Raw genomic sequence first — 144,179 nt, forward strand, 5'->3', positions numbered from 1 at the left:
TAGATACAACACTGGTGGACATCCTGTAGATATAACACTGGTGGACATCCTGTAGATATAACACTGGTGACCATAATGCAGATACAACATTGGTGGACATTATGTAGATACAACACTGGTGAACATCCTGTAGATACAACACTGGTGGACATCCAGTAGATACAACACTGGTGGATATCCTGTAGATTTAACACTGGTGACCATAATGCAGATACAACACTGGTGGACATTATGTAGATACAACACTGGTGGACATCCTGTAGATACAACACTGGTGGACATCCTGTAGATACAACACTGTTGGACGTCCTGTAGGTACAACACTGGTGGACATCCTGTAGATACAACACTGGTGGACATCCTGTAGATACAACACTGGTGGACATCCTGTAGATACAACACTGGTGGACATCCTGTAGATACAACACTGGTGGACATACCTGTAGATACAACACTGGTGGACATCCTGTAGATATAACACTGGTGGACATCCTGTAGATATAACACTGGTGACCATAATGCAGATACAACACTGGTGGACATTATGTAGATACAACACTGGTGGACATCCTGTAGATACAACACTGGTGGACATTATGTAGATACAACACTGGTGGACATCCTGTAGATACAACACTGGTGGACGTCCTGTAGATACAACACTGGTGGACGTCCTGTAGATACAACACCGGTGGACATCCTGTAGATACAACACCGGTGGACATCCTGTAGATACAACACTGGTGGACATCCTGTAGATACAACACTGGTGGACATCCTGTAGATATAACACTGGTGGACATCCTGTAGATACAACACTGGTGGACATCCTGTAGATACAACACTGGTGGACATCCTGTAGATATAACACTGGTGGACATCCTGTAGATATAACACTGGTGACCATAATGCAGATACAACACTGGTGGACATTATGTAGATACAACACTGGTGGACATCCTGTAGATACAACACTGGTGGACATCCTGTAGATACAACACTGGTGGACGTCCTGTAGATACAACACTGGTGGACGTCCTGTAGATACAACACTGGTGGACGTCCTGTAGATACAACACTGGTGGACGTCCTGTAGATACAACACTGGTGGACGTCCTGTAGATACAACACTGGTGGACATCCTATAGATACAACACTGGTGAACATCCTGTAGATACAACACTGGTGGACATCCTGTAGATACAACACTGGTGGACATCCTGTAGATACAACACTGGTGGACATCCTGTAGATACAACACTGGTGGACATCCTATAGATACAACACTGGTGAACATCCTGTAGATACAACACTGGTGGACATCCTGTAGATACAACACTGGTGGACATCCTATAGATACAACACTGGTGAACATCCTGTAGATACAACACTGGTGGACATCCTGTAGATACAACACTGGTGGACATCCTGTAGATATAACACTGGTGACCATAATGCAGATACAACACTGGTGGACATTATGTAGATACAACACTGGTGGACATCCTGTAGATACAACACTGGTGGACATCCTGTAGATACAACACTGGTGGACATCCTGTAGATATAACACTGGTGACCATAATGCAGATACAACACTGGTGGACATTATGTAGATACAACACTGGTGGACATCCTGTAGATACAACACTGGTGGACGTCCTGTAGATACAACACTGGTGGACGTCCTGTAGATACAACACTGGTGGACGTCCTGTAGATACAACACTGGTGGACATCCTGTAGATACAACACTGGTGGACATCCTGTAGATACAACAATGGTGGACATCCTATAGATACAACACTGGTGAACATCCTGTAGATACAACACTGGTGGACATCCTGTAGATACAACACTGGTGGACATCCTGTAGATACAACACTGGTGGACATCCTGTAGATATAACACTGGTGACCATAATGCAGATACAACACTGGTGGACATTATGTAGATACAACACTGGTGGACATCCTGTAGATACAACACTGGTGGACATCCTGTAGATACAACACTGGTGGACATCCTGTAGATACAACACTAGTGGACATTATGTAGATACAACACTGGTGGACATCCTGTAGATACAACACTGGTGGAAGTCCTGTAGATACAACACTGGTGGACATCATGTAATACAACACTGGTGGACATCCTGTAGATACAACACTGGTGGATGTCCTGTAGATACAACACTGGTGGACATCCTGTAGATACAACACTGGTGGAAGTCCTGTAGATACAACACCGCTGGACATCCTGTAGATACAACACCGCTGGACATCCTGTAGCTACAACACCGGTGGACATCCGGTAGATACAACACTGGTGGACATCCTGTAGATACAACACTGGTGGACATCATGTAGATACAACACTGGTGGACATCCTGTAGATATAACACTGGTGGACATCATGTAGATACAACACTGGTGGACATCTTTTAGATACAACACCGGTGGACATCCTGTAGATACAACACTGGTGGACATCCTGTAGATACAACACTGGTGGACATCCTGTAGATACAACACTGGTGGACATCATGTAGATACAACACTGGTGGACATTATGTAGATACAACACCGCTGGACATCATGTAGATACATCACTGGTGGACATCCTTTAGATACAACACTGGTGGACATTATGTAGATACAACACTGGTGGACATCCTGTAGATACAACACTGGTGGACATCCTGTAGATACAACACTGGTGGACGTCCTGTAGATACAACACTGGTGGACGTCCTGTAGATACAACACTGGTGGACGTCCTGTAGATACAACACTGGTGGACATCCTGTATATACAACACTGGTGGACGTCCTGTAGATACAACACTGGTGGACGTCCTGTAGATACAACACTGGTGGACATTATGTAGATACAACACTGGTGGACATCCTGTAGATACAACACTGGTGGAAGTCCTGTAGATACAACACTGGTGGACATCATGTAATACAACACTGGTGGACATCCTGTAGATACAACACTGGTGGACATCCTGTAGATATAACACTGGTGACCATAATGCAGATACAACACTGGTGGACATTATGTAGATACAACACTGGTGGACATCCTGTAGATACAACACTGGTGGACATCCTGTAGATACAACACTGGTGGACATCCTGTAGATATAACACTGGTGACCATAATGCAGATACAACACTGGTGGACATTATGTAGATACAACACTGGTGGACATCCTGTAGATACAACACTGGTGGACGTCCTGTAGATACAACACTGGTGGACGTCCTGTAGATACAACACTGGTGGACGTCCTGTAGATACAACACTGGTGGACATCCTGTAGATACAACACTGGTGGACATCCTGTAGATACAACAATGGTGGACATCCTATAGATACAACACTGGTGAACATCCTGTAGATACAACACTGGTGGACATCCTGTAGATACAACACTGGTGGACATCCTGTAGATAAAACACTGGTGGACATCCTGTAGATATAACACTGGTGACCATAATGCAGATACAACACTGGTGGACATTATGTAGATACAACACTGGTGGACATCCTGTAGATACAACACTGGTGGACATCCTGTAGATACAACACTGGTGGACATCCTGTAGATACAACACTAGTGGACATTATGTAGATACAACACTGGTGGACATCCTGTAGATACAACACTGGTGGAAGTCCTGTAGATACAACACTGGTGGACATCATGTAATACAACACTGGTGGACATCCTGTAGATACAACACTGGTGGATGTCCTGTAGATACAACACTGGTGGACATCCTGTAGATACAACACTGGTGGAAGTCCTGTAGATACAACACCGCTGGACATCCTGTAGATACAACACCGCTGGACATCCTGTAGCTACAACACCGGTGGACATCCGGTAGATACAACACTGGTGGACATCCTGTAGATACAACACTGGTGGACATCATGTAGATACAACACTGGTGGACATCCTGTAGATATAACACTGGTGGACATCATGTAGATACAACACTGGTGGACATCTTTTAGATACAACACCGGTGGACATCCTGTAGATACAACACTGGTGGACATCCTGTAGATACAACACTGGTGGACATCCTGTAGATACAACACTGGTGGACATCATGTAGATACAACACTGGTGGACATTATGTAGATACAACACCGCTGGACATCATGTAGATACATCACTGGTGGACATCCTTTAGATACAACACTGGTGGACATTATGTAGATACAACACTGGTGGACATCCTGTAGATACAACACTGGTGGACATCCTGTAGATACAACACTGGTGGACGTCCTGTAGATACAACACTGGTGGACGTCCTGTAGATACAACACTGGTGGACGTCCTGTAGATACAACACTGGTGGACATCCTGTATATACAACACTGGTGGACGTCCTGTAGATACAACACTGGTGGACGTCCTGTAGATACAACACTGGTGGACATTATGTAGATACAACACTGGTGGACATCCTGTAGATACAACACTGGTGGAAGTCCTGTAGATACAACACTGGTGGACATCATGTAATACAACACTGGTGGACATCCTGTAGATACAACACTGGTGGACATCCTGTAGATATAACACTGGTGACCATAATGCAGATACAACACTGGTGGACATTATGTAGATACAACACTGGTGGACATCCTGTAGATACAACACTGGTGGACATCCTGTAGATACAACACTGGTGGACATCCTGTAGATATAACACTGGTGACCATAATGCAGATACAACACTGGTGGACATTATGTAGATACAACACTGGTGGACATCCTGTATATACAACACTGGTGGACGTCCTGTAGATACAACACTGGTGGACGTCCTGTAGATACAACACTGGTGGACATTATGTAGATACAACACTGGTGGACATCCTGTAGATACAACACTGGTGGAAGTCCTGTAGATACAACACTGGTGGACATCATGTAATACAACACTGGTGGACATCCTGTAGATACAACACTGGTGGACATCCTGTAGCTACAACACTGGTGGAAGTCCTGTAGATACAACACCGCTGGACATCCTGTAGATACAACACTGGTGGAAGTCCTGTAGATACAACACCGGTGGACATCCTGTAGATACAACACTGGTGGAAGTCCTGTAGATACAACACCGGTGGACATCCGGTAGATACAACACTGGTGGACATCCTGTAGATACAACACTGGTGGACATCATGTAGATACAACACTGGTGGACATCCTGTAGATATAACACTGGTGGACATCATGTAGATACAACACTGGTGGACATCTTGTAGATACAACACCGGTGGACATCCTGTAGATACAACACTGGTGGACATCCTGTAGATACAACACTGGTGGACATCCTGTAGATACAACACTGGTGGACATCATGTAGATACAACACTGGTGGACATCATGTAGATACAACACCGTTGGACATCATGTAGATACACCACTGGTGGACATCCTTTAGATACAACACTGGTGGACATCCTGTAGATACAACACTGGTGGACATCCTGTAGATACAACACCGGTGGACATCCTGTAGATACAACACTGGTGGACATCCTGTAGATACAACACTGGTGGACATCCTGTAGATATAACACTGGTGGACATCCTGTAGATACAACACTGGTGGACATCCTGTAGATACAACACTGGTGGACATCCTGTAGATATAACACTGGTGGACATCCTGTAGATATAACACTGGTGACCATAATGCAGATACAACACTGGTGGACATTATGTAGATACAACACTGGTGGACATCCTGTAGATACAACACTGGTGGACATCCTGTAGATACAACACTGGTGGACGTCCTGTAGATACAACACTGGTGGACGTCCTGTAGATACAACACTGGTGGACGTCCTGTAGATACAACACTGGTGGACGTCCTGTAGATACAACACTGGTGGACGTCCTGTAGATACAACACTGGTGGACATCCTTTAGATACAACACTGGTGAACATCCTGTAGATACAACACTGGTGGACATCCTGTAGATACAACACTGGTGGACATCCTGTAGATACAACACTGGTGGACATCCTGTAGATACAACACTGGTGGACATCCTATAGATACAACACTGGTGAACATCCTGTAGATACAACACTGGTGGACATCCTGTAGATACAACACTGGTGGACATCCTATAGATACAACACTGGTGAACATCCTGTAGATACAACACTGGTGGACATCCTGTAGATACAACACTGGTGGACATCCTGTAGATATAACACTGGTGACCATAATGCAGATACAACACTGGTGGACATTATGTAGATACAACACTGGTGGACATCCTGTAGATACAACACTGGTGGACATCCTGTAGATACAACACTGGTGGACATCCTGTAGATATAACACTGGTGACCATAATGCAGATACAACACTGGTGGACATTATGTAGATACAACACTGGTGGACATCCTGTAGATACAACACTGGTGGACGTCCTGTAGATACAACACTGGTGGACGTCCTGTAGATACAACACTGGTGGACGTCCTGTAGATACAACACTGGTGGACGTCCTGTAGATACAACACTGGTGGACATCCTGTAGATACAACAATGGTGGACATCCTATAGATACAACACTGGTGAACATCCTGTAGATACAACACTGGTGGACATCCTGTAGATACAACACTGGTGGACATCCTGTAGATACAACACTGGTGGACATCCTGTAGATATAACACTGGTGACCATAATGCAGATACAACACTGGTGGACATTATGTAGATACAACACTGGTGGACATCCTGTAGATACAACACTGGTGGACATCCTGTAGATACAACACTGGTGGACATCCTGTAGATACAACACTGGTGGACATCCTGTAGATACAACACTGGTGGACATTATGTAGATACAACACTGGTGGACATCCTGTAGATACAACACTGGTGGAAGTCCTGTAGATACAACACTGGTGGACATCATGTAATACAACACTGGTGGACATCCTGTAGATACAACACTGGTGGATGTCCTGTAGATACAACACTGGTGGACATCCTGTAGATACAACACTGGTGGAAGTCCTGTAGATACAACACCGCTGGACATCCTGTAGATACAACACCGCTGGACATCCTGTAGCTACAACACCGGTGGACATCCGGTAGATACAACACTGGTGGACATCCTGTAGATACAACACTGGTGGACATCATGTAGATACAACACTGGTGGACATCCTGTAGATATAACACTGGTGGACATCATGTAGATACAACACTGGTGGACATCTTTTAGATACAACACCGGTGGACATCCTGTAGATACAACACTGGTGGACATCCTGTAGATACAACACTGGTGGACATCCTGTAGATACAACACTGGTGGACATCATGTAGATACAACACTGGTGGACATTATGTAGATACAACACCGCTGGACATCATGTAGATACATCACTGGTGGACATCCTTTAGATACAACACTGGTGGACATTATGTAGATACAACACTGGTGGACATCCTGTAGATACAACACTGGTGGACATCCTGTAGATACAACACTGGTGGACGTCCTGTAGATACAACACTGGTGGACGTCCTGTAGATACAACACTGGTGGACGTCCTGTAGATACAACACTGGTGGACATCCTGTATATACAACACTGGTGGACGTCCTGTAGATACAACACTGGTGGACGTCCTGTAGATACAACACTGGTGGACATTATGTAGATACAACACTGGTGGACATCCTGTAGATACAACACTGGTGGAAGTCCTGTAGATACAACACTGGTGGACATCATGTAATACAACACTGGTGGACATCCTGTAGATACAACACTGGTGGACATCCTGTAGATATAACACTGGTGACCATAATGCAGATACAACACTGGTGGACATTATGTAGATACAACACTGGTGGACATCCTGTAGATACAACACTGGTGGACATCCTGTAGATACAACACTGGTGGACATCCTGTAGATATAACACTGGTGACCATAATGCAGATACAACACTGGTGGACATTATGTAGATACAACACTGGTGGACATCCTGTATATACAACACTGGTGGACGTCCTGTAGATACAACACTGGTGGACGTCCTGTAGATACAACACTGGTGGACATTATGTAGATACAACACTGGTGGACATCCTGTAGATACAACACTGGTGGATGTCCTGTAGATACAACACTGGTGGACATCCTGTAGATACAACACTGGTGGAAGTCCTGTAGATACAACACCGCTGGACATCCTGTAGATACAACACCGCTGGACATCCTGTAGCTACAACACCGGTGGACATCCGGTAGATACAACACTGGTGGACATCCTGTAGATACAACACTGGTGGACATCATGTAGATACAACACTGGTGGACATCCTGTAGATATAACACTGGTGGACATCATGTAGATACAACACTGGTGGACATCTTTTAGATACAACACCGGTGGACATCCTGTAGATACAACACTGGTGGACATCCTGTAGATACAACACTGGTGGACATCCTGTAGATACAACACTGGTGGACATCATGTAGATACAACACTGGTGGACATTATGTAGATACAACACCGCTGGACATCCTGTAGATACAACACTGGTGGACATCCTGTAGATACAACACTGGTGGAAGTCCTGTAGATACAACACTGGTGGACATCATGTAATACAACACTGGTGGACATCCTGTAGATACAACACTGGTGGACATCCTGTAGATATAACACTGGTGACCATAATGCAGATACAACACTGGTGGACATTATGTAGATACAACACTGGTGGACATCCTGTAGATACAACACTGGTGGACATCCTGTAGATACAACACTGGTGGACATCCTGTAGATATAACACTGGTGACCATAATGCAGATACAACACTGGTGGACATTATGTAGATACAACACTGGTGGACATCCTGTATATACAACACTGGTGGACGTCCTGTAGATACAACACTGGTGGACGTCCTGTAGATACAACACTGGTGGACATTATGTAGATACAACACTGGTGGACATCCTGTAGATACAACACTGGTGGAAGTCCTGTAGATACAACACTGGTGGACATCATGTAATACAACACTGGTGGACATCCTGTAGATACAACACTGGTGGACATCCTGTAGCTACAACACTGGTGGAAGTCCTGTAGATACAACACCGCTGGACATCCTGTAGATACAACACTGGTGGAAGTCCTGTAGATACAACACCGGTGGACATCCTGTAGATACAACACTGGTGGAAGTCCTGTAGATACAACACCGGTGGACATCCGGTAGATACAACACTGGTGGACATCCTGTAGATACAACACTGGTGGACATCATGTAGATACAACACTGGTGGACATCCTGTAGATATAACACTGGTGGACATCATGTAGATACAACACTGGTGGACATCTTGTAGATACAACACCGGTGGACATCCTGTAGATACAACACTGGTGGACATCCTGTAGATACAACACTGGTGGACATCCTGTAGATACAACACTGGTGGACATCATGTAGATACAACACTGGTGGACATCATGTAGATACAACACCGTTGGACATCATGTAGATACACCACTGGTGGACATCCTTTAGATACAACACTGGTGGACATCATGTAGATACAACACTGGTGGACATCCTGTAGATACAACACTGGTGGAAGTCCTGTAGATACAACACCGCTTGACATCCTGTAGATACAACACTGGTGGAAGTCCTGTAAATACAACACCGGTGGACATCCTGTAGATACAACACTGGTGGAAGTCCTGTAGATACAACACCGCTGGTCATCCTGTAGATACAACACCGGTGGACATCCGGTAGATACAACACTGGTGGACATCCTGTAGATACAACACTGGTGGACATCATGTAGATACAACACTGGTGGACATCCTGTAGATATAACACTGGTGGACATCATGTAGATACAACACTGGTGGACATCTTGTAGATACAACACCGGTGGACATTATGTAGATACAACACTGGTGGACATCCTGTAGATACAACACTGGTGGACATCCTGTAGATACAACACTGGTGGACATCATGTAGATACAACACTGGTGGACATCATGTAGATACAACACTGCTGGACATCATGTAGATACATCACTGGTGGACATCCTGTAGATACAACACTGGTGGACATCCTGTAGATACAACACTGGTGGACATCATGTAGATACAACACTGGTGGACATCATGTAGATACAACACCGGTGGGTTCCCGGGTGGCACGGGTAGGCATGTACCATTGACACAATTTTTTACTACTCCTTCCATGCTGTGGTCTTTTTTCTTAGTTGCACTTTAGTGTTTTCACACATGTGTTGTTTTATTATTGATCACTATTATGTATAATTATTGTACTCTTGAGTCACATGTTTAGCACTGTGTTGCTTATTTATTGTTGCACTTTTACCTTGCATGGTATCATGTTATAAATGGCCTTATTACTATCATATTGCGCCTCCCACCACCTGGTTGATTACTTGCTGGGTTTTTATTGATCCCTCTTGTGCACTGCAGATTTATTATCTTATACAGCTGCTGCTGTTGTTACTAACTCTCAAATAAAATTATTTACCTTTTATGGTGATCCTGTCTTTCATAGACATTATTTGTGGCTGTTTACGTGAAAAGGGCCCAGATCGTCGATACTAATTATAGAGAAAATAGTCCAAAACATATTTGGGTAAAAAAATCACAATTTTGTTTTATGCAAAAATTTTATTTAAAAATATGTCAATTGTGCTTTCAATAAAAATGTTTTTGCTGTTTCGGACAATGTTACACCATAACCGTTACAATGATACCAAGAACTCCATATCGACAATGTGGGCCCTTTTCACATAAACAACCACATTTATTCTAGTCTTTGTGGATTGCTTGTTTTATAAGCCTTTGCATTTGTGTTTGTTTACTGGTGGACATTATGTAGATACAACACTGGTGGACATCCTGTAGGTACAACACTGGTGGACGTCCTGTAGATACAACACTGGTGGACATCCTGTAGATACAACACTGGTGGCCATTTGTAGATACAACACTGGGGACGTCCTGTAGATACAACACTGGTGGCCATCCTGTAGATACAACACTGGTGGACATCATGTAGATATAACACTGGTGACCATAATGCAGATACAACACTGGTGGACATTATGTAGATACAACACCGGTGGACATCCCGTAGATACAACACTGGTGGACATCCTGTAGATACAACACTGGTGGACAGCCTGTAGATACAACACTGGTGGACGTCCTGTAGATACAACACTGGTGGACGTCCTGTAGATACAACACTGGTGGACGTCCTGTAGATACAACACTGGTGGACGTCCTGTAGATACAACACTGGTGGACATTATGTAGATACAACACCGGTGGACATCCTGTAGATACAACACCGGTGGACATCCTGTAGATACAACACCGGTGGACATCCTGTAGATACAACACCGGTGGACATCCTGTAGATACAACACCGGTGGACATCCTGTAGATACAACACCGGTGGACATCCTGTAGATACAACACTGGTGGACATCCTATAGATACAACACTGGTGGACATCCTGTAGATACAACACTGTTGGACGTCCTGTAGATACAACACTGGTGGACATCCTGTAGATACAACACCGGTGGACATCCTGTAGATTCAACACTGGTGGACATCCTGTAGATACAACACTGGTGGAAGTCCTGTAGATACAACACTGGTGGACATCCTGTAGATACAACACCGGTGGACATCCTGTAGATTCAACACCGGTGGACATCCTGTAGATACAACACCGGTGGACATCCTGTAGATACAACACCGGTGGACATCCTGTAGATACAACACCGGTGGACATCCTGTAGATACAACACCGGTGGAAGTCCTGTAGATACAACACCGGTGGACATCATGTAGATACAACACCGGTGGATATCCTGTAGATACAACACTGGTGGACATCCTGTAGATACAACACTGGTGGACATCCTTTAGATACAACACTGGTGGACATCCTGTAGATACAACACTGGTGGACATCCTGTAGATACAAAACTGGTGGACATCCTGTAGATACAACACTGGTGGAAGTCCTGTAGCTACAACACTGGTGGAAGTCCTGTAGTTACAACACTGGTGGACATCCTGTAGATACAACACTGGTGGACATCCTGTAGATACAACACTGGTGGACATCATGTAGATACAACACTGGTGGACATCCGGTAGATACAACACTAGTGGACATCATGTAGATACAACACTAGTGGACATCCTGTAGATACAACACCGGTGGACATCCGGTAGATACAACACTGGTGGATGTCCTGTAGATACAACACTGGTGGACATCCTGTAGATACAACACTGGTGGACATCCTGTAGATACAACACTGGTGGCCATCCTGTAGGTACAACACTGGTGGACATCCTGTAGATACAACACTGGTGGACATCCTGTAGGTACAACACTGGTGGACATCCTGTAGATACAACACTGGTGGACATCCTGTAGATACAACACTGGTGGTCATCCTGTAGGTACAACACCGGTGGTCATCCTGTAGATACAACACTGGTGGACATCCTGTAGATACAACACCGCTGGACATCCTGTAGATACAACACTGGTGGACATCCTGTAGATACAACACTGGTGGGCGTCCTGTAGGTACAACACTGGTGGACATCCTGTAGATACAACACCGCTGGACATCCTGTAGATACAACACTGTTGGACATCCTGTAGATACAACACTGGTGGACATCCTGTAGATTCAACACCGGTGGACATCCGGTAGATACAACACTGGTGGATGTCCTGTAGATACAACACTGGTGGACATCCTGTAGATACAACACTGGTGGCCATCCTGTAGGTACAACACCGGTGGACATCCTGTAGATACAACACTGGTGGACATCCTGTAGGTACAACACTGGTGGACATCCTGTAGATACAACACTGGTGGACATCCTGTAGATACAACACTGGTGGACATCATGTAGATACAACACTGGTGGACATCCGGTAGATACAACACTAGTGGACATCATGTAGATACAACACTAGTGGACATCCTGTAGATACAACACCGGTGGACATCCGGTAGATACAACACTGGTGGACATCCTGTAGGTACAACACTGGTGGACATCCTGTAGATACAACACTGGTGGACATCCTGTAGGTACAACACTGGTGGACATCCTGTAGATACAACACTGGTGGACATCCTGTAGATACAACACTGGTGGACATCCTGTAGATACAACACCGCTGGACATCCTGTAGATACAACACTGGTGGACATCCTGTAGATACAACACTGGTGGTTGTCCTGTAGATACAACACTGGTGGACATCCTGTAGATACAACACTGGTGGACATCCTGTAGGTACAACACCGGTGGAAGTCCTGTAGGTACAACACTGGTGGACATCCTGTAGATACAACACCGCTGGACATCCTGTAGATACAACACCGCTGGACATCCTGTAGATACAACACTGGTGGACATCCTGTAGATACAACACTGGTGGAAGTCCTGTAGATACAGCACTGGTGGACATCCTGTAGATACAACACTGGTGGACATCCTGTAGGTACAACACCGCTGGACATCCTGTAGATACAACACTGGTGGACATCTTGTAGATACAACACCGGTGGACATCCTGTAGATACAACACCGGTGGACATCCTGTAGATACAACACTGGTGGACATCCTGTAGATACAACACCGTTGGACATCCTGTAGATACAACACTGGTGGACATCTTGTAGATACAACACTGGTGGACATCCTGTAGATACAACACTGGTGGACGTCCTGTAGATATTGTTGTACTTTCTACATCTTGACTGATCAGCCCCAGACACGTTGTCTTCACTTCTCGATATGTGGTCAGATCACTTCCAGACCAGGATTTATACTCATTAAGTGACATCATTGAACCAAGAGGCCCCCAGATTTATCTGGACAGCACTTCTCTGTCTCTGGCCATTTTTGTGCTGACTCTGACATGTTTCCTTCTCACATATTTACATAAAATCAGATACCTTGTGACCCATCTGATGACCTATTGGGCCACCTAATGTAGGAAACAGAAGATGGACTGAGATGACACAAATAATAAAGGTGAAGGTCCAAATTATCACAATGGGATCCACAAGCTCAGGATCTCTGACTGTAGCTCCTACGCAATATATCGGACTCATCAGTCTTTGGAAATGGGTTCCATGAATGGGAGACTTTGTTGTAATCACTCAAAAAAGAAAAAATTGCGGAGAACAAGGTATAAAGCACATATCAGATGAATAGTATCGAAAAGGATAAACAATCCATAATATGTATAAAAATATATCAAGTTTATTAAATAAATATGACAAAATATAAAACAAAGCAGCAGGGCAAGATGTTACAAGGACAAAAGAATGATATAGGATATATCACACTAGCGTATACTGTATCCAGAATACCACACACCAATATAATCTAGGCGGTACAATAATCCTAATAGGCAAGAGATGAACACCTAAATATGGTGCCCACCACTATAAATAAATATATGAAACCCCTAATGTCAGACTAGGGCAGCAAATACTAGGCATATATATAATAAGCCATATGTGAATCACAAATGGCAATCCACAATTCCTGAGGGAAACAAGATATATAACCCTACATATATATGCTTTGTTGTAATGTCCCAAATCCCTTTCTAATGTTACCCAGTTCCATAGCAGGCCGTGGTCCTAGATATACTGATGAAGCAGATCTGAGGGTATCTGGCACTGCATCCTCATATCCCAGTATGTCACACACAACCTACCCCTGCTTTACCCTAGAGGGGGGTTCTCAGAGAAGCATCATTGTCCCAGTAAGTGGGAGTCTCCAAGGATGGGGCAGCAGTGACTTTATCGGTAGGATATTGGACACACGTCAGGAATACTGGTATCACTGTGAGTAGAAACAATGGCCGCCCCTAGAGGTGTATGACAGAGTGGACTATAGGTTGGACGTGTTGACCTGGTGTCTTCATCCAACCCCATCTGCTATGTAACTTGTATGAATGCAGTGACTGACCTACAGTAAACATGCAGAACGTTGTCGGTCACATCTATAGGAAGGATTCTGTAGGGTGTTGTGTACAGAATATTCAGACTTATGTATCTTATCAGACCTGTAACCTGTACATTATACTCCTCTTCTCGGCGGTGTCTCTGACCAGTAACACATCCGGAGCACTCTGGGACGGACAGGACTCGGTGTCTCTCTATTGTACAGCTCAGGGGTCAAACATCACCTTCACCTGGAGAATGAATGGACTTCTAGTGTCCTCCAACCCTTAATATTACATTACTGGGGGGGAATCTCCTCCGACCTCCACTCTCACCATCAGCCCCATCTCCAGGTTCAACAACAGAAACTTCACCTGTACAGCAACCAACAGGCTGAACAGTCAGATCAGCAACGTCGTGAGACTCCATATCAATTGTGAGTTATGTTGTAAGGCTCGGCTTAGACATCTGCTTACCGGAGTCATCCTCACTGGTTGGCCATCTTCAGCAGCTCCAGCTACATATAACATTCTTTATATTATACATCTTACAGGGTATCCAGAGGGCGACATCATCTGCACTGCCAAACAAGGCCCGAACCAGTCCACACAAATCGGCTGCTCGTGGCCAGGAGGAAATCCTGCAGCCAACGTGACCATGTCCTACAGCAACATAACACAGACGGAGAGTGAAGAAGTCTACAGAGATGTGTCTGATATCGCTCAAGGCTCCGTTTTGACCTGTCATGGTGACCAGCTGGGAAGGACCTAGAGTTGTGCAATATTAGTTTGTAAGTTCTTCTATTGAAAGTTGTGTAATTGCAATAATAACATAATCAGAGCAATAAAGGAGCAGAGAATATGGCGGGGCATAGACTAGACAGGTATGGAAGTCTCCCAGACCTGGAGCTCGTCCTTTATACCAGCCAGTGAGATCTCCAGTTCTGCCAACCATGTCACCCATTATTAGTCCACACCAGGTGACGGGGACTCTGCGGACGTTCAATGTGGGTGGAATAGTACATGGGCAATGACCAGCATAAGCTTTAGGGGTGTGGAACCTATGTGGCCTATTAGGGTGCTGGGGCAAAGAAGGATGAAGCTCATGGCTCCAAACGAGACCTCAAACCTTCTACAAGAACCCCTCCTGCTTACACAACATCCATAGAAGATGTCAGTCACTGACGTCCAGCACCTTCCATTAAGAGCTCTAGTTACACGGCCCCATCTACTTCTATCCCTCCCACTATCTCTGGCTCAGTTATCTTCCATCCTTTATTCTTCTCCCCGATTGATTTCCTTTCCGCTCCACCAATACCCCACTCACTTCCCCTAACCCCACATCCTTCACTCCCCCTCATAAACTTCACCAACTCTTGCTCTTCTTCCTCTCCTCCCACTTACCCCCACTCCCTGTCCTCTAACGACCGCACCTCCTCTCATTCTGCCTCCTTAACTCCCTCTCCTCCATTCACTAGCCCTGAAGATACATAAGTGATTTAGCGGAATCTGGATAAACATATAGCTGGGATGATTTAGGAAAACCTGCACTTGCAGGGGGTTGGACGCGATGGCCCTTGAGGTCCCTTCCAACTCTACCATAAGAAAAAAAAAAAAATTCTATTTATGGTGACACTATAACCTATCTATCTGCAGGGCTGGGGTTATATGCTGGTTCTGGTGACAGTAACCTATCTATCTGCAGGGCTGGGGTGATATGCTGGTTCTGGTGACACTAACCTATCTATCTGCAGGGCTGGGGTGATGTGCTGGTTCTGGTGACAGTAGCCTATCTATCTGCAGGGCTGGGGTGATATGCTGGTTCTGGTGACAGTAACCTATCTATCTGCAGGGCTGGGGTGATATGCTGGTTCTGGTGACAGTAACCTATCTATCTGCAGGGCTGGGGTGATATACTGGGTCTGGTGACAGTAGCCTATCTATCTGCAGGGCTGGGGTGATATGCTGGTTCTGGTGACAGTAACCTATCTATCTGCAGGGCTGGGGTGATATGCTGGTTCTGGTGACAGTAACCTATCTATCTGCAGGGCTGGGGTGATGTGCTGGTTCTGGTGACAGTAACCTATCTATCTGCAGGGCTGGGGTGATATACTGGGTCTGGTGACAGTAGCCTATCTATCTGCAGGGCTGGGGTAATATGCTGGTTCTGGTGACAGTAACCTATCTATCTGCAGGACTGGGGTGATATGCTGGTTCTGGTGACAGTAACCTATCTGCAGGGCTGGGGTGATATGCTGGTTCTGGTGACAGTAACCTATCTATCTGCAGGGCTGGGGTGATATGCTGGTTCTGGTGACAGTAACCTATCTATCTGCAGGACTGGGGTGATATGCTGGTTCTGGTGACAGTAACCTATCTGCAGGGCTGGGGTGATATGCTGGTTCTGGTGACAGTAACCTATCTATCTGCAGGGCTGGGGTGATATGCTGGTTCTGGTGACAGTAACCTATCTATCTGCAGGACTGGGGTGATATGCTGGTTCTGGTGACAGTAACCTATCTGCAGGGCTGGGGTGATATGCTGGTTCTGGTGACAGTAACCTATCTATCTGCAGGGCTGGGGTGATATGCTGGTTCTGGTGACAGTAACCTATCTATCTGCAGGACTGGGGTGATATGCTGGTTCTGGTGACAGTAACCTATCTATCTGCAGGGCTGGGGTGATATGCTGGGTCTGGTGACAGTAACCTATCTATCTGCAGGACTGGGGTGATATGCTGGTTCTGGTGACAGTAACCTATCTATCTGCAGGGCTGGGGTGATATACTGGGTCTGGTGACAGTAGCCTATCTATCTGCAGGGCTGGGGTGATATGCTGGTTCTGGTGACAGTAACCTATCTATCTGCAGGGCTGGGGTGATATGCTGGTTCTGGTGACAGTAACCTATCTATCTGTAGGGCTGGGGTGATGTGCTGGTTCTGGTGACAGTAACCTATCTATCTGCAGGGCTGGGGTGATATACTGGGTCTGGTGACAGTAGCCTATCTATCTGCAGGGCTGGGGTGATATGCTGGTTCTGGTGACAGTAACCTATCTATCTGCAGGACTGGGGTGATATGCTGGTTCTGGTGACAGTAACCTATCTGCAGGGCTGGGGTGATATGCTGGTTCTGGTGACAGTAACCTATCTATCTGCAGGGCTGGGGTGATATGCTGGTTCTGGTGACAGTAACCTATCTATCTGCAGGGCTGGGGTGATATGCTGGTTCTGGTGACAGTAACCTATCTATCTGCAGGGCTGGGGTGATGTGCTGGTTCTGGTGACAGTAACCTATCTATATGCAGGGCTGGGGTGATATTCTGGTTCTGGTGACAGTAACCTATCTATCTGCAGGGCTGGGGTGATATGCTGGTTCTGGTGACAGTAACCTCTCTATCTGCAGGGCAGGGGTGATATGCTGGTTCTGGTGACAGTAACCTATCTATCTGTAGGGCTGGGGTGATATGCTTGTTCTGTTGAGAGTAACCTATCTATCTGCAGGACTGGGGTGATATGCTGGTTCTGGTGACTGTAACCTATCTATCTGCAGGGCCGGGGTGATATGCTGGTTCTGGTGACAGTAACCTATCTATCTGCAGGGCCGGGGTGATATGCTGGTTCTGGTGACAGTAACCTATCTATCTGCAGGACTGGGGTGATATGCTAGTTCTGGTGACAGTAACCTATCTATCTGCAGGGCTGGGGTGATATGCTGGTTCTGGTGACAGTAACCTATCTATCTGCAGGGCTAAGGGTGATATGCTGGTTCTGGTGACTGTAACCTATCTATCTGCAGGGCTGGGGTGATATGCTGGTTCTGGTGACAGTAACCTATCTATCTGCAGGGCCGGGATGATATGCTGGTTCCGGTGACTGTAACCTATCTATCTGCAGGGCCGGGGTGATATGCTGGTTCTGGTGACAGTAACCTATCTATCTGCAGGACTGGGGTGATATGCTGGTTCTGGTGACAGTAACCTATCTATCTGCAGGGCTGGGGTGATATGCTGGTTCTGGTGACTGTAACCTATCTATCTGCAGGGCCGGGGTGATATGCTGGTTCTGGTGACAGTAACCTATCTATCTGCAGGGCTGGGGTGATATGCTGGTTCTGGTGACAGTAACCTATCTATCTGCAGGACTGGGGTGATATGCTGGTTCTGGTGACAGCAACCTATCTATCTGCAGGGCTGGGGTGATATGCTGGTTCCGGTGACAGTAACCTATCTATCTGCAGGGCTGGGGTGATATGTTGGTACTGTTGACACTAACCTATCTATATGCAGGACTGGGGTGATGTGCTGGTTCTGGTGACAGTAACCTATCTATCTGCAGGGCTGGGGTGATATGCTGGCTCTGGTGACAGTAACCTATCTATCTGCAGGGCTGTAGTGATATGCTGGCTCTGGTGACAGTAACCTCTCTATCTGCAGGGCAGGGGTGATATGCTGGTTCTGGTAACAGTAACCTATCTATCTGCAGAGCTGGGGTGATATGCTGGTTCTGGTGACAGTAACCTATCTATCTGCAGGGCTGTAGTGATATGCTGGATCTGGTGACAGTAACCTATCTATCTGCAGGGCTGGGGTGATATGCTGGTTCTGGTGACAGTAACCTATCTATCTGCAGGACTGGGGTGATATGCTGGCTCTGGTGACAGTAACCTATCTATCTGCAGAGCTGGGGTGATATGCTGGTTCTGGTGACAGTAACCTATCTATCTGCAGGGCTGTAGTGATATGCTGGTTCTGGTGACAGTAACCTATCTATCTGCAGGGCTGGGGTGATATGCTGGTTCTGGTGACAGTAACCTATCTATCTGCAGGACTGGGGTGATATGCTGGCTCTGGTGACAGTAACCTATCTATCTGCAGGGCTGTAGTGATATGCTGGCTCTGGTGACAGTAACCTCTCTATCTGCAGGGCAGGGGTGATATGCTGGTTCTGGTAACAGTAACCTATCTATCTGCAGAGCTGGGGTGATATGCTGGTTCTGGTGACAGTAACCTATCTATCTGCAGAGCTGGGGTGATATGCTGGTTCTGGTGAAAGTAACCTATCTATCTGCAGGGCTGGGGTGATATGCTGGTTCTGGTGACAGTAACCTATCTATCTGCAGGACTGGGGTGATATGCTGGTTCTGGTGACAGTAACCTATCTATCTGCAGGGCTGGGGTGATATGCTGGTTCTGGTGACAGTAACCTATCTATCTGCAGGGCTGGGGTGATATGTTGGTACTGTTGACACTAACCTATCTATCTGCAGGGCTGGGTGATATGCTGGTTCTGGTGACAGTAACCTATCTATCTGCAGGGCTGGGGTGATATGCTGGTTCTGGTGACAGTAACCTATCTATCTGCAGGGCTGAGGTGATATGCTGGTTCTGGTGACAGTAACCTATCTATCTGCAGGGCTGGGGTGATATGCTGGTTCTGGTGACAGTAACCTATCTATCTGCAGGGCTGGGGTGATATGTTGGTACTGTTGACACTAACCTATCTATCTGCAGGGCTGGGTGATATGCTGGTTCTGGTGACAGTAACCTATCTATCTGCAGGGCTGGGGTGATATGCTGGTTCTGGTGACAGTAACCTATCTATCTGCAGGGCTGTAGTGATATGCTGGTTCTGGTGACAGTAACCTATCTATCTGCAGGGCTGGGGTGATATGCTGGTTCTGGTGACAGTAACCTATCTATCTGCAGGGCTGGGGTGATATGCTGGTTCTGGTGACAGTAACCTATCTATCTGCAGGGCTGGGGTGATATGCTGGGTCTGGTGACAGTAACCTATCTATCTGCAGGACTGGGGTGATATGCTGGTTCTGGTGACAGTAACCTATCTATCTGCAGGGCTGGGGTGATATACTGGGTCTGGTGACAGTAGCCTATCTATCTGCAGGGCTGGGGTGATATGCTGGTTCTGGTGACAGTAACCTATCTATCTGCAGGGCTGGGGTGATATGCTGGTTCTGGTGACAGTAACCTATCTATCTGCAGGGCTGGGGTGATGTGCTGGTTCTGGTGACAGTAACCTATCTATCTGCAGGGCTGGGGTGATATACTGGGTCTGGTGACAGTAGCCTATCTATCTGCAGGGCTGGGGTAATATGCTGGTTCTGGTGACAGTAACCTATCTATCTGCAGGACTGGGGTGATATGCTGGTTCTGGTGACAGTAACCTATCTGCAGGGCTGGGGTGATATGCTGGTTCTGGTGACAGTAACCTATCTATCTGCAGGGCTGGGGTGATATGCTGGTTCTGGTGACAGTAACCTATCTATCTGCAGGACTGGGGTGATATGCTGGTTCTGGTGACAGTATCCTATCTGCAGGGCTGGGGTGATATGCTGGTTCTGGTGACAGTAACCTATCTATCTGCAGGGCTGGGGTGATATGTTGGTACTGTTGACACTAACCTATCTATCTGCAGGGCTGGGTGATATGCTGGTTCTGGTGACAGTAACCTATCTATCTGCAGGGCTGGGGTGATATGCTGGTTCTGGTGACAGTAACCTATCTATCTGCAGGGCTGTAGTGATATGCTGGTTCTGGTGACAGTAACCTATCTATCTGCAGGGCTGGGGTGATATGCTGGTTCTGGTGACAGTAACCTATCTATCTGCAGGGCTGGGGTGATATGCTGGTTCTGGTGACAGTAACCTATCTATCTGCAGGGCTGGGGTGATATGCTGGGTCTGGTGACAGTAACCTATCTATCTGCAGGACTGGGGTGATATGCTGGTTCTGGTGACAGTAACCTATCTATCTGCAGGGCTGGGGTGATATACTGGGTCTGGTGACAGTAGCCTATCTATCTGCAGGGCTGGGGTGATATGCTGGTTCTGGTGACAGTAACCTATCTATCTGCAGGGCTGGGGTGATATGCTGGTTCTGGTGACAGTAACCTATCTATCTGCAGGGCTGGGGTGATGTGCTGGTTCTGGTGACAGTAACCTATCTATCTGCAGGGCTGGGGTGATATACTGGGTCTGGTGACAGTAGCCTATCTATCTGCAGGGCTGGGGTAATATGCTGGTTCTGGTGACAGTAACCTATCTATCTGCAGGACTGGGGTGATATGCTGGTTCTGGTGACAGTAACCTATCTATCTGCAGGGCTGGGGTGATATACTGGGTCTGGTGACAGTAGCCTATCTATCTGCAGGGCTGGGGTGATATGCTGGTTCTGGTGACAGTAACCTATCTATCTGCAGGGCTGGGGTGATATGCTGGTTCTGGTGACAGTAACCTATCTATCTGCAGGGCTGGGGTGATGTGCTGGTTCTGGTGACAGTAACCTATCTATCTGCAGGGCTGGGGTGATATACTGGGTCTGGTGACAGTAGCCTATCTATCTGCAGGGCTGGGGTAATATGCTGGTTCTGGTGACAGTAACCTATCTATCTGCAGGACTGGGGTGATATGCTGGTTCTGGTGACAGTAACCTATCTGCAGGGCTGGGGTGATATGCTGGTTCTGGTGACAGTAACCTATCTATCTGCAGGGCTGGGGTGATATGCTGGTTCTGGTGACAGTAACCTATCTATCTGCAGGACTGGGGTGATATGCTGGTTCTGGTGACAGTATCCTATCTGCAGGGCTGGGGTGATATGCTGGTTCTGGTGACAGTAACCTATCTATCTGCAGGGCTGGGGTGATATGTTGGTACTGTTGACACTAACCTATCTATCTGCAGGGCTGGGTGATATGCTGGTTCTGGTGACAGTAACCTATCTATCTGCAGGGCTGGGGTGATATGCTGGTTCTGGTGACAGTAACCTATCTATCTGCAGGGCTGTAGTGATATGCTGGTTCTGGTGACAGTAACCTATCTATCTGCAGGGCTGGGGTGATATGCTGGTTCTGGTGACAGTAACCTATCTATCTGCAGGGCTGGGGTGATATGCTGGTTCTGGTGACAGTAACCTATCTATCTGCAGGGCTGGGGTGATATGCTGGGTCTGGTGACAGTAACCTATCTATCTGCAGGACTGGGGTGATATGCTGGTTCTGGTGACAGTAACCTATCTATCTGCAGGGCTGGGGTGATATACTGGGTCTGGTGACAGTAGCCTATCTATCTGCAGGGCTGGGGTGATATGCTGGTTCTGGTGACAGTAACCTATCTATCTGCAGGGCTGGGGTGATATGCTGGTTCTGGTGACAGTAACCTATCTATCTGCAGGGCTGGGGTGATGTGCTGGTTCTGGTGACAGTAACCTATCTATCTGCAGGGCTGGGGTGATATACTGGGTCTGGTGACAGTAGCCTATCTATCTGCAGGGCTGGGGTAATATGCTGGTTCTGGTGACAGTAACCTATCTATCTGCAGGACTGGGGTGATATGCTGGTTCTGGTGACAGTAACCTATCTGCAGGGCTGGGGTGATATGCTGGTTCTGGTGACAGTAACCTATCTATCTGCAGGGCTGGGGTGATATGCTGGTTCTGGTGACAGTAACCTATCTATCTGCAGGACTGGGGTGATATGCTGGTTCTGGTGACAGTATCCTATCTGCAGGGCTGGGGTGATATGCTGGTTCTGGTGACAGTAACCTATCTATCTGCAGGGCTGGGGTGATATGCTGGTTCTGGTGACAGTAACCTATCTATCTGCAGGACTGGGGTGATATGCTGGTTCTGGTGACAGTAACCTATCTATCTGCAGGGCTGGGGTGATATGCTGGTTCTGGTGACAGTAACCTATCTATCTGCAGGGCTGGGGTGATATGCTGGTTCTGGTGACAGTAACCTATCTATCTGCAGGACTGGGGTGATATGCTGGTTCTGGTGACAGTAACCTATCTATCTGCAGGGCTGGGGTGATATGCTGGGTCTGGTGACAGTAACCTATCTATCTGCAGGACTGGGGTGATATGCTGGTTCTGGTGACAGTAACCTATCTATCTGCAGGGCTGGGGTGATATACTGGGTCTGGTGACAGTAGCCTATCTATCTGCAGGGCTGGGGTGATATGCTGGTTCTGGTGACAGTAACCTATCTATCTGCAGGGCTGGGGTGATATGCTGGTTCTGGTGACAGTAACCTATCTATCTGCAGGGCTGGGGTGATGTGCTGGTTCTGGTGACAGTAATCTATCTATCTGCAGGGCTGGGGTGATATACTGGGTCTGGTGACAGTAGCCTATCTATCTGCAGGGCTGGGGTGATATGCTGGTTCTGGTGACAGTAACCTATCTATCTGCAGGACTGGGGTGATATGCTGGTTCTGGTGACAGTAACCTATCTGCAGGGCTGGGGTGATATGCTGGTTCTGGTGACAGTAACCTATCTATCTGCAGGGCTGGGGTGATATGCTGGTTCTGGTGACAGTAACCTATCTATCTGCAGGGCTGGGGTGATATGCTGGTTCTGGTGACAGTAACCTATCTATCTGCAGGGCTGGGGTGATGTGCTGGTTCTGGTGACAGTAACCTATCTATATGCAGGGCTGGGGTGATATTCTGGTTCTGGTGACAGTAACCTATCTATCTGCAGGGCTGGGGTGATATGCTGGTTCTGGTGACAGTAACCTCTCTATCTGCAGGGCAGGGGTGATATGCTGGTTCTGGTGACAGTAACCTATCTATCTGTAGGGCTGGGGTGATATGCTTGTTCTGTTGAGAGTAACCTATCTATCTGCAGGACTGGGGTGATATGCTGGTTCTGGTGACTGTAACCTATCTATCTGCAGGGCCGGGGTGATATGCTGGTTCTGGTGACAGTAACCTATCTATCTGCAGGGCCGGGGTGATATGCTGGTTCTGGTGACAGTAACCTATCTATCTGCAGGACTGGGGTGATATGCTAGTTCTGGTGACAGTAACCTATCTATCTGCAGGGCTGGGGTGATATGCTGGTTCTGGTGACAGTAACCTATCTATCTGCAGGGCTGGGGTGATATGCTGGTTCTGGTGACTGTAACCTATCTATCTGCAGGGCCGGGGTGATATGCTGGTTCTGGTGACAGTAACCTATCTATCTGCAGGGCTGGGGTGATATGCTGGTTCTGGTGACTGTAACCTATCTATCTGCAGGACTGGGGTGATATGCTGGGTCTGGTGACAGTAAGCTATCTATCTGCAGGGCTGGGGTGATATGCTGGGTTTGGTGACAGTAACCTATCTATCTGCAGGGCTGGGGTGATATGCTGATTCTGGTGACAGTAACCTATCTATCTGCAGGACTGGGGTGATATGCTGGTTCTGGTGACAGTAACCTATCAATCTGCAGGGCTGGGGTGATGTGCTGGGTTTGGTGACAGTAACCTATCTATCTGCAGGGCTGGGGTGATATGCTGGTTCTGGTGACAGTAACCTATCTATCTGCAGGGCTGGGGTGATATGTTGGTACTGTTGACACTAACCTATCTATATGCAGGACTGGGGTGATGTGCTGGTTCTGGTGACAGTAACCTATCTATCTGCAGGGCTGGGGTGATATGCTGGCTCTGGTGACAGTAACCTATCTATCTGCAGGGCTGTAGTGATATGCTGGTTCTGGTGACAGTAACCTATCTATCTGCAGGGCTGTAGTGATATGCTGGTTCTGGTGACAGTAACCTATCTATCTGCAGGGCTGGGGTGATATGCTGGTTCTGGTGACAGTAACTTATCTATCTGCAGGACTGGGGTGATATGCTGGCTCTGGTGACAGTAACCTATCTATCTGCAGAGCTGGGGTGATATGCTGGTTCTGGTGACAGTAACCTATCTATCTGCAGGGCTGTAGTGATATGCTGGTTCTGGTGACAGTAACCTATCTATCTGCAGGGCTGGGGTGATATGCTGGTTCTGGTGACAGTAACCTATCTATCTGCAGGACTGGGGTGATATGCTGGCTCTGGTGACAGTAACCTATCTATCTGCAGGGCTGTAGTGATATGCTGGCTCTGGTGACAGTAACCTCTCTATCTGCAGGGCAGGGGTGATATGCTGGTTCTGGTAACAGTAACCTATCTATCTGCAGAGCTGGGGTGATATGCTGGTTCTGGTGACAGTAACCTATCTATCTGCAGAGCTGGGGTGATATGCTGGTTCTGGTGACAGTAACCTATCTATCTGCAGGGCTGGGGTGATATGCTGGTTCTGGTGACAGTAACCTATCTATCTGCAGGACTGGGGTGATATGCTGGTTCTGGTGACAGTAACCTATCTATCTGCAGGGCTGGGGTGATATGCTGGTTCTGGTGACAGTAACCTATCTATCTGCAGGGCTGGGGTGATATGTTGGTACTGTTGACACTAACCTATCTATCTGCAGGGCTGGGTGATATGCTGGTTCTGGTGACAGTAACCTATCTATCTGCAGGGCTGGGGTGATATGCTGGTTCTGGTGACAGTAACCTATCTATCTGCAGGGCTGAGGTGATATGCTGGTTCTGGTGACAGTAACCTATCTATCTGCAGGGCTGGGGTGATATGCTGGTTCTGGTGACAGTAACTTATCTATCTGCAGGGCTGGGGTGATATGTTGGTACTGTTGACACTAACCTATCTATCTGCAGGGCTGGGTGATATGCTGGTTCTGGTGACAGTAACCTATCTATCTGCAGGGCTGGGGTGATATGCTGGTTCTGGTGACAGTAACCTATCTATCTGCATGGCTGTAGTGATATGCTGGTTCTGGTGACAGTAACCTATCTATCTGCAGGGCTGGGGTGATATGCTGGTTCTGGTGACAGTAACCTATCTATCTGCAGGGCTGGGGTGATATGCTGGTTCTGGTGACAGTAACCTATCTATCTGCAGGGCTGGGGTGATATGCTGGGTCTGGTGACAGTAACCTATCTATCTGCAGGACTGGGGTGATATGCTGGTTCTGGTGACAGTAACCTATCTATCTGCAGGGCTGGGGTGATATACTGGGTCTGGTGACAGTAGCCTATCTATCTGCAGGGCTGGGGTGATATGCTGGTTCTGGTGACAGTAACCTATCTATCTGCAGGGCTGGGGTGATATGCTGGTTCTGGTGACAGTAACCTATCTATCTGCAGGGCTGGGGTGATGTGCTGGTTCTGGTGACAGTAACCTATCTATCTGCAGGGCTGGGGTGATATACTGGGTCTGGTGACAGTAGCCTATCTATCTGCAGGGCTGGGGTAATATGCTGGTTCTGGTGACAGTAACCTATCTATCTGCAGGACTGGGGTGATATGCTGGTTCTGGTGACAGTAACCTATCTGCAGGGCTGGGGTGATATGCTGGTTCTGGTGACAGTAACCTATCTATCTGCAGGGCTGGGGTGATATGCTGGTTCTGGTGACAGTAACCTATCTATCTGCAGGACTGGGGTGATATGCTGGTTCTGGTGACAGTATCCTATCTGCAGGGCTGGGGTGATATGCTGGTTCTGGTGACAGTAACCTATCTATCTGCAGGGCTGGGGTGATATGCTGGTTCTGGTGACAGTAACCTATCTATCTGCAGGACTGGGGTGATATGCTGGTTCTGGTGACAGTAACCTATCTATCTGCAGGGCTGGGGTGATATGCTGGTTCTGGTGACAGTAACCTATCTATCTGCAGGGCTGGGGTGATATGCTGGTTCTGGTGACAGTAACCTATCTATCTGCAGGACTGGGGTGATATGCTGGTTCTGGTGACAGTAACCTATCTATCTGCAGGGCTGGGGTGATATGCTGGGTCTGGTGACAGTAACCTATCTATCTGCAGGACTGGGGTGATATGCTGGTTCTGGTGACAGTAACCTATCTATCTGCAGGGCTGGGGTGATATACTGGGTCTGGTGACAGTAGCCTATCTATCTGCAGGGCTGGGGTGATATGCTGGTTCTGGTGACAGTAACCTATCTATCTGCAGGGCTGGGGTGATATGCTGGTTCTGGTGACAGTAACCTATCTATCTGCAGGGCTGGGGTGATGTGCTGGTTCTGGTGACAGTAATCTATCTATCTGCAGGGCTGGGGTGATATACTGGGTCTGGTGACAGTAGCCTATCTATCTGCAGGGCTGGGGTGATATGCTGGTTCTGGTGACAGTAACCTATCTATCTGCAGGACTGGGGTGATATGCTGGTTCTGGTGACAGTAACCTATCTGCAGGGCTGGGGTGATATGCTGGTTCTGGTGACAGTAACCTATCTATCTGCAGGGCTGGGGTGATATGCTGGTTCTGGTGACAGTAACCTATCTATCTGCAGGGCTGGGGTGATATGCTGGTTCTGGTGACAGTAACCTATCTATCTGCAGGGCTGGGGTGATATTCTGGTTCTGGTGACAGTAACCTATCTATCTGCAGGGCTGGGGTGATATGCTGGTTCTGGTGACAGTAACCTCTCTATCTGCAGGGCAGGGGTGATATGCTGGTTCTGGTGACAGTAACCTATCTATCTGTAGGGCTGGGGTGATATGCTTGTTCTGTTGAGAGTAACCTATCTATCTGCAGGACTGGGGTGATATGCTGGTTCTGGTGACTGTAACCTATCTATCTGCAGGGCCGGGGTGATATGCTGGTTCTGGTGACAGTAACCTATCTATCTGCAGGGCCGGGGTGATATGCTGGTTCTGGTGACAGTAACCTATCTATCTGCAGGACTGGGGTGATATGCTAGTTCTGGTGACAGTAACCTATCTATCTGCAGGGCTGGGGTGATATGCTGGTTCTGGTGACAGTAACCTATCTATCTGCAGGGCTGGGGTGATATGCTGGTTCTGGTGACTGTAACCTATCTATCTGCAGGGCCGGGGTGATATGCTGGTTCTGGTGACAGTAACCTATCTATCTGCAGGGCTGGGGTGATATGCTGGTTCTGGTGACTGTAACCTATCTATCTGCAGGACTGGGGTGATATGCTGGGTCTGGTGACAGTAAGCTATCTATCTGCAGGGCTGGGGTGATATGCTGGGTTTGGTGACAGTAACCTATCTATCTGCAGGGCTGGGGTGATATGCTGATTCTGGTGACAGTAACCTATCTATCTGCAGGACTGGGGTGATATGCTGGTTCTGGTGACAGTAACCTATCAATCTGCAGGGCTGGGGTGATGTGCTGGGTTTGGTGACAGTAACCTATCTATCTGCAGGGCTGGGGTGATATGCTGGTTCTGGTGACAGTAACCTATCTATCTGCAGGGCTGGGGTGATATGTTGGTACTGTTGACACTAACCTATCTATATGCAGGACTGGGGTGATGTGCTGGTTCTGGTGACAGTAACCTATCTATCTGCAGGGCTGGGGTGATATGCTGGCTCTGGTGACAGTAACCTATCTATCTGCAGGGCTGTAGTGATATGCTGGTTCTGGTGACAGTAACCTATCTATCTGCAGGGCTGTAGTGATATGCTGGTTCTGGTGACAGTAACCTATCTATCTGCAGGGCTGGGGTGATATGCTGGTTCTGGTGACAGTAACTTATCTATCTGCAGGACTGGGGTGATATGCTGGCTCTGGTGACAGTAACCTATCTATCTGCAGAGCTGGGGTGATATGCTGGTTCTGGTGACAGTAACCTATCTATCTGCAGGGCTGTAGTGATATGCTGGTTCTGGTGACAGTAACCTATCTATCTGCAGGGCTGGGGTGATATGCTGGTTCTGGTGACAGTAACCTATCTATCTGCAGGACTGGGGTGATATGCTGGCTCTGGTGACAGTAACCTATCTATCTGCAGGGCTGTAGTGATATGCTGGCTCTGGTGACAGTAACCTCTCTATCTGCAGGGCAGGGGTGATATGCTGGTTCTGGTAACAGTAACCTATCTATCTGCAGAGCTGGGGTGATATGCTGGTTCTGGTGACAGTAACCTATCTATCTGCAGAGCTGGGGTGATATGCTGGTTCTGGTGACAGTAACCTATCTATCTGCAGGGCTGGGGTGATATGCTGGTTCTGGTGACAGTAACCTATCTATCTGCAGGACTGGGGTGATATGCTGGTTCTGGTGACAGTAACCTATCTATCTGCAGGGCTGGGGTGATATGCTGGTTCTGGTGACAGTAACCTATCTATCTGCAGGGCTGGGGTGATATGTTGGTACTGTTGACACTAACCTATCTATCTGCAGGGCTGGGTGATATGCTGGTTCTGGTGACAGTAACCTATCTATCTGCAGGGCTGGGGTGATATGCTGGTTCTGGTGACAGTAACCTATCTATCTGCAGGGCTGGGGTGATATGCTGGTTCTGGTGACAGTAACCTATCTATCTGCAGGGCTGGGGTGATATGCTGGTTCTGGTGACAGTAACCTATCTATCTGCAGGGCTGGGGTGATATGTTGGTACTGTTGACACTAACCTATCTATCTGCAGGGCTGGGTGATATGCTGGTTCTGGTGACAGTAACCTATCTATCTGCAGGGCTGGGGTGATATGCTGGTTCTGGTGACAGTAACCTATCTATCTGCAGGGCTGTAGTGATATGCTGGTTCTGGTGACAGTAACCTATCTATCTGCAGGGCTGGGGTGATATGCTGGTTCTGGTGACAGTAACCTATCTATCTGCAGGGCTGGGGTGATATGCTGGTTCTGGTGACAGTAACCTATCTATCTGCAGGGCTGGGGTGATATGCTGGTTCTGGTGACAGTAACCTATCTATCTGCAGGGCTGGGGTGATATGCTTGTTCTGGGGACAGTAACCTATCTATCTGCAGGGCTGGGGTGATATGCTGGTTCTGGTGACACTAACCTATCTATCTGCAGGGCTGGGGTGATATGCTGGTTCTGGTGACAGTAACCTATCTATCTGCAGGGCTGGGGTGATATGCTGGTTCTGGTGACAGTAACCTATCTATCTGTAGGGCTGGGGTGATATGCTGGTTCTGGTGACAGTAACCTATCTATCTGCAGGGCTGGGGTGATATGCTGGTTCTGGTGACAGTAACCTATCTATCTGCAGGGCTGGGGTGATATGCTGGTTCTGGTGACAGTAACCTATCTATCTGCAGGGCTGGGGTGATATGCTGGTTCTGGTGACAGTAACCTATCTATCTGCAGGGCTGGGGTGATGTGCTGGGTCTGGTGACAGTAACCTATCTATCTGCAGGGCTGGGGTGATATGCTGGTTCTGGTGACAGTAACCTATCTATCTGTAGGGCTGGGGTGATATGCTGGTTCTGGTGACAGTAACCTATCTATCTGCAGGACTGGGGTGATATACTGGTTCTGGTGACTGTAACCTATCTATCTGCAGGGCTGGGGTGATATGCTGGTTCTGGTGACTGTAACCTATCTATCTGCAGGGCTGGGGTGATATGCTGGGTTTGGTGACAGTAACCTATCTATCTGCAGGGCTGGGGTGATATGCTGATTCTGGTGACAGTAACCTATCTATCTGCAGGACTGGGGTGATATGCTGGTTCTGGTGACAGTAACCTATCTATCTGCAGGGCTGGGGTGATGTGCTGGGTTTGGTGACAGTAACCTATCTATCTGCAGGGCTGGGGTGATATGCTGGTTCTGGTGACAGTAACCTATCTATCTGCAGGGCTGGGGTGATATGCTGGTTCTGGTGACAGTAACCTATCTATCTGCAGGGCTGGGGTGATGTGCTGGGTCTGGTGACAGTAACCTATCTATCTGCAGGACTGGGGTGATATGCTGGTTCTGGTGACAGTAACCTATCTATCTGCAGGACTGGGGTGATATACTGGTTCTGGTGACTGTAACCTATCTATCTGCAGGGCTGGGGTGATATGCTGGTTCTGGTGACTGTAACCTATCTATCTGCAGGGCTGGGGTGATATGCTGGGTTTGGTGACAGTAACCTATCTATCTGCAGGGCTGGGGTGATATGCCGGTTCTGCTGACAGTAACCTATCTATCTGCAGGGCTGGGGGGATATACTGGGGTTTGGTGACAGTAACCTATCTATTTGCAGGACTGGTAAAAGACTCTCTCTAAATGTGATTGGTTATTAATCTCCAGTCCTGATGTAGTGGCGCCCCCTTTGCCCCCTCCTCAGCATTACACTACAGCCATCAGTGAATCCCCTTTCTCCTCTGTCCCAGTCTACACGGCGCAGTTTACACCTCAGAATGAGATATTTCCTGCACATTTCTTAGTAACTCTGGTGTCTTCTCTGTTTTTGTTCCGCAGATTCTGATTCTACTCCAGGCCTGAGCGGCGGCGCCATCGCTGGGATTGTGATTGGATCAGTCGCCGGTGTTGTCATCATTGGTGTCATTGTGTATTTCATTGTGAAGAGGCAATAAAGGATGTGACTGTCATCTGTCCATGAATCCCCAGCCGGCACAGTCACAGCAGAGCCAACCACAGCGCCCTCTACATGCATGTGGCTGCACCTGGTACTACAGCTCAGTCAATTGCTGATGGCCAAGGTGCAGTACCAGAAACAGCCACGTGGAGGACAGTGGAGCTGTGCTGGTTACTGCACTGAAGTCTTCACATCACAGGATGTCGATAGTCACATCTTTATAGTTTATTCTAAGAATATTTACTTATCCTGCCAAAGAAACCTCAGTCAGAAGAATTTATGAACCGATCCACTCCAGTTCTCTGGCATACAGGGGCGCTCATGCATTATTGTCATTGGCTATATCCTGCAGCAGGGTTGTGCCATATCCAGAGTGGGGTTGAGTGCGGAATGGGGGAGCTCACTGACTGCAGTCACCACTAGGGGGAGCTCACTGTCTGCAGTCACCACTAGGGGAGTTCACTGACTGCAGTCGCCACTAGGGGGAGTTCACTGTCTGCAGCCACCACTAGGGGGAGCTCACTGACTGCAGCCACCACTAGGGGGAGCTCACTGTCTGCAGTCACCACTAGGAGGAGCTCACTAACTGCAGCCACCACTAGAGGGAGCTCATTCTCTGCAGCCACCACTAGAGGGAGCTCATTCTCTGCAGTCACCACTAGGAGGAGCTCACTGTCTGCAGTCACCACTAGGGGGAGCTCACTGTCTGCAGTCACCACTAGGGGGAGCTCACTGTCTGCAGTCACCACTAGAGGGAGTTCACTGTCTGCAGTCACAACTAGGGGGAGCTCACTGTCTGCAGTCACCACTAGGGGGAGCTCACTGTCTGCAGTCACCACTAGGGGAAGCTCACAGTCTGCAGTCACCACTAGGGGGAGCTCACTGTCTGCAGTCACCACTAGGGGGAGCTCACTGTCTGCAGTCACCACTAGAGGGAGCTCACTGTCTGCAGTCACCACTAGGGGAGCTCACTGTCTGCAGTCATCACTAGGGGGAGCTCACTGTCTACAGTTACCACTAGGGGGAGCTCACTGTCTGCAGTCACCACTAGAGGGAGCTCACTGTCTGCAGTCACCACTAGGGGGAGCTCACTGTCTGCAGTCACCACTAGGAGGCGCTCACTGTCTGCAGTCACCACTAGAGGGAGCTCACTGTCTGCAGTCACCACTCGGAGGCGCTCACTGTCTGCAGTCACCACTAGAGGGAATTCACTGTCTGCAGTCACCACTAGGAGGCGCTCACTGTCTGCAGTCACCACTAGGGGGAGATCACTGTCTGCAGTCACCACTAGAGGGAGCTCACTGTCTGCAGTCATCACTAGAGGGAGCGCACTGTCTGCAGTCACCACTAGGGGGAGCTCACTGTCTGCAGTCACCACTAGGGGGAGCTCACTGTCTGCAGTCACCACTAGAGGGAGCTCACTGTCTGCAGTCACCACTAGAGGGAGCTCACTGTCTGCAGTAACCACTAGAGGGAGCTCACTGTCTGCAGTCACCACTAGGGGGAGCTCACTGTCTGCAGTCAGCACTGGGGGGAGCTCACTGTCTGCAGTCACCACTAGGGGGAGTTCACTGTCTGCAGTCACCACTAGTGGGAGCTCACTGACTGCAGTCACCACTAGGGGGAGCTCACTGTCTGCAGTCACCACTAGGGGGAGTTCACTGTCTGCAGTCACCACTAGGGGGAGCTCACTGTCTGCAGTCACCACTAGGGGGAGCTCACTGTCTGCAGTCACCACTAGAGGGAGCTCACTGTCTGCAGTCACTACTAGGGGGAGCTCACTGTCTGCAGTCACCACTAGAGGGAGCTCATTCTCTGCAGCCACCACTAGAGGGAGCTCATTCTCTGCAGTCACCACTAGGAGGAGCTCACTGTCTGCAGTCACCACTAGAGGGAGCTCACTGTCTGCAGTCACTACTAGGGGGAGCTCACTGTCTGCAGTCACCACTAGAGGGAGCTCAGTGTCTGCAGTCACCACTAGAGGGAGCTCACTGTCTGCAGTCACCACTCGGAGGCGCTCACTGACTGCAGTCACCACTAGGGGGAGCTCACTGTCTGCAGTCACCACTAGGGGGAGCTCACTGTCTGCAGTCACTACTAGGGGAGCTCACTGTCTGCAGTCACTACTAGGGGGAGCTCAATGTCTGCAGTCACCACTAGGGGGAGCTCACTGTCTGCAGTCACCACTAGGGGGAGCTCACTGTCTGCAGTCATCACTAGGGGGAGCTCACTGTCTGCAGTCACCACTAGGAGGAGGTCACTGTCTGCAGTCACCACTAGAGGGAGCTCACTGTCTGCAGTCACTACTAGGGGAGCTCACTGTCTGCAGTCACCACTAGGGGGAGCTCATTGTCTGCAGTCACCACTAAGGGGGAGCTCACTGTCTGCAGTCACCACTAGGGAAGCTCACTGTCTGCAGTCACCACTAGAGGGAGCTCACTGTCTGCAGTCACCACTAGGGAGAGCTCACTGTCTACAGTCACCACTAGGGGGAGCTCACTGTCTGCAGTTACCTGTAGGGGGGGCTCACTATCTGTAGTCACCACTAGGGGGAGCTCACTGTCTGCAGTCACCACTAGGTGGGGCTCACTGTCTGCAGTCACCACTAGGGGGAACTCACTGTCTGCAGTCACCACTAGGTGGGGCTCACTGTCTGCAGTAACCACTAGGGGGAGCTCACTGTCTGCAGTCACCACTAGGGGGGAGCTCACTGTCTGCAGTCACCACTAGGAGGAGCTCACTGTCTGCAGCCACCAATAGGGGGAGCTCACTGTCTGTAGTCACCACTAGGAGGAGCTCACTGTCTGCAGTCACCACTAGGGAGAGCTCACTGTCTACAGTCACCACTAGGGAGAGCTCACTGTCTACAGTCACCACTAGGGGGAGCTCACTGTCTGCAGTTACCTGTAGGGGGGGCTCACTATCTGTAGTCACCACTAGGGGGAGCTCACTGTCTGCAGTCACCACTAGGGGGAGTTCACTGTCTGTAGTCACCACTAGGGGGAGCTCACTGTCTGCAGTCACCACCAGGGGGAACTCACTGTCTGCAGTCACCACTAGGTGGGGCTCACTGTCTGCAGTCACCACTAGAGGGAGCTCACTGTCTGCAGTCACCACTAGGGGGGAGCTCACTGTCTGCAGTCACCACTAGGAGGAGCTCACTGTCTGCAGCCACCAATAGGGGGAGCTCACTGTCTGTAGTCACCACTAGGAGGAGCTCACTGTCTGCAGTCACCACTAGGAGGAGCTCACTGTCTGCAGTCACCACTAGGGAGAGCTCACTGTCTGCAGTCACCACTAGGTTGAGCTCACTGTCTGCAGTTACCTGTAGGGGGAGCTCACTATCTGTAGTCACCACTAGGGGGAGCTCACTGTCTGCAGTCACCACTAGGGGAGCTCACTGTCTGCAGTCACCACTAGGGAAGCTCACTGTCTGCAGTCACCACTAGGGGGAGCTCACTGTCTGCAGTTACCACTAGGGGGAGCTCACTGTCTGCAGTCACTACTAGGGGGAGCTCACTGTCTGCAGTCACCACTAGGGGGAGCTCACTGAATGTAGTCACCACTAGGGGGAGCTCACTGTCTGCAGTCACCACTAGGGGGAGCTCACTGTCTGCAGTCACCACTAGGGAAGCTCACTGTCTGCAGTCACCACTAGAGGGAGCTCACTGTCTGCAGTCACCACTAAGGGGGAGCTCACTGTCTGCAGTCACCACTAGAGGGAGCTCACTGTCTGCAGTCACCATTAGGGGGAGCTCACTGTCTGCAGTCACCACTAGGGGGAGCTCACTGTCTGCAGTCACCACTAGGGGGAGCTCACTGTCTGCAGTCACCACTAGGGGGAGCTCACTGTCTTCAGTCACCACTAGGAGGAGCTCACTGTCTGCAGTCACCACTAGGGAGAGCTCACTGTCTGCAGTCACCACTAGGGGGAGCTCACTGTCTGCAGTCACCACTAGGGGGAGCTCACTGTCTTCAGTCACCACTAGGAGGAGCTCACTGTCTGCAGTCACTACTAGGGGGAGCTCACTGTCTGCAGTCACTACTAGGGGGAGCTCACTGTCTGCAGTCACCACTAGGGGGAGCTCACTGTCTGCAGTCACCACTAGGTGGAGCTCACTGTCTGCAGTCACCACTAGGGGGGCTCACTGAAGTCACCACTAGGGGGAGCTCACTGTCTGCAGTCACTACTAGGGGGAGCTCACTGTCTGCAGTCACCACTAGGAGGAGCTCACTGTCTGCAGTCACTACTAGGGGGAGCTCACTGTCTGCAGTCACTACTAGGGGGAGCTCACTGTCTGCAGTCACCACTAGGGGGAGCTCACTGTCTGCAGTCACCACTAGGTGGAGCTCACTGTCTGCAGTCACCACTAGGGGGGCTCACTGAAGTCACCACTAGGGGGAGTTCACTGTCTGCAGTCACCACTAGAGGGAGCTCACTGTCTGCAGTTACCACTAGGGGGAGCTCACTGTCTGCAGTCACTACTAGGGGGAGCTCACTGTCTGCAGTCACTGCTAGGGGGAGCTCACTGTCTGCAGTCACCACTAGGGGGAGCTCACTGTCTGCAGTTACCACTAGGGGGAGCTCACTGTCTGCAGTTACCTGTAGGGGGAGCTCACTATCTGTAGTCACCACTAGGGGGAGCTCACTATCTGCAGTCACCACTAGGGGAGCTCACTGTCTGCAGTCACCACTAGGGAAGCTCACTGTCTGCAGTCACCACTAGGGGGAGCTCACTGTCTGCAGTCACCACTAGGGGGAGCTCACTGTCTGCAGTCACCACTAGGGGGAGCTCACTGTCTGCAGTCACCACTAGGGAAGCTCACTGTCTGCAGTCACCACTAAGGGGGAGCTCACTGTCTGCAGTCACCACTAGAGGGAGCTCACTGTCTGCAGTCACCACTAAGGGGGAGCTCACTGTCTGCAGTCACCACTAGAGGGAGCTCACTGTCTGCAGTCACCACTAGGGGGAGCTCACTGTCTGCAGTCACCACTAGGGGGAGCTCACTGTCTGCAGTCACCACTAGGGGGAGCTCACTGTCTGCAGTCACCACTAGGGGGAGCTCACTGTCTTCAGTCACCACTAGGAGGAGCTCACTGTCTGCAGTCACCACTAGGAGGAGCTCACTGTCTGCAGTCACCACTAGGGAGAGCTCACTGTCTGCAGTCACCACTAGGGGGAGCTCACTGTCTGCAGTCACCACTAGGTGGGGCTCACTGTCTGCAGTCACCACTAGAGGGAGCTCACTGTCTGCAGTCACCACTAGGTGGAGCTCACTGTCTGCAGTCACCACTAGGGGGAGCTCACTGAAGTCACCACTAGGGGGAGTTCACTGTCTGCAGTCACCACTAGAGGGAGCTCACTGTCTGCAGTTACCACTAGGGGGAGCTCACTGTCTGCAGTCACTACTAGGGGGAGCTCACTGTCTGCAGTCACTACTAGGGGGAGCTCACTGTCTGCAGTCACCACTAGGGGGAGCTGACTGTCTGCAGTTACCACTAGGGGGAGCTCACTGTCTGCAGTCACCACTAGGGAGAGCTCACTGTCTACAGTCACCACTAGGGGGAGCTCACTGTCTGCAGTTACCTATAGGGGGGGCTCACTATCTGTAGTCACCACTAGGGGGAGCTCACTGTCTTCAGTCACCACTAGGGAGAGCTCACTGTCTACAGTCACCACTAGGGGGAGCTCACTGTCTGCAGTTACCTGTAGGGGAAGCTCACTATCTGTAGTCACCACTAGGGGGGGCTCACTATCTGTAGTCACCACTAGGGGGAGCTCACTGTCTGCAGTCACCACTAGGTGGGGCTCACTGTCTGCAGTCACCACTAGGGGGAACTCACTGTCTGCAGTCACCACTAGGTGGGGCTCACTGTCTTCAGTCACCACTAGGAGGAGCTCACTGTCTGCAGTCACCACTAGGAGGAGCTCACTGTCTGCAGTCACCACTAGGAAGAGCTCACTGTCTGCAGTCACCACTAGAGGGAGCTCACTGTCTGCAGTCACCACTAGGGAGAGCTCACTGTCTGCAGTCACCACTAGGGGGAGCTCACTGTCTTCAGTCACCACTAGGAGGAGCTCACTGTCTGCAGTCACCACTAGGAGGAGCTCACTGTCTGCAGTCACCACTAGGGAGAGCTCACTGACTGCAGTCACCACTAGGAGGAGCTCACTGTCTGCAGTCACCACTAGGGAGAGCTCACTGTCTGTAGTCACCACTAGGGGGAGCTCACTGTCTGCAGTCACCACTAGGTGGGGCTCACTGTCTGCAGTCACCACTAGGGGGAACTCACTGTCTGCAGTCACCACTAGGTGGGGCTCACTGTCTGCAGTCACCACTAGGGGGAGCTCACTGTCTGCAGTCACCACTAGAGGGAGCTCACTGTCTGCAGTCACCACTAGGGGGGAGCTCACTGTCTGCAGTCACCACTAGGAGGAGCTCACTGTCTGCAGCCACCAATAGGGGGAGCTCACTGTCTGCAGTCACCACTAGGAGGAGCTCCCTGTCTGCAGTCACCACTAGGAGGAGCTCACTGTCTGCAGTCACCACTAGGGGGAGCTCACTGTCTGCAGTCACCACTAGGGAGAGCTCACTGTCTGCAGTCACCACTAGGGGGAGCTCACTGTCTGCAGTCACCACTAGGGAGAGCTCACTGTCTGCAGTCACCACTAGAGGGAGCTCACTGTCTGCAGTCACCACTAGGGGGAGCTCACTGTCTGCAGTCACCACTAGAGGGAGCTCACTGTCTGCAGTCACCACTAGAGGGAGCTCACTGTCTGCAGTCACCACTAGGGGGAGCTCACTGTCTGCAGTCACCACTAGGGGGAGCTCACTGTCTGCAGTCACCACTAGGAGGAGCTCACTGTCTGCAGTCACCACTAGGAGGAGCTCACTGTCTGCAGCCACCAATAGGGGGAGCTCACTGTCTGCAGTCACCACTAGAGGGAGTTCACTGTCTGCAGTCACCTGTAGGGGGAGCTCACTGTCTGCAGTCACCACTAGGTGGGGCTCACTGTCTGCAGTCACCACTAGGGGGAGCTCACTGTCTGCAGTTACCACTAGAGGGAGCTCACTGTCTGCAGTCACCACTAGAGGGAGCTCACTGTCTGCAGTCACCACTAGGTGGGGCTCACTGTCTGCAGTCACCACTAGGGGGAGCTCACTGTCTGCAGTTACCACTAGAGGGAGCTCACTGTCTGCAGTCACCACTAGAGGGAGCTCACTGTCTGCAGTCACCACTAGGTGGGGCTCACTGTCTGCAGTCACCACTAGGGGGAGCTCACTGTCTGCAGTTACCACTAGAGGGAGCTCACTGTCTGCAGTCACCACTAGGGGGGAGCTCACTGTCTGCAGTCACCACTAGGAGGAGCTCACTGTCTGCAGGCACCACTAGGGGGAGTTCACTGTCTGCAGTCACCACTAGGGGAAGCTCACTGTCTGCAGTCACCACTAGGGGGAGCTCACTGTCTGTAGTCACCACTAGAGGGAGCTCACTGCCTGCAGTCACCACTAGGGGGAGCTCACTGTCTGCAGTCACCACTAGGGGGAGCTCACTGTCTGCAGTTACCACTAGGGGGAGCTCACTGTCTGCAGTCACCACTAGAGGGAGCTCACTGTCTGCAGTCACCACTAGGAGGAGCTCACTGTCTGCAGTCACCACTAGGGGGAGCTCACTGTCTGCAGCCATCAATAGGGGGAGCTCACTGTCTGCAGTCACCACTAGAGGGAGCTCACTGCCTGCAGTCACCACTAGGGGGAGCTCACTGTCTGCAGTCACCACTACGGGGAGCTCACTGTCTGCAGTTACCACTAGGAGGAGCTCACTGTCTGCAGTCACCACTAGGGGGAGCTCACTCTCTGCCGTCACTACTAGGGGGAGCTCACTGTCTGCAGTCACCACTAGGAGGAGCTCACTGTCTGCAGTCACCACTAGAGGGAGCAAACTGTCTGCAGTCACCACTAGAGGGAGCTCACTGTCTGCAGTCACCACTAGGGGGAGCTCACTGTCTGCAGTCACCACTAGGGGGAGCTCACTGTCTGCAGTCACCACTAGGCGGAGCTCACTGTCTGCAGTCACCACTAGGGGGAGCTCACTCTCTGCAGTCACCACTAGGGGGAGCTCACTCTCTGCAGTAACCACTAGGGGGAGTTCACTCTCTGCAGTCACCACTAGGGGGAGTTCACTGTCTGCAGTCACCACTAGGGGGAGCTCACTGTCTGCAGTCACCACTAGAGGGAGCTCACTGTCTGCAGCCACCAATAGGGGGAGCTCACTGTCTGCAGTCACCACTAGGGGGAGTTCACTGTCTGCAGTCACCACTAGGGGGAGCTCACTGTCTGCAGTCACCGCTAGGGGGAGCTCACTGTCTGCAGTCACCACTAGGGGGAGCTCACTGTCTGCAGTCACCACTAGAGGGAGCTCACTGTCTGCAGCCACCAATAGGGGGAGCGCACTGTCTGCAGTCACCACTAGGGGGAGTTCACTGTCTGCAGTCACCACTAGGGGGAGCTCACTGTCTGCAGTCACCACTAGGGGGAGCTCACTGTCTGCAGTCACCACTAGGCGGAGCTCACTGTCTGCAGTCACCACTAGGGGGAGCTCACTGTCTGCAGTCACCACTAGGGGGAGTTCACTGTCTGCAGTCACCACTAGGGGGAGTTCACTGTCTGCAGTCACCACTAGGGGGAGTTCACTGTCTGCAGTCACCACTAGGGGGAGCTCACTGTCTGCAGTCACCACTAGGGGGAGTTCTCTGTCTGCAGTCACCACTAGGGGGAGCTCACTGTCTGCAGTCACCACTAGGGGGAGTTCACTGTCTGCAGTCACCACTAGGGGGAGCTCACTGTCTGCAGTCACCACTAGGGGGAGTTCACTGTCTGCAGTCACCACTAGGAGGAGCTCACTGTCTGCAGTCACCACTAGAGGGAGCGAACTGTCTGCAGTCACCACTAGAGGGAGCCCACTGTCTGCAGTCACCACTAGGGGGAGCTCACTGTCTGCAGTCACCACTAGGAGGAGCTCACTGTCTGCAGTCACCACTAGAGGGAGCTCACTGTCTGCAGTCACCACTAGAGGGAGCTCACTGTCTGCAGTCACCACTAGAGGGAGCTCACTGTCTGCAGTCACCACTAGGGGGAGCTCACTGTCTGCAGTCACCACTAGAGGGAGCTCACTGTCTGCAGTCACCACTAGGGGGAGCTCACTGTCTGCAGTCACCACTAGGGGGAGCTCACTGTCTGCAGTCACCACTAGGCGGAGCTCACTGTCTGCAGTCACCACTAGGGGGAGCTCACTGTCTGCAGTCACCACTAGGAGGAGCTCACTGTCTGCAGTCACCACTAGGGGGAGCTCACTCTCTGCAGTCACCACTAGGGGGAGCTCACTCTCTGCAGTAACCACTAGGGGGAGTTCACTCTCTGCAGTCACCACTAGGGGGAGTTCACTGTCTGCAGTCACCACTAGGGGGAGCTCACTGTCTGCAGTCACCACTAGAGGGAGCTCACTGTCTGCAGCCACCAATAGGGGGAGCTCACTGTCTGCAGTCACCACTAGGGGGAGTTCACTGTCTGCAGTCACCACTAGGGGGAGCTCACTGTCTGCAGTCACCACTAGGGGGAGCTCACTGTCTGCAGTCACCGCTAGGGGGAGCTCACTGTCTGCAGTCACCACTAGGGGGAGCTCACTGTCTGCAGTCACCACTAGGGGGAGCTCACTGTCTGCAGCCACCAATAGGGGGAGCTCACTGTCTGCAGTCACCACTAGGGGGAGCTCACTGTCTGCAGTCACCACTAGGGGGAGCTCACTGTCTGCAGTCACCACTAGGGGGAGCTCACTGTCTGCAGTCACCACTAGGGGGAGCTCACTGTCTGCAGTTACCACTAGGGGGAGCTCACTGTCTGCAGTCACCACTAGAGGGAGCTCACTGTCTGCAGTCACCACTAGGAGGAGCTCACTGTCTGCAGTCACCACTAGGGGGAGCTCACTGTCTGCAGCCATCAATAGGGGGAGCTCACTGTCTGCAGTCACCACTAGAGGGAGCTCACTGCCTGCAGTCACCACTAGGGGGAGCTCACTGTCTGCAGTCACCACTAGGGGGAGCTCACTGTCTGCAGTTACCACTAGGAGGAGCTCACTGTCTGCAGTCACCACTAGGGGGAGCTCACTCTCTGCCGTCACTACTAGGGGGAGCTCACTGTCTGCAGTCACCACTAGGAGGAGCTCACTGTCTGCAGTCACCACTAGAGGGAGCAAACTGTCTGCAGTCACCACTAGAGGGAGCTCACTGTCTGCAGTCACCACTAGGGGGAGCTCACTGTCTGCAGTCACCACTAGGGGGAGCTCACTGTCTGCAGTCACCACTAGGCGGAGCTCACTGTCTGCAGTCACCACTAGGGGGAGCTCACTCTCTGCAGTCACCACTAGGGGGAGCTCACTCTCTGCAGTAACCACTAGGGGGAGTTCACTCTCTGCAGTCACCACTAGGGGGAGTTCACTGTCTGCAGTCACCACTAGGGGGAGCTCACTGTCTGCAGTCACCACTAGAGGGAGCTCACTGTCTGCAGCCACCAATAGGGGGAGCTCACTGTCTGCAGTCACCACTAGGGGGAGTTCACTGTCTGCAGTCACCACTAGGGGGAGCTCACTGTCTGCAGTCACCGCTAGGGGGAGCTCACTGTCTGCAGTCACCACTAGGGGGAGCTCACTGTCTGCAGTCACCACTAGAGGGAGCTCACTGTCTGCAGCCACCAATAGGGGGAGCGCACTGTCTGCAGTCACCACTAGGGGGAGTTCACTGTCTGCAGTCACCACTAGGGGGAGCTCACTGTCTGCAGTCACCACTAGGGGGAGCTCACTGTCTGCAGTCACCACTAGGCGGAGCTCACTGTCTGCAGTCACCACTAGGGGGAGCTCACTGTCTGCAGTCACCACTAGGGGGAGTTCACTGTCTGCAGTCACCACTAGGGGGAGTTCACTGTCTGCAGTCACCACTAGGGGGAGTTCACTGTCTGCAGTCACCACTAGGGGGAGCTCACTGTCTGCAGTCACCACTAGGGGGAGTTCACTGTCTGCAGTCACCACTAGGGGGAGCTCACTGTCTGCAGTCACCACTAGGGGGAGTTCACTGTCTGCAGTCACCACTAGGGGGAGCTCACTGTCTGCAGTCACCACTAGGGGGAGTTCACTGTCTGCAGTCACCACTAGGAGGAGCTCACTGTCTGCAGTCACCACTAGAGGGAGCGAACTGTCTGCAGTCACCACTAGAGGGAGCCCACTGTCTGCAGTCACCACTAGGGGGAGCTCACTGTCTGCAGTCACCACTAGGAGGAGCTCACTGTCTGCAGTCACCACTAGAGGGAGCTCACTGTCTGCAGTCACCACTAGAGGGAGCTCACTGTCTGCAGTCACCACTAGAGGGAGCTCACTGTCTGCAGTCACCACTAGGGGGAGCTCACTGTCTGCAGTCACCACTAGAGGGAGCTCACTGTCTGCAGTCACCACTAGGGGGAGCTCACTGTCTGCAGTCACCACTAGGGGGAGCTCACTGTCTGCAGTCACCACTAGGCGGAGCTCACTGTCTGCAGTCACCACTAGGGGGAGCTCACTGTCTGCAGTCACCACTAGGAGGAGCTCACTGTCTGCAGTCACCACTAGGGGGAGCTCACTCTCTGCAGTCACCACTAGGGGGAGCTCACTCTCTGCAGTAACCACTAGGGGGAGTTCACTCTCTGCAGTCACCACTAGGGGGAGTTCACTGTCTGCAGTCACCACTAGGGGGAGCTCACTGTCTGCAGTCACCACTAGAGGGAGCTCACTGTCTGCAGCCACCAATAGGGGGAGCTCACTGTCTGCAGTCACCACTAGGGGGAGTTCACTGTCTGCAGTCACCACTAGGGGGAGCTCACTGTCTGCAGTCACCACTAGGGGGAGCTCACTGTCTGCAGTCACCGCTAGGGGGAGCTCACTGTCTGCAGTCACCACTAGGGGGAGCTCACTGTCTGCAGTCACCACTAGGGGGAGCTCACTGTCTGCAGCCACCAATAGGGGGAGCTCACTGTCTGCAGTCACCACTAGGGGGAGCTCACTGTCTGCAGTCACCACTAGGGGGAGTTCACTGTCTGCAGTCACCACTAGGGGGAGCTCACTGTCTGCAGTCACCACTAGGGGGAGTTCACTGTCTGCAGTCACCACTAGGAGGAGCTCACTGTCTGCAGTCACCACTAGGGGGAGCTCACTGTCTGCAGTCACCACTAGGGGGAGTTCACTGTCTGCAGTCACCACTAGGGGGAGCTCACTGTCTGCAGTCACCACTAGGGGGAGTTCACTGTCTGCAGTCACCACTAGGGGGAGCTCACTGTCTGCAGTCACCACTAGGGGGAGCTCACTGTCTGCAGTCACCACTAGGGGGAGCTCACTGTCTGCAGTCACCACTAGGGGGAGTTCACTGTCTGCAGTCACCACTAGGGGGAGCTCACTCTCTGCTGTCTGCCATGTTCCTGATGTATTCTGGTGTATTGCGGTTGGTTTTGGGTCGTCCTCAGGACAGACTGAGTAGCGCGGACATGGCTGGTGTTGTGATTGGAGCACGGGGCATGCTCTGCACAGTTGTATTGATGTGAGCGGCCATTGTCCTTGGGGTTGTCATTGTCAGCCTCATCATACCATGTCATGTTATATCCCTTCGCCCTCCTACAGCTATGACTGTGCTGTGTCAGTCTTCACTGAGTCTCTGGCATTCTATTCTCCAGTGAGTAATGTTGCGCCCTATGACAGTAGACATTGGCGGGGTTGTGTGCGGAGGATGAGATGAAGGATCTCGCTATGTGCCGGTGATTCCTCCTGACGTCTCTGGATTAATAAGAACAAATATTACAGCACCTAATCCTGGAGATAATTCCGCAGTCGCATCGTTTTCATTCTTAAAGGGGAAGGCACATTACATTCTTCTCTGACAGGTCATGGAAAATAGAGTTGGGCCCCATTTCCCCTAATCAGGAGCCCCGGGGCCCCGAATATTAGGAGGTGACCAGTGGTCTCAGGGTCGGCCGTTCTTAGATTGAGGTCATGTCTGAAAGATTCCCTGTAACAGAAGTGAAGGGGTTAATGTATAGCGCCTGGGGCCCTCATGCTGCGGATACACGTATGTCAGATATAGCAGGACCCCGGGGGCCCGAACACCCGACATCACTAATATCACTTCAATGTATTATATAGGAAGTGGGGTCTTCCTGGGTCTCCTCCCATACAGTCCCTTCTCATTCAGACGCTGACGCTGGATAGTACGGGGTGACACTGTTGTACCCTCACACTGCAGGGCAGCTTGGACTTGTTTGGATGTTAGTCGAGGTTCTTTATCCGCCATCCGCACAATCTTGCGGTGAAATCTCTGGTCAATGTTTCTTTTGCGTCCACATCTAGAGAGGTTAGCCACAGGGCCATGGGCTTTACACTTCTTACTGACACTGCGCACGGTAGACACAGGAACATTCAGGGCTTTGGAGATGGACTTGTAGCCTTGAGATTGCTCAGGCTTCCTCACAATTTTGCTTCTCAAGTCCTCAGACAGTTCTTTGGTCTTCTTTCTTTTCTCCATGCTCAATGTGGTCACACAAGGACACAGGACAGAGGTGGAGTCAACTTTAATCCATTTCACCTGGCTGCAAGTGTGATTTAGTTATTGCCACCACCTGTTAGGTGCCTCAGGTAAGTAACAGGTGCTGGTAATGACACAAATTACAGAAGCATCACATGATTTCTCAAACAGTGCCAATACTTTTGTCCACCCCCTTTTATGTTTGCTGTGGAATTATATCCAATTTGGCTTTGTGACAATTCTTTTTGTGGTTTTCCATTGAAGACAAATTAAATGAAGAAAATACCAAAGAATTTGTGACTGTAATCATTATCTGGAGGAACACGAGGATTATCTGACAGAAGTGCAGGGGGGCCAATACTTTTGGCCAACACTGTATGGCTGCTGTGTGATACTACATATATACACTACTGTTGTATAGTTTGGGGTCACTTGGACATTTCCCCCCGTACAGACTAGTGGAGGCATTGGCTAGCGGTGTGAGTGACAGCAGACGGACCCCATAGACTGTAATGTGCTCTCCGCTCGGTGTCCGCACAGAACATGTGCACAGAGAATCACTTCACCATCTTCTTCATTATTTCTGACCTTGTCAATGTCTGGACGAGATTTTCTATTAATTCTGCAACTCCTCTGACAGATAAGGCTGCATGCACACGGAGTAACGCCGGCGTTACGAGCGCTCCCATTGAAGTGAATGAGAAGTGTTCGGGAGCCGTCCGCTGCGCTCGCGTGTACGGCTGTGATTGAGGATTATTACACGCCCGGCGTTACTCCGTGTGTGTGCGGCCTAATAGTGGGAAACACTAAATTGTCCGGGAGACCCCAAACCTTTGTATGGTAGTGTATATATATATATATAGGTGGTCACTAGAGATGAGCGAACAGTAAAATATTCGATGTTCGTTGTTCGTTCCGAATATCATCTGAATATGGGACTATTGGAAGGAATATGGAACCTCATTATAGTCTATGGGAGACAATGCTTCACTCCAGGGGATCCCACCATTCACCTCAGGAGAGTCACCAAGTCCACTATGACACCCCAGGAAATGATGCAACACCTCTGCAATGTAACTGGGCCAGCAGGGGGCGCATGTCTGGGGGCATCTAACACACCAAAGCCCCTCTATTACCCCAACATCACAGCCTAACAACTACACACTATACACACTCACTACAACCTCTATCACATGGGGGGAAATACCTGGAAACCTTCTTTACTCCCCAAATGGAGGGACACAAACCCCAATGTAAGCTCCACAAACATCACCGAGCCCCCCTTTATATCACGTCCCCCATGACAACCACAGATGGAATAGACAATGGGGAATCCTTCAGTCCCCCCCTGACCTGTCATTGTGTGTGTGTGATGTGTATATATGTGTGTACTGTATGTATATATATGTGTGTGTGTGTGATGTGTATATATGTATGTATATATATGTGTGTGTGTGTGTGATGTGGGGAGACCTTCCAAAATTCACTTTCATGGCCCTTAACATGAGCCTGGATGAATGTAGTTGAGGCTGGGACCGGGTCGCACACTGTGGTGGCCTGCTTTGTCTCCCCCGCCCAATATTCCTGGCAGGAGTCCTGAAACACCCTCCTCCTCCTCCTCCTCCTACTCCACCATTGAATCGACCCCAGCTACTGGTGTGGGGAGATGTCAGCAGGCGGTGCTGAAGCTGATCAGCTTGGGGGACAGACAGCACAGTGCCTCCGAGGTCAGAGATGCCATTCTGGCTGAGATGGCAATGTTTTTTTCCCTGCTACACCTGGGGCCTGGCATTTTAACGCCTGTGATAATGGCTGGAACCTGGTAGCAGATCTGGAGCTTGCCAGACTCAAACACGGTCCACGCATGGCCCACGTTTTCAACTTGTTGGTGCCATGTTTCTTTGAAACCTACACCATTGTGCCTGATATACAGGTCAAAGTGCGGCCATTTTCGTAAGTGAGAACTAGCCTCTGCTAGGCAGAAAACATTCAGAGCACACTCCTCTCATCTTCGCACCGTTGGCTGGTGGAGGAAGACGAGGGGGTTGGAGTGGCATCTGATGTCCCTGTCCCACACAAGGCTTGAGGATGCACTTCAGTGCATCCCATTGCTTCACCACAAATGGTGTGAAGGGGAGTGGAAAATGGAGGAAATGGAGAGTGACCCTTACAGTTGGGGCCAGCAAAGGCATGCCAAGTAACACACTGGCACACATGGCTGACTTCATCTTGGGTTGCTTTTCAAGAGTCTAACGCATATTTCACATCATGGAGAACAAATAATACTGGATTGAACAAAAAATTGGATTGAGCTGATATAGCCTGACTGAATTTCTGGCTCTCCCACCTAGGTTTTGGGGGTACACACCCTGGATATCTGGATTGAGCGGACATAGCCTGACCTAATTGCTCTGTATCCTTGTTTTGGGGTTACACAGCCTGAAAAGCTGCTTTGCATGTATATAGCAAGAAGTTACTGCAGTGGATTGGTGCAATTTTTCAAGAAGCAACAAAATTCAAGGTTTTTTTCCAGCTATATGGACTAGTCACTGCTGTGTATTCCGGCTATTCTGTGTGCGGACAGCCAACAATGAGCGCTGTTTCTCCGCTATATATGAAGTTGTATGTGTTGTGTGTCCCTGTTCTCCACCGTCCGGGGAAAGCTGGACTGATGTCCCTGCAGTGTATAGCTCTGAGCTGCTGGTTTTCATCTTTAGTTCTTGCCTATCTGAAGCTAATCGCTATCTCGCCCTCAGCAGATGTTTCTCTCCCTATGTCTGACCGCAAAAATGGCGAATATGGCGGCGGCCATTCTTATGAATGGGAGGTCACATGTTTTCGGCAGCCAATGGTTTTTTTCAATTTTTTTCACTGCCTCCGTTGTCATAGTTCCCGTCCCACCTCCTCTGCGCGGTTATTGGTGCAAAAAAAGCACCCGGGAAGGTGGGAGGGGACACAAATTTTTACTGCGTATGCGGCCTTGTATTCGATTGTGAACGAAAACATCAAACGCCATGATATTCCATCGAATACCTATTCCATCAAACGGTGTTCGCTCATCTCTACTGGTCACATCTTCCCTCTGTTGTAGTAGCTGATCATCATCATCATCATCATCATCATCATCATCATCATCATCCCCTTTAAGCCGTGCACACGCCCTGTACACACTGTGACATACGAGCTGTATCGGGACGGCAGCAGAGCGTTGCAGGAATGTTACAGATGATTTCCAATGACATTTCATGTTGCTGATGTAAAGCTGCTGATGAATTTACAGATCTGTGTCATGGCCTGGAATTAGGGCGCGGACATGAAGTAAATATTACTGCAGCTAATCCTATAGGGATGGACTATCCCCCCCCCCCCCCAATAATACTAGCCAGAAGCTGCTGCTTGTATCTGGTTTCTGGCAGACTCCATGGAGTGTTTTAACTTCTTTCTTTCTTTACAAAAATGATGTTTGGTCTCCTTTGTTTCATAAAGACCCACAGGATGGTGACAGCAGTGAGCGTCTGCCCCAGGACGTGACCTTGTCTGTAGTATCAGTGAGCGTCTGCCCCAGGACGTGACCTTGTCTGTAGTATCAGTGAGCGTCTGCCCCAGGACGTGACCTTGTCTGTAGTATCAGTGAACGTCTTCCCCAGGACGTGACCTTGTCTGTAGTATCAGTGAGCATCTGCCCCAGGATGTGACCTTGTCTGTAGTATCAGTGAGCGTCTACCCCAGGACGTGACCTTGTCTGTAGTATCAGTGAGCGTCTGCCCCAGGACGTAACCTTGTCGGTAGTATCAGCGAGCGTCTGCCCCAGGATGTAACCTTGTCTGTAGTATCAGCGAGCGTCTGCCCCAGGATGTAACCTTGTCTGTAGTATCAGTGAGCGGCTGCCCCAGAACGTGACCTTGTCTGTAGTATCAGTGAGCGTCTGCCCCAGGACGTGACCTTGTCTGTAGTATCAGTGAACGTCTTCCCCAGGACGTGACCTTGTCTGTAGTATCAGTGAGCATCTGCCCCAGGACGTGACCTTGTCTGTAGTATCAGTGAGCGGCTGCCCCAGAACGTGACCTTGTCTGTAGTATCAGTGAGCGTCTGCCCCAGGACGTGACCTTGTCTGTAGTATCAGTGAGCATCTGCCCCAGGACGTGACCTTGTCTGTAGTATCAGTGAGCATCTGCCCCAGGACGTGACCTTGTCTGTAGTATCAGCGAGCGTCTGCCCCAGGACGTGACCTTGTCTGTAGTATCAGTGAGCGGCTGCCCCAGAACGTGACCTTGTCTGTAGTATCAGTGAGCGTCTGCCCCAGGACGTAACCTTGTCGGTAGTATCAGCGAGCGTCTGCCCCAGGATGTAACCTTGTCGGTAGTATCAGTGAGCGTCTACCCCAGGACGTGACCTTGTCTGTAGTATCAGTGAGCGTCTGCCCCAGGACGTAACCTTGTCGGTAGTATCAGTGAGCGTCTGCCCCAGGATGTAACCTTGTCGGTAGTATCAGGGAGCGTCTGCCCCAGGACGTGACCTTGTAGGTAGTATCAGCGAGCGTCTGCCCCAGGATGTAACCTTGTCTGTAGTATCAGTGAGCGGCTGCCCCAGAACGTGACCTTGTCTGTAGTATCAGCGAGCGTCTGCCCCAGGATGTAACCTTGTCGGTAGTATCAGTGAGCGTCTGCCCCAGGACGTAACCTTGTCAGTAGTATCAGTGAGCGTCTACCCCAGGACGTGACCTTGTCTGTAGTATCAGTGAGCGTCTGCCCCAGGACGTGACCTTGTCTGTAGTATCAGTGAGCGTCTGCCCCAGGACGTGACCTTGTCTGTAGTATCAGTGAGCGTCTGCCCCAGGACGTGACCTTGTCTGTAGTATCAGTGAGCGTCTACCCCAGGACGTGACCTTGTCTGTAGTATCAGTGAGCGTCTGCCCCAGGACGTGACCTTGTCTGTAGTATCAGTGAGCGTCTACCCCAGGACGTGACCTTGTCGGTAGTATCAGTGAGCGTCTGCCCCAGGACGTAACCTTGTCGGTAGTATCAGTGAGCGTCTGCCCCAGGACGTAACCTTGTCGGTAGTATCAGTGAGTGTCTGCCCCAGGACGTGACCTTGTCTGTAGTATCAGCGAGCGTCTGCCCCAGGACGTGACCTTGTCTGTAGTATCAGTGAGCGTCTGCCCCAGGACGTGACCTTGTCGGTAGTATCAGTGAGCGTCTGCCCCAGGACGTGACCTTGTCTGTAGTATCAGTGAGCGTCTGCCCCAGGACGTGACCTTGTCTGTAGTATCAGTGAGCGTCTGCCCCAGGTCGTGACCTTGTCTGTAGTATCAGGGAGCGTCTGCCCCAGGACGTGACCTTGTCTGTAGTATCAGCGAGTGTCTGCCCCAGGACATGTCCTTGTCTGTAGTATCAGTGAGCGTCTTCCCCAGGATGTGACCTTGTCTGTAGTATCAGTGAGCATCTGCCCCAGGACGTGACCTTGTCTGTAGTATCAGTGAGCGTCTGCCCCAGGACGTGACCTTGTCTGTAGTATCAGTGAGCGTCTGCCCCAGGACGTGACCTTGTCTGTAGTATCAGTGAGCGTCTGCCCCAGGACGTGACCTTGTCTGTAGTATCAGCGAGCGTCTGCCCCAGGACGTGACCTTGTCTGTAGTATCAGCGAGCGTCTGCCCCAGGACGTGACCTTGACTTTACTACCTGGCTCTTCCCAGTGCCCCTGGTTGCTGTAGGTCATTACTAGGGCTATACTCTAGGATTTGCCTTGTTACTGTCTCACATTCAGACCTTAGTTATGGACAAATCTCTTTGTGATCATTTGATAAAAGCGTGAGAAATCGTAGAACTTGTCCAAAGAATCCCGAGAAAACCCGGAAACCTGTAAAATCGAGAAAAAGAAGGACCTTATGAGAAAAGTTCTACTCAGCTAAGGCTGCCTTCTATCTCTGCCATCCTCACCAGTGTGAATAGAAGCCACAGATCTGTAGCAGTACCCGGGGCCTGGAGATGATTGGGAGTATTACTGATACGGGTTCTATTGGCCCTTCTGTGGGTCATCCTGAGCCTCCTGTTATTGCTGGGTTCCTGGTGTATTCTCTCGGGCTGTGTTCATACTGTGTATAATCACCTTTTCCTGGACATTTAGTGGGTTAATTACATATTTGGAACAAACTTTCCCTTTTCCACTGGTTTTTGTTGTGTGATCTGATGTGCGTCCCGTTATCTGGGTCTCACCATCTGTATAAGGCCTATTCATTATATCTAACAGAGGGGAAGAGGTGAAGTGGTGACGCCCCCTAGAGATGGGATGTAAGAGCCACCATTGTATAGCACTGTCTGGTTAGAGGTCCATGGTCCATACAATGACAAGGAACCCTCCTATGATGCCGCCTCTGGTGACAGTCTCAGCTGGTCTTCTACCCTCCTTACATTCTGCTTGGCTTTAGCATCTTTATCTAGACCACTATGGTCTCTAGAAGTCCAGCAGACCCAGAATCTGCCCAGAGTTGGCTCGGACTCTTTTATTTACAGGAATTGTGACCTTTTTCACCCTCACCCGGGTCCTGATGTTCTTCTTCTGCCATCATCTATGTTATGACCTCATATACGTCCCAAGTTAATGCGTTCCTAGGGGGTGGGGTTCAGTCCCATCATTCCTACAACGCCTGAATGTCCTCCCGAATATGTGAAGGACACAGAACCACTGATGGTTCCAGGTGATCTCATGGCTCTGACGTGACCTGAATCCGGGAGATGAGTAAGTAATCTCCTCCACACCTCCGAGAAGGTCAAGACATTTCACCAAGATTAGACCAAGATCTTCTCCATGAACACAAGTATCGTATGCCATTAACCCTTCACATCTCACATACTACAGGAATGTATTGAACTTCTTGGATTCCGGTGGATTTATGCTCCTATTTTGCATGCAAGGCCCATTTTTAATGATGCAATATAACATCAAGGAAAGTAAGATGGGGAGTGGGATTTACTAATGAAAGTGAGCAGTGCAGGATGGAGACCAAGTTGGGCTGGGCTGGGGATGCCTCCGCTGGACAAATTTAACATATGTCAAGTTTTAACACGGATGTATAGCATTCCAGACATAATAAATCCTCATCAATGCATCAGAATCTATATACCGTATCATCCAGTATCAGTCAATGTGATAAATCTGTACAGTACAAGACTATCTAGTCCAGAGGTCTCAAACTTGCGGCCTCGTGGACAACTGTGGCCCTTGGGACGATAATTTGCGGCCCCCGGCGGGCACCGGGTGTTTTACTATGGCGGCCACCTGGGAGTCAGGCGGCCGCCATAGCTGCCGGGTGTCTACTGTCACAGAAGACATCAAGCGCTAATGCCTCCGGTCGGTGCCCACATCGATCGGAGGCATTAACCCCTCAAACGCCTAGGTCATTTTTCCGGTGATCGCCGGTGACTGGAGCATGCTCCAGGGCTGACATCACTTTGGCATGACAGCGGGGAGCCTTGTAAAGGTCTGCAGTGATTTTCTTTCGCAGGCTTCTTATATACAGTGCAGTGTGCAGCTCATGGACAGCCTACACCATCAGTGAGTTCTTGTAGTACTTATGTCCAGTGCGGTGTGCAGCTCATGGACAGTCTACACCATCAGTGAGTTCTTGTAGTACTTATGTCCAGTGCAGTGTGCAGCTCATGGACAGCCTACACCATCAGTGAGTTCTTGTAGTACTTATGTCCAGTGCAGTGGCAGCTCATGGACAGTCTACACCATCAGTGAGTTCTTGTAGTACTTATGTCCAGTGCGGTGTGCAGCTCATGGACAGCCTACACCATCAGTGAGTTCTTGTAGTACTTATGTCCAGTGCAGTGGCAGCTCATGGACAGTCTACACCATCAGTGAGTTCTTGTAGTACTTATGTGCAGTGTGGTGTGCAGCTCATGGACAGCCTACACCATCAGTGAGTTCTTGTAGTACTTATGTGCAGTGCGGTGTGCAGCTCATGGACAGCCTATACCATCAGTGAGTTCTTGTAGTACTTATGTGCAGTGCAGTGGCAGCTCATGGACAGCCTACACCATCAGTGAGTTCTTGTAGTACTTATGTCCAGTGCGGTGTGCAGCTCATGGACAGCCTACACCATCAGTGAGTTCTTGTAGTACTTATGTGCAGTGCAGTGGGCAGCTCATGGACAGTCTACCCCATCAGTGAGTTCTTGTAGTACTTATGTGCACTGCGGTGTGCAGCTCATGGACAGCCTACACCATCAGTGAGTTCTTGTAGTACTTATGTCCAGTGCAGTGTGCAGCTCATGGACAGGCTACACCATCAGTGAGTTCTTGAAGTACTTATGTCCGGTGCAGTTGGAAGCTCATGGACAGCCTACACCATCAGTGAGTTCTTGTATTACTTATGTGCAGTGCGGTGTACAGCTCATGGACAGCCTACACCATCAGTGAGTTCTTGTAGTACTTATATCCAGTGCGGTGTACAGCTCATGGACAGCCTACACCGTCAGTGAGTTCTTGTAGTACTTATATCCAGTGCGGTGTACAGCTCATGGACAGCCTACACCATCAGTGAGTTCTTGTAGTACTTATGTACAGTGCAGTGTGCAGCTCATGGACAGCCTACACCATCAGTGAGTTTTTGTAGTACTTATGTGCAGTGCAGTGTGCAGCTCATGGACAGCCTACACCATCAGTGAGTTCTTGTAGTACTTATGTGCAGTGAGGTGTGCAGCTCATGGACAGCCTACACCATCAGTGAGTTCTTGTAGTACTTATGTCCAGTGCAGTGGCAGCTCATGGACAGCCTACACCATCATTGAGTTCTTGTAGTACTTATGTCCATCAGTGAGTTCTTGTAGTACTTATGTGCAGTGCAGCTCATGGACAGTCTACACCATCAGTGAGTTCTTGTAGTACTTATATCCAGTGCAGTGTGCAGCTCATGGACAGCCTACACCATCAGTGAGTTCTTGTAGTACTTATGTGCAGTGCAGTGTGCAGCTCATGGACAGCCTACACCATCAGTGAGTTCTTGTAGTACTTATGTGCAGTGCGGTGTGCAGCTCATGGACAGCCTACACCATCAGTGAGTTCTTGTAGTACTTATGTTCAGTGCGGTGTGCAGCTCATGGACAGCCTACACCATCAGTGAGTTCTTGTAGTACTTATGTCCAGTGTAGTGGGAAGCTCATGGACAGTCTACACCATCAGTGAGTTCTTGTAGTACTTATATCCAGTGCGGTGTGCAGCTCATGGACCGCCTACCCCATCAGTGAGTTCTTGTAGTACTTATATCCAGTGCGGTGTGCAGCTCATGGACAGCCTACACCATCAGTGAGTTCTTGTAGTACTTATATCCAGAGCAGTGTGCAGCTCATGGACAGCCTACACCATCAGTGAGTTCTTGTAGTACTTATATCCAGTGCGGTGTGCAGCTCATGGACAGCCTACACCATCAGTGAGTTCTTGTAGTACTTATATCCAGTGCGGTGTGCAGCTCATGGACAGCCTACACCATCAGTGAGTTCTTCTAGTACTTATGTCCAGTGCGGTGTGCAGCTCATGGACAGCCTGCACCATCAGTGAGTTCTTGTAGTACTTGGACAGCTCATGGACAGCCTACACCATCACACACATAGAGAAGACATTTATTGTAGACCTTACACCCACATTTGTACAGATGGCTGAGAATACATTTTATTGATATGGATAGAATGAAGTAATACATGCTCTAGTATCTATATACCCCACCAGTATACAGCATCTAATCTACCAGTACAGGAGTCACCCAGAGAGCAGGGATGAGATCCTGGTCCCACAAGCTCCTACTTCTTCTGTATTCCCATTCTCTCCTCTTCTCCTCAGACACTTTGTATAAAGTCAGTAGATGTTGGTGTTATTGGATCTTCATAACATTGAGATGACGCAGCGGGGCTGGAGCGGAGAAGGTTATGGCCTGGCTTCAGATTTAGATTTTGTTCTCTCTCTTTCCTTTATAGTTATAGGATTGTTTTTATCCTCTGAAGCCCCTGGTAGAGAAAAATATAGTCATTAGTCTCCAGAATAGTCCTGTGTCCTCCATCATCTACTATGGTGGATTGTCCTCTGTATAGTAATGGAGGGAATGTCTCATGTAGTCATCAGTCTCCAGAATAGTCCTGTGTCCTTCATCATCTACTATGGTGGATTGTCCTCTGCATAGTAATGGAGGGAATGTCTCATGTAGTCATCAGTCTCCAGAATAGTCCTGTGTCCTTCATCATCTACTATGGTGGATTGTCCTCTGTATAGTAATGGAGGGAATGTCTCATGTAGTCATCAGTCTCCAGAATAGTCCTGTGTCCTCCATCATCTACTATGGTGGATTGTCCTCTGTATAGTAATGGAGGGAATGTCTCATGTAGTCATCAGTCTCCAGAATAGTCCTGTGTCCTCCATCATCTACTATGGTGGATTGTCCTCTGTATAGTAATGGAGGGAATGTCTCATGTAGTCATCAGTCTCCAGAATAGTCCTGTGTCCTTCATCATCTACTATGGTGGATTGTCCTCTGCATAGTAATGGAGGGAATGTCTCATGTAGTCATCAGTCTCCAGAATAGTCCTGTGTCCTCCATCATCTACTATGGTGGATTGTCCTCTGTATAGTAATGGAGGGAATGTCTCATGTAGTCATCAGTCTCCAGAATAGTCCTGTGTCCTCCATCATCTACTATGGTGGATTGTCCTCTGTATAGTAATGGAGGGAATGTCTCATGTAGTCATCAGTCTCCAGAATAGTCCTGTGTCCTCCATCATCTACTATGGTAGATTGTCCTCTGACCATATAGTAATGGAGGGAATGTCTCATGTAGTCATCAGTCTCCAGAATAGTCCTGTGTCCTCCATCATCTACTATGGTGGTCCTCTGTATAGTAATAAAGGGAATGTCTCATGTAGTCATCAGTCTCCAGAATAGTCCTGTGTCCTCCATCATCTACTATGGTGGATTGTTTTTGGCTTTCCAGAAGACATGTTGTGGGACTTTGTCTTACCAAATATTAGTGAGCAGGAGAAGGTCTCCCCAAAGTATTCACCGATGCAGGTCAGGTTTGAGCTGTGGGCGATTTGCCATACAGACACATGTCTGGTGACTTCATGGTGTTTCGTTTCTGTTACGTCATTATATATCATGGTGACGTTGGCGGCCGGTCGTCCTCCGGGCCACGAGCAGGAGAAGTGTAACCCTCTGCCATGGCCTTGTGCTGTACATTCGATGTTCCCTTCCGGGTACCCTGTAAGGAGAGACAATGTCATTTTCCACAAATGTGTAACATTGTTGTCTTGGCTGACGCCATTATTACCACGTCATGTGTCTGGACTCGAGTAGACCGTCACTGACACCTGGAACCTTACTCACAGTTCACATTGAGGTTGATCTCAGGGCTGGTCTCCTTATTCAGCCTGTTGGTCGCTGTACAGGTGAAGGGTCCGATGTGATTTTTGGGGATGGGGCTGATGGTGAGAGTGGAGGTCGGAGGAGATTCCCCCCCAGTAATGTAATATGGAGGGTTGGAGGACACTGGAAGTCCATTCAGTCTCCAGGAGAAGGTGATGTCTGACCCCTGAGCTGTACAATAGAGAGACACCGAGTCCTGTCCTGCCCAGAGCGCTCCGGATGTGTTACTGGTCAGAGACACCGCCGAGACCGGAGCTGTGGACACAGAACATAACCTCACCGACCACCATGAAATGTGCAGAACATGAGGAGCCCCAAGATGGCAGACTCCAGAGCAAATCTGTGCAAACAATCCAAATAAATCCCGACTCTCTGCTCCTCCTCCTCCTCCTCCTCCTCCTCCTCCTCATCAGATTTCATAGGAACATCATTTTACACAAGGAACTTCCCCAATTACAAGTAATCTGACGGATTATAGAAGACACTGGAAAAATCCCAAAGAAATGCGACTGTACCAGCAACGTCCGAGCACATTAGTCCTGGACACGTCCTGTAGGTCGTCTTCACACAGGACAGGTACACTCAGTTACTTTACCCTCTATAGTGCCCCCGGCCTCATGGGCAAATATCGGCCAGAATACGTAGGCCAAATATCACCCATAACTTCTGCTATGACTCCGTACATCTTGGTCTAAGAGTCCGTCCTCCTCCATGTTCTGCTGTCCCAAATCTTATACAGTCTGGAGGAGGCAAAGACTTCTACTCACTACAGATCACTATCATCTATATACTGTACACTAGAGTAGCAGGAGTTGTATAAGTAGTAATAGTAGTAGGATTGCAGGAGTAGGAGTAGGACCGGAGTAGTAGTAGTAGTTGGATTGTAGTAGTAGTAGGATTGTAGTAGTAGTAGTAGGATTGCAGGAGTAGGAGTAGCACTGGAGTAGTAGTAGGATTGTAGGAGTAGGATTGGAGTAGTAATAGTAGTAGGATTGCAGGAGTAGGAGTAGAATTAGAGTAGTAGTAGTAGTAGTAGTAGGATTGCAGGAGTAGGAGTAGAATTAGATTAGTAGTAGTAGTAGTAGTAGTAGGATTGCAGGAGTAGGAGCAGAATTAGAGTAGTAGTAGTAGTAGTAGTAGTAGTAGTAGTAGTAGTAGTAGTAGTAGTAGTAGGATTGCAGGAGTAGGAGTAGGACTGGAGTAGTAGTAGTAGTAGGATTGCAGGAGTAGGACTGGAGTAGTAGTAGTAGTAGTAGTAGTAGTAGTAGGAGGAGGATCGGAGTAGTAGTAGTAGGATTGCAGGAGTAGGAGTAGGACTGGAGTAGTATTAGAAGGATTGGAGTAGTAGTAGTAGAACTGCCGGAGTAGGAGTAGGATTGGAGTAGTAGTAGTAGGATTGCAGCAGTAGTAGTAGGATTGCAGAAGTAGGAGTAGGACTGGAGTAGTAGTAGTAGTAGGATTGGAGTAGCAGTAGTAGGATTGTAGTAGTAGTAGTAGTAGGATTGCAGGTGTAGGATTGGAGTAGTAGTAGGATTGCAGGAGTAGGAGTAGGATTGCAGGAGTAGTAGTAGTAGTAGTAGTAGGATTGGAGTAGTAGTAGTAGGATTGTAGTAGTAGTAGTAGTAGTAGTAGTAGGATTGGAGTAGTAGTAGAATTGGAGTAGTAGTAGGATTGCAAGAGTAGGAGTAGGACTGTAGTAGTAGTAGGATTGGAGTAGTAGTAGTAGGATTGGAGTAGTAGTAGGATTGCAGGAGTAGGAGTAGGATTGGAGTAGTAGTAGTAGGATTGCAGGAGTAGGAGTAGGATTGGAGTAGTAGTAGGATTGCAGGAGTAGGAGTAGGATTGCAGGAGTAGGAGTAGGATTGTAGTAGTAGTAGTAGTAGTAGTAGTAGGATTGCAGGAGTAGGAGTAGGATTGGAGTAGTAGTAGGATTGGAGTAGTATTAGAATTGCAGGAGTAGGATTGGAGTAGTAGTAGTAGGATTGCAGGAGTAGGAGTAGGACTGGAGTAGTAGTAGTAGTAGGATTGCAGGAGTAGGACTGGAGTAGTAGTAGTAGTAGTAGTAGTAGTAGTAGGAGGATCGGAGTAGTAGTAGTAGGATTGCAGGAGTAGGAGTAGGACTGGAGTAGTATTAGAAGGATTGGAGTAGTAGTAGTAGAACTGCCGGAGTAGGAGTAGGATTGGAGTAGTAGTAGTAGGATTGCAGCAGTAGTAGTAGGATTGCAGGAGTAGGAGTAGGACTGGAGTAGTAGTAGTAGTAGGATTGGAGTAGCAGTAGTAGGATTGTAGTAGTAGTAGTAGTAGGATTGCAGGTGTAGGATTGGAGTAGTAGTAGGATTGCAGGAGTAGGAGTAGGATTGCAGGAGTAGTAGTAGTAGTAGTAGTAGGATTGGAGTAGTAGTAGTAGGATTGTAGTAGTAGTAGTAGTAGTAGTAGTAGGATTGGAGTAGTAGTAGAATTGGAGTAGTAGTAGGATTGCAAGAGTAGGAGTAGGACTGTAGTAGTAGTAGGATTGGAGTAGTAGTAGTAGGATTGGAGTAGTAGTAGGATTGCAGGAGTAGGAGTAGGATTGGAGTAGTAGTAGTAGTAGGATTGCAGGAGTAGGAGTAGGATTGGAGTAGTAGTAAAATTGCAGGAGTAGGAGTAGGATTGCAGGAGTAGGAGTAGGATTGTAGTAGTAGTAGTAGTAGTAGTAGTAGTAGGATTGCAGGAGTAGGAGTAGGATTGGAGTAGTAGTAGGATTGGAGTAGTAGAAGGATTGCAAGAGTAGGAGTAGGACTGTAGTAGTAGTAGGATTGGAGTAGTAGTAGTAGGATTGGAGTAGTAGTAGGATTGCAGGAGTAGGAGTAGGATTGGAGTAGTAGTAGTAGGATTGCAGGAGTAGTACTGGAGTAGCAGTAGTCGTAGGATTGCAGGAGTAAGAGTAGGATTGGAGTAGTATTAGTAGGATTGGAGTAGTAGTAGGATTGGAGTAGTAGTAGTAGGATTGCAGGAGTAGTAGTAGGATTGGAGTAGTAGTAGTAGGATTGCAGGAGTAGTAGGAGTAGGATTGGAGTAGTAGTAGTAGGATTGCTGGAGTAGGAGTAGGATTGGAGTAGCTGTAGTAGTATTGCAGGAGTAGGAGTAGGATTGTAGTAGAAGTAGTAGAATTGGAGTAGTAGTAGTAGGATTGTAGTAGTAGTAGTAGGATTGGAGTAGTAGTAGTAGTAGGATTGCAGCAGTAGGAGTAGGATTGGAGTAGTAGTAATAGTAGGAATGGAGTAGTAGTAGTAGTAGGATTGGAGTAGTAGTAGGATTGCAGGAGTAGTAGGAGTAGGATTGTAGTAGAATTAGTAGAATTGGAGTAGTAGGATTGTAGTAGTAGTAGTAGTAGTAGGATTGTAGTAGTAGTAGTAGTAGTAGTAGTAGGATTGCAGCAGTAGGAGTAGGATTGGAGTAGTAGTAATAGTAGGATTGGAGTAGTAGTAGTAGTAGGATTGGAGTAGTAGTAGTAGTAGGATTGGAGTAGTAGGATTGGAGTAGTAGTAGTAGTAGGATTGCAGGAGTAGGAGTAGGATTGGAGTAGTAGTAGTAGTAGTAGTAATAGTAGTAGGATTGGAGTAGTAGGATTGGAGTAGCAGTAGTAGTAGGATTGCAGGAGTAGGAGTAGGATTGGAGTAGTAGTAGTAGGATTGCAGGAGTAGTAGTAGTAGTAGGATTGCAGTAGTAGGAGTAGGATTGTAGTAGTAGTAGTAGTAGTAGTAGTAGGATTGCAGCAGTAGTAGTAGGATTGGAGTAGTAGTAGTAGTAGTAGTAGGATTGCAGCAGTAGTAGTAGGATTGGAGTAGTAGTAGTAGTAGTAGTAGTAGTAGGATTGCAGCAGTAGTAGTAGGATTGGAGTAGTAGTAGTAGTAGTAGTAGTAGTAGTAGTAGTAGGATTGGAGTAGTAGTAGTAGTAGTAGTAGGATTGTAGTAGTAGTAGGATTGGAGTAGTAGTAGTAGTAGTAGTAGTAGTAGTAGAAGTAGTAGTAGGATTGGAGTAGTAGTAGTAGTAGTAGTAGTAGTAGTAGTAGTAGTAGTAGGATTGCAGCAGTAGTAGTAGGATTGGAGTAGTAGTAGTAGTAGTAGTAGTAGTAGGATTGCAGCAGTAGTAGTAGGATTGGAGTAGTAGTAGTAGTAGTAGTAGTAGGATTGCAGCAGTAGTAGTAGGATTGGAGTAGTAGTAGTAGTAGTAGTAGTAGTAGTAGTAGTAGTAGGATTGGAGTAGTAGTAGTAGTAGTAGGATTGTAGTAGTAGTAGGATTGGAGTAGTAGTAGTAGTAGTAGTAGTAGTAGTAGAAGTAGTAGTAGGATTGGAGTAGTAGTAGTAGTAGTAGTAGTAGTAGTAGTAGTAGGATTGCAGCAGTAGTAGTAGGATTGGAGTAGTAGTAGTAGTAGTAGTAGTAGTAGTAGTAGTAGTAGTAGTAGTAGTAGGATTGCAGCAGTAGTAGTAGGATTGGAGTAGTAGTAGTAGTAGTAGTAGTAGTAGTAGTAGTAGGATTGCAGCAGTAGTAGTAGGATTGGAGTAGTAGTAGTAGTAGGATTGGAGTAGTAGTAGGATTGGAGTAGTAGTAGTAGTAGTAGTAGTAGTAGTAGGATTGCAGTAGTAGTAGTAGGATTGGAGTAGTAGTAGTAGTAGTAGTAGTAGGATTGCAGCAGTAGTAGTAGGATTGGAGTAGTAGTAGTAGTAGTAGTAGTAGTAGTAGTAGTAGGATTGCAGCAGTAGTAGTAGGATTGCAGCAGTAGTAGTAGGATTGGAGTAGTAGTAGTAGTAGGATTGCAGCAGTAGTAGTAGGATTGGAGTAGTAGTAGTAGTAGTAGGATTGGAGTAGTAGTAGTAGTAGTAGTAGGATTGGAGTAGTAGTAGTAGGATTGCAGGCGTAGGAGTAATAGAAGTTGTATTAGAACTACTCACCGGCCAGCTTGAGGTTCAGTCTGGAGCTGTTCTCACTGTTGATCCAGTTTCTGGCCGTGCACATGAACTCTCCATTGTCCTTTGCAGAGACGGGGCTTATAATGAGCAGTGAGGTCTCCGGGGTCAGGCGGTATCGGGGTTCCTCCGGTATTGCTGCTCCATCCAGACTCCAGGAGTAGGTGACGTCTGTACCAGTCGATGAGCAGAGTAAATGCACCGAGTCCTCCCCCGGCCACAGTAACTGGTCAGGTTTGTTACTGGTCAGGGTGACGGCCGATACGGGCACTGCCAATAGGACAGATCAGGTCAATGGTACATAAGAGACATTCTACTAATAACACACATATATCACACACACAGGGCGGCTCGGGGTGATTTCAATGGGGATTACGATCGTAAAAAGCGCTTTATTTTGCGCCCGTAATTTTGTGGCCATGCCAGTTTACTCTGTGTGAACTGCCCCTAACTGCCTCTGCCCCCCATAGACAGTAGTGCAGCCTGTGATCACTGTTACTGCCTCTGTCCCTGGAATGGTTACTGGGTGATATAACCTACAAGAACGGCAGTGCGGTGCACAAGGTGTGATCAGACTCACCGGATACGGTCAGACTCAGGGGGGCGCTGGTGCTGGAGCTGACCGGGTTCTGGATGGAGCAGGTGTAGGATCCGCTGTCACTCTCAGTTATTGGGGTGAGGTCCAGGTAGGCTCCCCTGCAGGTCACATGGGGCTCAGAGCAGATCATCTTCTCACCACGATAGAAGGTGTAAGTGGTCACATTCTGACTCCCGGAATCACAATGGAGGGTCACATTCTTACCATCAACAATAAGATCGGAGAGGACACTGAAAGATGGCGCACGAAGGATGGCTACAGGCAGAAAGCAGACGGAGGGATTACCAGGAGGAACTACCCATTATATCAGCAGAATAGTGGTAACCCCCATAGACACTCCCTTATATACAAGGCTGGGGTATATCCTCCATCACTGTACATAATACAATCTATAGCCACCCAGTCTGTCAGGTTATATATGGGGCTGTATTCAGGGAGTCAGTGTGTGGTGGGACCACATGGCAGGTAGAGGAGCCCTGGACTGAGCACTGACAAGAAGGACAACAGAGGAACAGAGCAAAGAGACAAGATTGTAAGGAAGATAATGATGTGGAGAGGAAGAGGTGTGAGGAGTGTACAGTGTATTATATGTGTGTGAGTGTATTATATGTATGTGTGAGTGTATTATATGTGTGTGAGTGTATTATATGTATGTGTGAGTGTATTATATGTATGTGTGAGTGTATTATATGTACGTGTGAGTGTATTATATGTATGTGTGAGTGTATTATATGTGTGTATGAGTGTATTATATGTATGTGTGAGTATATTATATGTATGTGTGAGTGTATTATATGTGTGTATGAGTGTATTATATGTATGTGTGAGTGTATTATATGTGTGTGTGAGTGTATCATATGTGTGTGTGAGTGTATTATATGTATGTGTGAGTGTATTATATGTGTGTGTGAGTGTATTATGTGTGTGAGTGTATTATATGTGTGTGTGAGTGTATCATATGTGTGTGTGAGTGTATTATATGTGTGTGAGTGTATTATGTGTGTGTGAGTGTATTATATGTATGTGTGAGTGTATTATATGTGTGAGTGCATTATATGTGTGTATGAGTGTATTATAAGTATGTGTGAGTGTATTATAAGTATGTGTGAGTGTATTATATGTATGTGTGAGTGTATTATATGTGTGTGAGTGTATTATATGTCTGTGTAAGTGTATTGTATGTGTGTGAGTGTATTATATGTGTGTGAGTGTATTATATGTATGTGTGAGTGTATTATATGTGTGTGAGTGAATTATATGTATGTGTGAGTGTATTATATGTATGTGTGAGTGTATTATATGTGTGTGAGTGTATTATATGTGTGTGAGTGTATTATAAGTGTGTGAGTATATTATATGTGTGTGTGAGTGTATTATATGTGTGTGAGTGAATTATAAGTGTGTGAGTATATTATATGTATGTGTGAGTGTATTATATTTATGTGTGAGTGTATTATATGTGTGTGAGTGTTTTATATGTGTGTGAGTGTATTATATGTGTGTGAGTGTATTATATGTGAGTGAGTGAATTATATGTATGTGTGAGTGTATTATATGTGTGTGAGTGTATTATATGTATGTGTGAGTGTATTATATGTGTGTGTGAGTATATGTGTGAGTGTATTATATGTATGTATGAGTGTATTATATGTGTGTGAGTGTATTATGTGTGTGTGAGTGTATTATATGTATGTGTGAGTGTATTATATGTGTGAGTGCATTATATGTGTGTATGAGTGTATTATAAGTATGTGTGAGTGTATTATAAGTATGTGTGAGTGTATTATATGTATGTGTGAGTGTATTATATGTATGTGTGAGTGTATTATATGTGTGTGAGTGTATTATATGTCTGTGTAAGTGTATTGTATGTGTGTGAGTGTATTATATGTGTGTGAGTGTATTATATGTGTGTGAGTGTATTATATGTATGTGTGAGTGTATTATATGTGTGTGAGTGTATTATATGTGTGTGAGTGTATTATATGTATGTGTGAGTGTATTATATGTGTGTGAGTGAATTATATGTATGTGTGAGTGTATTATATGTATGTGTGAGTGTATTATATGTGTGTGAGTGTATTATATGTGTGTTAGTGTATTATAAGTGTGTGAGTATATTATATGTGTGTGTGAGTGTATTATATGTGTGTGAGTGAATTATAAGTGTGTGAGTATATTATATGTATGTGTGAGTGTATTATATGTATGTGTGAGTGTATTATATGTGTGTGAGTGTATTATATGTGTGTGAGTGTATTATATGTGAGTGAGTGAATTATATGTATGTGTGAGTGTATTATATGTGTGTGAGTGTATTATATGTGTGTGAGTGTATTATATGTGAGTGAGTGTAGTATATGTATGTGTGAGTGTATTATATGTGTGTGAGTGTATTATAAGTGTGTGAGTATATTATATGTATGTGTTAGTGTATTGTGTGTGTGTGTGCGTGTGTACATAATATTACACTGGGCCATTGTATACTTGCCTGTCATTGTCGTCATCTTGTCTTACCCGGTGAACAAGATTTTGGTTAATGACCAGGACTTGTTCAATAAAGTTTTCAGCTCTTGCTGCATGGTCCTTAGATAATTGTATCCCATAGAGCCAAGCAGCAGACAGCACCATGACTGATATGGAGTCTTTACTGACTTGTTGCAATGATCTGCAGCTGACATTGACACAGGCTCTGTAGGACCTCGATGTGGACATAGAGGGGAGCTCTGGAGGGATGTGCCACAGCATTGCTGTACAAGGCAAGGGGGTAATAAAGTGAGTGGTTTGGGTACAAATTGAAGGAGATGTGTTTAGACTCGGTGTAGTGCCAGGAGAACCTATGCTTGGCCTGTCTAATGCCCACTGCTCACCAGAAGGGGTTTATTAACTTGACATTGGGAAAAAGACCTGGAGATGAGGAGACCTGGGGACTTGGAGACCTGGAGACTAGGAAGCCTGGAGACTAAGAGACCAGGAGACTGGGAAGCCTGGAACTAGGAGGCCTGGAGACTAAGAGGTCAAGAGACTAGGAGGCCTGGAAACTAGGAGGCCAGGAGACTAGGAGGCCAGGAGACTAGGGGACCTGGAGATTCAGATGTCAGAAGCCCAGGAGGCCTGGAGACTAGGGGGCCAGGAGACTAGGAGGTCAAGAGACTGGGAAGCCTGGAGACTAGGAAGCCTGGAGACTAGTTAGCCAGGAGACTAGGATGCCTGGAGACTAGTTAGCCAGGAGACTAGGAGGCCTGCAGACTAGGAGGACTGGAGACTAGGAGGCCTGGAGACTAAGAGGTCAGGAGACTAGGAGGCCTGGAGACTAAGACAGCTACAGATGAGGAAACCTGAGTTTGTAAAACTGTTTGGGGTCTGTTGTTCAGGTGATATTGCATCAGTTGACCAACAGGTTTAGTAGAATTGACCATTGAGAATTTAGGAAATGAATCCAGATTTGTAGAGTGTTTGTCCTCCTGACAGGACAACTTAGACAACGCCTCAGAAATAGTCCCAAGTGACATCAGTCCAGTAGCACAGGTAAAAACCCTAACAAATATGAGGACCATTGGAGGTGTCAAGGGAAACCATGGGGGACCCTGCAGAATATGCCTAGGCAATCTTCCTGGGTTTTCCATAAATCTTGGGTTCAGTCTATCCTGACATTTTTGGGGTTCACCACCAATGAGTTATTATTATACTCTGGGGTCTCTTTAGATCCAGAGTTTAATAAACAGAGACCCATGGGATGTGCAGAAAAAACAAGATACTTACCTTACATCACTTTTCTGGGGCTCAGATAAGTCATCAGATCCTTTGTCTCACCCCCGTTTTGCTTCTTATGTCCTGCTGGGTTACTGGCCCTGGGGGCTGCTAAGTCCTGTGAGTGGCTCTCAGTGGTCCTTCAGGGCATGTTCACACCTGTTACAGCTTCTGCTTCTGCTTCTGATGTTCCTATCAAGTGTGAGTGTAGCTAATAAGTAATGTGTCCTACGTGAAGAGACAGCAACCACCAAGTGTGATGTATCTCACTGTGACTGTAATCGATATGTAGTGGGTCCTACCTAAAGTGACAGTAACCAGCAAGTGTGATGTGTTACAGTATGAGTGTAACCAATAAGCAATGGGTCCCACCAGGAGACAGCAACCACCAAGTGTGATGTATCTCAATGTAACTGTAACCAATAAGTAATGGGGCCTATGTGAAGAGACATCAACCACCAAGTGTAATGTATCTCACTGTGACTGTAATCGATATGTAGTGGGTCCTACCTAAAGTGACAGTAACCAGCAAGTGTGATGTGTTACAGTATGAGTGTAACCAATAAGTAATGGGTCCCACCAGGAGACAGCAACCACCAAGTGTAATATATCTCAGTGTGAGTGTAACCAATAAGCAATGGGGCCTATGTGAAGAGACATCAACCACCAAGTGTGATGTATCCCAGTATGAGCGTAACCAATAAGTAATGGGGCCTATCTAAAGTGACAGTAACCACCAAGTGTAATATATCTAGTGTGAGTGTAACCAATAAGTAATGGGGCCTGTGTGAAGAGACAGCAACCACCAAGTGTGATGTATCCCATTATGAGTGTAACCAATAAGTAATGGGTCCTACTAGAAGACACAGTAACTAAGTATGATGTGCTTCAGTATCAGTGTAACCAATAAGTAATGGGTTCTACGTGAAGAGACAGCAACCATCAAGTGTGAGTGAAACCAATAAGTAATGTGTCCTAAGTGAAGAGACAGCAACCATCAAGTGTGAGTGAAACCAATAAGTAATGGATCCTAACAGAAGAGACAGTAATTAGTAAGTGTGATGTGCCTCAGTATCAGTGTAACCAATAAGCAATAACAGTAACCACCAAGTGTGATGTATCTCACTGTGAGAAAAGTCAGAACCCCTCCCCCGACACTTCAGCCGACCCCCCGCAGGTGAAGCGTTGCCTCCTATGGGGCTCCCAATCTTATCTCTGTTAGTTACATTTATTGCCTAATGTGACAATGAGATGAAACAAATGAGAACCATGAAGTGTTAGTGCACAAGCTGCGCCCCCTAGGGCAGCACAACACGGGGGGGGGGGGGGGGGCTTCAGTGTTATGTCCTCCAACTCCCCATAAAGAGATCATGGAGATCAGCGGCCACCTATGTCCTCAGACATTAGATATGTAACTTATCATATGCAGGGTCAGATGGCTGAGGGCCCCTATAGGGAGCAGTATATGGGGCCACTGCTCGCTGAGCACCCCCTTACGTCTCTGTAATAATCCATCAGTAACTGCTGTGACATTCATCAGCTCATCCCCTTACATGAAATATCACAGACAATAGGAAGCTGCTGACTTTTTAGGGTAACAGTGGGGGCTCTTACCTACCGAGCCCCCTGGTAACATTGCAGGTTGTACATATGGTGCTGACTATGGGATGGTAGGAGATTTGGGACATAAGTTCCTGCTTTCTTCCCTATAACCAGCGCCACCATTGCTCACAGGCTGTACCTGGTACTGCAGTTTGATTTCTTATTTCATACAAGTTATGATATAACATCCCTGATGTCACAATGAATCTGCAGCTGCTGGACCGGATAGGAGAGGGTCGCTGTACTATAACATGCAGAGGCGCAGGACGCCATCACTTACCGAAAACACTGAGCTGATAGGGTACGATAATGGTGGTGAAGGCTTTGTCATCGTACACATAGAGACCGTAACACCCTTCGTCTGCGTACGTCAGCTTGTCCAGCCTCAGGGTCCCATCTCCAAGCAGACTGCTCCGGCCCCGGTACTGCACATTGTACAGGGGGTCGCTGCCATCGGAGGCAAACATGACCACCGTGACGTTCCCCGTCTCACCAAAGTTCCACATTATACGATGTTCTTCCGGGAGGGGGAAGGAGACGTCAAACGTTACAGATTCTCCAAAAATTCCATTGACCTCCTGCTTTGGTAGAGCCGAACCTGCGCACGGGGAAGATAAGAAAAGTGACATGAAAGACCCTGCCAAGGACGATAGCGACCTGAGCGTGTGCAGTATAATACCGCCATCATCTCACCCAACCCCAAGAGGAACGCCGACCACACCAGAGACCTCCGCACCACGTCCATGTCTGTCAGGGAGAATAGAATCCCTAGGTAGCTGTGCACACACTGAAGGCTGCGCACCTGAGCCCGGCATTTATAAACCTCATACCATGGAGTGTACTGACTCCTGAGCCCGCCAGCTGGTGGAACGTGGTACTGCAGCAGAGACAGGAGAAGGTGCCGACGCCTCGTCTTATCCGATATCATGTCATCATTGGGATTAACCCTTAGGTAACACTGCACAAAAGATTCCTCAGTGTGACACATGGAAGTGACGACTGTACTACAGCCAAGGGCGAAGGTCAAACTGGACAATAGGGCGCAGGCGCTAGGACCCTGTAGGCACCTCTAGCCTGGATACAAGATGAGATACGGCAGGACATGGAGGTATATACAGGCTGTGTAGGGACAGCTCATGTGTCAGGATGTCCTCTATATATCACTGAGATGTTCATGTCCTCGCATCACTACTAGGGGTGACCAACTGTCCTATGTGATCGCCCCGATATCATCACACCAGTAGGGGGCAGTGTGTCCTTACACAGAGCAGGTAGGATCAAAGCACTCACTACTAGGCCTCCATACTGACCGTCATCCAATGCCAAGCAGATCCCGGATCCATCACTACAGAGAATAAAGATCCCAGATCCATCACTATACAGTATATAGATCCTGGATCCATCACTATAGAGAATACAGATCCATCGGTATAGAGGATACAGATCCCGGAGCCATCACTATAGAGGATACAGATCCCGGAGCCATCACTATACAGGATATAGATCCCAGATCCATCACTATAGAGGATACAGATACATTACTATAGAGGATACAGATCCCGGATCCATCACTATACAGGATATAGATCCCAGATCCATCACTATAGAGGATACAGATACATCGCTATAGAGGATACAGATCCCGGATCCATCACTATAGAGGATACAGATCCATCACTATAGAGGATACAGATCCCGGATCCATCACTATAGAGGATACAGATACATCACTATAGAGGATACAGATCCCGGATCCATCACTATAGAGGATACAGATCCCGGATCCATCACTATACAGGATACAGATCCCAGATCCATTGCTATAGAGGATACAGATCCCGGATCCATCATTATAGAGGATACAGATACATCACTATAGAGGATACAGATCCCGGATCCATCACTATAGAGGATACAGATACATCACTATAGAGGATACAGATCCCGGATCCATCACTATAGAGGATACAGATACATCACTATAGAGGATACAGATCCCGGATCCATCACTATACAGGATACAGATCCCGGATCCATCACTATACAGGATACAGATCCCAGATCCATTGCTATAGAGGATACAGATCCCGGATCCATCATTATAGAGGATACAGATCCCGGATCCATCATTATAGAGGATACAGATCCATCACTACAGAAGATACAGATCCATCAGTATACAGGATACATATCCCGGATCCATCACTATAGAGGATACAGATCTGGATCCATCATTATAGAGGATACAGATCCATCACTATAGAGGACACAGATCCCAGATCCATCACTATAGAGGATACAGATCCATCACTATAGAGGATACAGATCCCAGATCCATCACTATAGAGGATACAGATCCATCACAATAGAGGATACAGATCCCGGAGCCATCACTATAGAGGATGCAGATCCCAGATCCATCAGTATAGAGGATACAGATCCATCACTATAGAGGATACAGATCCCGAATCCATCACTATAGAGGATACAGATCCATCACTATAGAGGATACAGATCCCGGATCCATCACTATACAGGATACAGATCCATCACTATAGAGGATACAGATCCCGGAGCCATCACTATAGAGGATACAGATCCCAGATCCATCACTACAGAGAATAAAGATCCCAGATCCATCACTATACAGTATATAGATCCTGGATCCATCACTATAGAGAATACAGATCCATCGGTATAGAGGATACAGATCCATCACTATAGAGGATACAGATCCCGGATCCATCACTATACAGGATATAGATCCATCACTATACAAGATACAGATCCATCACTATAGAGGATACAGATCCCGGATCCATCACTATACAGGATACAGATCCCAGATCCATCACTATAGAGGATACAGATACATCACTATAGAGGATACAGATCCCGGATCCATCACTATAGAGGATACAGATCCATCACTATAGAGGATACAGATCCCGGATCCATCACTATACAGGATACAGATCCCAGATCCATTGCTATAGAGGATACAGATCCCGGATCCATCACTATAGAGGATACAGATCCATCACTACAGAGGATACAGATCCTGGATCCATCACTATAGAGGATACAGATCCTGGATCCATCACTATAGAGGATACAGATCCATCAGTATACAGGATACAGATCCCGGATCCATCACTATAGAGGATACAGATCCCGGATCCATCATTATAGAGGATACAGATCCCGGATCCATCATTATAGAGGATACAGATCCATCACTACAGAAGATACAGATCCATCAGTATACAGGATACATATCCCAGATCCATCACTATAGAGGATACATATCCATCACTATAGAGGATACAGATCCCGTATCCATCACTATAGAGGATACAGATCCCGGATCCATCACTATAGAGGATACAGATCCATCACTATAGAGGATACAGATCCCAGATCCATCACTATAGAGGATACAGATCCATCACTATAGAGGATACAGATCCCAGATCCATCACTATAGAGGATACAGATCCATCACTATAGAGGATACAGATCCCAGATCCATCACTATAGAGGATACAGATCCATCACTATAGAGGATACAGATCCATCACTATAGAGGATACAGATCCCGGATCCATCACTATACAGGATACAGATCCCGGATCCATCACTATACAGGATACAGATCCCAGATCCATTGCTATAGAGGATACAGATCCCGGATCCATCATTATAGAGGATACAGATCCCGGATCCATCATTATAGAGGATACAGATCCATCACTACAGAAGATACAGATCCATCAGTATACAGGATACATATCCCGGATCCATCACTATAGAGGATACAGATCTGGATCCATCATTATAGAGGATACAGATCCATCACTATAGAGGACACAGATCCCAGATCCATCACTATAGAGGATACAGATCCATCACTATAGAGGATACAGATCCCAGATCCATCACTATAGAGGATACAGATCCATCACAATAGAGGATACAGATCCCGGAGCCATCACTATAGAGGATGCAGATCCCAGATCCATCAGTATAGAGGATACAGATCCATCACTATAGAGGATACAGATCCCGGATCCATCACTATAGAGGATACAGATCCATCACTATAGAGGATACAGATCCCGGATCCATCACTATACAGGATACAGATCCATCACTATAGAGGATACAGATCCCGGAGCCATCACTATAGAGGATACAGATCCATCACTATACAGTATATAGATCCTGGATCCATCACTATAGAGAATACAGATCCATCGGTATAGAGGATACAGATCCATCACTATAGAGGATACAGATCCCGGATCCATCACTATACAGGATATAGATCCATCACTATACAAGATACAGATCCATCACTATAGAGGATACAGATCCCGGATCCATCACTATACAGGATACAGATCCCAGATCCATCACTATAGAGGATACAGATACATCACTATAGAGGATACAGATCCCGGATCCATCACTATAGAGGATACAGATCCATCACTATAGAGGATACAGATCCCGGATCCATCACTATACAGGATACAGATCCCAGATCCATTGCTATAGAGGATACAGATCCCGGATCCATCACTATAGAGGATACAGATCCATCACTACAGAGGATACAGATCCTGGATCCATCACTATAGAGGATACAGATCCTGGATCCATCACTATAGAGGATACAGATCCATCAGTATACAGGATACAGATCCCGGATCCATCACTATAGAGGATACAGATCCCGGATCCATCATTATAGAGGATACAGATCCCGGATCCATCATTATAGAGGATACAGATCCATCACTACAGAAGATACAGATCCATCAGTATACAGGATACATATCCCAGATCCATCACTATAGAGGATACATATCCATCACTATAGAGGATACAGATCCCGTATCCATCACTATAGAGGATACAGATCCCGGATCCATCACTATAGAGGATACAGATCCATCACTATAGAGGATACAGATCCATCATTATAGAGGATACAGATCCCAGATCCATCACTATAGAGGATACAGATCCATCACTATAGAGGATACAGATCCCAGATCCATCACTATAGAGGATACAGATCCATCACTATAGAGGATACAGATCCATCACTATAGAGGATACAGATCCCGGAGCCATCACTATAGAGGATACAGATCCCAGATCCATCAGTATAGAGGATACAGATCCATCACTATAGAGGATACAGATCCATCATTATAGAGGATACAGATCCATCACTATAGAGGACACAGATCCCAGATCCATCACTATAGAGGATACAGATCCATCACTATAGAGGATACAGATCCCAGATCCATCACTATAGAGGATACAGATCCATCACAATAGAGGATACAGATCCCGGAGCCATCACTATAGAGGATGCAGATCCCAGATCCATCAGTATAGAGGATACAGATCCATCACTATAGAGGATACAGATCCCGGATCCATCACTATAGAGGATACAGATCCATCACTATAGAGGATACAGATCCCGGATCCATCACTATACAGGATACAGATCCATCACTATAGAGGATACAGATCCCGGAGCCATCACTATAGAGGATACAGATCCCAGATCCATCACTACAGAGAATAAAGATCCCAGATCCATCACTATACAGTATATAGATCCTGGATCCATCACTATAGAGAATACAGATCCATCGGTATAGAGGATACAGATCCATCACTATAGAGGATACAGATCCCGGATCCATCACTATACAGGATATAGATCCATCACTATACAGGATACAGATCCATCACTATAGAGGATACAGATCCCGGATCCATCACTATACAGGATACAGATCCCAGATCCATCACTATAGAGGATACAGATACATCACTATAGAGGATACAGATCCCGGATCCATCACTATAGAGGATACAGATCCATCACTATAGAGGATACAGATCCCGGATCCATCACTATACAGGATACAGATCCCAGATCCATTGCTATAGAGGATACAGATCCCGGATCCATCACTATAGAGGATACAGATCCCGGATCCATCACTATACAGGATACAGATCCCAGATCCATTGCTATAGAGGATACAGATCCTGGATCCATCACTATAGAGGATACAGATCCTGGATCCATCACTATAGAGGATACAGATCCATCAGTATACAGGATACAGATCCCGGATCCATCACTATAGAGGATACAGATCCCGGATCCATCATTATAGAGGATACAGATCCCGGATCCATCATTATAGAGGATACAGATCCATCACTACAGAAGATACAGATCCATCAGTATACAGGATACATATCCCAGATCCATCACTATAGAGGATACATATCCATCACTATAGAGGATACAGATCCCGTATCCATCACTATAGAGGATACAGATCCCGAATCCATCACTATAGAGGATACAGATCCATCACTATAGAGGATACAGATCCCAGATCCATCACTATAGAGGATACAGATCCATCACTATAGAGGATACAGATCCCAGATCCATCACTATAGAGGATACAGATCCATCACTATAGAGGATACAGATCCCAGATCCATCACTATAGAGGATACAGATCCATCACTATAGAGGATACAGATCCATCACTATAGAGGATACAGATCCCGGAGCCATCACTATAGAGGATACAGATCCATCACTATAGAGGATACAGATCCCAGATCCATCACTATAGAGGATACAGATCCATCACTATAGAGGATACAGATCCATCACTATAGAGGATACAGATCCCGGAGCCATCACTATAGAGGATACAGATCCATCACTATAGAGGATACAGATCCATCACTATAGAGGATACAGATCCCGGATCCATCACTACAGAGGATACAGATCCCAGATCCATCAGTATAGAGGATACAGATCCATCACTATAGAGGATACAGATCCATCACTATAGAGGATACAGATCCCGGATCCATCACTATAGAGGATACAGATCCCAGATCCATCACTATAGAGGATACAGATCCATCACTATAGAGGATAAAGATCCCGGATCCATCACTATAGAGGATACAGATCCATCACTACAGAAGATACAGATCCATCAGTATACAGGATACATATCCCGGATCCATCACTATAGAGGATACAGATCCCGGATCCATCATTATAGAGGATACAGATCCATCACTATAGAGGATACAGATCCCAGATCCATCACTATAGAGGATACAGATCCATCACTATAGAGGATACATATCCATCACTATAGAGGATACAGATCCCAGATCCATCACTATAGAGGATACAGATCCATCACTATAGAGGATACATATCCATCACTATAGAGGATACAGATCCCGTATCCATCACTATAGAGGATACAGATCCCGGATCCATCACTATAGAGGATACAGATCCATCACTATAGAGGATACAGATCCATCACTATAGAGGATACAGATCCCAGATCCATCACTATAGAGGATACAGATCCATCACTATAGAGGATACAGATCCCAGATCCATCACTATAGAGGATACAGATCCATCACTATAGAGGATACAGATCCCAGATCCATCACTATAGAGGATACAGATCCATCACTATAGAGGATACAGATCCATCACTATAGAGGATACAGATCCCGGATCCATCACTATAGAGGATACAGATCCCAGATCCATCACTATAGAGGATACAGATCCATCACTATAGAGGATACAGATCTGGATCCATCACTATAGAGGATACAGATCCCGGATCCATCACTATAGAGGATACAGATCCATCACTATAGAGGATACAGATCCATCACTATAGAGGATACAGATCCAGTCACTGCAGATGAAGGAGCCGATGTCTGGTTTTCTATGACACGACGAGTTCACCTTGTATTTGCCATCACATAATTTCTTTCCCTCCTAATAGAATGATCTAGTTGCCGACAATTTATGAAACGACCCTCCTGCTCTTCACAGAATCAATCGATTGGGCAAAAACTCTTCCAGTATCTTCTAATGGTCCCCGATCTCTCACCAGGAAGTACACTACCCAAAAGTGGCCTCTGAGAGCCTTTATGTAGGGCATTTGATGGAGCTCTTTTCCGCCCTCTTGTGGTAAGCCCCAGGACCATGATCAGAACAGACTTGGGATCATTACATATCGGCAGAGACTTACAGGGGGCGGACATTTTATTTGGGGGCGGGGTTATATTGTCAGTCAGAGTAGCAATTTGTGGTGCACTCATAAACAATATGGCCGCCGCTCTCCTCCCACATCCAGTGCAGAAGTGAAGGTAAGGGTTAATCCCCTTCCTGCCTCACTCTATGAGCTCTATATGGCTTCCTATAGAATATCCTCGTGGATGTGCAGATTATATCTCTCCCCGTAGTGCCCCCTGGTGGAGGTCACTACTCTGTAGTCCATGTCCGACCCTATAACTGGCTTTGGCTACCTATGTAGGTTGTATTTTGCATTGCAGTTTGACTTTATGAAAATCAATGGAACTGCAATACCACTCACAACCTAAGGACAGGGGTGGCGTTGTTTGTAGGAGAAAGGAGCCATAATTTTCGGATTCTGACTTTAGATGTCGCACATGATGTGACTAGAGATCGCAGTGCAGCCGCATCTTCCTTGGATGTGATTGTGGTGGAGTTGTGACGCACTGGTACACTGTAACAGAGCTGCAGCAGGTGTGACCGCGGTCATATCGTAAACCTGCGGTACTGACTGCTTGTTGACAAGGATCCACCGCCTACAGGTGAATCGAGCTGGTGCCAAGATTTTCCGCCCAGTGACTGTGGCGGTGACACATAGCGCGTGGCATGCGGTCACGGTGTAGGTGGAGGCGCTCTTCACTTAATTCTGCTCTAGGTGTGGATCTGGCAGAGATGACGAGGAATGTAAATCCTAATCCTAAGACTTGTATGAATTAGATCAGACAGAGTGTGAGAGGAGAAGCGGAGCGGAGGACTCAGACACAGCGCGACCACAATGAGGAGACAACGACCATTCACCATCCTTGCCCTACTGGTGGCCTCAGGTAAGGACCCCCTGATATAATGTGGGGGGCCGGGGTATAATCCCTTCACCCTCCCGATCCTCACACCTCTGGTGGCCTCAGGTAGTGACCCCCTTATATTATGTGGTGGGGCTGGGGTATAATAAAATAGTACGCAGTGTGATCGGAGCCTTATACTACAGAATACGCAGTGTGATCGGAGCCTTATACTATAGAGTATGCAGTGTGATCGGAGCCTTATATTATAGAATACGCAGTGTGATCGGAGCCTTATACTATAGAGTACGCAGTGTGATCGGAGCCTTATACTATAGAGTACGCAGTGTGATCGGAGCCTTATATTATAGAATACGCAGTGTGATCGGAGCCTTATACTATAGAGTACGCAGTGTGATCGGAGCCTTATACTATAGAATACAGAGTGTGATCAGAGCCTTATACTATAGAATACGCAGTGTGAACGGAGCCTTATAATATAGAGTACGCAGTGTGATCGGAGCCTTATACTATAGAATATTCAGTGTGATCAGAGCCTTATACTATAGAGTACGCAGTGTGATCGGAGCCTTATACTATAGAATACGCAGTGTGAACGGAGCCTTATAATATAGAGTACGCAGTGTGATCGGAGCCTTATATTATAGAATACGCAGTGTGATCGGAGCCTTATACTATAGAGTACGCAGTGTGATCGGAGCCTTATACTATAGAATACAGAGTGTGATCGGAGCCTTATACTATAGAATATTCAGTGTGATCAGAGCCTTATACTATAGAGTACGCAGTGTGATCGGAGCCTTATACTATAGAATACGCAGTGTGAACGGAGCCTTATAATATAGAGTACGCAGTGTGATCAGAGCTTTATACTATAGAGTACAGAGTGTGATCGGAGCCTTATACTATAGAATACGCAGTGTGATCGGATCCTTATATTATAGAATACGCAGTGTGATCGGAGCCTTATACTATAGAATACGCAGTGTGATCGGAGCTTTATACTATAGAGTACAGAGTGTGATCGGAGCCTTATACTGTAGAATACGCAGTGTGATCGGAGCCTTATACTATAGAGTACGCAGTGTGATCGGAGCTTTATACTATAGAGTACAGAGTGTGATCGGAGCCTTATACTGTAGAATACGCAGTGTGATCGGAGCCTTATACTATAGAGTACGCAGTGTGATCGGAGCCTTATACTATAGAGTACGCAGTGTGATCGGAGCCTTATACTATAGAGTACGCAGTGTGATCGGATCCTTATATTATAGAATACGCAGTGTGATCGGAGCCTTATACTATAGAGTACGCAGTGTGATCGGAGCCTTATACTATAGAGTACGCAGTGTGATCAGAGCCTTATACTATAGAGTATGCAGTGTGATCGGAGCTTTATACTATAGAGCACGCAGTGTGATCGGAGCTTTATACTATAGAGCATGCAGTGTGATCGGAGCTTTATACTATAGAGCACGCAGTGTGATCGGAGCCTTATACTATAGAGTACGCAGTGTGATTGGAGCCTTATACTATAGAATACACAGTGTGATCGGAGCCTTATACTATAGAGCACGCAGTGTGATCGGAGCCTTATACTATAGAGTATGCAGTGTGATTGGCGCTTTATACTATAGAGCATGCAGTGTGATCGGAGCCTTATACTATAGAATACGCAGTGTGATCGGAGCCTTATACTATAGAGTACGCAGTGTGATCGGAGCCTTATACTATAGAGTACGCAGTGTGATCAGAGCCTTATACTATAGAGTATGCAGTGTGATCGGAGCTTTATACTATAGAGCACGCAGTGTGATCGGAGCTTTATACTATAGAGCATGCAGTGTGATCGGAGCTTTATACTATAGAGCACGCAGTGTGATCGGAGCCTTATACTATAGAGTACGCAGTGTGATTGGAGCCTTATACTATAGAATACACAGTGTGATCGGAGCCTTATACTATAGAGCACGCAGTGTGATCGGAGCCTTATACTATAGAGTACGCAGTGTGATTGGCGCTTTATACTATAGAGCATGCAGTGTGATCGGAGCCTTATACTATAGAATACGCAGTGTGATCGGAGCCTTATACTATAGAGTACGCAGTGTGATCGGAGCCTTATACTATAGAGTATGCAGTGTGATCGGAGCCTTATACTATAGAGTACGCGGTGTGATCGGAGCCTTATACTATAGAGTACGCGGTGTGATCGGAGCCTTATACTATAGAATACGCAGTGTGATCGGAGCCTTATACTATAAAGTACGCGGTGTGATCGGAGCCTTATACTATAGACTACGCAGTGTGATCGGCGCTTTATACTATAGAGCATGCAGTGTGATTGGAGCCTTATACTATAGAATACGCAGTGTGATCGGCGCTTTATACTATAGAGCATGCAGTGTGATTGGAGCCTTATACTTTAGAATACGCAGTGTGATCGGAGCCTTATACTATAGAGTACGCAGTGTGATCGGAGCCTTATACTATAGAGTATGCAGTGTGATCGGAGCCTTATACTATACAGTACAGAGTGTGATCGGAGCCTTATACTATAGAGTACGCGGTGTGATCGGAGCCTTATACTATAGAATACGCAGTGTGATCGGAGCCTCATACTATAAAGTACGTGGTGTGATCGGAGCCTTATACTATACAGTACGCAGTGTGATCGGAGCCTTATTCTATAGAATGCGCAGTGTGATCGGAGCCTTATACTATACAGTACGCAGTGTGATCGGAGCCTTATACTATACAGTACGCAGTGTGATCGGAGCCTTATTCTATAGAGCACGCAGTGTGATCGGAGCCTTATTCTATAGAGCACGCAGTGTGATCGGAGCCTTATACAATAGAGTAAGCAGTGTGATCGGAGCTTTATACTATAGAGCACGCAGTGTGATCGGAGCCTTATACTATAGAATACACAGTGTGATCGGAGCCTTATACTATAGAGCACGCAGTGTGATCAGAGCCTTATACTATAGAGTACGCAGTGTGATCGGAGCTTTATACTATAGAGTACAGAGTGTGATCGGAGCCTTATACTGTAGAATACGCAGTGTGATCGGAGCCTTATACAATAGAGTACGCAGTGTGATCGGAGCCTTATACTATAGAGTACGCGGTGTGATCGGAGCCTTATACTATAGAGTACGCGGTGTGATCGGAGCCTTATACTATAGAGTACGCGGTGTGATCGGAGCCTTATACTACAGAGTACGCGGTGTGATCGGAGCTTTATACTATAGAGTACGCAGTGTGATCAGAGCTTTATACTATAGAGCACGCAGTGTGATCGGAGCCTTATACTATAAAGTACGCGGTGTGATCGGAGCCTTATACTATAGAATACGCAGTGTGATCGGAGCCTTATACTATAAAGTACGCGGTGTGATCGGAGCCTTATACTATAGACTACGCAGTGTGATCGGCGCTTTATACTATAGAGCATGCAGTGTGATTGGAGCCTTATACTATAGAATACGCAGTGTGATCGGCGCTTTATACTATAGAGCATGCAGTGTGATTGGAGCCTTATACTTTAGAATACGCAGTGTGATCGGAGCCTTATACTATAGAGTACGCAGTGTGATCGGAGCCTTATACTATAGAGTATGCAGTGTGATCGGAGCCTTATACTATACAGTACAGAGTGTGATCGGAGCCTTATACTATAGAGTACGCGGTGTGATCGGAGCCTTATACTATAGAATACGCAGTGTGATCGGAGCCTCATACTATAAAGTACGTGGTGTGATCGGAGCCTTATACTATACAGTACGCAGTGTGATCGGAGCCTTATTCTATAGAATGCGCAGTGTGATCGGAGCCTTATACTATACAGTACGCAGTGTGATCGGAGCCTTATACTATACAGTACGCAGTGTGATCGGAGCCTTATTCTATAGAGCACGCAGTGTGATCGGAGCCTTATTCTATAGAGCACGCAGTGTGATCGGAGCCTTATACAATAGAGTAAGCAGTGTGATCGGAGCTTTATACTATAGAGCACGCAGTGTGATCGGAGCCTTATACTATAGAATACACAGTGTGATCGGAGCCTTATACTATAGAGCACGCAGTGTGATCAGAGCCTTATACTATAGAGTACGCAGTGTGATCGGAGCTTTATACTATAGAGTACAGAGTGTGATCGGAGCCTTATACTGTAGAATACGCAGTGTGATCGGAGCCTTATACAATAGAGTACGCAGTGTGATCGGAGCCTTATACTATAGAGTACGCGGTGTGATCGGAGCCTTATACTATAGAGTACGCGGTGTGATCGGAGCCTTATACTATAGAGTACGCGGTGTGATCGGAGCCTTATACTACAGAGTACGCGGTGTGATCGGAGCCTTATACTATACAGTACGCAGTGTGATCGGAGCCTTATTCTATAGAATGCGCAGTGTGATCGGAGCCTTATACTATACAGTACGCAGTGTGATCGGAGCCTTATTCTATAGAGCACGCAGTGTGATCGGAGCCTTATTCTATAGAGCACGCAGTGTGATCGGAGCCTTATTCTATAGAGCACGCAGTGTGATCGGAGCCTTATACAATAGAGTAAGCAGTGTGATCGGAGCTTTATACTATAGAGCACGCAGTGTGATCGGAGCCTTATACTATAGAGTACGCAGTGTGATCGGAGCTTTATACTATAGAGTACAGAGTGTGATCGGAGCCTTATACTATAGAGTACAGAGTGTGATCGGAGCCTTATACTATAGAATACAAAGTGTGATTGGGGCCTTATACTGTAGAGTACAGAGTGTGATCGGAGCCTTATACTATAGAGTATGCAGTGTGATCAGAGCCTTATACTATAGAGTAAGCAGTGTGATCGGAGCTTTATACAATAGAGTAAGCAGTGTGATCGGAGCTTTATACTATAGAGCACGCAGTGTGATCGGAGCCTTATACTATAGAGTACGCAGTGTGATCGGAGCTTTATACTATAGAGTACAGAGTGTGATCGGAGCCTTATACTGTAGAATACGCAGTGTGATCGGAGCCTTATACAATAGAGTACGCAGTGTGATCGGAGCCTTATACTATAGAGTACGCGGTGTGATCGGAGCCTTATACTATAGAGTACGCAGTGTGATCGGAGCCTTATACTATAGAGTACGCGGTGTGATCGGAGCCTTATACTACAGAGTACGCGGTGTGATCGGAGCCTTATACTTTACAGTACGCAGTGTGATCGGAGCCTTATTCTATAGAATGCGCAGTGTGATCGGAGCCTTATACTATAGAGTACGCAGTGTGATCGGAGCCTTATACTATACAGTACGCAGTGTGATCGGAGCCTTATTCTATAGAGCACGCAGTGTGATCGGAGCCTTATTCTATAGAGCACGCAGTGTGATCGGAGCCTTATTCTATAGAGCACGCAGTGTGATCGGAGCCTTATTCTATAGAGCACGCAGTGTGATCGGAGCCTTATTCTATAGAGCACGCAGTGTGATCGGAGCCTTATTCTATAGAGCACGCAGTGTGATCGGAGCCTTATACAATAGAGTAAGCAGTGTGATCGGAGATTTATACTATAGAGCACGCAGTGTGATCGGAGCCTTATACTATAGAATACGCAGTGTGATCGGAGCTTTATACTATAGAGTACAGAGTGTGATCGGAGCCTTATACTATAGAGTACAGAGTGTGATCGGAGCCTTATACTATAGAATACAGAGTGTGATCGGGGCCTTATACTATAGAGTACAGAGTGTGATCGGAGCCTTATACTATAGAGTATGCAGTGTGATCAGAGCCTTATACTATAGAGTAAGCAGTGTGATCGGAGCTTTATACAATAGAGTAAGCAGTGTGATCGGAGCTTTATACTATAGAGCACGCAGTGTGATCGGAGCCTTATACTATAGAGTACGCAGTGTGATCGGAGCTTTATACTATAGAGTACAGAGTGTGATCGGAGCCTTATACTATAGAGTACAGAGTGTGATCGGAGCCTTATACTATAGAATACAGAGTGTGATCGGGGCCTTATACTATAGAGTACAGAGTGTGATCGGAGCCTTATACTATAGAGTATGCAGTGTGATCAGAGCCTTATACTATAGAATACAGAAGCCTTATACTATACAAGATTTTGTATTGGTAAAAAAAACCTGTAGTATCCATCAGAATACAGCTCTGCAGCACCCAACAGACTGCAGATATGTTCTACCAATCAGATGATGGCTCTGCAGCACACATCCTATTGAAGCTCTTCAGCACTCATTAGATTTCTTCTCTGCAGCACCCATCACATTACAGCTCTGCAGCACCCATCATATTGCAGTTATACAGCACCCATTAGATTTCTACTCTGCAGCACCCATCACATTGCAGCTCTGCAGCACCCATTAGATTTATGCTCTGCAGCACACATCACATTACAGCTCTGCAGCACAGATCACATTGCAGTTATACAATGGCAGTTTAATATACCCATTAAACTGCAGGTCACCCTATATAAGCCTCTATCTATGTGCTTGTTCTGTTGCAGTTGCAGTGACACCCGTCACCTCCATGGATCTGGTGAATGGCACGCTGGGACATCCAGTGGATTTCACTATTCCTGTAGCTTTGCCTTCTCAGTACAGAGTAGACTGGAACTGTGGACATGCTGGAACAGTTGCTGTCATTGCTAGGCTGACTGGATCCGGTAGATCTCCGCAGTACAATCCTGAGTATACGGGGAGGTGTGATCTGCTCGAAAATGGGACCCTGAGACTGAAGAGCGTCTCCTATGAAGACGAGGGGACATATAATGTGAAAGTGTTTAATCCCGATACCTTCACCTCCTATATTCAGCGCTATCAGCTGGCCGTCTATGGTGAGTGTCCAGTCTACTCCACTGCTTCCAAATCCATAGCTGGCCATGACATCCCCTGGGCAGGTTGTAATACCACCATATTGGATATCCCCAATTCCTCCCTTTGGTGAAACACTATTCATTTCTGGGATATAATAGGAGGGGTTTGGTGGAGGGTCTGTCGTTTATAAGACCACCGGGGCTGGTAGGAAAAGATTGCCCGTAGCAACAACCACATTGACTGAAATTATGTTAAGGATCTGTTGGTTAGTTGTAAACTGGAGGACATTACAGAAGATGCATTATACACGAGAGGGGGCACTTATAGACCCCAGTACAGGACCCGACACAAGATGGGGCACTACTAGACCTAAGTGCAGGGCCTAACACAAGAGGGAGAACTACTAGACCTAACTGCAGGACCCAACACAAGACGGGGCACTAGAAGACCTAAGTGCAGGACCCAACACAAGAGAGGGCACTGCTAGACCTAAATGCTGGACCCAACATGAGAGGGGGCACTACTACACCTAAGTGCAGGACCCAACACAAGAGGGGGCATTGCTAGACCTAAGTGCAGTGCCTAACACAAGAGGGAGCACTACTAGACCTAACTACAGGACCCAACACAAGACGGGGCACTACTAGACCTAAGTGCAGGACCCAACACAAGACGGGGCACTACTAGACCTAAGTGCAGGACCCAACACAAGACAGGGCACTACTGGACCTAAGTGCAGGACCTAACACAAGAGGGAGCAATACTAGACCTAACTGCAGGGCCCGAACACGAGAGGGGGCACTACTAGACCTCAGCACAAGACCCAACATAAGAGGGGCACTACTAGACCTAAGTGCAGGACCCAACACAAGACAGGGCACTAATAGACCTAAGTGCAGGACCCAACACAAGAGGGAACACTGCTAGATCTAAGTGCAGGACCCAACATGAGAGGAGGCACTGCTAGACCCAACTGCAGGACCCAACACAAGATGGGGCACTACTAGACCTAAGTGCAGTGCCTAACACAAGAGGGAGCACTACTAGACCTAACTACAGGATCCAACACAAGACGGGGCACTACTAGACCTAAGTGCAGGACCCAACACAAGAGAGGGCACTGCTAGACCTAAGTGCTGGACCCAACATGAGAGGGGGCACTACTAGACCTAAGCACAGGACCCAACATAAGAGGAGGCACTACTAGACCTAAGTGCTGGGCCCAACATGAGAGGGGGCACTGCTAGACCTAAGCACAGGACCCAACATAAGAGGAGGCACTACTAGACCTAACTGCAGGACCCAACACAAGACAGGGCACTGCTAGACCTAACTGCAGGGCCCAACATGAGAGGGGGCACTACTAGACCTAAGTGCAGAACCCAACACAAGAAAGGGCACTACTAGACCTAAGTGCAGGACCCAACATGAGAGGGGGCACTACTAGACCTAACTGCAGGGCCCAACACGAGAAGGGGCACTACTAGACCTAACTGCAGGGCCCAACACGAGAGGGGGCACTACTAGACCTCAGCACAGGACCCAACATAAGAGGGGGCACTACTAGACCTAAGCACAGGACCCAACATAAGAGGAGGCACTACTAGACCTAACTGCAGGGCCCAACACAAGACAGGGCACTACTAGACCTAACTGCAGGGCCCAACACAAGAGGGGGCACTTATAGACCTCAGCACAGGACCCAACATAAGAGGGGGCACTACTAGACCTAAGTGCAGGACCCAACACAAGACAGGGCACTACTAGACCTAAGTGCAGGACCTAACACAAGAGGGAGCACTACTAGACCTAACTGCAGGGCCCAACATGAGAGGGGGCACTTATAGACCTCAGCACAAGACCCAACATAAGAGGGGGCACTGCTAGACCCAACTGCAGGACCCAACACAAGATGGGGCACTACTAGACCTAAGTGCAGTGCCTAACACAAGAGGGAGCACTACTAGACCTAACTACAGGACCCAACACAAGACGGGGCACTACTAGACCTAACTGCAGGGCCCAACATGAGAGGGGGCACTTATAGACCTCAGCACAGGACCCAACATAAGAGGGGGCACTACTAGACCTAAGTGCAGGACCCAACACAAGACAGGGCACTACTAGACCTAAGTGCAGGACCTAACACAAGAGGGAGCACTACTAGACCTAACTGCAGGGCCCAACACGAGAGGGGGCACTTATAGACCTCAGCACAGGACCCATCATAAGAGGAGGCACTACTAGACCTAAGTGCAGGACCCAACACAAGACAGGGCACTACTAGACCTAAGTGCAGGACCTAACACAATAGGGGGCACTACTAGACCTCAGCACAGGACCCAACATAAGAGGGTGCACTCATAGACCTAAGTGCTGGACCCAACGTAAGAGGGGGCACTACTAGACCTAAGCACAGGACCCAACATAAGAGGAGGCACTATTAGACCTAACTGCAGGACCCAACACAAGACAGTGCACTACTAGACCTAAGTGCAGGACCTAACACAAGAGGGAGCACTGCTAGACCTAAGTGCAGGACCTAATACAAGAGAGAGCACTACTAGACCTAAGTGCAGGACCTAACACAAGACAGGGCACTACTAGACCAAACTGCAGGGCCCAAGATGAGAGGGGGGACTTATAGACCTCAGCACAGGACCCAACATAAGAGGGGGCACTACTAGGCCTAAGTGCAGGACCCAACAAAAGACAGGGCACTACTAGACCTAAGTGCAGGACCTAATACAAGAGGGAACACTACTAGACCTAACTGCAGGGCCCAACACGAGAGGGGGCACTTATAGACCTCAGCACAGGACCCATCATAAGAGGAGGCACTACTATACCTATCTGCAGGACCCAAAACAAGACAGGACACTACTAGACCTAAGTGCAGGACCTAACACAAGAGGGAGCACTACTAGATCTAACTGCAGAGCCCAACATAAGAGGGGGCACTCATAGACCTCAGCACAGGATCCAACATAAGAGGGGGCACTACTAGACCTAAGTGCAGGACCCAACAGGAAAGATGCACTTTATTTCTAAGCACAGGTCCCAACACAAGAGGGGGCACTACTAGACCTAAGTGCAGGATCCAATATGAGAAGGGGCACTGCTAGACCTAATTTTAACCAACAGATCTGACAGAATATCAAAAGTGGAGGTTGGGTAATAAGGACCCCGGTTACACCACTGGTTGGACTTGATGGATCCGTGTCTTCATCCTCATCTACTATATACCTATACTTACTGCTGCACTTGTCCAGTTTTCGGATGTATTTTATTTCATTCAGTTATATTTCTTTGTGTATTTTTATAGCTATACTCGGGGCCCCAGTTCTCATTTCCAAGAGCCCCCTTGTCAGTGGCACCAATGTGACCCTCCATTGTGATTCCGGGAGTCAGAATGTGACCACTTACACCTTCTATCGTGGTGAGAAGATGATCTGCTCTGAGCCCCATGTGACCTGCAGGGGAGCCTACCTGGACCTCACCCCAATAACTGAGAGTGACAGCGGATCCTACACCTGCTCCATCCAGAACCCGGTCAGCTCCAGCACCAGCGACCCCCTGAGTCTGACCGTATCAGGTGAGTATATCTGAATGTACTGAAACAGATGAAAACCCAAACCTAAAACAAGTAACGCTGATCTCTGACCCCATACCACAGGTCAAAGGACACAAGGGGTCAACACAGGACAGGGCCACCTGCTCCTCTGTGGAGCCTGCGGAGAGTTGGAGCAAAGGCAATGGTGATGGCACATTTATTAATTGGGCCCAACTTTCCAAGGGCCCTGAACTACAAGGGGAGTCACTTTGAAGCATTCAACCTTGTATTTTACCTTGTATTTTAGGTTGACCTATTAACTGACCTATAATACCAGTTTTAGGAAGAAAGAAGCCATGTTTATTCCCATCCTATACAACCCCTTTAACTATAGGGTACACCGACTCCAATGTTTAACCTTCCCCAGTACACGGGTCCAGGGTATCTCTAGAACAGGGTCAGCCACAACCAGGTCCATGAGACATTGCAGAGGATATCCTCAGTGGTGCAGGGACTACTATGTTCCTATGTTCCTATGTTCCTACTACTATGTTCCTATGTTCCTATGTACAGCAGGAGACTCGCCCACACTTGGCATATAGCGTATTCACCGTTTCATCTTTTTTGGCAGTGCCGGTCTCCTCGGTTGCGCTCACAAGTAATATATCAGGACTTGTCTGGCCGGGGAAGGATTTGGTGTCTCTACGATGTTCAGCTCGTGGTACAGATGTCAGCTACTCGTGGATCCTGGGAGGAGAACCTTTACCTGAGGACCCCCGATACCAGCGCTCACAAGACAACACCAATCTCATCATTAACCCCATCTCCTCTATTGACACAAAATCCTTAAGATGTACAGCAACAAACTGGGTGAACATGGAAACCAGCAACAAACTGGACGTCCATCTTGCCTGTAAGTACTAAGAATTATGACATCATTTCCATTTCTGAAACAGTGCAGTGGTCAACTTCAGGGTGTAATAAAATAATACACCATAACCCTACCCAGAAATAGCCAATACAAGGAAGAACTAGTCACTGAAGACACTGATATTGCAGAGAGCCCTAGCCTGGCCACTAAGGTGCCTGAAGGAATCAGAAGGAACAGAGGGGTCTTACAGAAATGTCTTCTCCTCTCACCACTGAGGACACATATACACTTGACTGAGTGTGTGTGTATATGTATGTGTGAGTATGTGCATTTTTGTGTATGTACGTGTGTGTATGTGTGTGCACGTGTGTGTGCTTGTGTGTGAGTATGTGCGTGAGTATGTGTATGTGTGTGTATGTGTGTGCACGTGAGTGTGTTTATGTGTGAGTATATGTGTGTGTATGTGTGTGTATATGTGAGCATGTGTGTGTGTATGTGTGTGTGTGTGTGTGTGTGTGAGTGAGTGTGTGTGTGTGTGTGTGAGTGTGGGTGTGTTTGTGTGAGTGTATGGGGAATCAGGATGAATAACTGTTGTTCAAACAATTGTGCATAAGCATTACCCGGGAGAACCGGAGAAGTTGTTTTCAGTGGTGTTAATGTGGATGGTTGGCAGTGAAGGCGCCATTATATGTCTAGTTGTATCCACATCCTTTTACTAATACTCACATTTTTTTTACTCAAGTTCTAATACTTTTCAGATTTGCCATTTTTTCTACAGCTCCAGTCTCAGCGGTGTCTCTGACCAGTAACACATCCGGAGCGCTCTGGGCAGGACAGGACTCGGTGTCTCTCTATTGTACAGCTCAGGGGTCAGACATCACCTTCTCCTGGAGAATGAATGGACTTCCAGTGTCCTCCAACCCTCCATATTACATTACTGAGGGGGAATCTCCTTCGACCTCCACTCTCACCATCAGCTCCATCTCCCGGAACCACACCGGGCCCTTCACCTGTACAGCGGCCAACAGGCTAAATAGTGAGACCAGCCCGGAGATCAACCTCAATGTGAACTGTGAGTAATATTTCACATGTCTACTATGTTATAGATATGTAATACCTCACATAACAACCAAGAAAACAATACTGTAAATTATTTTTAAAAATTGTCATTGCTGAACATTGTCTATTGTCTCTCACCATACAGCGTATCCAGAAGGGAACATTGAATGTACCGCACAGGGGCATCACAGCATGTTACAGTTCTCCTGCTCGTGGCCTGGAGGACGACCGGCCGCCAATGTCACCATGATATATAATAACGTATTAGAGACAAGACACCATGAAGTCACCAGACATGTGTCTGTATGGCAAATCGCCCACAGCTCAAACCTGACCTGCATCGGTGAATACTTCGGGGAGACCTTCTCCTGCTCCCTAATATTTGGTAAGACAAAGTCCCACAACATGTCTTCTGAAAAGCCAAAAACAATCCACCATAGTAGATGATGGAGGACACAGGACTATTCTGGTGACTGATGACTACATGAGACATTCCCTCCACTACTATACAGAGGACAATCCACCATAGTAGATGATGGAGGACACAGGACTATTCTGGAGACTGATGACTACATGAGACATTCCCTCCATTACTATACAGAGGACAATCCACCATAGTAGATAATGGAGGACACAGGACTATTCTGGAGACTGATGACTACATGAGACATTCCCTCCATTACTATACAGAGGACAACCCACCATAGTAGATGATGGAGGACACAGGACTATTCTGGAGAATAATGACTACATGAGACATTTCCTCCATTACTATACAGAGGAAAATCCACCATAGTAGATGATGGAGGACAATGGACTATTCTGGAGACTGATGACTACATGAGACATTCCCTCCATTACTATGCAGAGGACAATCCACCATAGTAGATGATGGAGGACATAGGACTATTCTGGAGACTAATGACTACATGAGACATTCCCTCCATTACTATACAGAGGACAATCCACCATAGTAGATGATGGAGGACAATGGACTATTCTGGAGACTGATGACTACATGAGACATTCCCTCCATTACTATACAGAGGACAATCCACCATAGTAGATGATGGAGGACACAGGACTATTCTGGTGACTGATGACTACATGAGACATTACCTCCATTACTATACAGAGGACAATCCACCATAGTAGATGATGGAGGACACAGGACTATTCTGGAGACTGATGACTACATGAGACATTCCCTCCATTACTATATCGTCAGAGGACAATCCACCATAGTAGATGATGGAGGACACAGAACTATTCTGGTGACTGATGAATACATGAGATATTCCCTCCATTACTATACAGAGGACAATTCACCATAGTAGGTGATGGAGGACACAGGACTATTCTGGTGACTGATGACTACATGAGACATTCCCTCCATTACTATACAGAGGACAATCCACCATAGTAGATGATGGAGGACACAGGACTATTCTGGTGACTGATGACTACATGAGACATTCCCTCCATTACTATACAGAGGACAACCCACCATAGTAGATGATGGAGGACACAGGACTATTCTGGAGAATAATGACTACATGAGACATTCCCTCCATTACTATACAGAGGACAATCCACCATAGTAGATGATGGAGGACACAGGACTATTCTGGAGACTGATGACTACATGAGACATTCCCTCCATTACTATGCAGAGGACAATCCACCATAGTAGATGATGGAGGACATAGGACTATTCTGGAGACTAATGACTACATGAGACATTCCCTCCATTACTATACAGAGGACAATCCACCATAGTAGATGATGGAGGACAATGGACTATTCTGGAGACTGATGACTACATGAGACATTCCCTCCATTACTATACAGAGGACAATCCACCATAGTAGATGATGGAGGACACAGGACTATTCTGGTGACTGATGACTACATGAGACATTACCTCCATTACTATACAGAGGACAATCCACCATAGTAGATGATGGAGGACACAGGACTATTCTGGAGACTGATGACTACATGAGACATTCCCTCCATTACTATATCGTCAGAGGACAATCCACCATAGTAGATGATGGAGGACACAGAACTATTCTGGTGACTGATGAATACATGAGATATTCCCTCCATTACTATACAGAGGACAATTCACCATAGTAGGTGATGGAGGACACAGGACTATTCTGGTGACTGATGACTACATGAGACATTCCCTCCATTACTATACAGAGGACAATCCACCATAGTAGATAATGGAGGACACAGGACTATTCTGGAGACTGATGACTACATGAGACATTCCCTCCATTACTATACAGAGGACAACCCACCATAGTAGATGATGGAGGACACAGGACTATTCTGGAGAATAATGACTACATGAGACATTTCCTCCATTACTATACAGAGGAAAATCCACCATAGTAGATGATGGAGGACAATGGACTATTCTGGAGACTGATGACTACATGAGACATTCCCTCCATTACTATGCAGAGGACAATCCACCATAGTAGATGATGGAGGACATAGGACTATTCTGGAGACTAATGACTACATGAGACATTCCCTCCATTACTATACAGAGGACAATCCACCATAGTAGATGATGGAGGACAATGGACTATTCTGGAGACTGATGACTACATGAGACATTCCCTCCATTACTATACAGAGGACAATCCACCATAGTAGATGATGGAGGACACAGGACTATTCTGGTGACTGATGACTACATGAGACATTACCTCCATTACTATACAGAGGACAATCCACCATAATAGATGATGGAGGACACAGGACTATTCTGGAGACTGATGACTACATGAGACATTCCCTCCATTACTATATCGTCAGAGGACAATCCACCATAGTAGATGATGGAGGACACAGAACTATTCTGGTGACTGATGAATACATGAGATATTCCCTCCATTACTATACAGAGGACAATTCACCATAGTAGGTGATGGAGGACACAGGACTATTCTGGTGACTGATGACTACATGAGACATTCCCTCCATTACTATACAGAGGACAATCCACCATAGTAGATGATGGAGGACACAGGACTATTCTGGTGACTGATGACTACATGAGACATTCCCTCCATTACTATACAGAGGACAATACACCATAGTAGATGATGTAGGACACAGGACTATTCTGGAGACTAATGACTACATGAGACATTCCCTCCATTACTATACAGAGGACAATCCACCATAGTAGATGATGGAGGACACAGGACTATTCTGGAGACTGATGACTACATGAGACATTCCCTCCATTACTATATGGTCAGAGGACAATCCACCATAGTAGATGCTGGAGGACACAGGACTATTCTGGAGACTGATGACTACATGAGACATTCCCTCCATTGCTATACAGAGGACAATCCACCATAGTAGATGATGGAGGACACAGGACTATTCTGGAGACTGATGACTACATGAGACATTCCCTCCATTACTATATGGTCAGAGGACAATCCACCATAGTAGATGATGGAGGACACAGGACTATTCTGAAGACTGATGACTACATGAGACATTCCCTCCATTACTATACAGAGGACAATCCACCATAGTAGATGATGGAGGACATAGGACTATTCTGGAGACTGATGACTACATGAGACATTCCCTCCATTACTATACAGAGGACAATCCACCATAGTAGATGATGGAGGACACAGGACTATTCTGGAGACTGATGACTACATGAGACATTCCCTCCATTACTATATGGTCAGAGGACAATCCACCATAGTAGATGCTGGAGGACACAGGACTATTCTGGTGACTGATGACTACATGAGACATTCCCTCCATTACTATATGGTCAGAGGACAATCCACCATAGTAGATGATGGAGGACACAGGACTATTCTGGAGACTGATGACTACATGAGACATTCCCTCCATTACTATACAGAGGACAATCCACCATAGTAGATGATGGAGGACACAGGACGATTCTGGAGACTAATGACTATATTTTTCTCTACCAGGGACTTCAGAGGATAAAAGTAATCCTATAACTATAAAGGAAGGAGAGAGAACGAAATCTAAATCTGAAGCCAGGCCATAACCTTCTCCGCTCCAGCCCCGTTGCGTCATCTCAACGTTATGAAGATCCAATAACACCAACATCTATTGACTTTATACAAAGTGTCTGAGGAGAAGAGGAGAGAATGGGAATACAGAAGAAGTAGGAGCTTGTGGGACCAGGATCTCATCCCTGCTCTCTGGGTGACTCCTGTACTGGTAGATTAGATGCTGTATACTGGTGGGGTATATAGATACTAGAGCATGTATTACTTCATTCTATCCATATCAATAAAATGTATTCTCAGCCATCTGTACAAATGTGGGTGTAAGGTCTACAATAAATGTCTTATCTATGGGTGTGATGGTGTAGGCTGTCCATGAGATGCACACCACACTGCATGTAAGTACTACAAGAACTCACTGATGGTATAGGCTGTCCATGAGCTGTCCAAGTACTACAAGAACTCACTGATGGTATAGGCTGTCCATGAGCTGTCCAAGTACTACAAGAATTCACTGATGGTGCAGGCTGTCCATGAGCTGCACACCGCACTGCACATAAGTACTACAAGAACTCACTGATGGTGTAGGCTGTACATGAGCTGCACACTGTACTGGACATAAGTACTACAAGAACTCACTGATGGTGCAGGCTGTCCATGAGCTGCACACCGCACTGCACATAAGTACTACAAGAACTCACTGATGGTGTAGGCTGTCCATGAGCTGCACACTGCACCGGACATAAGTACTACAAGAACTCACTGATGGTGTAGGCTGTCCATGAGCTGCACACTGCACTAGATATAAGTACTACAAGAACTCACTGATGGTGTAGGCTGTCCATGAGCTGCACACTGCACTGGATATAAGTACTACAAGAACTCATTGATGGTGTAGACTGTCCATGAGCTGCACACTGCACTAGATATAAGTACTACAAGAACTCACTGATGGTGTAGGCAGTCCATGAGCTGCACACCGTACTGCACATAAGTACTACAAGAACTCACTGATGGTGTAGGCTGTCCATGAGCTTCACACCGCACTGCACATAAGTAATACAAGAACTCACTGATGGTGTAGGCTGTCCATGAGCTGCACAACGCACTGCACATAAGTACTACAAGAACTCACTGATGGTGTAGGCTGTCCATGAGCTGCACACCGCACTGGATATAAGTACTACAAGAACTCACTGATGCTGTAGGCTGTCCATGAGCTGCACACAGCACTGGACATAAGTACTACAAGAACTCACTGATGGTGTAGGCTGTCCATGAGCTGCACACTGCACTGGATATAAGTACTACAAGAACTCACTGATAGTGTAGACTGTCCATGAGCTGCACACTGCACTGGATATAAGTACTACAAGAACTCATTGATGGTGTAGGCTGTCCATGAGCTGCACACAGCACTGCACCTAAGTACTACAAGAACTCACTGATGGTGTAGGCTGTTCATGAGCTGCACACTGCACCGGACATAAGTACTACAAGAACTCACTGATGGTGTAGACTGTCCATGAGCTGCACACCGCACTGGATATAAGTACTACAAGAACTCACTGATAGTGTAGACTGTCCATAAGCTGCACACTGCACTGCACATAAGTTCTACAAGAACTCACTGATGGTGTAGGCTGTCCATGAGCTGCACACTGCACTGCACATAAGAACTACAAGAACTCACTGATGGTGTAGGCTGTTCATGAGCTGCACACCGCACTGGATATAAGTACTACAAGAACTCACTGATGGTGTAGGCTGTCCATGAGCTGCACACTGCACTGGACATAAGTACTACAAGAAATCACTGATGGTGTAGGCTGTCCATGAGCTGCACACTGCACTGGATATAAGTACTACAAGGACTCACTTATGGTGTAGGCTGTCCATGAGCTGCACACCGCACTGGATATAAGTACTACAAGAACTCACTGATAGTGTAGACTGTCCATAAGCTGCACACTGCACTGCACATAAGTACTACAAGAACTCACTGATGGTGTAGGCTGTCCATGAGCTGCACACTGCACTGCACATAAGAACTACAAGAACTCACTGATGGTGTAGGCTGTTCATGAGCTGCACACCGCACTGGATATAAGTACTACAAGAACTCACTGATGGTGTAGGCTGTCCATGAGCTGCACACTGCACTGGATATAAGTACTACAAGAATTCACTGATGGTGTAGGCTGTCCATGAGCAGCCCACTGCACTAGATATAAGTAATATAAGAACTCACTGATGGTGTAGGCTGTCCATGAGCTGCACACTACACTGGACATAAGTACTACAAGAACTCACTGATGGTGTAGACTGTCCATGAGCTGCACACTGCACGGGATATAAGTACTACAAGAACTCACTGACGGTGTAGACTGTCCATGAGCTGCACACCGCACTGGACATAAGTACTACAAGAACTCACTGATGGTGTAGGCTTCCCATGAGCTGCACACCGCACTGGACATAAGTACTACAAGAACTCACTGATGGTGTAGGCTGTCCATGAGCTGCACACCGCACTGGACATAAGTACTACAAGAACTCACTGATGGTGTAGGCTGTCCATTAGCTGCACACTGCACTGCACATAAGTAATACAAGAACTCACTGACGGTGTAGGCTGTCCATGAGCTGCACACCGCACTGCACATAAGTACTAGAAGAACTCACTGATGGTGTAGGCTGTCCATGAGCTGCACACTGCACTAGATATAAGTACTACAAGAACTCACTGATGGTGTAGGCTGTCCATGAGCTGCACACTGCACTGGATATAAGTACTACAAGAACTCACTGATGGTGTAGGCTGTCCATGAGCTGCACACTGCACTAGATATAAGTACTACAAGAACTCACTGATGGTGTAGGCTGTCCATGATCTGCACACCGCACTGCACATAAGTACTACAAGAACTCACTGATTGTGTATACTGTCCATGAGCTGCACCCCGCACTGCACATAAGTACTACAAGAACTCACTGATGGTGTAGGCTGTCCATGAGCTGTATACTGCACTGCACATAAGTACTACAAGAACTCACTGATGGTGTAGACTGTCCATGAGTTGCAGACTTCACTGGATATAAGTACTACAAGAACTCACTGATGGTGTAGACTGTCCATGAGCTGCACCCCACACTGCACATAAGTACTACAAGAACTCACTGATGTGAATGCTGTCCATGAGCTGCACACTGCACAGGACATACGTACTACAAGAACTCACTGATGGTGTAGACTGTCCATGAGCTGCACCCCGCACTTCACATAAGTACTCCAAGATCTCACTGATGGTGTAGGGTGTCCATGAGCTGCACAACGCACTGCACATAAGTACTACAAGAACTCACTGATGGTGTAGGCTGTCCATGAGCTGCACACTGCACTGGATATAAGTACTACAAGGACTCACTGATGGTGTAGGATGTCCAGGAGCTGCACACTGCACTGCATATGAGTACTATAAAAAGTCATTGATGGTGTAGACTGTCCATGAGCTGCACACCGCACTGCACATAAGTACTACAAGAACTCACTGATGGTGTAGGCTGTCCATGAGCTGCACACTGCGTTGGGCATAAGTATTATAGGAACTCACTGATGGTGTAAGCTGTCCATGAGCTGCACACCGCACTGCACATAAGTACTACAATAACTCACTGATTGTGTAGGCTGTCCATGAGCTGCACACCGCACTGGATATAAGTACTACAATAACTCACTGATTGTGTAGGCTGTCCATGAGCTGCACACCGCACTGCACATAAGTACTACAAGAACTCACTGATGGTGTAGGCTGTCCATGAGCTGCACACTGCACTGGACATAAGTAACTACAAGAACTCACTGATGGTGTAGGCTGTCCATGAGCTGCACACCGCACTGGATATAAGTGCTACAAGAACTCAATGATGGGGTAGGCGGTCCATAAGCTGAACATCACACTAGATATAAGCACTACAAGAACTCACTGATGGTGTAGGCTGTCCATGAGTTGCACACTGCACTGGACATAAGTACTACAAGAACTCACTGATGGTGCAGACTGTCCATGAGCTGCACCCCGCACTGCACATAAGTACTACAAGAACTCACTGATGGTGTAGGCTTTCCATGAGCTGCACACCGCACTGGATATAAGTACTACAAGAACTCACTGATGGGGTAGGCGGTCCATGAGCTGCACACTGCACTGGATATAAGTACTACAAGAACTCACTGATGGTGCAGACTGTCCATGAGCTTCACCCCGCACTGCACATAAGTACTACAAGAACTCACTGATGGTGTAGGCTGTCCATGAGCTGCACACTGCACTGGATATAAGTACTACAAGGACTCTCTGATGGTGTAGGATGTCCAGGAGCTGCACACTGCACTGCACATGAGTACTATAAAAACTCACCGATGGTGTAGGCTGTCCATGAGCTGCACACTGCACTGCACATAAGTACTACAAGAACTCACTGATGGTGTAGGCTGTCCATGAGCTGCACACCGCACTGCACATAAGTACTACAAGAACTCACTGATGGTGTAGGCTGTAAATGAGCTGCACACTGCACTGGACATAAGTAACTACAAGAACTCACTGATGGTGTAGGCTGTCCATGAGCTGCACACCGCACTGGATATAAGTACTACAAGAATTTACTGATGGTGTAGGCTGTCCATGAGCTGCACACTGCACTGCACATAAGTAACTACAAGAACTCACTGATGGTGTAGGCTGTCCATGAGCTGCACACCGCACTGGGTATAAGTACTACAAGAACTCACTGATGGGGTAGGCGGTCCATGAGCTGCACACTGCACTGGATATAAGTACTACAAGAACTCACTGATGGTGTAGACTGTCCATGAGCTGCACACTGCACCGGACATAAGTAACTACAAGAACTCACTGATGGTGTAGGCTGTCCATGAGCTGCACACCGCACTGGATATAAGTACTTCAAGAAATCACTGATGCTGTAGGCTGTCCATGAGCTGCACACTGCACTGGACATAAGTACTACAAGAAATCACTGATGGTGTAGACTGTCCATGAGCTGCACACTGCACTGGATATAAGTACCACAAGGACTCACTGATGGTGTTGGATGTCCAGGAGCTGCACACTGCACTGCATATGAGTACTATAAAAACTCACTGATGGTGTAGGCTGTCCATGAGCTGCACACCGCACTGAATATATGTACTACAAGAACTCAGTGATGGTGAATGCTGTCCATGAGCTTCACACCGCACTGCACATAAGTACTACAAGAACTCACTGATGTTGTAGACTGTCCATGAGCTGCACACTGCACTGCACATAAGTACTACAAGAACTCACTGATGGTGTAAGCTGTCCATGAGCTGCACACCAAACCGCACTGGACATAAGTACTACAAGAACTCACTGATGATGTAGGCTGTCCATGAGCTGCACACTGCACTGCACATAAGTACTAAAAGAACTCACTGATGGTGTAGGCTGTCCATGAGCTGCACACCGCACTGCACATAAGTACTACAAGAACTCACTGATGTTGTAGACTGTCCATGAGCTGCACACTGCACCGGACATAAGTACTACAAGAACTCACTGATGTTGTAGACTGTCCATGAGCTGCACACTGCACCGGACATAAGTACTACAAGAACTCAATGATGGTGTAGGCTGTCCATGAGCTGCACACCAAACCGCACTGGACATAAGTACTACAAGAACTTACTGATGATGTAGGCTGTCCATGAGCTGCACACTGCACTGCACATAAGTACTAAAAGAACTCACTGATGGTGTAGGCTGTCCATGAGCTGCCCACTGCACTGGATATAAGTACTACAATAACTCACTGATGGTGTAGGCTGTCCATGAGCTGCACACTGCACTGGACATAAGTACTACAAGAAATCACTGATGGTGTAGACTGTCCATGAGCTGCACACTGCACTGGACATAAGTACTACAAGAACTCACTGATGGTGTAGGCTGTCCATGAGCTGCACACTGCACTGGATATAAGTACTACAAGGACTCACTGATGCTGTAGGATGTCCAGGAGCTGCACACTGCACTGCATATGAGTACTATTAAAACTCAGCGATGGTGTAGGCTGTCCATGAGCTGCACACTGCACTGCACATAAGTACTACAAGAACTCACTGATGGTGTAGGCTTTCCATGAGCTGCACACCGCACTGGATATAAGTACTACAAGAACTCACTGATGGGGTAGGCGGTCCATGAGCTGCACACTGCACTGGACATAAGTACTACAAGAACTCACTGATGGTGTAGACTGTCCATGATCTGCAAACTGTACTGGACATAAGTACTACAAGAACTCACTGATGGTGTAGGCTGTCCATGAGCTGCACACTGCACTGGATATAAGTACTACAAGGACTCTCTGATGGTGTAGGATGTCCAGGAGCTGCACACTGCACTGCACATGAGTACTATAAAAACTCACCGATGGTGTAGGCTGTCCATGAGCTGCACACCGCACTGCACATAAGTACTACAAGAACTCACTGATGGTGTAGGCTGTCCATGAGCTGCCACTGCACTGGACATAAGTACTAGAAGAACTCACTGATGGTGTAGGCTGTCCATGATCTACCACTGCACTGGACATAAGTACTACAAGAACTCACTGATGGTGTAGGCTTTCCATGAGCTGCACACCGCACTGGATATAAGTACTACAAGAACTCACTGATGGGGTAGGCGGTCCATGAGCTGCACACTGCACTGGATATAAGTACTACAAGAACTCACTGATGGTGCAGACTGTCCATGAGCTGCACACTGCACTGGATATAAGTACTACAAGGACTCTCTGATGGTGCAGACTGTCCATGAGCTGCACACTGCACTGCACATAAGTTCTACAAGAACTCACTGATGGGGTAGGCGGTCCATGAGCTGCACACTGCACTGGATATAAGTATTACAAGAACTCACTGATGGTGTAGACTGTCCATGAGCTGCACACTGCACTGGACATAAGTAACTACAAGAACTCACTGATGGTGTAGGCTGTCCATGAGCTGCACACCGCACTGGATATAAGTACTTCAAGAAATCACTGATGCTGTAGGCTGTCCATGAGCTGCACACTGCACTGGACATAAGTACTACAAGAAATCACTGATGGTGTAGACTGTCCATGAGCTGCACCCCGCACTGCACATAATTACTAGAAGAACTCACTGATGGTGTAGGCTGTCCATGAGCTGCACACTGCACTGGATATAAGAACCACAAGGACTCACTGATGATGTAGGATGTCCAGGAGCTGCACACTGCACTGCATATGAGTACTATAAAAACTCACTGATGGTGTAGGCTGTCCATGAGCTGCACACCGCACTGAATATATGTACTACAAGAACTCAGTGATGGTGAATGCTGTCCATGAGCTTCACAAAGCACTGCACATAAGTACTACAAGAACTCACTGATGTTGTAGACTGTCCATGAGCTGCACACTGCACTGGATATAAGTACTACAAGGACTCTCTGATGGTGTAGGATGTCCAGGAGCTGCACACTGCACTGCACATGAGTACTATAAAAACTCACCGATGGTGTAGGCTGTCCATGAGCTGCACACCGCACTGCACATAAGTACTACAAGAACTCACTGATGGTGTAGGCTGTCCATGAGCTGCCACTGCACTGGACATAAGTACTAGAAGAACTCACTGATGGTGTAGGCTGTCCATGAGCTGCCACTGCACTGGACATAAGTACTACAAGAACTCACTGATGGTGTAGACTGTCCATGAGCTGCACACTGCACTGGATATAAGTACTTCAAGAAATCACTGATGCTGTAGGCTGTCCATGAGCTGCACACTGCACTGGATATAAGTACCACAAGGACTCACTGATGGTGTAGGATGTCCAGGAGCTGCACACTGCACTGCATATGAGTACTATAAAAACTCGCTGATGGTGTAGGCTGTCCATGAGCTGCACACCAAACCGCACTGCACATAAGTACTACAAGAACTCACTGATGTTGTAGACTGTCTATGAGCTGCACACTGCACCGGACATAAGTACTACAAGAACTCACTGATGGTGTAGGCTGTCCATGAGCTGCACACCAAACCGCACTGCACATAAGTACTACAAGAACTCACTGATGTTGTAGACTGTCTATGAGCTGCACACTGCACCGGACATAAGTACTACAAGAACTCACTGAGGTTGTAGACTGTCCATGAGCTGCACACTGCACCGGACAAAAGTACTACAAGAACTCAATGATGGTGTAGGCTGTCCATGAGCTGCACACCAAACCGCACTGGACATAAGTACTACAAGAACTTACTGATGATGTAGGCTGTCCATGAGCTGCACACTGCACTGCACATAAGTACTAAAAGAACTCACTGATGGTGTAGGCTGTCCATGAGCTGCCCACTGCACTGGATATAAGTACTACAATAACTCACTGATGGTGTAGGCTGTCCATGAGCTGCACACTGCACTGGACATAAGTACTACAAGAAATCACTGATGGTGTAGGCTGTCCATGATCTGCACACCGCACTGCACATAAGTACTACAAGAACTCACTGATTGTGTATACTGTCCATGAGCTGCACCCCGCACTGCACATAAGTACTACAAGAACTCACTGATGGTGTAGGCTGTCCATGAGCTGTATACTGCACTGCACATAAGTACTACAAGAACTCACTGATGGTGTAGACTGTCCATGAGTTGCAGACTTCACTGGATATAAGTACTACAAGAACTCACTGATGGTGTAGACTGTCCATGAGCTGCACCCCACACTGCACATAAGTACTACAAGAACTCACTGATGTGAATGCTGTCCATGAGCTGCACACTGCACAGGACATACGTACTACAAGAACTCACTGATGGTGTAGACTGTCCATGAGCTGCACCCCGCACTTCACATAAGTACTCCAAGATCTCACTGATGGTGTAGGGTGTCCATGAGCTGCACAACGCACTGCACATAAGTACTACAAGAACTCACTGATGGTGTAGGCTGTCCATGAGCTGCACACTGCACTGGATATAAGTACTACAAGGACTCACTGATGGTGTAGGATGTCCAGGAGCTGCACACTGCACTGCATATGAGTACTATAAAAAGTCATTGATGGTGTAGACTGTCCATGAGCTGCACACCGCACTGCACATAAGTACTACAAGAACTCACTGATGGTGTAGGCTGTCCATGAGCTGCACACTGCGTTGGGCATAAGTATTATAAGAACTCACTGATGGTGTAAGCTGTCCATGAGCTGCACACCGCACTGCACATAAGTACTACAATAACTCACTGATTGTGTAGGCTGTCCATGAGCTGCACACCGCACTGGATATAAGTACTACAAGGACTCACTGATGGTGTAGGATGTCCAGGAGCTGCACACTGCACTGCATATGAGTACTATAAAAAGTCATTGATGGTGTAGACTGTCCATGAGCTGCACACCGCACTGCACATAAGTACTACAAGAACTCACTGATGGTGTAGGCTGTCCATGAGCTGCACACTGCGTTGGGCATAATTATTATAAGAACTCACTGATGGTGTAGGCTGTCCATGAGCTGCACACTGCACTGCACATAAGTACTACAATAACTCACTGATTGTGTAGGCTGTCCATGAGCTGCACACCGCACTGCACATAAGTACTACAAGAACTCACTGATGGTGTAGGCTGTCCATGAGCTGCACACTGCACTGGACATAAGTAACTACAAGAACTCACTGATGGTGTAGGCTGTCCATGAGATGCACACCGCACTGGATATAAGTACTACAAGAACTCAATGATGGGGTAGGCGGTCCATAAGCTGAACATCACACTAGATATAAGCACTACAAGAACTCACTGATGGTGTAGGCTGTCCATGAGTTGCACACTGCACTGGACATAAGTACTACAAGAACTCACTGATGGTGCAGACTGTCCATGAGCTGCACCCCGCACTGCACATAAGTACTACAAGAACTCACTGATGGTGTAGGCTTTCCATGAGCTGCACACCGCACTGGATATAAGTACTACAAGAACTCACTGATGGGGTAGGCGGTCCATGAGCTGCACACTGCACTGGATATAAGTACTACAAGAACTCACTGATGGTGCAGACTGTCCATGAGCTTCACCCCGCACTGCACATAAGTACTACAAGAACTCACTGATGGTGTAGGCTGTCCATGAGCTGCACACTGCACTGGATATAAGTACTACAAGGACTCTCTGATGGTGTAGGATGTCCAGGAGCTGCACACTGCACTGCACATGAGTACTATAAAAACTCACCGATGGTGTAGGCTGTCCATGAGCTGCACACTGCACTGCACATAAGTACTACAAGAACTCACTGATGGTGTAGGCTGTCCATGAGCTGCACACCGCACTGCACATAAGTACTACAAGAACTCACTGATGGTGTAGGCTGTAAATGAGCTGCACACTGCACTGGACATAAGTAACTACAAGAACTCACTGATGGTGTAGGCTGTCCATGAGCTGCACACCGCACTGGATATAAGTACTACAAGAATTTACTGATGGTGTAGGCTGTCCATGAGCTGCACACTGCACTGCACATAAGTAACTACAAGAACTCACTGATGGTGTAGGCTGTCCATGAGCTGCACACCGCACTGGGTATAAGTACTACAAGAACTCACTGATGGGGTAGGCGGTCCATGAGCTGCACACTGCACTGGATATAAGTACTACAAGAACTCACTGATGGTGTAGACTGTCAATGAGCTGCACACTGCACCGGACATAAGTAACTACAAGAACTCACTGATGGTGTAGGCTGTCCATGAGCTGCACACCGCACTGGATATAAGTACTTCAAGAAATCACTGATGCTGTAGGCTGTCCATGAGCTGCACACTGCACTGGACATAAGTACTACAAGAAATCACTGATGGTGTAGACTGTCCATGAGCTGCACCCCGCACTGCACATAAGTACTAGAAGAACTCACTGATGGTGTAGGCTGTCCATGAGCTGCACACTGCACTGGATATAAGTACCACAAGGACTCACTGATGGTGTAGGATGTCCAGGAGCTGCACACTGCACTGCATATGAGTACTATAAAAACTCACTGATGGTGTAGGCTGTCCATGAGCTGCACACCGCACTGAATATATGTACTACAAGAACTCACTGATGTTGTAGACTGTCCATGAGCTGCACACTGCACTGCACATAAGTACTACAAGAACTCACTGATGGTGTAAGCTGTCCATGAGCTGCACACCAAACCGCACTGGACATAAGTACTACAAGAACTCACTGATGTTGTAGACTGTCCATGAGCTGCACACTGCACTGCACATAAGTACTAAAAGAACTCACTGATGGTGTAGGCTGTCCATGAGCTGCACACCGCACTGCACATAAGTACTGCAAGAACTCACTGATGTTGTAGACTGTCCATGAGCTGCACACTGCACCGGACATAAGTACTACAAGAACTCACTGATGTTGTAGACTGTCCATGAGCTGCACACTGCACCGGACATAAGTACTACAAGAACTCAATGATGGTGTAGGCTGTCCATGAGCTGCACACCAAACCGCACTGGACATAAGTACTACAAGAACTTACTGATGATGTAGGCTGTCCATGAGCTGCACACTGCACTGCACATAAGTACTAAAAGAACTCACTGATGGTGTAGGCTGTCCATGAGCTGCCCACTGCACTGGATATAAGTACTACAATAACTCACTGATGGTGTAGGCTGTCCATGAGCTGCACACTGCACTGGACATAAGTACTACAAGAAATCACTGATGGTGTAGACTGTCCATGAGCTGCACACTGCACTGGACATAAGTACTACAAGAACTCACTGATGGTGTAGGCTGTCCATGAGCTGCACACTGCACCGGATATAAGTACTACAAGGACTCACTGATGGTGTAGGATTTCCATGAGCTGCACACCGCACTGGATATAAGTACTACAAGAACTCACTGATGGGGTAGGCGGTCCATGAGCTGCACACTGCACTGGACATAAGTACTACAAGAACTCACTGATGGTGTAGACTGTCCATGATCTGCAAACTGTACTGGACATAAGTACTACAAGAACTCACTGATGGTGTAGGCTGTCCATGAGCTGCACACTGCACTGGATATAAGTACTACAAGGACTCTCTGATGGTGTAGGATGTCCAGGAGCTGCACACTGCACTGCACATGAGTACTATAAAAACTCACCGATGGTGTAGGCTGTCCATGAGCTGCACACCGCACTGCACATAAGTACTACAAGAACTCACTGATGGTGTAGGCTGTCCATGAGCTGCCACTGCACTGGACATAAGTACTAGAAGAACTCACTGATGGTGTAGGCTGTCCATGATCTACCACTGCACTGGACATAAGTACTACAAGAACTCACTGATGGTGTAGGCTTTCCATGAGCTGCACACCGCACTGGATATAAGTACTACAAGAACTCACTGATGGGGTAGGCGGTCCATGAGCTGCACACTGCACTGGATATAAGTACTACAAGAACTCACTGATGGTGCAGACTGTCCATGAGCTACACACTGCACTGTATATAAGTACTACAAGGACTCTCTGATGGTGCACACTGTCCATGAGCTGCACACTGCACTGCACATAAGTTCTACAAGAACTCACTGATGGGGTAGGCGGTCCATGAGCTGCACACTGCACTGGATATAAGTACTACAAGAACTCACTGATGGTGTAGACTGTCCATGAGCTGCACACTGCACTGGACATAAGTAACTACAAGAACTCACTGATGGTGTAGGCTGTCCATGAGCTGCACACCGCACTGGATATAAGTACTTCAAGAAATCACTGATGCTGTAGGTTGTCCATGAGCTGCACACTGCACTGGACATAAGTACTACAAGAAATCACTGATGGTGTAGACTGTCCATGAGCTGCACCCCGCACTGCACATAATTACTAGAAGAACTCACTGATGGTGTAGGCTGTCCATGAGCTGCACACTGCACTGGATATAAGAACCACAAGGACTCACTGATGATGTAGGATGTCCAGGAGCTGCACACTGCACTGCATATGAGTACTATAAAAACTCACTGATGGTGTAGGCTGTCCATGAGCTGCACACCGCACTGAATATATGTACTACAAGAACTCAGTGATGGTGAATGCTGTCCATGAGCTTCACAAAGCACTGCACATAAGTACTACAAGAACTCACTGATGTTGTAGACTGTCCATGAGCTGCACACTGCACTGGATATAAGTACTACAAGGACTCTCTGATGGTGTAGGATGTCCAGGAGCTGCACACTGCACTGCACATGAGTACTATAAAAACTCACCGATGGTGTAGGCTGTCCATGAGCTGCACACCGCACTGCACATAAGTACTACAAGAACTCACTGATGGTGTAGGCTGTCCATGAGCTGCCACTGCACTGGACATAAGTACTAGAAGAACTCACTGATGGTGTAGGCTGTCCATGAGCTGCCACTGCACTGGACATAAGTACTACAAGAACTCACTGATGGTGTAGACTGTCCATGAGCTGCACACTGCACTGGATATAAGTACTTCAAGAAATCACTGATGCTGTAGGCTGTCCATGAGCTGCACACTGCACTGGATATAAGTACCACAAGGACTCACTGATGGTGTAGGATGTCCAGGAGCTGCACACTGCACTGCATATGAGTACTATAAAAACTCGCTGATGGTGTAGGCTGTCCATGAGCTGCACACCGCACTGAATATATGTACTACAAGAACTCAGTGATGGTGAATGCTGTCCATGAGCTTCACAAAGCACTGCACATAAGTACTACAAGAACTCACTGATGTTGTAGACTGTCCATGAGCTGCACACTGCACTGCACATAAGTACTACAAGAACTCACTGATGGTGTAGGCTGTCCATGAGCTGCACACCAAACCGCACTGGACATAAGTACTACAAGAACTCACTGATGATGTAGACTGTCCATGAGCTGCACACTGCACTGCACATAAGTACTAAAAGAACTCACTGATGGTGTAGGGTGTCCATGAGCTGCACACCGCACTTTACATAAGTACTACAAGAACTCACTGATGTTGTAGACTGTCTATGAGCTGCACACTGCACCGGACATAAGTACTACAAGAACTCACTGAGGTTGTAGACTGTCCATGAGCTGCACACTGCACCGGACAAAAGTACTACAAGAACTCAATGATGGTGTAGGCTGTCCATGAGCTGCACACCAAACCGCACTGGACATAAGTACTACAAGAACTTACTGATGATGTAGGCTGTCCATGAGCTGCACACTGCACTGCACATAAGTACTAAAAGAACTCACTGATGGTGTAGGCTGTCCATGAGCTGCCCACTGCACTGGATATAAGTACTACAATAACTCACTGATGGTGTAGGCTGTCCATGAGCTGCACACTGCACTGGACATAAGTACTACAAGAAATCACTGATGGTGTAGACTGTCCATGAGCTGCACACTGCACTGGACATAAGTACTACAAGAACTCACTGATGGTGTAGGCTGTCCATAAGCTGCACACTGCACTGGATATAAGTACTACAAGGACTCACTGATGCTGTAGGATGTCCAGGAGCTGCACACTGCACTGCATATGAGTACTACAAGAACTCACTGATGGTGTAGGCTTTCCATGAGCTGCACACCGCACTGGATATAAGTAATACAAGAACTCACTGATGGGGTAGGCGGTCCATGAGCTGCACACTGCACTGGATATAAGTAATACAAGAACTCACTGATGGTGTAGACTGTCCATGATCTGCACACTGTACTGGACATAAGTACTACAAGAACTCACTGATGGTGCAGACTGTCCATGAGCTGCACCCCGCACTGCACATAAGTACTACAAGAACTCACTGATGGTGTAGGCTGTCCATGAGCTGCACACTGCACTGGATATAAGTACTACAAGGACTCTCTGATGGTGTAGGATGTCCAGGAGCTGCAGACTGCACTGCACATGAGTACTATAAAAACTCACCGATGGTGTAGGCTGTCCATGAGCTGCACACCGCACTGCACATAAGTACTACAAGAACTCACTGATGGTGTAGGCTGTCCATGAGCTGCACACTGCACTGGAAATAAGTAACTACAAGAACTCACTGATGGTGTAGACTGTCCATGAGCTGCACACCGCACTGGATATAAGTACTACAAGAATTTACTGATGGTGTAGGCCGTCCATGAGCTGCACACCGCACTGCACATAAGTACTACAAGAACTCACTGATGGTGTAGGCATTCCATGAGCTGCACAACGCACTGGATATAAGTACTACAAGAACTCTCTGATGGGGTAGGCGGTCTATGAGCTGCACACTGCACTGGATATAAGTACTACAAGAACTCACTGGTGGTGTAGACTGTCCATGAGCTGCACACTGCACTGGACATAATTAACTACAAGAACTCACTGATGGTGTAGGCTGTCCATGAGCTGCACACCGCACTGGATATAAGTACTTCAAGAAATCACTGAAGGTGTAGGCTGTCCATGAGCTGCACACTGCACTGGACATAAGTACTACAAGAAATCACTGATGGTGTAGACTGTCCATGAGCTGCACCCCGCACTGCACATAAGTACTAGAAGAACTCACTGATGGTGTAGGCTGTCCATGAGCTGCCACTGCACTGGACATAAGTACTACAAGAACTCACTGATGGTGTAGGCTGTCCATGAGCTGCCACTGCACTGGACATAAGTACTAGAAGAACTCACTGATGGTGTAGGCTGTCCATGAGCTGCCACTGCACTGGACATAAGTACTACAAGAACTCACTGATGGTGTAGGCTTTCCATGAGCTGCACACCGCACTGGATATAAGTACTACAAGAACTCACTGATGGGGTAGGCGGTCCATGAGCTGCACACTGCACTGGATATAAGTACTACAAGAACTCACTGATGGTGTAGGCTGTCCATGAGCTGCACCCCGCACTGCACATAAGTACTACAAGAACTCACTGATGGTGTAGGCTGTCCATGAGCTGCACACTGCACTGGATATAAGTACTACAAGGACTCTCTGATGGTGTAGGATGTCCAGGAGCTGCACACTGCACTGCACATGAGTACTATAAAAACTCACCGATGGTGTAGGCTGTCCATGAGCTGCACACCGCACTGCACATAAGTACTACAAGAACTCACTGATGGTGTAGGCTGTACATGAGCTGCACACTGCACTGGACATAAGTAACTACAAGAACTCACTGATGGTGTAGGCTGTCCATGAGCTGCACACCGCACTGGATATAAGTTCTACAAGAATTTACTGATGGTGTAGGATGTCCAGGAGCTGCACACTGCACTGCATATGAGTACTATAAAAACTCAGCGATGGTGTAGGCTGTCCATGAGCTGCACACTGCACTGCACATAAGTACTACAAGAACTCACTGATGGTGTAGGCTTTCCATGAGCTGCACACCGCACTGGATATAAGTACTACAAGAACTCACTGATGGGGTAGGCGGTCCATGAGCTGCACACTGCACTGGATATAAGTACTACAAGAACTCACTGATGGTGTAGGCTGTCCATGAGCTGCACCCCGCACTGCACATAAGTACTACAAGAACTCACTGATGGTGTAGGCTGTCCATGAGCTGCCACTGCACTGGACATAAGTACTAGATGAACTCACTGATGGTGTAGGCTGTCCATGAGCTGCCACTGCACTGGACATAAGTACTACAAGAACTCACTGATGGTGTAGGCTTTCCATGAGCTGCACACCGCACTGGATATAAGTACTACAAGAACTCACTGATGGGGTAGGCGGTCCATGAGCTGCACACTGCACTGGATATAAGTACTACAAGAACTCACTGATGGTGCAGACTGTCCATGAGCTGCACCCCGCACTGCACATAAGTACTACAAGAACTCACTGATGGTGTAGGCTGTCCATGAGCTGCACACTGCACTGGACATAAGTACTACAAGAAATCACTGATGGTGTAGGCTGTCCATGAGCTGCACACCGCACTGGATATAAGTACTACAAGAATTTACTGATGGTGTAGGCTGTCCATGAGCTGCACACTGCACTGCACATAAGTACTACAAGAACTCACTGATGGTGTAGGCTTTCCTTGAGCTGCACACCGCACTGGATATAAGTACTACAAGAATTTACTGATGGTGTAGGCTGTCCATGAGCTGCACACTGCACTGCACATAAGTACTACAAGAACTCACTGATGGTGTAGGCTTTCCTTGAGCTGCACACCGCACTGGATATAAGTACTACAAGAACTCACTGATGGGGTAGGCGGTCCATGAGCTGCACACTGCACTGGATATAAGTACTACAAGAACTCACTGATGGTGTAGACTGTCCATGAGCTGCACACTGCACTGGACATAAGTAACTACAAGAACTCACTGATGGTGTAGGCTGTCCATGAGCTGCACACCGCACTGGATATAAGCACTTCAAGAAATCACTGATGCTGTAGGTTGTCCATGAGCTGCACACTGCACTGGACATAAGTACTACAAGAAATCACTGATGGTGTAGACTGTCCATGAGCTGCACCCCGCACTGCACATAAGTACTAGAAGAACTCACTGATGGTGTAGGCTGTCCATGAGCTGCACACTGCACTGGATATAAGTACCACAAGGACTCACTGATGGTGTAGGATGTCCAGGAGCTGCACACCGCACGGAATATATGTACTACAAGAACTCAGTGATGGTGAATGCTGTCCATGAGCTTCACACCGCACTGCACATAAGTACTACAAGAACTCACTGATGTTGTAGACTGTCCATGAGCTGCACACTGCACTGCACATAAGTACTACAAGAACTCACTGATGGTGTAGGCTGTCCATGAGCTGCACACCAAACCGCACTGGACATAAGTACTACAAGAACTCACTGATGATGTAGGCTGTCCATGAGCTGCACACTGCACTGCACATAAGTACTAAAAGAACTCACTGATGGTGTAGGCTGTCCATGAGCTACACACCGCACTGCACATAAGTACTACAAGAACTCACTGATGTTGTAGACTGTCCATGAGCTGCACACTGCACCGGACATAAGTACTACAAGAACTCACTGATGTTGTAGACTGTCCATGAGCTGCACACTGCACCGGACATAAGTACTACAAGAACTCAATGATGGTGTAGGCTGTCCATGAGCTGCACACCAAACCGCACTGGACATAAGTACTACAAGAACTTACTGATGATGTAGGCTGTCCATGAGCTGCACACTACACTGCACATAAGTACTAAAAGAACTCACTGATGGTGTAGGCTGTCCATGAGCTGCCCACTGCACTGGATATAAGTACTACAAGAAATCACTGATGGTGTAGACTGTCCATGAGCTGCACACTGCACTGGACATAAGTACTACAAGAACTCACTGATGGTGTAGGCTGTCCATGAGCTGCACACTGCACTGGATATAAGTACTACAAGGACTCACTGATGGTGTAGGATGTCCAGGAGCTGCACACTGCACTGCATATGAGTACTATAAAAAGTCATTGATGGTGTAGGCTGTCCATGAGCTGCACACCGCACTGAACATAAGTACTACAAGAACTCACTGATGGTGAATGCTGTCCATGAGCTGCACACTGCACTAGATATAAGTACTACAAGAACTCACTGATGGTGAATGCTGTCCATGAGCTGCACACCGCACTGCACATAAGTACTACAAGAACTCACTGATGGTGTAGGCTGTCCATGAGCTGCACACCGCACTGCACATAAGTACTACAAGAACTCACTGATGGTGTAGGCTGTCCATGAGCTGCACACTGCGTTGGGCATAAGTATTATAAGAACTCACTGATGGTGTAAGCTGTCCATGAGCTGCACCCCGCACTGGACATAAGTACTACAAGAACTCACTGATGGTGTAGGCTGTCCATGAGCTGCACACTGCACTGGACATAAGTAACTACAAGAACTCACTGATGGTGTAGGCTGTCCATGAGCTGCACACCGCACTGGATATAAGTACTACAAGAACTCACTGATGGTGTAGGCTGTCCATGAGTTGCACACTGCACTGGACATAAGTACTACAAGAAATCTCTGATGGTGTAGGCTGTCCATGAGATGCACACTGCACTGGACATAAGTACTACAAGAACTCACTGATGGTATAGGCTGTCCATGAGCTGCACACTGTACTGGACATAAGTACTACAAGAACTCACTGATGGTGCAGACTGTCCATGAGCTGCACCCCGCACTGCACATAAGTACTACAAGAACTCACTGATGGTGTAGGCTGTCCATGAGCTGCACACTGCACTGGATATAAGTACTACAAGGACTCACTGATGCTGTAGGATGTCCAGGAGCTGCACACTGCACTGCATATGAGTACTATAAAAACTCAGCGATGGTGTAGGCTGTCCATGAGCTGCACACTGCACTGCACATAAGTACTACAAGAACTCACTGATGGTGTAGACTGTCCATGAGCTGCACACCGCACTGGATATAAGTACTACAAGAACTCACTGATGGGGTAGGCGGTCCATGAGCGGCACACTGCACTGGATATAAGTACTACAAGAACTCACTGATGGTGTAGACTGTCCATGATCTGCACACTGTACTGGACATAAGTACTACAAGAACTCACTGATGGTGCAGACTGTCCATGAGCTGCACCCCGCACTGCACATAAGTACTACAAGAACTCACTGATGGTGTAGGCTGTCCATGAGCTGCACACTGCACTGGATATAAGTACTACAAGGACTCTCTTATGGTGTAGGATGTCCAGGAGCTGCACACTGCACTGCACATGAGTACTATAAAAACTCACCGATGGTGTAGGCTGTCCATTAGCTGCACACCGCACTGCACATAAGTACTACAAGAACTCACTGATGGTGTAGGCTGTCCATGAGCTGCACACTGCACTGGACATAAGTAACTACAAGAACTCACTGATGGTGTAGACTGTCCATGAGCTGCACACCGCACTGGATATAAGTACTACAAGAATTTACTGATGGTGTAGGCTGTCCATGAGCTGCACACCGCACTGGACATAAGTACTACAAGAACTCACTGATGGTGTAGGCTGTCCATGAGCTGCACACCGCACTGGATATAAGTACTACAAGAATTTACTGATGGTGTAGGCTGTCCATGAGCTGCACACTGCACTGCACATAAGTACTACAAGAACTCACTGATGGTGTAGGCTTTCCATGAGCTGCACACCGCACTGGATATAAGTACTACAAGAACTCTCTGATGGGGTAGGCGGTCCATGAGCTGCACACTGCACTGGATATAAGTACTACAAGAACTTACTGATGGTGTAGACTGTCCATGAGCTGCAAACTGCACTGGACATAAGTAACTACAAGAACTCACTGATGGTGTAGGCTGTCCATGAGCTGCACACCGCACTGGATATAAGTACTTCAAGAAATCACTGATGGTATAGGCTGTCCATGAGCTGCACACCGCACTGGATATAAGTACTACAAGAACTCACTGATGGGGTAGGCGGTCCATGAGCTGCACACTGCACTGGATATAAGTACTACAAGAACTCACTGATGGTGTAGACTGTCCATGAGCTGCACACTGCACTGGACATAAGTAACTACAAGAACTCACTGATGGTGTAGGCTGTCCATGAGCTGCACACCGCACTGGATATAAGCACTTCAAGAAATCACTGATGCTGTAGGTTGTCCATGAGCTGCACACTGCACTGGACATAAGTACTACAAGAAATCACTGATGGTGTAGACTGTCCATGAGCTGCAACCCGCACTGCACATAAGTACTAGAAGAACTCACTGATGGTGTAGGCTGTCCATGAGCTGCACACTGCACTGGATATAAGTACCACAAGGACTCACTGATGGTGTAGGATGTCCAGGAGCTGCACACCGCACGGAATATATGTACTACAAGAACTCAGTGATGGTGAATGCTGTCCATGAGCTTCACACCGCACTGCACATAAGTACTACAAGAACTCACTGATGTTGTAGACTGTCCATGAGCTGCACACTGCACTGCACATAAGTACTACAAGAACTCACTGATGATGTAGGCTGTCCATGAGCTGCACACCGCACTGCACATAAGTACTAAAAGAACTCACTGATGGTGTAGGCTGTCCATGAGCTACACACCGCACTGCACATAAGTACTACAAAAACTCACTGATGTTGTAGACTGTCCATGAGCTGCACACTGCACCGGACATAAGTACTACAAGAACTCACTGATGTTGTAGACTGTCCATGAGCTGCACACTGCACCGGACATAAGTACTACAAGAACTCAATGATGGTGTAGGCTGTCCATGAGCTGCACACCAAACCGCACTGGACATAAGTACTACAAGAACTTACTGATGATGTAGGCTGTCCATGAGCTGCACACTACACTGCACATAAGTACTAAAAGAACTCACTGATGGTGTAGGCTGTCCATGAGCTGCCCACTGCACTGGATATAAGTACTACAAGAAATCACTGATGGTGTAGACTGTCCATGAGCTGCACACTGCACTGGACATAAGTACTACAAGAACTCACTGATGGTGTAGGCTGTCCATGAGCTGCACTCTGCTCTGGATATAAGTACTACAAGGACTCACTGATGGTGTAGGATGTCCAGGAGCTGCACACTGCACTGCATATGAGTACTATAAAAAGTCATTGATGGTGTAGGCTGTCCATGAGCTGCACACCGCACTGAACATAAGTACTACAAGAACTCACTGATGGTGAATGCTGTCCATGAGCTGCACACCGCACTGCACATAAGTACTACAAGAACTCACTGATGGTGTAGGCTGTCGATGAGCTGCACACCGCACTGCACATAAGTACTACAAGAACTCACTGATGGTGTAGGCTGTCCATGAGCTGCACACTGCATTGGGCATAAGTATTATAAGAACTCACTGATGGTGTAAGCTGTCCATGAGCTGCACCCCGCACTGGACATAAGTACTACAAGAACTCACTGATGGTGTAGGCTGTCCATGAGCTGCACACTGCACTGGACATAAGTAACTACAAGAACTCACTGATGGTGTAGGCTGTCCATGAGCTGCACACCGCACTGGATATAAGTACTACAAGAACTCACTGATGGTGTAGGCTGTCCATGAGTTGCACACTGCACTGGACATAAGTACTACAAGAAATCTCTGATGGTGTAGGCTGTCCATGAGCTGCACACTGTACTGGACATAAGTACTACAAGAACTCACTGATGGTGCAGACTGTCCATGAGCTGCACCCCGCACTGCACATAAGTACTACAAGAACTCACTGATGGTGTAGGCTGTCCATGAGCTGCACACTGCACTGGATATAAGTACTACAAGGACTCACTGATGCTGTAGGATGTCCAGGAGCTGCACACTGCACTGCATATGAGTACTATAAAAACTCAGCGATGGTGTAGGCTGTCCATGAGCTGCACACTGCACTGCACATAAGTACTACAAGAACTCACTGATGGTGTAGACTGTCCATGAGCTGCACACCGCACTGGATATAAGTACTACAAGAACTCACTGATGGGGTAGGCGGTCCATGAGCGGCACACTGCACTGGATATAAGTACTACAAGAACTCACTGATGGTGTAGACTGTCCATGATCTGCACACTGTACTGGACATAAGTACTACAAGAACTCACTGATGGTGCAGACTGTCCATGAGCTGCACCCCGCACTGCAAATAAGTACTACAAGAACTCACTGATGGTGTAGGCTGTCCATGAGCTGCACACTGCACTGGATATAAGTACTACAAGGACTCTCTGATGTTGTAGGATGTCCAGGAGCTGCACACTGCACTGCACATGAGTACTATAAAAACTCACCGATGGTGTAGGCTGTCCATTAGCTGCACACCGCACTGCACATAAGTACTACAAGAACTCACTGATGGTGTAGTATGTCCATGAGCTGCACACTGCACTGGACATAAGTAACTACAAGAACTCACTGATGGTGTAGACTGTCCATGAGCTGCACACCGCACTGGATATAAGTACTACAAGAATTTACTGATGGTGTAGGCTGTCCATGAGCTGCACACTGCACTGCACATAAGTACTACAAGAACTCACTGATGGTGTAGGCTTTCCATGAGCTGCACACCGCACTGGATATAAGTACTACAAGAACTCTCTGATGGGGTAGGCGGTCCATGAGCTGCACACTGCACTGGATATAAGTACTACAAGAACTCACTGATGGTGTAGACTGTCCATGAGCTGCAAACTGCACTGGACATAAGTAACTACAAGAACTCACTGATGGTGTAGGCTGTCCATGAGCTGCACACCGCACTGGATATAAGTACTTCAAGAAATCACTGATGGTATAGGCTGTCCATGATCTGCACACTGCACTGGACATAAGTACTACAAGAAATCACTGATGGTGTAGACTGTCCATGAGCTGCACCCCGCACTGCACATAAGTACTAGAAGAACTGACTGATGGTGTAGGCTGTCCATGAGCTGCCACTGCACTGGACATAAGTACTACATGAACTCACTGATGGTGTAGGCTGTCCATGAGCTGCCACTGCACTGGACATAAGTACTAGAAGAACTCACTGATGGTGTAGGCTGTCCATGAGCTGCCACTGCACTGGACATAAGTACTACAAGAACTCACTGATGGTGTAGGCTGTCCATGAGCTGCACACTGCACTGGATATAAGTACCACAAGGACTCACTGATGGTGTAGGATGTCCAGGAGCTGCACACTGCACTGCATATGAGTACTATAAAAACTCACTGATGGTGTAGGTTGTCCATGAGCTGCACACCGCACTGAATATATGTACTACAAGAACTCAGTGATGGTGAATGCTGTCCATGAGCTTCACACCGCACTGCACATAAGTACTACAAGAACTCACTGATGTTGTAGACTGTCCATGAGCTGCACACTGCACTGCACATAAGTACTACAAGAACTCACTGATGGTGTAGGCTGTCCATGAGCTGCACACCAAACCGCACTGGACATAAGTACTACAAGAACTCACTGATGATGTAAGCTGTCCATGAGCTGCACACTGCACTGCACATAAGTACTAAAAGAACTCACTGATGGTGTAGGCTGTCCATGAGCTGCCCACTGCACTGGATATAAGTACTACAATAACTCACTGATGGTGTAGGCTGTCCATGAGCTGCACACTGCACTGGACATAAGTACTACAAGAAATCACTGATGGTGTAGACTGTCCATGAGCTGCACACTGCACTGGACATAAGTACTACAAGAACTCACTGATGGTGTAGGCTGTCCATGAGTATATCCGTAGTAAGCTTGGTTCTGGTGCTGTATCTATGTAGTAAGCTTGGTTCTGGTACTGTGTCTGTGGAGTAAGCTTGGTTCTGGTACTCAATCTATGTAGTAAGCTTGGTTCTGGTACTGTATCTATGTAGTAAGCTTGGTTCTGGTATTGTGTCTGTGGAGTAAGCTTGGTTCTGGTACTGTGTCTATGGAGTAAGCTTGGTTCTTGTACTCTATCTATGTAGTGAGCTTGGTTCTGGTACTGTATCTATGTAGTAAGCTTGGTTCTGGTATTGTGTCTGTGGAGTAAGCTTGGTTCTGGTACTGTGTCTATGGAGTAAGCTTGGTTCTTGTACTCTATCTATGTAGTGAGCTTGGTTCTGGTACTGTATCTGTGTAGTATGCGTTGTTCTGGTGCTGTATCTATGTAGTAAGCTTGGCTCTTGTACTGTATCTGTGTAGTAAGCTTGGTTCTGGTACTGTATCTATGTAGTAAGCTTGGTTCTGGTACTGTATCTATGTAGTAAGCTTGGTTCTGGTACTGTATCTATGTAGTAAGCTTGGCTCTTGTACTGTATCTGTGTAGTAAGCTTGGTTCTGGTACTGTATCTGTGCATTAAGCTTGGTTCTGGTACTGTATCTGTGTAGTAAGCTTGGTTCTTGTACTGTATCTATGTAGTAAGCTTGGTTCTGGTACTGTATCTATGTAGTAAGCTTGGTTCTGGTACTGTATCTGTGCATTAAGCTTGGTTCTGGTACTGTATCTGTGTAGTAAGCTTGGTTCTTGTACTCTATCTATGTAGTAAGCTTGGTTCTGGTACTGTGTTTGTGGAGTAAGCTTGGTTCTGGTACTGTGTCTATGGAGTAATCTTGGTTCTTGTACTCTATCTATGTAGTGAGCTTGGTTCTGGTGCTGTATCTATGTAGTAAGCTTGTTTCTTGTGCTGTATCTATGTAGTAAGCTTGGTTCTGGTACTGTATCTATGTAGTAAGCTTGGTTCTTGTACTGTATCTGTGTAGTAAGCTTGGTTCTTGTACTGTATCTATGTAGTAAGCTTGGTTCTGGTGCTGTATCTATGTAGTAAGCTTGGTTCTGGTGCTGTTTCTATGTAGTGAGCTTGGTTCTGGTACTGTATCTGTGTAGTAAGCTTTGTTCTGGTGCTGTATCTATGTAGTAAGCTTGGTTCTTGTGCTGTATCTGTGTAGTAAGCTTGGTTCTGGTGCTGTATCTATGTAGTAAGCTTGGTTCTTGTGCTGTATCTATGTAGTAAGCTTGGTTCTGGTGCTGTTTCTATGTAGTGAGCTTGGTTCTGGTACTGTATCTGTGTAGTAAGCTTTGTTCTGGTGCTGTATCTATGTAGTAAGCTTGGTTCTTGTGCTGTATCTGTGTAGTAAGCTTGGTTCTGGTGCTGTATCTATGTAGTAAGCTTGGTTCTTGTACTGTATCTATGTAGTAAGCTTGGTTCTGGTGCTGTATCTATGTAGTAAGCTTGGTTCTTGTGCTGTATCTATATAGTAAGCTTGGTTCTTGTACTGTGTCTCTGTAGTAAGCTTGGTTCTGGTGCTGTATCTATGTAGTAAGCTTGGTTCTGGTGCTGTTTCTATGTAGTGAGCTTGGTTCTGGTACTGTATCTGTGTAGTAAGTTTTGTTCTGGTGCTGTATCTATGTAGTAAGCTTGGTTCTTGTGCTGTATCTGTGTAGTAAGCTTGGTTCTGGTACTGTATCTGTGTAGTAAGCTTTGTTCTGGTGCTGTATCTATGTAGTAAGCTTGGTTCTTGTACTGTATCTATGTAGTAAGCTTGGCTCTTGTACTGTATCTATGTAGTAAGCTTGGTTCTTGTACTGTATCTATGTAGTAAGCTTGGTTCTTGTACTGTATCTATGTAGTAAGCTTGGTTCTGGTACTGTATCTATGTATTAAGCTTGGTTCTGGTTCTGTATCTATGTAGTAAGCTTGGTTCTGGTAATGTATCTGTGTAGTAAGTTTGGTTCTGGTACTGTATCTATGTAGTAAGCTTGGTTCTTGTACTGTATCTATATAGTAAGCTTGGTTCTGGTACTGTATCTGTGTAGTAAGCTTCGTTCTTGTACTGTATCTATGTAGTAAGCTTGGTTCTGGTACTGTATCTGTGTAGTAAGCTTGGTTCTGGTGCTGTATCTACATAGTAAGCTTCGTTCTTGTACTGTATCTGTGTAGTAAGCTTGGTTCTTGTACTGTATCTATGTAGTAAGCTTGGTTCTTGTACTGTATCTATGTAGTAAGCTTGGTTCTGGTACTGTATCTATGTAGTAAGCTTGGCTCTTGTACTGTATCTATGTAGTAAGCTTGGTTCTTGTACTGTATCTGTGTAGTAAGCTTGGTTCTGGTACTGTATCTGTGTAGTAAGCTTGGTTCTTGTACTATATCCATGTGGTAAGCTTGGTTCTGGTACTGTATCTGTGTAGTAAGCTTAGTTCTTGTACTGTATCTATGTAGTAAGCTTGGTTCTGGTACTGTATCTGTGTAGTAAGCTTGGTTATTGTACTGTATCTATGTAGTAAGCTTGGTTCTGGTTCTGTATCAGTGTAGTAAGCTTGGTTCTATTACTGTATCTGTGTAGTAAGCTTGGTTCTGGTCCTGTATCTATGTAGTAAGCTTGGTTCTGGTGCTGTATCTATGTAGTAAGCTTGGTTCTGGTACTGTATCTATGTAGTAAGCTTGGTTCTGGTGCTGTATCTATGTATTAAGCTTGGTTCTGGTACTGTATCTATGTAGTAAGCTTGGTTCTTGTACTATATCCATGTGGTAAGCTTGGTTCTGGTACTGTATCTGTGTAGTAAGCTTGGTTCTTGTACTGTATCTATGTAGTAAGCTTGGTTCTGCTACTGTATCTGTGTAGTAAGCTTGGTTATTGTACTGTATCTATGTAGTAAGCTTGGTTCTGGTTCTGTATCAGTGTAGTAAGCTTGGTTCTATTACTGTATCTGTGTAGTAAGCTTGGTTCTGGTCCTGTATCTATGTAGTAAGCTTGGTTCTGGTGCTGTATCTATGTAGTAAGCTTGGTTCTGGTACTGTATCTATGTAGTAAGCTTGGTTCTGGTGCTGTATCTATGTAGTAAGCTTGGTTCTGGTACTGTATCTGTGTAGTAAGCTTGGCTCTGGTACTGTATCCGTGTAGTAAGCTTGGTTCTGGTACTGTATCTATGTAGTAAGCTTGGTTCTGGTACTGTATCTGTGTAGTAAGCTTGGTTCTGGTAATGTATCTATGTAGTAAGCTTGGTTCTGGTACTGTATCTATGTAGTAAGCTTGGTTCTGGTGCTTCATCTATGTAGTAAGCTTGGTTCTATTACTGTATCTGTGTAGTAAGCTTGGGTCTGGTCCTTTATCTATGTAGTAAGCTTGGTTCTGGTACTGTATCTGTGTAGTAAGCTTGGTTCTGGTACTGTATCAGTGTAGTAAGCTTTGTACTAGTACTGTATCTATATAGTAAGCTTGGTTCTGGTACTGTATCTGTGTAGTAAGCTTGGTTCTGGTACTGTATCTATGTAGTAAGCTTGGTTCTGGTACTGTATCTGTGTAGTAAGCTTGGTTCTTGTACTGTATCTATGTAGTAAGCTTGGTTCTTGTACTGTATCGGTGTAGTAAGCTTGGTTCTTGTACTGTATCTGTGTAGTAAGCTTGGTTCTTGTACTGTATCTATGTAGTAAGCTTGGTTCTTGTACTGTATCTGTGTAGTAAGCTTGGTTCTTGTACTGTATCTATGTAGTAAGCTTGGTTCTTGTACTGTATCTATGTAGTAAGCTTGGTTCTGGTGCTGTATCTCTGTAGTAAGCTTGGTTTTTGTACTGTATCTGTGTAGTAAGCTTGGTTCTTGTACTGTATCTATGTAGTAAGCTTGGTTCTTGTACTGTATCTATGTAGTAAGCTTTGTTCTTGTACTGTATCTATGTAGTAAGCTTGGTTCTTGTACTGTATCTGTATAGTAAGCTTGGTTCTTGTACTGGATCTGTGTAGTAAGCTTGGTTCTTGTACTGTATCTATGTAGTAAGCTTGGTTTTTGTACTGTATCTGTGTAGTAAGCTTGGTTCTTGTACTGTATCTATGTAGTAAGCTTGGTTCTTGTACTGTATCTGTGTAGTAAGCTTGGTTCTTGTGCTATATCTATGTAGTAAGCTTGGTTCTTGTACTGTATCTATGTAGTAAGCTTGGTTCTTGTACTGTATCTGTGTAGTAAGCTTCGTTCTTGTACTGTATCTGTATAGTAAGCTTGGTTCTTGTACTGGATCTGTGTAGTAAGCTTGGTTCTTGTACTGTATCTATGTAGTAAGCTTGGTTCTGGTACTGTATCTATGTATTAAGCTTGGTTCTGGTTCTGTATCTATGTAGTAAGCTTGGTTCTGGTAATGTATCTGTGTAGTAAGTTTGGTTCTGGTACTGTATCTATGTAGTAAGCTTGGTTCTTGTACTGTATCTATATAGTAAGCTTGGTTCTGGTACTGTATCTGTGTAGTAAGCTTCGTTCTTGTACTGTATCTATGTAGTAAGCTTGGTTCTGGTACTGTATCTGTGTAGTAAGCTTGGTTCTGGTGCTGTATCTACATAGTAAGCTTCGTTCTTGTACTGTATCTGTGTAGTAAGCTTGGTTCTTGTACTGTATCTATGTAGTAAGCTTGGTTCTTGTACTGTATCTATGTAGTAAGCTTGGTTCTGGTACTGTATCTATGTAGTAAGCTTGGCTCTTGTACTGTATCTATGTAGTAAGCTTGGTTCTTGTACTGTATCTGTGTAGTAAGCTTGGTTCTGGTACTGTATCTGTGTAGTAAGCTTGGTTCTTGTACTATATCCATGTGGTAAGCTTGGTTCTGGTACTGTATCTGTGTAGTAAGCTTAGTTCTTGTACTGTATCTATGTAGTAAGCTTGGTTCTGGTACTGTATCTGTGTAGTAAGCTTGGTTATTGTACTGTATCTATGTAGTAAGCTTGGTTCTGGTTCTGTATCAGTGTAGTAAGCTTGGTTCTATTACTGTATCTGTGTAGTAAGCTTGGTTCTGGTCCTGTATCTATGTAGTAAGCTTGGTTCTGGTGCTGTATCTATGTAGTAAGCTTGGTTCTGGTACTGTATCTATGTAGTAAGCTTGGTTCTGGTGCTGTATCTATGTAGTAAGCTTGGTTCTGGTACTGTATCTATGTAGTAAGCTTGGTTCAGGTACTTTATCTACATAGTAAGCTTTGTTCTGGTACTGTATCTGTGTAGTAAGCTTGGCTCTGGTACTGTATCCGTGTAGTAAGCTTGGTTCTGGTACTGTATCTATGTAGTAAGCTTGGTTCTGGTACTGTATCTGTGTAGTAAGCTTGGTTCTGGTACTGTATCTATGTAGTAAGCTTGGTTCTGGTACTGCATCTATGTAGTAAGCTTGGTTCTGGTGCTTCATCTATGTAGTAAGCTTGGTTCTATTACTGTATCTGTGTAGTAAGCTTGGGTCTGGTCCTTTATCTATGTAGTAAGCTTGGTTCTGGTACTGTATCTGTGTAGTAAGCTTGGTTCTGGTACTGTATCAGTGTAGTAAGCTTTGTACTAGTACTGTATCTATATAGTAAGCTTGGTTCTGGTACTGTATCTGTGTAGTAAGCTTGGTTCTGGTACTGTATCTATGTAGTCAGCTTGGTTCTGGTACTGTATCTGTGTAGTAAGCTTGGTTCTTGTACTGTATCTATGTAGTAAGCTTGGTTCTTGTACTGTATCTGTGTAGTAAGCTTGGTTCTTGTACTGTATCTGTGTAGTAAGCTTGGTTCTTGTACTGTATCTATGTAGTAAGCTTGGTTCTGGTACTGTATCTATGTAGTAAGCTTGGTTCTTGTACTGTATCTATGTAGTAAGCTTGGTTCTTGTACTGTATCTATGTAGTAAGCTTGGTTCTGGTGCTGTATCTCTGTAGTAAGCTTGGTTTTTGTACTGTATCTGTGTAGTAAGCTTGGTTCTTGTACTGTATCTATGTAGTAAGCTTGGTTCTTGTACTGTATCTATGTAGTAAGCTTGGTTCTTGTACTGTATCTATGTAGTAAGCTTGGTTCTGGTGCTGTATCTCTGTAGTAAGCTTGGTTTTTGTACTGTATCTGTGTAGTAAGCTTGGTTCTTGTACTGTATCTGTGTAGTAAGCTTGGCTCTTGTACTGTATCTATGTAGTAAGCTTTGTTCTTGTACTGTATCTATGTAGTAAGCTTGGTTCTTGTACTGTATCTGTATAGTAAGCTTGGTTCTTGTACTGGATCTGTGTAGTAAGCTTGGTTCTTGTACTGTATCTATGTAGTAAGCTTGGTTTTTGTACTGTATCTGTGTAGTAAGCTTGGTTCTTGTACTGTATCTATGTAGTAAGCTTGGTTCTTGTACTGTATCTGTATAGTAAGCTTGGTTCTTGTACTGGATCTGTGTAGTAAGCTTGGTTCTTGTACTGTATCTATGTAGTAAGCTTGGTTCTTGTACTGTATCTGTGTAGTAAGCTTGGTTCTTGTGCTGTATCTATGTAGTAAGCTTGGTTCTTGTACTGTATCTATGTAGTAAGCTTGGTTCTTGTACTGTATCTGTGAAGTAAGCGTGGTTCTTGTGCTGTATCTATATAGTAAGCTTCGTTCTTGTACTGTATCTGTGTAGTAAGCCTGGCTCTTGTAGTGTATCTGTGTAGTAAGCTTGGTTCTGGTACTGTATCTGTGTAGTAAGCTTGGTTCTGGTACTGTATCTGTGTAGTAAGCTTGGTTCTGGTACTGTATCTGTGTAGTAAGCTTGGTTCTGGTACTGTATCTATGTAGTAAGCTTGGTTCTGGTACTATATCCATGTGGTAAGCTTGGCTCTTGTACTGTGTCTCTGTAGTAAGCTTGGTTCTTGTACTGTATCTATGTAGTAAGCTTGTTCTGGTACTGTATCTTTGTAGTAAGCTTGGATCTTGTACTGTATCTATGTAGTAAGCTTGGTTCTTGTACTGTATCTATGTAGTAAGCTTGGTTCTTGTACTGTATCTATGTAGTAAGCTTGGTTCTTGTACTGTTTCTATGTAGTAATCTTGGTTCTTGTACTGTATCTATGTAGTAAGCTTGGCTCTTGTACTGTATCTATGTAGTAAGCTTGGTTCTGGTACTGTATCTGTGTAGTAAGCTTGGTTCTTGTACTGTATCTATGTAGTAAGCTTGGTTCTGGTACTATATCCATGTGGTAAGCTTGGCTCTTGTACTATGTCTCTGTAGTAAGCTTGGTTCTTGTACTGTATCTATGTAGTAAGCTTGGTTCTTGTACTGTATCTATGTAGTAAGTTTGGTTCCTGTACTGTATCTATGTAGTAAGCTTGGTTCTGGTACTATATCCATGTGGTAAGCTTGGCTCTTGTACTGTGTCTCTGTAGTAAGCTTGGTTCTGGTACTGTATCTGTGTAGTAAGCTTGGTTCTTGTACTGTATCTATGTAGTAAGCTTGGTTCTTGTACTGTATCTATGTAGTAAGCTTGGTTCTGGTGCTGTATCTATGTAGTATGCTTGGTTCTTGTACTGTATCTATGTAGTAAGCTTGGTTCTGGTGCTGTATCTGTGTAGTAAGCTTGGATCTGGTGCTGTATCTATGTAGTAAGCTTGGTTCTGGTACTGTATCTGTGTAGTAAGCTTGGTTATTGTACTGTATCTATGTAGTAAGCTTGGTTCTGGTTCTGTATCAGTGTAGTAAGCTTGGTTCTATTACTGTATCTGTGTAGTAAGCTTGGTTCTGGTCCTGTATCTATGTAGTAAGCTTGGTTCTGGTGCTGTATCTATGTATTAAGCTTGGTTCTGGTACTGTATCTATGTAATAAGCTTGGTTCTGGTGCTGTATCTATGTAGTAAGCTTGGTTCTGGTACTGTATCTATGTAGTAAGCTTGGTTCAGGTACTTTATCTACATAGTAAGCTTGGTTCTGGTACTGTATCTGTGTAGTAAGCTTGGTTCTGGTACTGTATCTGTGTAGTAAGCTTGGTTCTGGTACTGTATCTATGTAGTAAGCTTGGTTCTGGTACTGTATCTATGTAGTAAGCTTGGTTCTGGTGCTTCATCTATGTAGTAAGCTTGGTTCTATTACTGTATCTGTGTAGTAAGCTTGGTTCTGGTCCTGTATCTATGTAGTAAGCTTGGTTCTGGTACTGTATCTATGTAGTAAGCTTGGTTCTGGTACTGTATCTATGTAGTAAGCTTGGTTCTGGTACTGTATCTGTGTAGTAAGCTTGGTTCTGGTACTGTATCCGTGTAGTAAGCTTGGTTCTGGTACTGTATCTATGTAGTAAGCTTGGTTCTGGTACTGTATCTATATAGTAAGCTTGGTTCTGGTACTGTATCTGTGTAGTAAGCTTGGTTCTGGTACTGTAGCTATGTAGTAAGCTTGGTTCTGGTGCTGTATCTGTGTAGTAAGCTTGGTTCTTGTACTGTATCTATGTAGTAAGCTTGGTTCTTGTACTGTATCTGTGTAGTAAGCTTGGTTCTTGTACTGTATCTGTGTAGTAAGCTTGGTTCTTGTGCTGTATCTATGTAGTAAGCTTGGTTCTTGTACTGTATCTGTGTAGTAAGCTTGGTTCTGGTACTGTATCTGTGTAGTAAGCTTGGTTCTTGTACTGTATCTATGTAGTAAGCTTGGTTCTGGTACTGTCTATGTAGTAAGCTTGGTTCTTGTACTGTATCTATGTAGTAAGCTTGGTTCTTGTACTGTATCTATGTAGTAAGCTTTGTTCTTGTACTTTATCTATGTAGTAAGCTTGGTTTTTGTACTGTATCTGTGTAGTAAGCTTGGTTCTTGTACTGTATCTATGTAGTAAGCTTGGTTCTTGTACTGTATCTGTATAGTAAGCTTGGTTCTTGTACTGGATCTGTGTAGTAAGCTTGGTTCTTGTACTGTATCTATGTAGTAAGCTTGGTTCTTGTACTGTATCTGTGTAGTAAGCTTGGTTCTTGTACTGTATCTGTGTAGTAAGCGTGGTTCTTGTGCTGTATCTATATAGTAAGCTTCGTTCTTGTACTGTATCTGTGTAGTAAGCTTGGTTCTGGTACTGTATCTATGTAGTAAGCTTGGCTCTTGTACTGTATCTGTGTAGTAAGCTTGGTTCTGGTCCTGTATCTATGTAGTAAGCTTGGTTCTTGTACTGTATCTATGTAGTAAGTTTGGTTCCTGTACTGTATCTATGTAGTAAGCTTGGTTCTGGTACTATATCCATGTGGTAAGCTTGGCTCTTGTACTGTGTCTCTGTAGTAAGCTTGGTTCTTGTACTGTATCTGTGTAGTAAGCTTGGTTCTTGTACTGTATCTATGTAGTAAGCTTGGTTCTTCTACTGTTTCTATGTAGTAAGCTTGGTTCTTGTACTGTATCTATGTAGTAAGCTTGGCTCTTGTACTGTATCTATGTAGTAAGCTTGGTTCTGGTACTGTATCTGTGTAGTAAGCTTGGTTCTTGTACTGTATCTATGTAGTAAGCTTGGTTCCTGTACTGTATCTATGTAGTAAGCTTGGTTCTGGTACTATATCCATGTGGTAAGCTTGGCTCTTGTACTGTGTCTCTGTAAAAAGCTTGGTTCTTGTACTGTATCTATGTAGTAAGCTTGGTTCTTGTACTGTATCTATGTAGTAAGCTTGGTTCTTGTACTGTATCTATGTAGTAAGCTTGGTTCTGGTACTATATCCATGTGGTAAGCTTGGTTCTGGTACTGTATCTGTGTAGTAAGCTTGGTTCTTGTACTGTATCTATGTAGTAAGCTTGGTTCTGGTACTATATCCATGTGGTAAGCTTGGCTCTTGTACTATGTCTCTGTAGTAAGCTTGGTTCTTGTACTGTATCTATGTAGTAAGCTTGGTTCTTGTACTGTATCTATGTAGTAAGTTTGGTTCCTGTACTGTATCTATGTAGTAAGCTTGGTTCTGGTACTATATCCATGTGGTAAGCTTGGCTCTTGTACTGTGTCTCTGTAGTAAGCTTGGTTCTGGTACTGTATCTGTGTAGTAAGCTTGGTTCTTGTACTGTATCTATGTAGTAAGCTTGGTTCTTGTACTGTATCTATGTAGTAAGCTTGGTTCTGGTGCTGTATCTATGTAGTATGCTTGGTTCTTGTACTGTATCTATGTAGTAAGCTTGGTTCTGGTGCTGTATCTGTGTAGTAAGCTTGGATCTGGTGCTGTATCTATGTAGTAAGCTTGGTTCTGGTACTGTATCTGTGTAGTAAGCTTGGTTATTGTACTGTATCTATGTAGTAAGCTTGGTTCTGGTTCTGTATCAGTGTAGTAAGCTTGGTTCTATTACTGTATCTGTGTAGTAAGCTTGGTTCTGGTCCTGTATCTATGTAGTAAGCTTGGTTCTGGTGCTGTATCTATGTATTAAGCTTGGTTCTGGTACTGTATCTATGTAATAAGCTTGGTTCTGGTGCTGTATCTATGTAGTAAGCTTGGTTCTGGTACTGTATCTATGTAGTAAGCTTGGTTCAGGTACTTTATCTACATAGTAAGCTTGGTTCTGGTACTGTATCTGTGTAGTAAGCTTGGTTCTGGTACTGTATCTGTGTAGTAAGCTTGGTTCTGGTACTGTATCTATGTAGTAAGCTTGGTTCTGGTACTGTATCTATGTAGTAAGCTTGGTTCTGGTGCTTCATCTATGTAGTAAGCTTGGTTCTATTACTGTATCTGTGTAGTAAGCTTGGTTCTGGTCCTGTATCTATGTAGTAAGCTTGGTTCTGGTACTGTATCTATGTAGTAAGCTTGGTTCTGGTACTGTATCTATGTAGTAAGCTTGGTTCTGGTACTGTATCTGTGTAGTAAGCTTGGTTCTGGTACTGTATCCGTGTAGTAAGCTTGGTTCTGGTACTGTATCTATGTAGTAAGCTTGGTTCTGGTACTGTATCTATATAGTAAGCTTGGTTCTGGTACTGTATCTGTGTAGTAAGCTTGGTTCTGGTACTGTAGCTATGTAGTAAGCTTGGTTCTGGTGCTGTATCTGTGTAGTAAGCTTGGTTCTTGTACTGTATCTATGTAGTAAGCTTGGTTCTTGTACTGTATCTGTGTAGTAAGCTTGGTTCTTGTACTGTATCTGTGTAGTAAGCTTGGTTCTTGTGCTGTATCTATGTAGTAAGCTTGGTTCTTGTACTGTATCTGTGTAGTAAGCTTGGTTCTGGTACTGTATCTGTGTAGTAAGCTTGGTTCTTGTACTGTATCTATGTAGTAAGCTTGGTTCTGGTACTGTCTATGTAGTAAGCTTGGTTCTTGTACTGTATCTATGTAGTAAGCTTGGTTCTTGTACTGTATCTATGTAGTAAGCTTTGTTCTTGTACTTTATCTATGTAGTAAGCTTGGTTTTTGTACTGTATCTGTGTAGTAAGCTTGGTTCTTGTACTGTATCTATGTAGTAAGCTTGGTTCTTGTACTGTATCTGTATAGTAAGCTTGGTTCTTGTACTGGATCTGTGTAGTAAGCTTGGTTCTTGTACTGTATCTATGTAGTAAGCTTGGTTCTTGTACTGTATCTGTGTAGTAAGCTTGGTTCTTGTACTGTATCTGTGTAGTAAGCGTGGTTCTTGTGCTGTATCTATATAGTAAGCTTCGTTCTTGTACTGTATCTGTGTAGTAAGCTTGGTTCTGGTACTGTATCTATGTAGTAAGCTTGGCTCTTGTACTGTATCTGTGTAGTAAGCTTGGTTCTGGTCCTGTATCTATGTAGTAAGCTTGGTTCTTGTACTGTATCTATGTAGTAAGTTTGGTTCCTGTACTGTATCTATGTAGTAAGCTTGGTTCTGGTACTATATCCATGTGGTAAGCTTGGCTCTTGTACTGTGTCTCTGTAGTAAGCTTGGTTCTTGTACTGTATCTATGTAGTAAGCTTGGTTCTTGTACTGTATCTATGTAGTAAGCTTGGTTCTTGTACTGTATCTATGTAGTAAGCTTGGTTCTTCTACTGTTTCTATGTAGTAAGCTTGGTTCTTGTACTGTATCTATGTAGTAAGCTTGGCTCTTGTACTGTATCTATGTAGTAAGCTTGGTTCTGGTACTGTATCTGTGTAGTAAGCTTGGTTCTTGTACTGTATCTATGTAGTAAGCTTGGTTCCTGTACTGTATCTATGTAGTAAGCTTGGTTCTGGTACTATATCCATGTGGTAAGCTTGGCTCTTGTACTGTGTCTCTGTAAAAAGCTTGGTTCTTGTACTGTATCTATGTAGTAAGCTTGGTTCTTGTACTGTATCTATGTAGTAAGCTTGGTTCTTGTACTGTATCTATGTAGTAAGCTTGGTTCTGGTACTATATCCATGTGGTAAGCTTGGTTCTGGTACTGTATCTGTGTAGTAAGCTTGGTTCTTGTACTGTATCTGTGTAGTAAGCTTGGTTCTGGTACTGTATCTATGTAGTAAGCTTGGTTCTGGTACTATATCCATGTGGTAAGCTTGGCTCTTGTACTGTGTCTCTGTAAAAAGCTTGGTTCTTGTACTGTATCTATGTAGTAAGCTTGGTTCTGGTACTGTATCTATGTAGTAAGCTTGGTTCTTGTACTGTATCTATGTAGTAAGCTTGGTTCTGGTACTATATCCATGTGGTAAGCTTGGTTCTGGTACTGTATCTGTGTAGTAAGCTTGGTTCTTGTACTGTATCTGTGTAGTAAGCTTGGTTCTGGTACTGTATCTATGTAGTAAGCTTGGTTCTGGTACTATATCCATGTGGTAAGCTTGGCTCTTGTACTGTGTCTCTGTAGTAAGCTAGGTTCTTGTACTGTATCTATGTAGTAAGCTTGGTTCTGGTACTGTATCTATGTAGTAAGCTTGGTTCTGGTACTGTATCTGTGTAGTAAGCTTGGTTCTGCTACTGTATCTATGTAGTAAGCTTGGTTCTTGTACTGTATCTATGTAGTAAGCTTGGTTCTTGTACTGTATCTGTGTAGTAAGCTTGGTTCTGGTACTATATCCATGTGGTAAGCTTGACTCTTGTGCTGTATCTATGTAGTAAGCTTGGTTCTGGTACTGTATCTACATAGAAAGCTTGGTTCTGGTACTGTATCTGTGTAGTAAGCTTGGTTCTTGTACTGTATCTATGTAGTAAGCTTGGTTCTTGTACTGAATCTATGTAGTAAGCTTGGTTCTTGTACTGTATCTATGTAGTAAGCTTGGTTCTTGTACTGTATCTATGTAGTAAGCTTGGTTCTGGTACTGTATGTGTGTAGTAAGCTTGGTTCTTGTACTGTATCTGTGTAGTAAGCTTGGTTCTGGTACTGTATCTGTGTAGTAAGCTTGGTTCTTGTACTGTATCTGTATAGTAAGCTTGGTTCTTGTACTGTATCTGTATAGTAAGCTTGGTTCTGGTACTGTATCTGTGTAGTAAGCTTGGTTCTGGTACTGTATCTGTATAGTAAGCTTGGTTCTGGTACTGTATCTATGTAGTAAGCTTGGTTCTTGTACTGTATCTATGTAGTAAGCTTGGCTCTTGTACTGTATCTGTGTAGTAAGCTTGGTTCTTGTACTGTATCTATGTAGTAAGCTTGGTTCTTGTACTGTATCTATGTAGTAAGCTTTGTTCTTGTACTGTATCTGTATAGTAAGCTTGGTTCTGGTACTGTATCTGTGTAGTAAGCTTGGTTCTTGTACTGTATCTATGTAGTAAGCTTGGCTCTTGTACTATGTCTCTGTAGTAAGCTTGGTTCTGGTACTGTATCTATGTAGTAAGCTTGGTTCTTGTACTGGATCTGTGTAGTAAGCTTGGTTCTTGTACTGTATCTATGTAGTAAGCTTGGTTCTGGTACTGTATCTATGTAGTAAGCTTGGTTCTGGTACTGTATCTGTGTAGTAAGCTTGGTTCTGGTACTGTATCTATGTAGTAAGCTTGGTTCTTGTACTGTATCTATGTAGTAAGCTTGGCTCTTGTACTATGTCTCTGTAGTAAGCTTGGTTCTGGTACTGTATCTATGTAGTAAGCTTGGTTCTTGTACTGTATCTGTGTAGTAAGCTTGGTTCTTGTACTGTATCTATGTAGTAAGCTTGGTTCTTGTACTGTATCTATGTAGTAAGCTTGGTTCTGGTACTATATCCATGTGGTAAGCTTGGCTCTTGTACTGTATCTGTGTAGTAAGCTTGGTTCTTGTACTGTATCTATGTAGTAAGCTTGGTTCTTGTACTGTATCTATGTAGTAAGCTTGGTTCTTGTACTGTATCTATGTAGTAAGCTTGGTTCTTGTACTGTATCTATGTAGTAAGCTTGGTTCTTGTACTGTATCTATGTAGTAAGCTTGGTTCTTGTACTGTATCTATGTAGTAAGCTTGGTTCTTGTACTGTATCTATGTAGTAAGCTTGGTTCTGGTGCTATATCCATGTGGTAAGCTTGGCTCTTGTGCTGTACCTATGTAGTAAGCTTGGTTCTGGTGCTGTATCTACATACTAAGCTTGGTTCTGGTACTGTATCTGTGTAGTAAGCTTGGTTCTTGTACTGTATCTATGTAGTAAGCTTGATTCTTGTACTGTATCTATGTAGTAAGCTTGGTTCTGGTACTGAATCTATGTAGTAAGCTTGGTTCTTGTACTGTATCTATGTAGTAAGCTTGGTTCTTGTACTGTATCTATGTAGTAAGCTTGGTTCTTGTGCTGTATCTATGTTGTACGGTTGGTTCTGGTACTGTATCTATGTAGTAAGCTTGGTTCTGGTACTGTATCTGTGTAGTAAGCTTGGTTCTGTTACTGTATCTATGTAGTAAGCTTGGTTCTGGTACTGTATGTGTGTAGTAAGCTTGGTTCTTGTACTGTATCTATGTAGTAAGCTTGGTTCTTGTACTGTATCTGTGTAGTAAGCTTGGTTCTGTTACTGTATCTATGTAGTAAGCTTAGTTCTTGTACTGTATCTGTGTAGTAAGCTTGGTTCTGTTACTGTATCTATGTAGTAAGCTTGGTTCTGGTACTGTATGTGTGTAGTAAGCTTGGTTCTTGTACTGTATCTATGTAGTAAGCTTGGTTCTTGTACTGTATCTGTGTAGTAAGCTTGGTTCTGTTACTGTATCTATGTAGTAAGCTTGGTTCTTGTACTGTATCTGTGTAGTAAGCTTGGCTCTTGTACTGTATCTGTATAGTAAGCTTGGTTCTTGTACTGTATCTGTGTAGTAAGCTTGGTTCTTGTACTGTATCTATGTAGTAAGCTTGGTTCTTGTACTGTATCTATGTAGTAAGCTTGGTTCTGGTACTGTATCTGTGTAGTAAGCTTGGTTCTGTTACTGTATCTATATAGTAAGCTTGGTTCTGGTACTGTATGTGTGTAGTAAGCTTGGTTCTTGTACTGTATCTATGTAGTAAGCTTGGTTCTGTTACTGTATCTGTGTAGTAAGCTTGGTTCTTGTACTGTATCTGTGTAGTAAGCTTGGTTCTGTTACTGTATCTATGTAGTAAGCTTGGTTCTTGTACTGTATCTGAGTAGTAAGCTTGGTTCTTGTACTGTATCTATGTAGTAAGTTTGGCTCTTGTACTGTATCTGTGTAGTAAGCTTGGTTCTTGTACTGTATCTATGTAGTAAGCTTGGCTCTTGTACTGTATCTGTGTAGTAAGCTTGGTTCTTGTACTGTATCTGTGTAGTAAGCTTGGTTCTTGTACTGTATCTATGTAGTAAGCTTGGTTCTTGTACTGTATCTATGTAGTAAGCTTGGTTCTTGTACTGTATCTATGTAGTAAGCTTGGTTCTTGTACTGTATCTATGTAGTAAGCTTGGTTCTTGTGCTGTATCTATGTTGTACGCTTGGTTCTGGTACTGTATCTATGTAGTAAGCTTGGTTCTGGTACTGTATCTGTGTAGTAAGCTTGGTTCTTGTACTGTATCTATGTAGTAAGCTTGGTTCTGGTACTGTATCTGTGTAGTATGCTTCGTTCTTGTACTGTATCTATGTAGTAAGCTTGGCTCTATTACTGTATCTGTGTAGTAAGCTTGGCTCTTGTACTGTATCTATGTAGTAAGCTTGGTTCTTGTACTGTATCTGTGTAGTAAGCTTCGTTCTTGTACTGTATCTCTGTAGTAAGCTTGGTTCTTGTACTGTATCTATGTAGTAAGCTTGGTTCTGGTGCTGTATCTATGTAGTAAGCTTGGTTCTTGTGCTGTGTCTATGTAGTAAGCTTGGTTCTTGTTCTGTATCTGTGTAGTAAGCTTGGTTCTTGTGCTGTGTCTATGTAGTAAGCTTGGTTCTTGTTCTGTATCTATGTAGTAAGCTTGGTTCTTGTTCTGTATCTATGTAGTAAGCTTGGTTCTGGTGCTGTATCTGTGTAGTGAGCTTGGTTCTGGTACTGTATCTGTGTAGTAAGCTTGGTTCTTGTGCTGTATCTACATAGAAAGCTTGGTTCTTGTACTGTATCTGTGTAGTAAGCTTGGTTCTTGTACTGTATCTGTGTAGTAAGCTTGGTTCTTGTACTGTATCTATGTAGTAAGCTTGGTTCTGGTGCTGTATCTGTGTAGTGAGCTTGGTTCTGGTACTGTATCTGTGTAGTAAGCTTGGTTCTTGTACTGTATCTGTGTAGTAAGCTTGGTTCTTGTGCTGTGTCTATGTAGTAAGCTTGGTTCTTGTTCTGTATCTATGTAGTAAGCTTGGTTCTTGTTCTGTATCTATGTAGTAAGCTTGGTTCTTTTACTGTATCTGTGTAGTAAGCTTGGTTCTTGTGCTGTATCTACATAGTAAGCTTGGTTCTTGTACTGTATCTATGTAGTAAGCTTGGTTCTGGTGCTGTATCTGTGTAGTAAGCTTGGTTCTGGTACTGTATCTATGTAGTAAGCTTGGTTCTTGTACTGTATCTATGTTGTAAGCTTGGTTCTGGTACTGTATCTATGTAGTAAGCTTGGTTCTTGTACTGTATCTGTGTAGTAAGCTTGGTTCTTGTACTGTATCTATGTAGTAAGCTTGGTTCTTGTACTGTATCTATGTTGTAAGCTTGGTTCTGGTACTGTATCTATGTAGTAAGCTTCGTTCTTGTACTGTATCTGTGTAGTAAGCTTGGTTCTGGTACTGTATCTATATAGTAAGCTTGGTTCTGGTGCTGTATCTGTGTAGTAAGCTTGGCTCTTGTACTGTATCTATGTAGTAAGCTTCGTTCTTGTACTGTATCTGTGTAGTAAGCTTGGTTCTGGTACTGTATCTATGTAGTAAGCTTGGTTCTGGTACTGTTTCTATGTAGTAAGCTTGGTTCTGGTACTGTATCTGTGTAGTAAGCTTGGTTCTTGTACTGTATCTGTGTAGTAAGCTTGGTTCTGGTGCTGTATCTATGTAGTAAGCTTGGTTCTGGTACTGTATCTGTGTAGTAAGCTTGGCTCTTGTACTGTATCTATGTAGTAAGCTTCGTTCTTGTACTGTATCTATGTAGTAAGCTTGGTTCTTGTACTGTATCTGTGTAGTAAGCTTGGTTCTGGTACTGTATCTGTGTAGTAAGCTTGGTTCTGGTACTGTATCTATGTAGTAAGCTTGGTTCTGGTACTGTATCTATGTAGTAAGCTTGGTTCTTGTACTGTATCTATGTTGTAAGCTTGGTTCTGGTACTGTATCTATGTAGTAAGCTTGGTTCTTGTACTGTATCTGTGTAGTAAGCTTGGTTCTTGTACTGTATCTATGTAGTAAGCTTGGTTCTTGTACTGTATCTATGTAGTAAGCTTGGCTCTTGTACTGTATCTATGTAGTAAGCTTGGTTCTTGTACTGTATCTATGTAGTAAGCTTGGTTCTTGTACTGTATCTGTGTAGTAAGCTTGGCTCTTGTACTGTATCTATGTAGTAAGCTTCGTTCTTGTACTGTATCTGTGTAGTAAGCTTGGTTCTGGTGCTGTATCTGTGTAGTAAGCTTGGTTCTGGTACTGTATCTATGTAGTAAGCTTGGTTCTGGTGCTGTATCTATGTAGTAAGCTTGGTTCTGGTACTGTATCTGTGTAGTAAGCTTGGCTCTTGTACTGTATCTATGTAGTAAGCTTCGTTCTTGTACTGTATCTATGTAGTAAGCTTGGTTCTTGTACTGTATCTGTGTAGTAAGCTTGGTTCTGGTACTGTATCTGTGTAGTAAGCTTGGTTCTTGTACTGTATCTGTGTAGTAAGCTTGGTTCTGGTGCTGTATCTATGTAGTAAGCTTGGTTCTGGTACTGTATCTGTGTAGTAAGCTTGGCTCTTGTACTGTATCTATGTAGTAAGCTTCGTTCTTGTACTGTATCTATGTAGTAAGCTTGGTTCTTGTACTGTATCTGTGTAGTAAGCTTGGTTCTGGTACTGTATCTGTGTAGTAAGCTTGGTTCTGGTACTGTATCTATGTAGTAAGCTTGGTTCTGGTACTGTATCTATGTAGTAAGCTTGGTTCTTGTACTGTATCTATGTAGTAAGCTTGGTTCTTGTACTGTATCTATGTAGTAAGCTTGGTTCTTGTGCTGTATCTATGTTGTACGGTTGGTTCTGGTACTGTATCTATGTAGTAAGCTTGGTTCTGGTACTGTATCTGTGTAGTAAGCTTGGTTCTGTTACTGTATCTATGTAGTAAGCTTGGTTCTGGTACTGTATGTGTGTAGTAAGCTTGGTTCTTGTACTGTATCTATGTAGTAAGCTTGGTTCTGTTACTGTATCTGTGTAGTAAGCTTGGTTCTTGTACTGTATCTGTGTAGTAAGCTTGGTTCTGTTACTGTATCTATGTAGTAAGCTTGGTTCTTGTACTGTATCTGTGTAGTAAGCTTGGTTCTTGTACTGTATCTATGTAGTAAGTTTGGCTCTTGTACTGTATCTGTGTAGTAAGCTTGGTTCTTGTACTGTATCTATGTAGTAAGCTTGGCTCTTGTACTGTATCTGTGTAGTAAGCTTGGTTCTTGTACTGTATCTGTGTAGTAAGCTTGGTTCTTGTACTGTATCTATGTAGTAAGTTTGGCTCTTGTACTGTATCTGTGTAGTAAGCTTGGTTCTTGTACTGTATCTATGTAGTAAGCTTGGCTCTTGTACTGTATCTGTGTAGTAAGCTTGGTTCTTGTACTGTATCTATGTAGTAAGCTTGGTTCTTGTACTGTATCTATGTAGTAAGCTTGGTTCTTGTACTGTATCTATGTAGTAAGCTTGGTTCTTGTACTGTATCTATGTAGTAAGCTTGGTTCTTGTGCTGTATCTATGTTGTACGCTTGGTTCTGGTACTGTATCTATGTAGTAAGCTTGGTTCTGGTACTGTATCTGTGTAGTAAGCTTGGTTCTTGTACTGTATCTATGTAGTAAGCTTGGTTCTGGTACTGTATCTGTGTAGTATGCTTCGTTCTTGTACTGTATCTATGTAGTAAGCTTGGCTCTATTACTGTATCTGTGTAGTAAGCTTGGCTCTTGTACTGTATCTATGTAGTAAGCTTGGTTCTTGTACTGTATCTGTGTAGTAAGCTTCGTTCTTGTACTGTATCTCTGTAGTAAGCTTGGTTCTTGTACTGTATCTATGTAGTAAGCTTGGTTCTGGTGCTGTATCTATGTAGTAAGCTTGGTTCTTGTACTGTATCTGTGTAGTAAGCTTGGTTCTGGTACTGTATCTATGTAGTAAGCTTGGTTCTTGTGCTGTGTCTATGTAGTAAGCTTGGTTCTTGTTCTGTATCTGTGTAGTAAGCTTGGTTCTTGTGCTGTGTCTATGTAGTAAGCTTGGTTCTTGTTCTGTATCTATGTAGTAAGCTTGGTTCTTGTTCTGTATCTATGTAGTAAGCTTGGTTCTGGTGCTGTATCTGTGTAGTGAGCTTGGTTCTTGTGCTGTGTCTATGTAGTAAGCTTGGTTCTTGTTCTGTATCTGTGTAGTAAGCTTGGTTCTTGTGCTGTGTCTATGTAGTAAGCTTGGTTCTTGTTCTGTATCTGTGTAGTAAGCTTGGTTCTTGTGCTGTGTCTATGTAGTAAGCTTGGTTCTTGTTCTGTATCTATGTAGTAAGCTTGGTTCTTGTTCTGTATCTATGTAGTAAGCTTGGTTCTGGTACTGTATCTGTGTAGTAAGCTTGGTTCTTGTGCTGTATCTACATAGAAAGCTTGGTTCTTGTACTGTATCTGTGCAGTAAGCTTGGTTCTGGTACTGTATCTGTGTAGTAAGCTTGGTTCTTGTACTGTATCTGTGTAGTAAGCTTGGTTCTTGTACTGTATCTGTGTAGTAAGCTTGGTTCTGGTGCTGTATCTATGTAGTAAGCTTGGTTCTTGTACTGTATCTGTGTAGTAAGCTTGGTTCTTGTACTGTATCTGTGTAGTAAGCTTGGTTCTTGTACTGTATCTATGTAGTAAGCTTGGTTCTGGTGCTGTATCTGTGTAGTGAGCTTGGTTCTGGTACTGTATCTGTGTAGTAAGCTTGGTTCTTGTACTGTATCTGTGTAGTAAGCTTGGTTCTTGTGCTGTGTCTATGTAGTAAGCTTGGTTCTTGTTCTGTATCTATGTAGTAAGCTTGGTTCTTGTGCTGTATCTACATAGTAAGCTTGGTTCTTGTACTGTATCTATGTAGTAAGCTTGGTTCTGGTGCTGTATCTGTGTAGTAAGCTTGGTTCTGGTACTGTATCTATGTAGTAAGCTTGGTTCTTGTACTGTATCTATGTTGTAAGCTTGGTTCTGGTACTGTATCTATGTAGTAAGCTTGGTTCTTGTACTGTATCTGTGTAGTAAGCTTGGTTCTTGTACTGTATCTATGTAGTAAGCTTGGTTCTTGTACTGTATCTATGTAGTAAGCTTGGCTCTTGTACTGTATCTATGTAGTAAGCTTGGTTCTTGTACTGTATCTATGTAGTAAGCTTGGTTCTTGTATTGTATCTGTGTAGTAAGCTTGGCTCTTGTACTGTATCTATGTAGTAAGCTTGGTTCTTGTACTGTATCTATGTAGTAAGCTTCGTTCTTGTACTGTATCTGTGTAGTAAGCTTGGTTCTGGTACTGTATCTATATAGTAAGCTTGGTTCTGGTGCTGTATCTGTGTAGTAAGCTTGGTTCTGGTACTGTATCTATGTAGTAAGCTTGGTTCTGGTACTGTTTCTATGTAGTAAGCTTGGTTCTGGTACTGTATCTGTGTAGTAAGCTTGGTTCTTGTACTGTATCTGTGTAGTAAGCTTGGTTCTGGTGCTGTATCTATGTAGTAAGCTTGGTTCTGGTACTGTATCTGTGTAGTAAGCTTGGCTCTTGTACTGTATCTATGTAGTAAGCTTCGTTCTTGTACTGTATCTATGTAGTAAGCTTGGTTCTTGTACTGTATCTGTGTAGTAAGCTTGGTTCTGGTACTGTATCTGTGTAGTAAGCTTGGTTCTGGTACTGTATCTATGTAGTAAGCTTGGTTCTGGTACTGTATCTATGTAGTAAGCTTGGTTCTTGTACTGTATCTATGTAGTAAGCTTGGTTCTTGTACTGTATCTATGTAGTAAGCTTGGTTCTTGTACTGTATCTATGTAGTAAGCTTGGTTCTTGTACTGTATCTATGTGGTAAGCTTGGTTCTTGTACTGTATCTATGTAGTAAGCTTGGTTCTTGTACTGTATTTATGTAGTAAGCTTGGTTCTTGTACTGTATCTATGTAGTAAGCTTGGTTCTTGTACTGTATCTATGTAGTAAGCTTGGTTCTTGTACTGTATCTATGTGGTAAGCTTGGTTCTTGTACTGTATCTATGTAGTAAGCTTGGTTCTTGTACTGTATCTATGTAGTAAGCTTGGTTCTTGTACTGTATCTATGTAGTAAGCTTGGTTCTGGTACTGTATCTATGTAGTAAGCTTGGTTCTTGTACTTTATCTATGTAGTAAGCTTGGCTCTTGTACTGTATCTGTGTAGTAAGCTTGTATCTTGTACTGTATCTGTGTAGTAAGCTTGGTTCTGGTACTGTATCTATGTAGTAAGCTTGGTTCTGTTACTGTATCTGTGTAGTAAGCTTGGTTCTGGTGCTGTATCTGTGTAGTAAGCTTGGTTCTGGTACTGTATCTATTTAGTAAGCTTGGCTCTGGTGCTGTATCTATGTAGTAAGCTTGGTTCTTGTACTGTATCTATGTAGTAAGTTTGGTTCTTGTACTGTATCTATGTAGTAAGCTTGGTTCTTGTACTGTATCTGTGTAGTGAGCTTGGTTCTGGTACTGTATCTGTGTAGTAAGCTTGGTTCTGGTGCTGTATCTATGTAGTAAGCTTGGTTCTGGTACTGTATCTGTGTAGTAAGCTTGGTTCTGGTGCTGTATCTGTGTAGTAAGCTTGGTTCTGGTACTGTATCTATTTAGTAAGCTTGGCTCTGGTGCTGTATCTATGTAGTAAGCTTGGTTCTTGTACTGTATCTGTGTAGTAAGCTTCGTTCTTGTACTGTATCTATGTAGTAAGTTTGGTTCTTGTACTGTATATATGTAGTAAGCTTGGTTCTTGTACTGTATCTGTGTAGTGAGCTTGGTTCTGGTACTGTATCTGTGTAGTAAGCTTGGTTCTGGTGCTGTATCTATGTAGTAAGCTTGGTTCTGGTACTGTATCTGTGTAGTAAGCTTGGTTCTGGTACTGTATCTATGTAGTAAGCTTGGTTCTGGTGCTGTATCTGTGTAGTAAGCTTGGTTCTGGTACTGTATCTATGTAGTAAGCTTGGTTCTGGTACTGTATCTGTGTAGTAAGCTTGGTTCTGGTGCTGTATCTGTGTAGTAAGCTTGGTTCTGGTACTGTATCTATGTAGTAAGCTTGGTTCTGGTACTGTATCTATGTAGTAAGTTTGGTTCTGGTACTGTATCTGTGTAGTAAGCTTGGTTCTGGTACTGTATCTGTGTAGTAAGCCTGGCTCTTGTACTGTATCTGTGTAGTAAGCTTGGTTCTTGTACTGTATCTATGTAGTAAGCTTGGTTCTTGTACTGTATCTATGTAGTAAGTTTGGTTATGTTACTGTATCTGTGTAGTAAGCTTGGTTCTGGTACTGTATCTATGTAGTAAGCTTGGTTCTTGTACTGTATCTATGTAGTAAGCTTGGTTCTTGTACTGTATCTATGTAGTAAGCTTGGTTCTGGTACTGTATCTGTGTAGTAAGCTTGGTTCTGTTACTGTATCTATGTAGTAAGCTTGGTTCTGGTACTGTATGTGTGTAGTAAGCTTGGTTCTTGTACTGTATCTATGTAGTAAGCTTGGTTCTGTTACTGTATCTGTGTAGTAAGCTTGGTTCTTGTACTGTATCTGTGTAGTAAGCTTGGTTCTGTTACTGTATCTATGTAGTAAGCTTGGTTCTTGTACTGTATCTGAGTAGTAAGCTTGGTTCTTGTACTGTATCTATGTAGTAAGTTTGGCTCTTGTACTGTATCTGTGTAGTAAGCTTGGTTCTTGTACTGTATCTATGTAGTAAGCTTGGCTCTTGTACTGTATCTGTGTAGTAAGCTTGGTTCTTGTACTGTATCTGTGTAGTAAGCTTGGTTCTTGTACTGTATCTATGTAGTAAGCTTGGTTCTTGTACTGTATCTATGTAGTAAGCTTGGTTCTTGTACTGTATCTATGTAGTAAGCTTGGTTCTTGTACTGTATCTATGTAGTAAGCTTGGTTCTTGTGCTGTATCTATGTTGTACGCTTGGTTCTGGTACTGTATCTATGTAGTAAGCTTGGTTCTGGTACTGTATCTGTGTAGTAAGCTTGGTTCTTGTACTGTATCTATGTAGTAAGCTTGGTTCTGGTACTGTATCTGTGTAGTATGCTTCGTTCTTGTACTGTATCTATGTAGTAAGCTTGGCTCTATTACTGTATCTGTGTAGTAAGCTTGGCTCTTGTACTGTATCTATGTAGTAAGCTTGGTTCTTGTACTGTATCTGTGTAGTAAGCTTCGTTCTTGTACTGTATCTCTGTAGTAAGCTTGGTTCTTGTACTGTATCTATGTAGTAAGCTTGGTTCTGGTGCTGTATCTATGTAGTAAGCTTGGTTCTTGTGCTGTGTCTATGTAGTAAGCTTGGTTCTTGTTCTGTATCTGTGTAGTAAGCTTGGTTCTTGTGCTGTGTCTATGTAGTAAGCTTGGTTCTTGTTCTGTATCTATGTAGTAAGCTTGGTTCTTGTTCTGTATCTATGTAGTAAGCTTGGTTCTGGTGCTGTATCTGTGTAGTGAGCTTGGTTCTGGTACTGTATCTGTGTAGTAAGCTTGGTTCTTGTGCTGTATCTACATAGAAAGCTTGGTTCTTGTACTGTATCTGTGTAGTAAGCTTGGTTCTTGTACTGTATCTGTGTAGTAAGCTTGGTTCTTGTACTGTATCTATGTAGTAAGCTTGGTTCTGGTGCTGTATCTGTGTAGTGAGCTTGGTTCTGGTACTGTATCTGTGTAGTAAGCTTGGTTCTTGTACTGTATCTGTGTAGTAAGCTTGGTTCTTGTGCTGTGTCTATGTAGTAAGCTTGGTTCTTGTTCTGTATCTATGTAGTAAGCTTGGTTCTTGTTCTGTATCTATGTAGTAAGCTTGGTTCTTTTACTGTATCTGTGTAGTAAGCTTGGTTCTTGTGCTGTATCTACATAGTAAGCTTGGTTCTTGTACTGTATCTATGTAGTAAGCTTGGTTCTGGTGCTGTATCTGTGTAGTAAGCTTGGTTCTGGTACTGTATCTATGTAGTAAGCTTGGTTCTTGTACTGTATCTATGTTGTAAGCTTGGTTCTGGTACTGTATCTATGTAGTAAGCTTGGTTCTTGTACTGTATCTGTGTAGTAAGCTTGGTTCTTGTACTGTATCTATGTAGTAAGCTTGGTTCTTGTACTGTATCTATGTTGTAAGCTTGGTTCTGGTACTGTATCTATGTAGTAAGCTTCGTTCTTGTACTGTATCTGTGTAGTAAGCTTGGTTCTGGTACTGTATCTATATAGTAAGCTTGGTTCTGGTGCTGTATCTGTGTAGTAAGCTTGGCTCTTGTACTGTATCTATGTAGTAAGCTTCGTTCTTGTACTGTATCTGTGTAGTAAGCTTGGTTCTGGTACTGTATCTATGTAGTAAGCTTGGTTCTGGTACTGTTTCTATGTAGTAAGCTTGGTTCTGGTACTGTATCTGTGTAGTAAGCTTGGTTCTTGTACTGTATCTGTGTAGTAAGCTTGGTTCTGGTGCTGTATCTATGTAGTAAGCTTGGTTCTGGTACTGTATCTGTGTAGTAAGCTTGGCTCTTGTACTGTATCTATGTAGTAAGCTTCGTTCTTGTACTGTATCTATGTAGTAAGCTTGGTTCTTGTACTGTATCTGTGTAGTAAGCTTGGTTCTGGTACTGTATCTGTGTAGTAAGCTTGGTTCTGGTACTGTATCTATGTAGTAAGCTTGGTTCTGGTACTGTATCTATGTAGTAAGCTTGGTTCTTGTACTGTATCTATGTTGTAAGCTTGGTTCTGGTACTGTATCTATGTAGTAAGCTTGGTTCTTGTACTGTATCTGTGTAGTAAGCTTGGTTCTTGTACTGTATCTATGTAGTAAGCTTGGTTCTTGTACTGTATCTATGTAGTAAGCTTGGCTCTTGTACTGTATCTATGTAGTAAGCTTGGTTCTTGTACTGTATCTATGTAGTAAGCTTGGTTCTTGTACTGTATCTGTGTAGTAAGCTTGGCTCTTGTACTGTATCTATGTAGTAAGCTTCGTTCTTGTACTGTATCTGTGTAGTAAGCTTGGTTCTGGTGCTGTATCTGTGTAGTAAGCTTGGTTCTGGTACTGTATCTATGTAGTAAGCTTGGTTCTGGTGCTGTATCTATGTAGTAAGCTTGGTTCTGGTACTGTATCTGTGTAGTAAGCTTGGCTCTTGTACTGTATCTATGTAGTAAGCTTCGTTCTTGTACTGTATCTATGTAGTAAGCTTGGTTCTTGTACTGTATCTGTGTAGTAAGCTTGGTTCTGGTACTGTATCTGTGTAGTAAGCTTGGTTCTTGTACTGTATCTGTGTAGTAAGCTTGGTTCTGGTGCTGTATCTATGTAGTAAGCTTGGTTCTGGTACTGTATCTGTGTAGTAAGCTTGGCTCTTGTACTGTATCTATGTAGTAAGCTTCGTTCTTGTACTGTATCTATGTAGTAAGCTTGGTTCTTGTACTGTATCTGTGTAGTAAGCTTGGTTCTGGTACTGTATCTGTGTAGTAAGCTTGGTTCTGGTACTGTATCTATGTAGTAAGCTTGGTTCTGGTACTGTATCTATGTAGTAAGCTTGGTTCTTGTACTGTATCTATGTAGTAAGCTTGGTTCTTGTACTGTATCTATGTAGTAAGCTTGGTTCTTGTGCTGTATCTATGTTGTACGGTTGGTTCTGGTACTGTATCTATGTAGTAAGCTTGGTTCTGGTACTGTATCTGTGTAGTAAGCTTGGTTCTGTTACTGTATCTATGTAGTAAGCTTGGTTCTGGTAC

The 144,179-nt window shown here is 46.1% G+C and overlaps 2 protein-coding genes and 1 pseudogene across 2 annotated transcripts; 2 read left to right on the top strand and 1 right to left on the bottom strand.

The window, feature by feature from the left end:
• Window positions 1-15,170: 15,170 nt before the first annotated feature.
• On the top strand, window positions 15,171-32,300 carry LOC142188575 (uncharacterized; annotated as a pseudogene).
• A 19,367-nt stretch (window positions 32,301-51,667) lies between these two features.
• On the bottom strand, window positions 51,668-69,190 carry LOC142188576 (pregnancy-specific beta-1-glycoprotein 8-like). The gene is made up of 7 exons (XM_075261867.1): window positions 68,896-69,190; window positions 68,483-68,800; window positions 62,833-63,105; window positions 62,238-62,522; window positions 57,267-57,560; window positions 56,902-57,141; window positions 51,668-51,753 (listed from the first exon to the last, which is right to left on the bottom strand). The coding sequence occupies exons 1-7, from the start codon at window positions 69,188-69,190 to the stop codon at window positions 51,668-51,670; spliced, it is 1,791 nt and encodes a 596-aa protein (XP_075117968.1).
• Window positions 69,191-77,168: 7,978 nt separating this feature from the next.
• LOC142188577 (pregnancy-specific beta-1-glycoprotein 9-like) lies at window positions 77,169-93,584 on the top strand. Its single transcript, XM_075261868.1, has 7 exons — window positions 77,169-77,217; window positions 83,714-84,043; window positions 87,349-87,618; window positions 88,208-88,489; window positions 89,226-89,519; window positions 89,652-89,891; window positions 93,505-93,584. Exons 1-7 carry the CDS (start codon window positions 77,169-77,171, stop codon window positions 93,582-93,584), a joined length of 1,545 nt encoding a protein of 514 aa, XP_075117969.1.
• The last annotated feature ends 50,595 nt before the right edge of the window (window positions 93,585-144,179 follow it).

Source organism: Leptodactylus fuscus, unplaced genomic scaffold (assembly GCF_031893055.1).
Source record: "Leptodactylus fuscus isolate aLepFus1 unplaced genomic scaffold, aLepFus1.hap2 HAP2_SCAFFOLD_54, whole genome shotgun sequence".
NCBI lineage: Eukaryota > Metazoa > Chordata > Amphibia > Anura > Leptodactylidae > Leptodactylus > Leptodactylus fuscus.

Bases quoted from the DNA above. Each gene is read 5' to 3' on its own strand.
- LOC142188576 (XM_075261867.1), bottom strand. From the start codon at position 69,190: ATGTGTCACACTGAGGAATCTTTTGTGCAGTGTTACCTAAGGGTTAAT. The intron at 68,801-68,895 runs GTGAGATGATGG...CCCCGTGCGCAG, and splicing joins GGCGTTCCTCTTGGGGTTGG to GTTCGGCTCTACCAAAGCAG. The intron at 57,561-62,237 runs GTGAGTAGTTCT...CTGTGTCCACAG, and splicing joins ACTGAACCTCAAGCTGGCCG to CTCCGGTCTCGGCGGTGTCT.
- LOC142188577 (XM_075261868.1), top strand. From the start codon at position 77,169: ATGAGGAGACAACGACCATTCACCATCCTTGCCCTACTGGTGGCCTCA. The intron at 84,044-87,348 runs GTGAGTGTCCAG...GTATTTTTATAG, and splicing joins CTATCAGCTGGCCGTCTATG to CTATACTCGGGGCCCCAGTT. The intron at 89,520-89,651 runs GTGAGTAATATT...CTCACCATACAG, and splicing joins GATCAACCTCAATGTGAACT to CGTATCCAGAAGGGAACATT.